Source organism: Gymnoscopelus braueri (assembly GCF_963280865.1).
Source record: "Gymnoscopelus braueri genome assembly, chromosome: 2".
Classification (NCBI taxonomy): Eukaryota; Metazoa; Chordata; class Actinopteri; order Myctophiformes; family Myctophidae; genus Gymnoscopelus; species Gymnoscopelus braueri.
The window spans coordinates 18,525,579-18,669,757 of record NC_137604.1 but is presented as its reverse complement, the minus strand read 5'-3'; the positions used below and the strand labels follow the sequence as shown (position 1 = coordinate 18,669,757).

The window sequence follows — 144,179 nt, the reverse complement described above, 5'->3', positions numbered from 1 at the left end:
GTAAGTGAGGCGAGGCAGTGGAGTTTCCAGGTCAAGTTCTCCTGACCAGCCATTAGTCAGCCAACCTGACAGCCATTACAACCACACAACACTGCCCTAATGTCCTGCTAACATCGTTGCAAAAATAAACCAACTAGGCAAGCGGTTCCCAACCTGGATCAGTGGCACTTGAAAACCTCGAAAGTGTTTTAGCGGCCCACCGGTCTGACCACTTATCACGGCAGCCAAATGGCTTTATACTTACCATAAGTTATTTAGCCTACGTATGAATGTGCTATTTTGAAAGATTTTGAAAAATTATAACTTGTATATTTTGATGCCAACACTTTTGTACTTTTACTCAAGTAATATGTTCCTATAATAATATTCCTACATTGTGGTATTGCTACTTTTACTTGAGTACTTCTTCAACCACTGTGGTACTGCACACACGCACACAGACACGCACACGCACATGCACACGTACAGAGAGGCTGGCTGTCTCCACTTTAACTCCAAATTACAGACGGTCTCACCACAATGGCCCCACCCAGTGCATTTCAGGGCAGCAGCTTGACGCACACAAACATACATAGCCTACTGTACATGCTTCCCTCCTTTGTTTGCTGGATGTAGTTTCCCATATGAAACCCATAACCTGCTTGCTCGACATTGTTCCCTCACGCCTGCTCAACCACTTAAACCCTATATAGCTACTTAGTGCACCGGAATCCCCCAGGGCTATATACTAGGCCCCCTCCTGTTTTCACTGTACAGTAGAAATCCATCTGCAAAAATAGCCGAACATTGCAACGCGATGTGAGCTTGTAGATCAGCTATTTTCGATGGATAAAAAGGCTTTTGACAGTTTGCGCCGCAGCATCCTGTCAATTATAAACAGCTGTCCTGGGACAGGTTATGCCCCATCGTATTTTAAACACGCTGTGGTTCAGCCTGTTATTAAAAAGTCAAACCTTGACCCGGCAGTCCTCAGCAATTTTAGACTGACCTCTAAATTACCCTTCCTGTCAAAGGTTCGTCAAAAGGTTGTATTTCCCCAACTACAATGCTTTCCTGATGACAACCCATCCCTAAAAGTTCTCCAGTCTGGGTTTAGAACACGTCATAGCACAGAATCCACTGTTACAATTTACAATTTAGGCATTTAGCAGACGCTCTTAATCCAGAGCGATTCACAGTAAAGGAAACACAAGGTAATACATCAAATGCATAGAAATAGTAATCTAGGATCATACCAAGAACCTATCATCAGTCTAAAGTCTCTAAACAGTATAATATGAAAAATTACAATAATTTGTACATTGAAACTTTATACACACTATAGGATACCAGGTCTACAAATGAATCTGGCATCGGTCTACATAACATGCTATCTAAATTACATTTTAGCCTTTGCATAAGCCTGCAAGTGCTACAAGTTACAAATGACATATTTTTAAAGGTAGCAAAGGCCTAAGTGGTATTTCTTTTAATGAATAAAATGTAATTTTGTCCAATCTGTATGGTAGAGTATGTATTTAGTGTCCCTGCTCTTTAATTGAGACATTTAGATCGTGTCATGTCTCACCTAGACACAGGATCTGACACGAATTTTGACGTGATGGTCAAGATTTGATTTATCCCCTGAGCAAGCAGGCCGGCTCTATTAGTTCAATGGTATAAATGTCAGCACTTGCGCAGGAAACCGAGTGGAAATCCGGGGTAGAAGAGGAAAGTTAGTGCTGCTTTAAAGCTCTATATTAAGATAGTAATCATTGCCATAGAGTGTTTGTTCAATAACAGGAGTCTCCTGTTACTGAACAAACACTCTATAGCAATGATTGCTATCAGAATATAGAGCTTGGGGGCTTACCTGGCCACCACGCGACACCGCGACAAGTGTTGGGCGGGAGGAGTGGGACGGAGGAGCTATACGTCCTCCTGGTGGGGGCTCCTCACTGGCAGGTGAGCCAGGAGTGACAACAGCAGTGACAACACACAGAAATGTGTGTGGAGAGGAATCAATTGGCATAGTGACTAAATTGGGAAGAAAAAGGGGTAAAAGGCAAAAAAAGAAAGGTGTAAAAGCAATACAGAGCTATTTAAGGAAAGAAAATCACTTACTGCACCTTCGACTCAGGAGACTGCTATTGATATGCAATTGACACAGACGACCACAATATTATTATTTCACATCTTAATATGCACTCGGGGAACATCATCAAATTGGTTCAAATATTATCCCCTGCCCTATCACCTGCAAGGTCCCCCAGGGTCAATTCTGGGTTCCATATAGTGCTCCCCTTGGGTTCCATTGTCCGAAAACACAGCATCTGTTTCCATCTTTACAGCAACGGTACCCAACTGCACTAAAACAACATAGAAAATGCATAGGTGTAACACCCAGGAATCGAATCCGGGTCTGCCGTGTGGAAAGCCAACATCTCATCCTCTAGCGAGCCTAAAGGGGAATTCCCCATTGGCCAGGGGAGATATTAGGTTTTTCAGGCAGAGGGGCTCTGAGCCACTACTGCTACACTTACTCCACTTTTGACCAGGAAACTCAATCTGGATCGTGGCACCATTTTAACGCCCGGGAATCGAACCCGGGTCTGTGTTGTTAGAGTCTGCCCTCAAGTTTGACAAGCAGATCAACTCTGTTAAAAAGGGAAGCCGTTTCCAAATTCAGGCAGTTAGCTAAAATCAAGTCCTTTCCATCTGTCCATGATCTGCATGGAGAAAGTGATTCATGCTCTGTTTTCATCCCGTCTAGACTATTGCAACTCAGTGGACTATCCCCTTCTGCAGCTTGTCCAGAATGCTGCTGTTGGACTCCTGTCCTGACTGGCCCCCGTAAGCAGGACGACATCGCCCCATGCTGGCCTCCATTCACTGGCTCCCAGACTTAGACCTGATTTTAAGTTTTATTTGTTTTTAAAGCCCTGAATGGACGAGCACCACTATATATCTCTGAGCCCCCCTACGGATCCTCTGACCAGATGCTTCTTACGGTCCCATGAGCCTGGTTTGAAGCAAAAGGGTTTTGCTTTTTCTGTTGCTGCTCAGTGCTCCACAGCTGGAATAGCCTAGCCCACACCCTGTTACTGTAAGTCTGCCTCTTCATGGTAAATACAGTGCAGTACTATGCAGCCATGTGTCTATCTTGGACCAACACACTTTCCTTTACAGTACAGTATTGTAAAACATATTCAGTCATTAATTAAAATGAAAACCACAACTGATAACCAACCCCTCACCAATTAAGAGAAGCATACACTGAGCAGGCTTGAAGCTTGCCTTTCCAAGATATCGGATTATTAATATGCAATAGGAAATTAGTGCTGATAGAATAGAAACAGAAATAGTAGAACTAGTGTTTAGTCAAACTTTATTCTACCTTTTTACCCCATTGTTACATTAATTCTCTCTCGATAACGAGGAGCACAAGCTATGAGAGATGGTCCTCGCAGTCGAGCACAGGTAGCATGTACATTATGTTAAAGGTGCTATAGACAACATTCAGCCACTCCTCATCATAACACCTCCGCTGCATAAGTTTCCTTAGTTATGTCTATAAGGCAGAACTCATGTGGTTTGCAGCATTGTAGAATAAATGTTTCAATGATTATTACTTCACAAAATGTGGGTGCAAAAGCGATACTTTTATTTCACACATTCCTAAATGCTTGGTGGGTGGTTTATTTTATTGTATTATTCCTCTACAAAAAAAATCGCATCGATATAACGTTTAACTGATGCTCTTTGCAGTGTTGACAGCGAGTGATATGTCAGCAGCAATCTTGCGCAGACAGACCTATGTCTGGCTTAAGAGACAATTATCTCTGCAGAGGTCAGCTCTTTCATAGAGATAAACAGAAGGTTTTTCTATGAGCACTTTAAGGTCAAATAAGTTAACAGTGTGCTCCAGGATCATGCACCCCTCCTGTCCCCTTTTTCCAACTTTCTTCTTCTCTTTTATTATCTACCTAGGAAGGTAACGTAAGTGTTAACAATGATACATTGATTGAGAATAGGGAGAGAGATGCTGTCAGATAGAACCTTGCTGATTCACCAGGACTGCCCGACCACAACCAGGACTCTTCAATCCTGGTAACACCTGTTTCCCATTGAAAGCAGGTGTTACCAAGGTTACTACTATTCACAACTGTGATCATATAAACTAATATAACAGGCTGATTTCATGAACGAGTCTCCTTCCGGAGGCTGTGTGTGCATGTTTCATTTATTTAAACTTCATTTAACCTAGCAGGCAGCTCAATAAAACCAGCGTTTACTTACAATGACATGCTGCGAATAAAGCATGTTGTGAATGAGAGCTTGGAATTAAGAGATTCTACTAGCGTATAAAGTAGGCTCTATTCTATCTAGTCTATAATTTATCAAAAAGACCCTTTAATTGAAAGGTCATTTCCTACTGAGGTCATTGCAGTCTCTTAGTAAGTAGTATTAACTGCAAGACTGCACAAGCAATGGATGATGATGCTCTCACCCTGTCCAAGGGCAGAGTTCCATGGCCTGTGAGAGAGCTGTCTGGCAGTGTGATGAGGTCATATCATAACTCTGATCTTTTACTTAACCACTCAAACCCCAGCATCCTTATTGTGGAGAAAGCTTTCGCGGAAAATAGCAGATCGTCAAGCTCACAACGCGTCGCAATGAGCTTGTCGATCGGCTATTCTCAGCGAAGGCTTTCCCCACAATAACAGAAAACAGAAAATACACTAGCATAGAACCCTGAGGGACTCCGGTCAACCAAATAGGGTTAAGTGGTTCGCTAAAAGTAGCAATACCACAAGAAGAAATACTGTGTTTTGCGAGGAACAGACATGTTCTCAAAATTGTACTACTTGAGCTAAAGTATAAAAGTATTGGCATCAAAATGTACTTAGAATACCAAAAGTAGAAGTGCTCATTTCTTTGAAGATATTTAAACAATTTGTGATTTTTCTTTTTCTTTAGCCGATTTACAAGCTCACAACGCATCGCATCCTGATGCGTTGTGAGCTTGTAAATCGGCTATTTTTGAATAGCTGAAGTATAGAATATGGGTTTTGTATTAATAATAAAGATCTGCAAAGTAACTAGTAACTAAAGTTTTTAAATAATTGTAGTGTAGCAAAAAGTCCAATATTTTCCTCTGAGATGTAGTGGAGTAGGAGTAAAATGAAAATACACGGAGGGGGGCCTAGTATAGACCCCTAGGGCATTGGTTCTCAAAGTGGGGTCCAGCAGGGACCCCCAGTGGTCCTTGGGGGGTTCCAGGGGATTCCCAGCAAAAGTAGTTATGATAGCATCACAATCATTTTAACCACTTTATCCATTTATTGTTGGATAAAGTGGCTGTTCGAAAATATTTGAAAACAATATAGAATCTGTTTGGAAAATCTTGAATAATTTAGATTATTTATTTTTTACATAAATCTTGAACCTGGCACAAAACATATTAATTTGGGGGTCCTTGACATGATTTTTTTTGATAACCACCACCAAGTATACAGGGTTTAAGCGGTTAAAACCCAGCATGGGTGAGTCATTGATTATTGGATCAGGGGTTATAATAAACGCCCTCTGCCTTTCCTCCAGAAAGTGTTGAAAGTATGCAGTCACAGCAGTGACCTACTAATGGACTGACTCACCCAGCCAACAGGACTTTTATAGTCTCCATATTTTCAGGGTTTAGGTGCCTGTATACTCGACTTAGTGATGATGGGAATATAATATCCTGTTTGTCTCACAACATTGTCTCTCACGTCACCTCTATTTTCTGGCAGAGAGGCCCCCTCCCTTGGCTTGCTTTAAAGAGATTAGGTTTTCTGAACTGAATGCAACCCCCTTGTACAAGCTTTATACTGCCCTGCCAAGCCAAAGTGCAGTAACTACGTTTTTGGACACACCGACTTATTTGTGTATCCCAAAGGTCAAATTAGCCTTTGTGATTTTGGGGGATAAACAATTACCTCAAGAACAGATGTACAATTAGTGTAATATCACTTATATGCCGATATCTCATTTGGCTGACCAGTTGAATCACTTTTAAACCCATTTTTCAGTGTTTTTTGTTTTCGTAGTTACTGCTCTTTAGCTTGGCAGGGCAGTATACAGTATGCTACTTCTTAGTGCCAGTTATTTATCAAAGTTATTATCTGAGAAAAACAATAAATCTATGTTTTGTTTTCCCTCCCAACATCACTGTTGTGATGAATTATGGTCTCTCTAGATTTACGAGGATGTCTGTCAGTGGCGTACTCGAAAGAGGTTGAATGAAGTATGAGACCGAAAAGTTCCCTTTAAGCCATAGTAATATGACTATGATATGTAATACCACGTCCACAATGGAGGTGTCTAAAGTGGGGGTTAAGTAAGCTGAACACAAACAATGCTATTCTCCTGAACACAACAGCTCTGAAATAACATGATAACAGAGACTTGTTTTTTGCATTGTAGCTGTAAAGTGGTGTACAGCTGTATCCACTATAAATGATAATAATAATGAATGACCATTATGCCATATTTAGCTTGATGCCATATAGTACGGTATATCAACTAACATGTAGCACAACACTGACATAATTGTGCTATAACACAATATGAATGTGAATGCATCTGTGTGTGTGTGCATAATACAATTTGCAAGTATATGTTTTTGTCTATGAGTGTGAATGAGCTGTGTGGAGAATATCGTCTCTGTCGGGTGGACACCGAGTCATATGTTACTTTTCAGGACCCAAAATTCTATCAGATCTACAAGCTCAAAATGTGCTTCGAGCTTGTTGATCTGATACTTTTGATGCTTTTGTGTGACGCTGTAGTATGATCAAGTAGGGCATTAATTTACACAAAAAAACACAAAAGGTTAGAATACGGAGATAGGTTCCTGCAACAATACGTAAAGACCTGTTGTTGTCATGAGTCAAAGCCACAACACTCATGCAATCTGGGGTCACTGCGACCGGGCAGTTCCCTGGCTGTTCCACCCCTTGTCCACTGTGTGGCTAACCTTTTTTGATTGATTGATTGAAATTTTTATTAGGCAAAAGAATGTAAAACAACACAGTTACATTTATAATGCTTTTGTCTAAAAGGTCCGGCCAAAAAAGTCCTTGCGGACTTGTTTCCGTTGGGGTCCTTGAGTTAATTTCATAGACATATATAGTAGCAACCAAACAGTTCAAAAATCAACATGAAAATACAGATAATACAGAAAAAGTACCACTATGTACAAAAAAAGCATTTAAAAATATATGTACAAAAAGAAAGGGGGGGGGAAGCATGGAAAAATAAAAAATTATATACAAAAAAAGCATGAGGAAATACAAAATATGTACAAAAAGAGGAGGGGGGGGGTCGTCTGTCTACAGGGAAACTGGTACTAGCTCCTCTTTCGGCCTCCAGAAAGATGGGTTTTTAGGGCTGTTTTGAATGAGCCCAGGGAACTGCATTTTTTGAGGGATGGGGTTAGACTATTCCATTCCTTGGTGGCTGTGCTATAGAAGGAGAATTTGCCCATGTTTGTTTTATGGGTGGGTGGTACCAGATTGTTGTTTACGCTCCCTCTAGTTTCGTGGCTGTGGGTGTCACTAACTTTTTCGAGGTATTTATACAGATATGCGGGTATAGGGGGCATATCGGGCAAATCTGCATTTACAATTTTGAAGACCAGACCCATTTTTAGTTGTTTAACCCTGTCTTCCACCCTGAGCCAGCCTAGGCTGGCAAAGTGAATGGGAGAGAGGTGGGTCATGGGCCCCAGTCCGAGAAGTAGTCGGATCAGTTTGTTTTGGGAGGTTTGAAGCTTAGTCTGCAGTGACACTGAGGTGTTGGAGTACCAAGAGGAGCTAGCATAGTCAAAAAGGGGCTGACCTGGTACTTACACTAGGCAGAAAACCACAGTGGACATTTATACATACAGTACATCATGGTGCTGTGGCCCCAAATGTTACCATTCTCCTTGTGGTTTCCCAAAGACTGAATTCTAACGTTCCAGATGCTCCGCAGAATGCCAAATAGACAGACTTACTGATTGGATGTAATTTCATGTCTTCCACTCACTGTATTGTACTGGGCTCCAACCATGTGTCAGTATGCACAATATGTAGGCTACTACACAGTCAACAGTCAGTATTCTCCTGTAATAATTCCTGTACATTTATTATGATTTAGCTATGATGAGCTAACTGATGAACTATTGTAGCTACTACAATGAACTAGCAACTCATATATATAGTTTACTCTGAGAGTGTACACATGGAACCAAAGGGTCCATTTGGTTCCATTTGTACACTCTCAGAGTTACAGACCTGTAAGGGTCCATTTGGAACCCCTTCAAGGAACCCTGAGGGTCCCTGGACCCCACTTTGAGAACAACTTACTGCACCAGGGTTCCTTTCCGATTCACTATACAATTGGTTTTCAAAGTTTGAGAAAGGGAGGGACCCGTTTTGCAAATATTCTTAACATCTCTTATGCTTCTATAGCATGAGCGATATGTCAGTGTTTTATAAACACAAGGTCCCTGATTCAAGTCACCTTTTGGATCTTTCTTCACTTTGCATCAAAATCCTATTAGAGTAAGTGATTAGTTGTCACAATAATCATCTATGTACCTATAGCATGGGAGATATGTCAGTGTTTTATAAACACAAGGTCTGGGTTGAATCCAGAATATTGAACATTTTCACATCTGAATCCTAACCAGGCTGCAGTAAGTAAGTAGTTGTCACAAACATTTTCCAAGTCTCTGTGGTGGAGATAAGGTGATGTCCTAGAAACACAAGGTCCATGTACTGGTTCAAGTCACCTTTTGGATCATCTTCACTTTGCATCTAAATTAGAGTAAGTAACTAGTTGTCACAGGAATCATCTATGTACCTATAGCATGGGAGAAAGGTCAGTGCTTTGTTAACAGAATATTAAAATCCAACAATGTTTTCCAAGTTTGTATCTGGCTCTAATCTGAAGAGCGTGCATAAGAACTGATTATGTGTGAACTACAGTGGTACAGTGGTAAGGTACATGCCTCACACACACACACACACACTATTACATTACTGCACAGTGTAAATTAGTTCAACTACAAGCTTGCAACATGTGTTGTGATTTCATAGCTCTGTAAATCCTGTGGAGGAAACCCTCAGGCAATGATGAATACCTAGGCAATACTCTTAATAAACAATGGTAAATGGCCTATAATGTGCTGTCTTGTTACATGGAGTTATGATCAGCAGTAATAATGTCTGCTACAGTGCTGCCCTCTAGTGGGATCAGGGACTGATGATGCAAATCATTGCAATGCAATTTACTTCTGAATGCACATTGCACACACACACTTACTTTCCCACACTTCCAATTTGAGACGCAAGTCGAGGTGATAAAATTTTAAAATTAATTTATTATATTTCTTTGTCATAGAAGTCATTACTTTTTGTTCATTGTTATAACATACAACCATTCATATAGAGAACAAATGAGTTTTTTTCTTATTCTTTGTGACCCCGCAGAGGAGAAAAATATCTTTTTTTTTTCAAAAGTATCTTTTTTTCTCTCTTTTTTCCCCCTGAAGGAGAACTCACTCTCTGCCCCCTCATCCTCCCCAAATTCTCTCTCTTTCTCTCCGTTTGGGATGAATGGATGCAAAGGGTGGGAAAACCTGAACACACTGGCACAATAATGAGAACACAGGCAAAGGGCTGATGAACGCTGGTTGCTGAACACCAAGCCACTGATCATTACAGTCTCTCTCTCTCTCACACACACACTCACTCAACACACACTCACGAACATCCTGTATTACAGACAGTCCCATCAAACCGTTTTGAAATAGCATCACAAAATAATAAACAGGCAAGTATCAAATAAAACCCCATGAAAACCCTCAAAAATAATGGTATAAAAAAATAAAAAATAAACTATATTACCATATACAATCATTATCAGTGCATGGGACCAAAACAACGGCAGGGCATGGGTGTGATAATACAGTATATTGCTGTACAAAATGTCACCATCTTGTGGTAAGTGTAATACCACTGCACAAAACCTTTTCTTATTGTTTTTCCTTATTCTCAGTGGGACAGTGTGTAATGGAGCTTTTCTGACAGCGTTCGTTGACAACACTCAACAGCAACTTTAAACCTGTTCAATTTCAGCGTATAGGTGGCGAACGAGACTTAAAAGCTGCAATCCGTAAGACCCGAGATTTGAACCCGGGCCTCATGCGTGGGGAGACCAAACTTCTACCGCTCTTCCAAGACGGAATCCTCCCTGCTTGGCCAGGGGGAGATATTGCACTATTGAGCTTCAGGCAGTACTATTTGTCAACCAGTAGGTGTTCCTATCCGACACCGGGGTCTACAGTTCTCAATGGAAGAGTAGAGACCACCTCCCAACCCCTGCAGATGTACTAGTTATTTTATTCAAGAACAAATTCCGGATTGCAGCTTTACGGTTTTGTGTTCGTATGACTGTGACTGCAGGTTGCCTGGGCAGAGGGAAGTATAAACTGTGTTTGTGCTTGTCTGAAATGCACACTGCAGTGTACAAAACAGTAGTCCTTTCCAATTGTTATTAAAAGGACATGAACTGCAGACTTGTTTGAGATTGGTTTGATGTTTCCACATCATCCATCTTTGGGTTAAATTTGCAATGGATTGAGGGAATGCTGCTGTACGCTCTCCCTGTCAACAGTATCTGTTAGCCCAAATTCTACTTCAGAGAATAGCCGATCTACAAGCCCACGTGTCGCATGATCGGCCTTTTTTTGGTGAGCGACACAGTCATACAACTATAGTATAATTTAAGCATTACCCAACCACCACCATAAAACCATCTGTATGTACATTTATTAGTCCGCTACACACACACATTTTAAGTGTCTCTGTTTCAGGATAATAAAGTATGTGAGCATTGGAAGGCTATATCTGGCAACCCGACAGGAGAGCATTAGATGGCAGTGGACCTGGCAACCGGCCCTGCTGGTTAATTGGCTGCAGACAGCACTCTGCCTCGAGGACATGGCACTGGGTGGCAGCTCTGTACCTAGTGCCAGTCAGCTGCCAAGGCCACTCGGTGTGCATGTAACTGTGTGTGTGTGTGGGGGGGGTATGCAACATGGTCTCTTTTGTTAGCCAGTGATTTGCCTGCTACTGTTTAAGGGCAAGATGGCCAGAGGACAAATAAATGCGTCTTCAACGAACCCGTCCCTGATATAATAGTTGAACCAGATGCCACCCCAAAAATCCCTCGCTCTGTTCCCCAACACACTTGCGCTGTGGAGAGGGGGAACAGGACGCCTCCTGGTGGTCATTATGTGATATCACAGGATAGCTTAGTGGCGAGGGTTAGGTGGTACTGTGTGTTGTCTGTCTGTCTGTCTTTAAATGGGAGTAATGTCCACACACCAGCATTGGTTAGCCATGCACTCAATCCAGTAGCAGTTGGCCAGCAGTCCATCAGGTCAGCATTACAAGAGATTTGTTTCAAAATGAGACACCCACCATCTAATAACAAAGTGACATGTTCTTACAAAATGATTGATAGGGGGAAAAAAGAAAAAAAAATACATTTCCCATTTCTTTTAGACATAATATTATGACATTGTAATCCCCCAAAAGTACGGTTAGTATTTTGGAAATCACATCTTGATTTCCTAAACAGTGGTTTAGGATAAAAACAGGTCACAGACCTCAGCATGATCAGCCGTTTTGTGTGCGTTTTTAATGCGCTTGAAGCCACAATTAGAGGGCTGTGTGTGTATGTAAAGGTTTGACAACCCTGGTCAAGCATTCTAGATTCAAACTGAGAAGCTGATAAGATTGTCAGTGACACCATGGTCCGTGTTCTGGTGAATCAGAGACATCTGGATCTCTTTGGGTTCTGGTGAGCCTGCTTTGAGAAGTAACCCCAAGAAAAGCCCAGTGACTGACACTATACCATTAGAAGCACAGGATGAAGCCAGGCGGTAGCAAATATAAACAATAAATCAAACATTTAAAAAAGAAAACTTTAACCCTGTTTAGCATAGAAGTAGCACTGTCTGGCTAGCTAACAGTTGTGTTATCAACACAAACAGACCAACAAACAAAAACAACAACGTATACGTAATGAAAACATAAAAGAAACCAAAACTAAGTCACAAAACCACATCTCTCAATATAAGGTGCAATTCAGAGTTTCACAGACAGGACAGCCATCTGCAATTCAGCATGCAACTCAAATAAAAGCTCTTTTGAAAACAGATAGTCTATTTTCCCTCTTCTTCTTTTGACATCTTTGAACATTTTGCAGAAAGGAATGAAGGATATAATAAATAGGAAAGGGAAATAAAAAAGAACATAAAAAAATAAAATAAAGGCCACACCAGCACCACTTTGGTACCAGACAGATCACGTTGAGCGAATGGCAGAGGGGAGAGGTTTCTGGTTTTCCTGGGTTCCTCCTGGTCCAGAACTCTGGCCTAAACCGGTTCAGAGTGGCTGAGTGAGGACAAAATGGGTTCTGAAACACAATGGTGAGCCTTCATGGCTATCGCATAACGGCTTGGGCACAGAACAAAGCAGCTACAGTAGTCTGACTGTTAGACTGGCAGAGGACAGAGCCACAATCAGGCCACAGTTAAAAAAAACAAAAAACAGAGGCCACACTGTGTGTCTCTGTGTGTGGTATGTGTGTGCATCAGCATTTGTATACATGCGAGTGTTTGAAAATGTGTTTGTGCGTCTGTGTGTGCATGTGTGGAAGTACGCCAAAAGTTGAGCCCATGTCAAACCCTCAAAACAAAAACAACGCCATAAAAAGCAATAAGTGGCTATTTCATATTGTTAAGGTCACTGGAAAAAGACAACTATGTCCAAAGGATTGGCAGCGTGGAATGGTTACTCCAAACAAAATGGCCACCGTCACCTCAAATCCCCCTCATGACTTTGTAGGAGGTATATTTCATTTACTGTAAGTGGTGTGGTATAGAATGCTATGCTAATAGCAGTAGGCTGAGACAGTGGCAAAGAATGTAAGATACCCCCCCCACACACACACACACACACACACACACACACACACACACACACACACACACACACACACACACACACACACACACACACACACACACACACACACACACACACACACACACACACACACACACACACACACACACACACACACACACACACACTCTCACACACACACACAGACACACAAAGTCTTAAAAAGACATTACCCATCAAGCTGCCAAGTGGATGAAGTAAAAAAAAAAAAAAGCATATGAAAAACAAAGGGCTAAAAGACAGCTACCTCCTCCCAGGATGTCTGTTGAACTTGACTAAAACAATATACAGTTAGTCATATCGACTTTAAACAATAGAAAAAGTGCAAAACAAGAAAGCAATGGCATACAACAACAGTGAAAGGCAAAGTATCTGTTTTCTTCGTGCAGTACATGATTGCAGGGACGATGTCGGTTGTTGTTTTGACCAAACAAACTCATTTAAATGTTCCCATCACACACCACCCCCTCACTCTCCGCTCCCTCAGTTTCTGGTCTTTCGCTCAAACTACACCCCCTCCTGGAGGAACTCTCTCCATCTTTCCTCCATCCTTTTGCACCCCATCTCTCTGTCTGTTTGACACACACACACAGGTCCGAGCTCTGAGGGACTGTGTGTGTCTGAGAAGTTGCTGGGGTGAGTGAGCAGTCAATTACAGTCAAGCTAGAGTTACAGGGTGAGCCGCACACACACACACACACACACACACACACACACACACACACACACACACACACACACACACACACACACACACACACACACACACACACACACACACACACACACACACACACACACACACACACACACACACACACACACACACACACACACACACACACACACAAAGAGCGTCACCTGGACTTAGATCAAATGCCATTAGAAGGGTATGTGTGTGTGTGTGTGTGTGTGAGAGAGACAGAGAGAGGAGTCCATCTGTCTTCTATGATGCTCCAGTGTGTTTCATCTCTTTGAAGTGCAGTGTCACACAGCATATGGACTGCTGGACCCCAGCTCTGTCTTTCTCCTTCTATGACCCCTTCTCTTTCCTCTCTCTTACATTCCCTCCCTCTCTCCCCATGCCAACAATCTGTCCTGGCTGAATTCCTAGTGCGTTGTTGAGTTCACACACACACACACACACACACACACACACACACACACACACACACACACACACACACACACACACACACACACACACACACAGTCACACACACACACAACTACACCATTATTACAACCAGACACATTCATCAGGCAATCATGAGATGTTTACAGAAGAGGAAGTGAAATTATAGCCCAAGCATCCCAGTGATGTTGATATGGATACAAACATGTCAGCTCCACCCACGACTGGATCGCTTTCAGAATATGTTTTCCCAGTCCTACTGGCTCTGAAACGTATCACGTTCGATACTTTGATATTGACGTCAAAGAAACCTTGTATGGTACACATCGGTATTATGTGTTAAGATACCTTTCGGGCTGAACGCAATGAAGTATCTCCGTTCTTGAATTGCTCAACATATGGTTCATATCGTTATCCGACGGAAACCTTGTATCTCCATAATTCAACATTTTAAGTTTTTTCGTAATTTAACGCCAGACTTCGTCGTACCCTAGCGTCGTGCAAATGTAGCGTACATAACCAATCTACAAGCTCACAACGCATCGTATCGTGCTTATAGATTTACCATTTTCCTTATTTTGAAAGATTTGGAAAGTGGTTAAGTCTGTAGGTTTTATAAAGATTGAATCAATGAAAGGTATTAACTAGAGCTTGTGACTAAATAATAACTACATTGGATCCATTGGCACATTGGAACCTTATTTTGACATACGAGGTTTCCACCCGACAGCAACGATGTATTTTCCCAATCCCACTGGCTCTGAAAAGTATCATGTTTCGATACTTTGATACAGATATTGTGGTCAAAGAAACATTGTATGGTACACAACCGGTGTCATGTGTTAAGATACCTTTCAGCTGAACACAATGAATGCATCTCGTATCGCCGTTCTTGAATTGCTCAACATATACTTCATATGAAACACGAGCTGTGACGCATAAAGACCATTATAGTGCAGCGATACAGCGATGCACTATAACACGACAGCCACAGGGGCTGATATGATCTTTCAGCTCGTATAGGATGCATTACTCGTGCACACGTGTGAGACGCATATACTAACACGAGACCCATTTCCTTCACGTATACAAAGGGGACAGCATCTATAGCACACACACAAAGACAGCAGCCACTTGAGGCTTGATTATACTTAGTTGCGCGGAGCCGCACACCACTAATAGCCGATGTACAAGCTCACAATGCGTCGTGCAGCAACGCGTTCCGTTCTGAGCTTGTACTGTAGATGGGCTATTTTTGTTGCCCGACACTGGCGTGCAACCAAGTATAAATCAGGCTTCATTACCACAGCCTGACAGGGTGGTAAGGAGAGAGAAGGGAAGAGAAAGAGGAAAAGAAATAGACAAAAAGGGGGGGAAAAAAGCAAGCAAGAAAGAAATTAAGCTAGAAAGAAAGGGGACCCCTGTTAAGTAACGCGCTCGTCTCCAATACGCCCGCCCCCTCGATTTCCTGCCTGCCTGCCTGCCACTAACGTTTCTTGGAAAAGATCAATCGGTGGAAGCCACACAGAGCTGGCAGGCTGCCAGAGCCGTGCAGGCATGCTGGTCCTGAAGCCAGCCGCTCTGCAATCACAAGACAGGGGGACACACTGGTGAGCCTTGAAACATACTGTACGCATGCTGAGGGTACGCATGCATGCGCACGCCCCAAGTCCTCGCACACGCCAAGTCCGCACACACACGCGCGCACACACACACTCCCTTAACCCATTGAGACCTGAGAGCTTAAGTCTCCTAAATCCCAACAGTTTTCTGAAAAACGTATCCCTAAAATTATATGTATTTGGCCGCAGACCCCCATCAAAATATTTTGTTCCAGGGACCCCCCAGAAGCAAAGATTTGAGTTAAAAATGTTCGCTTTAAAAATATATATATTCAAAGATTTGCACACATTTTCACGATTTTTCAAAAATAGCAGATCTACAAGCTCGTAGCGCGGCACTCGGTGCCGCGCTATGAGCTTGTAGATCTGCTATTTTTGAATAGCCCAAAGTGTAAAATAATGCTTTTTAGCTCAAATCTAAAAATGACACAGTTCCAGGTCTTAATGGGTTAAATGGGATGTGTCGTTTTCATCATATCCATGTGTGTAGTTTGAGACGAACTGCGGCGTATTTTGAACACGGATACATAATTTTTTTTTACGGCATGGCTCCTACAGTATGTGGTGAGCCGTTTAGAAGATGGGTCTGTGTCTGCTGTGTGTCTGTGCTCGTCTCCCAAACCGCTGGATCGATCAGCGCCAAACTTCTCGTGCAGGGCGCCAGCAGGACATATGCATGTGAATGATTTTCCACATACGTTTTATACTTTGTGAAATATTTTACTTTTTGCAACGCGTTGTGAGCTTGTTGATCTGCTGTCATCTTGACAAAACGTGAAAACATTTTCACACATTTTAACAACACACATTCTGTGTGAATATTTTCATATAGGGGTCCATGAACTGTTCCATATTTTTTGCCCATAGCTCAGTCTGTAGAGCGCTCGCCTTTTGGCCACAAGGTCATGGGTTCGATCTCGGGCACCGTCAACTCAGCACATGAGTAGCACGGCTTGGGTGCGGCAAGTCGTGCGGTAAGTACTGGGAGCTGATGGTAGGTGTTGCGCTCCACCTCAGCAATCCATCTCCCAGGGGTCTAGCGCATTGAGAAACAGCGATAGACTCCGGTGCTCTACATTCTGGAAGTAGTAGTGGGGTCTAGACCGGAGAGCCATTTATATGGAAATTTAGGAGCCTAGTTGGAATAAAGACATGATTTGTTCATCTCCCACTGAATTGATGAAATGCCCATCTAGTTATGAGGAGGGCAGGGCTCCATGCAGCAACATTAAGAAAGACTTGACTGTTACAGCTACAGCAAGAGAGTATAAAATACTTCAAAAACCTTCCCTTTGAAAGAACACATCCCAGTCAAACCCCAGTTCACACCCGTGGATGTGACTACTGAATTGTTTTCCAGCAACGATGAAAAGCGGAAATAGTCACAAGGGCTTAAGTGGTTGACCAGGAGACCAGAAAGTTAAACACTGCACTCTCTTTTCCACCATTACAATCTGGTTTATTAGCCGACTCCAGGCCTTGATGTCTATATATATTTCTATATATGTCTATATATTTTTATGAGGATGATAAGGTGCCTCCACCTTCTCACTATTCATTAATTCCTTCCCCGAAAGTGAGTTCTTTCTCGTTTACGAGTGAAAAATCGAAGCAATTCACGGCATTAGCCCATCATCTCCTCGTGTCATGAAAAAGACATCTTAAAAATACAAGTGTCACTGTGATAGCTGGAGGTTAGGTTTAGCCAGACGTCTATTTTCCATGTAGTTCTGGTTCCGTTATAGTTGGCTTCGTGTCAAACATTGCTTGTTCTCTGAGCCGTGGATCTCTGCTGCGCTTCCTGTTTATATCTCTCCTCTTAATCCAACACTCCTTTCTTCTGCTTGGCTGATAATGAAACCCCAACAGGATTCACATCTACACTGCAAAAAGTGTATTACTGAGAGTATACCAACTGAGAGTATACAAATGAATCCATTTGTACGTCAAATTAGCACTCTGGGTTTTATAGTGAACCTAGTCACGTAAATTCTGTACATGTGCTTACTTGGACCATGGCACGCCTCATGACAAAAAATCAAGTAAAAATAAACAGCTAGTTATTGGGTCATAACTTGTGTGTGTACATGGAGTGTGCGTGCTGCATTTTTGTTGATCTTCCCTTCAAACCATTAATGTATGAATGCAGACAGTTTCCATTTTCCTCCTTTCACTCAAGGATTCAAGCTGTGTGAATTCATATCTTTTAATATACAAATCGGTAATTGATTTTTTTTGCTCTCTCTCCATATTCCTTTCCCCGTCCTCCAATCACCGTTCTGTATTTCTCCTCTTATCTCCTGGCCGTGCCACTGACCTCACAATGTTAGCTTCTCAGGAATTCATCGGGAGAATCGTCGCCATGGCGATACAGTGGTAACAGACCGAGTGAGGTAACCCTGCCTTGGCTTTCATTTGCCAAGCAGACACCCTTATCTGGCATGACTCACTCTGTTTGTAACACACACACACACACACACACACACATATACATTTGTATTACTACACTTGTGAGGACCAACATGTTTGTACAGTGATTTTATAAATGCCATTTTAACCCAAAAGCCTTAGTTTAATTGCGCACCAGGTGTCACACACCCCAAATAGCTGACCCGCAAACTCTCAAACGCGTCACAGCGCGACACATTGTAGGCTTGTAGGTCAGCTATTTTGGGTGTGCGACAGCATTGCACAACCAAGTATAAATCAAGCCTAAATATATTTTTTAATAATAACCAATTTTCTTGTGAGGACCATGAAAATTATCCTCACAATAATGATTTCTCAAATTCTACCATTCTTGTGGGGACGTTTGGCTCTCGCAAGTATAGTAAGAAAACACAAACACACACACACACACACACACACACACACACACAACCAGATGTGCAGCCTCCTCGCAGCAGGCTGGGGCTGTTGGCTAACCCCCGATTACGAGCCTCTCGGTGGGGCTTATGTACACAACACCCTCACCCCTGGGAATTGGAACTGACAAGCACGAGTCCACGGATTTAATCTACCAATGGCCGTCTATGAAAAAATATATATATATCTGAGCATGTGTGAACAGTGTCACGCCCACTGGTTCTCAACCTCGGGTCCGGGGACCAGCAGGGGGACCCTTGCAGGTCTGTAACTCTGAGAGCGTGCAGATGGAACCAAATGGACCCGAAAGGGTCCATTTGGTTCCATTTGTATGCTCTCAGAGTTAAGTTAGCACTGATAATTTTACAGTGTAGATTGGGGCTCCCGAAGAAAAAAACAACCACCAAAAAAAAACTGTCGGTAAGACTGTATATTAAGGTCGGGTCTAAAATGCACTATAAGATCATTTGTAATGCATTATAATGGACTTATAATGCATTACAACACTCATTAAGAATGTTTATATGTACCTTATAACACGTTTTATGATGTATGATAAGTGCTGGTCATAATGCATTACAAGCTCAGCTCAAGTACCACGACGCTTAGTCAGTCATGAAGTGTCTTTGTTGTAAGTTGTCAAGCATAATTAGAAACATGTCCCCTCTCAGAGTAACAGACACTTAAGGGGTCCATTTGGACCCCTGCTGGGCCCCGGGCCAGACGTTGAGGAACGGTGGTTTACACCCACACTGTAGCAAGACAAAACAATGAGCTCCCAGTTGCAGTTGAACTCTCCGAGGTCTGAGGGATGTTATACAGTGTGTATAACAATGAGAACATTATGCCAAATGAAGGCTCTTCATCTGACCATTCTAGCATGGAAATCCAGACAATTATACGGCAATCAGAAGGTCCTAAGTAGTTTGTGTTGTGAATTCAACAGGCAATGTACTCTGAAATAATTGGCAAAACCGACGCTGTATCCACCAGCAAATCGACGGTGTCGGGCAGAAAACCTCTCATCTCCACATTTCAACTTTTTTAATGTTTTTCTTTAATACCCTTCTTCCTCGTACAACAGTGTTGAGCTTGTAGATCTGCTATTTTCGCTTGTCTGTCTGTCTGTAGGGCTTTACAAATGTCGAACCGATGAAAAGTATTAACACAAGCTTGTGACTAAAAAACAACTCGGTTGCAACATACAAGGTCGCCGCTCGACAAGCCGACAAAACGAAGTAAACAATCTAGCCTTTCTTAATTTGCGTTGCCTCCTGTAACGCTACTTAAGACCTTGTTAAAGCAGTCAGTTCGCTGCCTTAGCAGGGGCCGCGGTTCTCAACACCCCGGCGTACCAGCTGCTGCCACAGACCATGTTCTTTGTGCAGCCAATAAGACAGACCTGACACAGCTGTCAACAGCTTCATCAAGCCTCACCAAGCATGACTTAATAGCTGGGAAGCCATAACAAGCCGGGGTGTTTAGGACGCACCGCACACTCTTAAACACTCTGACTCAGTGACATAATTATGGGGAAAATGCACCCCAGTATCTTAAACGTTTACATTTTTCCTTTAGGTATTTTTGCTGATGCTCTCATCCACAGTGACAACCAATGAGCAAGCATTTCTGCAGTGCAGAACAGCCTCGTCTTTGAATACACGTCGGTTTACTGTAGGGATCAAACCCGTATTTAGTCAGAGAAGCGTCTCTCTGAACACCAGACAACCCCTTGCAGCGAAGATCTGAAAGCTCACCTTTGAGACACCTCAACTGAGGAACCAATTAGTGCAGTGGTGGTGATAAGACTTTATTGTTTGCATTTCTCTGTAGATTGGTTACTGTCCTCGACAGTATTTTAGCATTCGTGTTTGGATGTAAATCCATTTCCAGCTCCATCTGGCTGACTTTTCTGCCATGCATTTTCTATGATAAAGACGTGCTCCTCTTCCAAGCGCCACACATAACATTTCAGGCTCTTTGCCATCCAGCATCGTCTGGCGTAGCGCCCTGGGTATGTCGAGTAGAAAACGGCTACATTTTTGGAGAGGAGCACGGCTCATCAATGTCACTTTCCTATGCCGAGCGACACGCCCACAAGCGGCAAACATTGACCGTAGGCGTCTAACTCAGCTCATATGCAGTAGGGCTGGGCAATTAACCGAAAATATATAAAGAAAAACAATATTTACAACCAGTAACAGACTTAATCTTGCTCATGTAGGCTAATCGAAATAATAAAGAAGCAGGTTTTCTTTTCTCTTATATATCAAATTGGCGCAAAACAAATCCCAATAGATTTTTGGATTAACCATTTAACCCTGTATTATACTTCGTTGTACAATGGTGGCTTACAAAGATAGTGAGAATAGCCGATCTGCAAGCTCACAATGTGTCACATCGCAATGCATTGTGAGCTTGTAGATCTGATATTTTTTACTAAGAACTACTAATACATTTTTACTAATAAATAATCTAGGCCAAAGTTTCAAATAATATTACCCAGCCCTGATATGTAGTGCTCCGCTGCTCAAAGAACTGTGGACACGATCCCATAAACTTTAACCTGCACGGATCGGAATTTTGGTTACAATTGTAAACACTTTAACCCATTAAGACCTGGAACGTATCTGTGTCACTTTAGATCTCTTTGGCTATTGAAAAATAGCAGATATACAAGCTCATAGCGCGGCACCGAGTGCCGCGCTATGAGCTTGTAGATCTGCTATTTTTGAAAAATCTTGAAAAATAAATGTTTAGATTTTTTTTCCCAAAAAAAATTAGGATTTAGAAAACATTTTTAAGAATCGCCTCAGGTCTTAATGGGTTAAACCCTATATACTTAGTTGACCTCGGTCCCCCAGTGGTCTATACTTGCTCCCCTCCTTGTTTCCCTCTACAAGCTCACAAGGCGTTGCAACTATTTTGACTGAATGTTCACCCGCAGAATAGGGACACTAGGGTTCATGTGGTTAAATCACAGCAACTGAGGAAGTACGGGTGCAAAATTCATTTAAAGAAAGAAAAAAGAAAAGAAAAGAAAGAAAAAAGAAGACAGCCGTGTATCGTTTCAGGCATACATTGTGTGTGTTCTTTCTATTCTTTGTAATTGTGTAAATGTTAGTGAAGTGATGGTCGCCTGGCGGCCACAAGAGTGGATGGTACATTAACTCATCATGCCTAAATGTAGGGTTGATAGTGATCTGTGGGCAAATGAAAGGCATTGCCATGGTAACAACTACTGCCCTGCCCTGCAGGACAGTGCAGGAGAGAGAGAGAGAGAGAGAGAGAGAGAGAGGCAGCAAGAAAAACAGCCTTTTATTGGCAGCGATCACGATCACTCTTTTGTTGATGAAGAGGAAATTGATACAAAAATGCAGGAGGACTCAGCAGTGTGTGTGTGTGTGTGTGTGTGTGTGTGTGTGTGTGTGTGTGTGTGTGTGTGCGAGGGAAAGAGGGAGAGAGAGACTAAATGAGTGTGCAAAGGCATTAACAAGAAAGACAGAGGCAGCTACTCTGAGACAAAGAGAAAGACAGAGAAAGCAAGAAATAAACAAAGAGACTATCGAATGGAACAACGAAATCCTAGTAAAAGCCTCAGTGTTCATTTATCCATTAGTGACTCTGAGGGGGTATGAATCTAACCAAACAGACCCCTCTCTGAATTAAATGCTCTAAGCTCGGCAGTTGTTTGTTGACCTCAGTTGAACGCAGCAGCCATTCTTCCTCCCCTGATGTGACCCCGCCCACTTCCTTTGTTTTAACTCCTCCCATCCCGTCTATTTCCGGACCTTTGTTGCCAAACACTTCTCTTTTCCTTTTGCTTATGGGAGATAGAGAAATGGGGTGTGACGTGTGTGTGTGCGTGTGCGTGTGTGTGTGTGTGTGTGTGTGTGTGTGTGTGTGTGGGGGGGGGGGGGGGGTGATGAAGCAATCCTTTCCCAGTCATTTTTTCTGATAAACGATACCTTTGCTTCTCTGAAATGTTATTGACAGCATATTATTTATTCAAAGCACACACACACACACACACACACACACACACACACACACACACACACACACACACACACACAGTCAGTTTCTGCGCACTCAGCCAGTTCTGCTTCACAGACACCGTGGGAGAGCAGATGAGAGAAGCTCATTTTCATCTGTACTCCCTTTCTCCCTCTCTGGCTGTTTTTTGTCCCCGTCGGTCTCTCCTGCTCCTCTCCCCCCCAGGCTGGTCTCTCCTGCACGCTGTTTCTCTCTCCCTTTTCTCCACACCTCTTCCCTAGTGGTCTGCACTCCCTCCCTCTCCCTCATCTTTAGTCTTCCCTCTCTCTGATCTCGTCTCCACTGTGGCCCAACTGCTCACTCAATTATGTTACAAAGAGAGACCACACACACACACACACATGCACGCACACACACACACACGCACGCACACACGCACACAGAGGCACAAGGGGATGAGGGTGTATTGTTTGGGAAGTCACTGTGTGTGAAGCACTGACACATCTCTGTTTAGTCTTTTCCATTTTGGCGTCTGGTATGCGAGGGTATAAATATGATTAATACTCCACTGGGAAGCAGAGACATGTATGGCATGGAGTCTCTGTGTACAGAGTGTGTGTGTGTGTGTGTGTGTGTGTGTGTGTGTGGCTGTGATTCTAGAGGGAAGTCATTAAATGCAATAAAGTGGCTCGCTCTAGGGAGGATAATCCAATAGGTGAGTGAAATTAGAGCAGGGATGCTGGACGGTCTGCACAAAGTAAACATTGACAAAAACAGAACAAAAAAAGACAATAATTTTGCCTCCTGTGTGTTTTTCTTTTCTTCTTCTTTTTTTTCTTTCCTCCACAGGATTCACACACCCGCAAAAAATGTCCTTCGCCCACCACCGTAGCAGTCGCCTCCACCCCTCTCCCCCCCCCCCCCAACCCCCGGACAGCAGGTCTCTGGGAGGAGGAGGAGGAGGGAGGAATGGATGGGGGGTGCAATGAAAAGGGAGACAGTTTTACCCCTACCTCTGAAAAAAAAAGGTGTCACGAGGAATTAATTGACTCATTTATCCAGTGGTTAGATCCTGTTGAAATCTGTCTCCGATAATCACGGTGGATGCAATCCACAATTCCCTTTTTAAATCGAAACTTAATGATTTTTTTTCTCTTTCCAAGGGGACTTTATATTCCTGAAATGTCAGTGCTACCTGGCCTGGTGGGAGACACAAACAGTGCCCCCCCCCCCACACTCCCCTCCCCCTCAAATCAGTGCTGTGGCCTCATTGCGGCGCCACTAGCTAACAATCTGCTCGGGGAGCTCCTTACCCCTCGCTGAGTCTGGCCATGTTTATATAGGGGTTCTCTAGGAGGTAGCTGTACCTGTCATAGTGCTCCAGCATGTACCTGGGGGCGTACATGTGCTCTTTGGGGTCCGTGGGGGGGTACTCCTGGAGGGAGCCGTCGAACCAGCCCCCCGTCCGGATCAGGTCCCGGATGTAGTTGAGGTCGCGCTTGTCCTCGTAGTCGCCCCAGCGCGGGAAGTCGCCGTTCTGCGCCGACACCAGCTTGAAGTGGATGCCCTCGGGCATGAAGCACCAGGAGCAGTGCCAGCCGGCGAAGTGGAAGGGGCTCCCCACCGCCCACTGCACCAGGATGTGGCCCGTGTCGTTCTCGTACTTGCGGAAGCCCGGCATGGTGTAGTACTCGCGGCGGCGGAGGCGGATGCCGTCGTTGTCGTAGACGTCGTGGAGCATCCCCGCCGTGCAGCCCGACACCACCTCCAGAGAGCCCAGCTGCTTCCAGAAAAACCCATACAGCGACTGGAGGCGGCCGGAGAGAAGGAGAGGGACAGAAAGAGAGACAGACAGAGAGAGAGACAAAGAGAGACACGGAGAGAGGGGAATTGGAATTAATCATGATGCCGACGGGATGAAAGTCAATGCAGTTCATTTATTGCATCATTTCCCCATCTGCTGTTTTCAAGTGAAAGTTTTAATGAGTGGCATGAGAGAGAGCAGGGAATGGAATAAGTTAATACAATAAGGCACCATTCAATGAATTTACCACTTCAGTTTGAAGTGTCACCAACCCATCTGATGTTTATCACTAAAACCATTCATGCAGAATATATGACATTTGATGATATATTTATTATGTTTTACGCATACAGATGGCTGTACAAAACAAGCAGCCACACACACACACACACAACAAACCTTGCGCATATGGATGGCGAAGGGCTCCGTCCAGCCGTCAAACAGCTTGAGGAAGAGGAGGCCCTCGCGTGCGGGGATCTCGTCCGCGTCGTTAATGACGAACACGTCATCCGGCCGCATGCCCATGACCCTGGACATGCCGTTGCGCGTCAGGTAGGTGCGTAGGTAGTCGTCTGCGATCCAGCCGTCCTGACGTCCGCCCTCCGGGAAGTGGTCCAGGAACACGTACAGGATCTTGTGGCGCACGTAATCGTATGTACCGTTGATGAGCAGCTGCAGGAAACTAGGATTGTTGGGAGAAGACAGGGCAATAATTAGTTGTCATTTCAGCAGGATTTAGAATATTTTAAACACTTTAAACCTGTCATCCTATTTTGGGAATGTCATTATTGTTGAAAACGTTCAAATGTTTCCCTAACATTTCCAAATTAAAAGTATATATGGGGTTTAAGTGCTTGATAAGAAACAAACCAACAGTGACACAAGCAAGATGACGCTCAGCTGAATAATTCAGAAACCTAACATAGACCAAGTCCACCATTTATTAATATTTTTTATTACGAATATTGAACAGTATATTTCCAAAATGGATAGTAAGCAGTTTTTATACAGTAGCCTGGGGTACCAGAAGAGTATAGAGATATCGGAGAAAACAAATAATAGAGAAAGGGGGATAGATCAACCACATAATGGCTTATTTATACTTGTTTGTGTGCCACGTTGTGCACATAAAACAGCAGTTCTACTGGCGTGCAACTAAATATAAATCACCCGTTACTCTCTGTGTCGCGCACTCACCCACCCACACACACCTAGTTTACATACACACAACAATCCCATTATCAGCCATATCCCACACACACCACATCATGGTTATGACTACATGTCAATGAAGCCGTTTGCATGCATAGAAAAATACAATTCTGACTGCAACCATCTCAGTGTTCATGCAGTGTCAAACAGAGTCATTAAGTGTGTCAATCATGCCATCCAAGGGTCGTCAATCACCTCTATTGTCATAAACAACAGTCAAACTGCTCCCTAGGCATTTCATGTTTATCACCACTGTCATTGTTTTTCCAGTGATGACACTTGCAATGCCGTGGAGGTAGGATGTCAAATTAGATTTGTGAGCTGTAGACACGATAAACTCAACACTGAGCAAAAAGTTGTTAAAAAACATGATGCCCCAATTCTAATCTAAGAAAGTCAACACAACAACAGTGTCTACTCTAATCTCTTATTTTTATGTATTTAAACAGTATATCTCCAAAATATTTGCTGAGAATCTGTGATATTTAACCCATTGAGACCTGGAACGCATCTGTGTCACTTTAGATTTCTTTGGCTATTCAAAAATAGCAGATATACAAGCTCATAGCGCGGCACCGAGTGCCGCGCTATGAGCTTGTAGATCTGCTATTTTTGAAAAATCTTGAAAAAATATTTTTTTGATTTTTTTCAAAAAACTGTTAGGATTTAGATTTTTTTTAAGAATCGCCTCAGATCTTAATGGGTTAATTATACATACATACATACATACTGTACTGCACATACATTCACACCTTGCTTCAGGTGCACAGGTAAAACCTCAAGCCTGATTTATACTTTTTATAGGTTTGCGCACTGTCATGCATTGAAAACAGCCAATCTACAAGCTCACATGAGCTTTTTTCAGACTATTTTCAGTGCGTGGCAGTAAGTATAAATCACCCTTCAGTCTTATTGTTGACCACTGAGCAGTGCCACTGGAACATTGGGTGGATCGAGTGCTTTGCTAAAACAAGTCTCATATGACTCACCGTAACGGACGCCTCTCTCCGTAGGCGGTGAAGTTAGACTCACACACCAGGAAAAGGTCTACAGCTTGGGCCAGCTCGTGGAAGCGGACGTGCAGCAGATCAAACTCATGGTTGACGTTGATGGCGTTGATGACCCTCCGCGGCGCCTCCCTGGGCGTCAGCCGCTCCTTGGTGGGCAGGTTGGAGTGGTAAACCATGGTGGGCACCCCGCAGTACGGCCCGTGCCAGCCCGGTCGACACACGCACTTCACCAGTCGCTTCCCGCCTCGGGGCCTGGACTTAGCTTTGGGAGGAGCGGAGGAGGGCTCCTCGACCTCCAGTGGTTTACGTTGCCCAGGGGCCAGAGACCTGAACCCCGCTCCGGTGGCCACGGAGCCCCCGGCTTTCCCAGGGTCCTCCCTTGGGGTAGCCACCTCGGTGCCCTGCCTGAAGCAGAGGGCCCCGGCTTTGGTCCGGACAAAGTAGTGTGTTTTGTCATCGTGAAGCATGTGAGTTCGGGTGTGGAGGTCTCCCATGGATTCTAGGGGGTCTGGGTTAAGAACCTTGGGGAACAACACCTGCTGCTCTTCTCCCGCGAAGACCCTCTCAGCTGGGGGTTCGAGTCTAGCAGGCTGGGCTGGGTGGCTGGGGAGCCAGGAGTTGAATTGATCTTCACTTCTGTCCTGTAATTAGAGATGAAGAACAGCTTCCTTTTGATAAAGAAAATAAAGATGGCACAGTGTGGTGCTGTTGACCTGAAATCATTCAACCTGCCCAAACACAGCAAAGCAATGATTAACTGAATCAAACCATCGTTGCTCACGTAGCTTATGAGCAACCTCAGCTTTAGATGGGGAACTGGGGGTCCCTCAGCTAAATTATTGATAGTTAGGAACCAAATGGACCCTTACAGGTCTGTAACACTGAAAGTGTACAAATGGAACCGAATGGACCCGTACGGGTACAAAGCTACTGCACAATCCAAGTTGAGCTGGCTTCAGCTGCAAAGCTACAAAACGAGCAAGTGCGGTTTAACCGTTTACACTCACCTTCTCACTTCACAAATTATGATTGTAATTGGGGGGGAGGGGGGGGGGGGGTCTGTGTTCTTTTCATTGCCAGACTTTATATTTTACATAATTGTTTTCTCGCTCGTCGGACGTATGCTGACATCACGAGCATGTTGATTAACACAGCTACAGATATGAAGATTATTATATTATATTATTATATATTGTTATATTATATGAAGATGGGTTGAAAATGGGTGAAGTCGTCCTTTAATGCGGAACAAACTAGGGATCCTTGAAATTAAAAGGTTTGAGAATATGCGTCTGAAGCTGATTGGACCACTCAACAGCACACACTTTACAAGCCAACCAATCATCATTCACAAGCCCTGCGCTCCTGCTGCTGTGTGTGTGTGTGTGTGTGTCATAAGTCTTGATTCAGCCACCTCCTCCCCAGCTCCACCTGCTCTATACTGCCTTCCTGTGCCATTCATTGTCATATAAACGTCAATAAACTCATAATACTGTACGTGAGTTGTCCTGGCTGAACTACAGTAAATCAGAATAAAACTGCACTTCAAAATTAAGCTTCTCTTGTTGTTTTATAAAGCATAATAATAATAATAAAAATAATAATAACCGAAGCCTATATAAATACATAAATACATACATACATACATCTTTTCACATCCAGCAGAGGGTTCTGTGTCACACTTATTTTGGCAATGTCCAGTCATAGCCAATTTTTTGGGGGGAGTATATTCAATTGCTTCTCCAGACAATGGGAAAGTGATATTCAGACAGATTGTTGCTTGGCGATATGTGGTTGCTCTGATGAGACCAGAGCCCTTCCCTCCTACCAAAAAAAACAGATGCTGGCGGGCAGGGTTGCTGCCAAAAATAGCTACCCCAGGCCCAGATTCTGTGTATTAGCAAACGCCATATGGGTCATACGCAGGGTCACAGAATGGAAACCCATTATAATCTACTATACCAAGGGAGACAAAACAAAAATCGCATTGGCACCCGACCCCGTTTCACATGCTCCTCTCACCTCAGTGGGAACGTCTCCACGTCTGGGCTCTTCCGGTTTCTCCCAGGGATGCGGAGGCGCCGGCTCTTCCCTCAACCTCATCTCCAGCCCCGATCTGCCCACGATTCCTGGACCCGCTATGACCACGTTGGGCCCCAGTCCCAGGACGCCCAGGCCCCCGGCGCCCGCGGCCACGCGGGGCTTGGTGTCGGACGGCCGGAGCACCGGCGGCGGAGGGGCCTCCTCCGGGGAGGCGGGGCTTAGCGGGGTGGCCGTCCCGCCCCTTTCCCTCCAGAAGAAGCCGGTGACCATGATGAAGGACTTGATGTTGGGGTAGGGCGCGGACAGCTCACGCAGCAGTGACACATAGTGGAGGGCCTTGTAGTAGTGCAGGAAGGAGATGACGCACAGGCCCACCGTGCACAGCAAGAACACCCTGTGACGTCGCATTTTCATCCTGCAGGACAGAGAGAAGTTCATTAGCCACTTTCAAACCCGTTGTCCCTGTTGTGGGCATGTTATTATAGGCTAAATGTTTTTAAAACTGAGGTGATCGGCTACTTTAGCTATTTCTGAAATAGGCTCAAGTGGTTAGTTTTGCTTTTCATTTGAGCTGTCAACACTTTACAAAGTGTAGGAGGAACTGCCTCTATTGCATAATACTGTATATGATATATATGTATGTACGGTATATATGCATCTGAGGGACTTCACCATTACAGTAGCTGGAATCCCATTGTGATAAAACCACACAGACAACAAAAAGAGACATCAGTACTCTAAACCCTAAACACAGTGCAAGGCATTCAATCAACAGTACACACACACACACACACACACACACACACACACACTACAGTATCGGTCAACAGTAGACATACATTCAGTATGAGAGTACAGTTACAGTAAGCCCCTTTCTCACTGGACAAAAAAAACACCCAGCTTTTGTCTTTAGTGGGAAAGGTTATAACCGACATTCACTCTCTTGGGACAAATGACTGCAGTAGACATGGGTAGTCATTCAGCATAAATCTACCAGCGTATCTACCAGGAACACCCTGGTAGATACGCACATTTTCACCCCTTTTCTCTGGCACGCTGATATGAGACAGCTTCTCCTGGGGAACTAGCATTTGCCCCTAAATATAGATGTGCGTGTGTGAGCTGTAAAAAATAATTAATGAGCACAGTGTGCGAATTAAGATTGCAAGCAACCGTAATCTCATCAATTTAAAGAAAATGAGAATTCATTTGAAGTCATTTAAGCTTTTTTCTGTTATCAGAATCCTCTATTATAACTAGGCATGGAATTATATGAAAATGCCATGTCACGAAATAAAAATGATCAAACGAATGAGGTAGTCATACTTTATAGGGTTCCCCTTGCATAAGATAACAACACACTGTGAGTCTGTTCTTTAAATGAAATAAAGTCCAACTGGCATTGTGTCAGCCTGTAGTACTTTAGTTTGAACCAATAAACTTTTTATTGTTTTTTTCAATAAAAAAATAAAAATCCTGAACAACACTGAATATACTCTTCAAAAAGTACTGCTGGCCGTGTGGTAGTTTTCTGTCATCAAACAGTACTGCTGACCTGGTGGCCTACAGAGTGAGATGTGCCAAACACTTGTTTCTTTTCAAGCTACTTGTAGATTACAGTGCAAGAATGTCAGCATATTCACTTTTGCTGGCTTCAGACGTTCTCTCAGAGGTGTGACAATGTTCCCAGTGGCACTAAACACACTCTAGGAGGGAACACGTGTTCAGTACATTAGTCAGCTAAACAGCTTTTTCATGTTGCTCCAGATGACATTCATGCTCATCATGGATATTCATGATGATTATCCCGATAATGGAAATTCCCCATGATATCTTGAGTGTTTTTATCACAATAAAAGATCAAATCTTATACAGGTCTCCTCCCATCCCTAGTTATCCCCAGGACCATGCCTTTTCATGAATCACAAAACAAGTAATTTGGATTGCGTATCGCCTTTGGACAGGACATGTGCCACCCAAGAAAGAGAGAGATAGAGTGACACACAGAGAGAGAGAGAGAGAGTGACAGAGAGAGAGAGAGAGAGAGACAGAGAGAGTGAGAGTGAGAGTGATAGAGAGATTGCATGTGCTATTTGCAGGCCCTTCACAAACACACTTATTTTGTACAGTCTATGGAACAGAGAGAGAGAGAGAGAGAGAGAGAGAGTGAGAGACAGAGAGAGTGAGAGTGATAGAGAGATTGCATGTGCTATTTGCAGGCCCTTCGAAAACACACTTATTTTGTACAGTCTATGGAACACACTCATTTCTGGCAAAAGAACATCATGATTGATTAGATGACACACATCTTTTTATTTGCAATGAGTTGGGTAGGCACTCCTGTAGCTTTTATTGTGTACACATGATCATAACATATCGTCGCTGTCAAAACAACTCTCATCTCCATATTTTAACTTTCTGCGTTTTCGCAAATTATTGCCTTACTTGATCATACTACAGCGTCACACAAAAGCATCAAAAAGTAGCAGATCTGCAAGCTCTAAATGCGGCGTAAAGCAACTCGTTTTGAGCTTGCAGATCTGCTACTTTTGCCATTTTTGATTTGAATCCTGAAAAGTAACAGTTTTGGACATACGAGGTTTCCACCCGACAGAGACGCTATGATCACTTTGAAGCAGAAAGGCACAATTAATCCACTGGCAGTGGGGAAGGAGTCCATCGCCCAATTTAGCTGGTATTCCCCATGATCATTTTGGTAGGCGGTCATTCCCCCAGGAGAGTGGGAGAATGACTTACAGTACAGAAAATGGTCAAGGAAATTGAAAACGGGACTCAAGGCATATGGTATGTGCCCATAAACACTTTGGTATCGGGTCGCCCCAGAGAAACCATATTGCATAGAAAATGAACCGAGAGAGATGCAGAGGGGTTGTATTTCATCTTTCATTATTCATCCTGTATAATGTTGCATGAATGGAGTGAGTGAGTGAGTGTGTGAGAGAGAGAGAAAGAGATAGAGAGGGGGAGAGAGAAAGAGGGAGAGAGAGAAAAAGAAAGAGGGAGGGAGAGAGAGAGAGACACGGACAGACAGTGACAGAGAGAGAGAGGGTGTGTGTTTGTGTTTATTTGTGTGTGTGTGTGTGTGTGTGTGGGGGGGGGGGTAGATAAGAAGTAGGAGTGAGGAAAAAAAAATGTAATCATTCCTCATTCTGGGATTAGCATAATCTTCAATAGTACGAGATGACATTGCCCAATCACAAACCGTGCCAATATAATCCTGTTTGTCCCCAATTGTAGACTGGGATCAACTCGTTTTGTGATCAAGTCTAGTGGGAGCGAATACGGATATTATCTGTGCCCCCAAATATAATTCCCTCGGAAAACAGGGGCGTCATAGTGGTAGGGCCTACCCATAAACCGCTGAAGTCTTCTTCAAATACAGCTTGGTATACTTCCTTTGGAATGTTTTATTCTATAGTAAGTTGTAGTGACTGGCGACACTAGGCTACTCGATTCGGAATTCATGTGGAGGAACAAAAACATTGTAGCTTCTGACCAGATCACACTTAGTCAGTTCGGAATGGAAACCAGTCTTTCTGCCATGTGGAAAGCCTGGTGAGGCGAGGTTACACAGACTGTCTTAATTCAATTTCTCCTATGGCAAATAGACAGTTTTCGCCATCATATAAAAAAACTAAATGAATACATTAACTACTTAAATAAAGCCTATATACTTCATTGACCATGGTCCCCCACTCCCCCAGGTCCTTTCCCCCTCTATACCAAATCTCTTCATCAAATATTTGGCTATTTTGGCCAAATGGTCCCCTATCGTGACATGCCCAGAATAGGGACACTAGGGTTACAAACTAAAACAAACAAAAAACCTTAGAGTGAAGTGAAATATAAAAACAATGAATGGCAGATATTTGAACGCATACCCCTGGCCTTGACTTTCAGGCACTGGCTTTCTAACAAATCCCTCTCCTCCCGAGTAGGATTTCCTTTTTCGCCGGGCGCAGGCAGTGCGGTCAAGAAACAGGGACAGTCGGTGCTTACACGGCAAGTTCTATTCTTACATAATAATCCATCTTTTTTTCTTTTATTTTTTTACGCCTTACATCTTCCTCGGACCACCTTAAGGATACAATGGACGGGGAAAAAAAAGAAGCCACAGAAGAAAGGTAAAAAAAAAGAAGAAGAAAAAGGTCTGCCACTGCCAGTAATAGCACAGCAATGCATTCATTGCATGAATCTCAAGTACCTTGTTCTGCCCGGACCACAGGGACCCCCACTGCCACTGAAACTACATGAAACGATGGAAGAGAGTGTGCAGCGTGTGTGTGTGTGTGGGGGTGTGTGTGTGTGTGTGTGTGTGTGTGTGTGTGTGTGTGTGTGTGTGTGTGTGTGTGTGTGTGTGTGTGTGTGTGTGTGTGTGTGTGTGTGTGTGTGAGAGACAGGTGAGAAAGACTGGATAGCCCAAAAAAAAAAAAGAACAGAAGGAAAGAAAAGAAGGAGAGTACAGAGAACATACTGTAGGAGGATGGATAGAGAACAGAGATATTCTATTGGGGGTGAGATCACTCTGTTCACACACTCCTAATATGTGCTGCATAATGGACCGCAGCCACGGGGATAGGCTTACACCTGTGCACAGAAAAATCCTGAGTGTTCATTTAACTGTAAGAGGGTACAAATGAAACCAAATGGACCCGTTAGGGTCCATTTGGTTACATTTGTACCCTCTTATAGTTACCCAAAAAAATGGGTAAACGAACAGGGGATTTTTACTGTCTACCATCACAGTGTATGGATGACGTACAAATTGATAACTTAACACCAATGTTTCCTGTGTAGAGACTATCGAGTACATCTAAAGTTGCATTATCTAGTGTTCTTTCCCCCTAGCGTCCCGAGTTCTAATTCTGTGCCGTCAACCATGTTGTTAAAAACAAGCATGTGACTCATTTTGGACTCGAGGCGGTTCATGTACTGCATCACGAGTCACGACAAAGTTTTTAAGGGAGCCGAGAGACCGGGGACTTCATGGAGCGGGAGGGGATGGATGGTGACGGTCTTTGTAGGTCATGCCGTGGGACTGAAGCCCTCCCACGCTCGCTCTCCTCTCTCTTCCATCTCTGTCGACAACAAGGGCCGATACCACACTTGGCACGGACACGGACACAGACACAGACACAGACACAGACACAGACACAGACACAGACACACACACACACACACACACACACACACACACACACACACACACACACACACACACACACACACACACACACACACACACACACACACACACACACACACACACACACACACACGGTGAAGGAAGCGAGAGATAAAAAACTCAGGAGCCCGGAATGAGATGGGAGGACAGGAGAGGGGAGAAGAGGACAGGAGGACAGAATCGTTGTAATGAGCCCCCCCCCTATTTAATCTTCCATTCCTCTTCCTCTCTAAGGTGTGTACATTTTGGTTCACGTCCGGCGTATGTGCAAGGTTTTACAACAAATCAATGGTGTGCCAACAGCGAGACCTTGAGTTCTCTCTTTCTCTCTCACTCACACACACTCACAAACACTACAAAACTGTAGCCTGGTAGTGCCACATCTATTTCCTTGTTTATCCTATCACCCCCGTTGCCAAGGCTTACTTCAGCAAACTATTATTATCTTGCCGTTGCATGATGACATTCAAATGCTGCCCAGAGCAGGAAAGGCTGATAAAAACCTGTTGGCAAGCACATCATTATCTCCGTTTTATCTCTCTTTTTGAACATGCTTGAAATACTGTTTATCCACACAAGCTGTGGTGTGGTGCCAGATTACGCAGGTGTGTGCTGCCAGAATGAAAAGGAATCTGACCCCTCTCTCACTGTAAACAGATCATCTCTTCTGAATGCAAAATAGTGATTTAGACGTGCGGCTCATTTAACTGCATAGAGCACAGGTGTGCTGCTACCCAAAATAGACAGATGAGCTGAAAGCACATTTTCTTTCTTTTTTTTCCCCTTATTTGTTTTCTCGACCACAAATGTTATGAATGTGATTTAGACAGCGTGTTATTTAGACAGACGTTAGGTTCATTGTTTACCTGGCATCCTATAGTTTTTAATTGTACAGATTGTTATTAAGATAGCATGTTGTTTAGACAGATGCTGGGTTCTTGGTTTACCTGGTATCCTAATTTATTTGAGGCACTACGTTTCTCTCTGCACTCTATTTATGGGATTATTTACCTTGTTTATTGACTAGAGTTCTTGCTTACTCTGCTTATTCCTATCTCATGCTCATTAAGTCGCTCTGGATAAGAGTGTCTGCTAAATGCCAAAATTGCTTTTTATTTGACCTTCATTTATACGGGTGAAATGCAATCCCATTGAGACACTAGATCTCTTTTAACGGGGGAGCCCAGTTCAAATTATCTTCAACCTCAAACTGTAAATTGTAAATGTTGAGATCAAAGAGAGGGAATTGAGAAAAAGTGGAGACAAAGTCAAGAAGAAAAGAGAGACAACAACCTCATCAAACTACAGCTAACCGCACAGAACAAGAAACTAGTTTGTTGTGAGGGAGCTTGTGACCAAAAGGCACCGACAGAGAATTGTCTCTCTCTCTCTCTCACGTACACACACACACGCTCACGCATGCACGCACACGCACACGCATGCACGCACACGCACGCACGCGCGTCTTCAAAAGTGATGCTCTTGACTGCGTTTGCTCTCAGTGTCAACCTACGATGATGACCCAGACATGGCCTAGCGCCCGTCTCCATGGTGATAAAGCCATGTCTGCCAATTAAAACATGGCACCTGGTCAAGGCTGCAGTGGTGTGTACAGGAGGGGAGGGGGGGGGGGAGGAATGTCCAGACAAAAGCCCTATTTGTGTTTGTCTTAATGGGGGGCCTGTGTTTATACTAAGGGAAGGCAATAATGTTGCTTTGTTTGTGGAAGTTGTGATATCAAAAGCGGATGGGGGAGAGGGAGCGCTGCTCACCCCCTTCATCACTGTTTATGTTCAAGCGTTGCTCATAGATTACACAGCACGTCTCTGCCCCCGACTTCCTCTCTCTCTCTCTCATTTCTATCCTCTCTCTTTATATAACATCTCAACTTTTTTTCTGTTGCAAATCACTGCAAAAATCCTGAGTGTTATAATGTATGTACTTTTCAACCTGAAGTGCCTGATTAGGGCAATTGAGCATGTCATATTATAGGCGACAATTGTCAAAGATTGCACAAATAGCAGATCTACAAGCTCACAAGGCATTGCAGTGTGACACATTGCGAGCTTGTTAGCTTGGCTACTTTCGCCGCACCACACCGTCCTATGACAAAGTATGAAATAGGGCTTAAGTGGTTCAACTCGGAGCGTGAGAAAAATGGCAGATTTTCAGAGAGCGTACTGCAGCCCCCGCCCGCCTCCTGTGTTTGACTCAATCACAGTCTGTCTCCATGTCCCTCTGGGTTTGGAAAACGCTCGACCACCAGTTTACGAACACAGCCCAAACATTTGGTTTGGAGACGTGGAGGCTGATCCAGGCGATAAACAACCGCAGAGAAAATACATGACATGGCAGAGCAGAATCTCTCCCAGCTAATTGGGTTAAACTGGCCAAATGCTTGCTTTGAGAGTGTTTGTATGTATGAATCTGTATGGCCTATCTATTTGTGTCAGTGGGAATGACATGCAGTCCTGTCACTGGTTCACAACTATCTATTTCAATTTAACTGATACAAAAGGTCACGCATGTACACACACACACACACACACACACACACACACAGTTTTGCAAAGGAGGGCTGCATGGGAAATTACAATAAAGGATATTGACAGTTGATGCGGCACCGATGGGAGTAAACATGTCAGGCAAACTGGGTTACAGTCAATTATCGATCAACACAATGACAACATACTGTCCTCCCATACACACACTCACTGTGCTGAATGCATATTATGTAGCATATTATTCCATAGAAAGTGCAAGCTGCAAGTGTGCGTACGCAAACACACACACACACACACACACACACACACACAACCTCACACTCCATTAAGTTGTTGTTCATGAACCTGAAAATATTGCCCTCTCAGCTGAACTACTGCAGGTGCAGTCAGCAGTGATGAAAGATTGTATCGCGTCTTCAAAGTACTTAAACGGCTCTATACCGTTCGGAATGGGGCCAGATTTACAGTTTGTGTGTGTTCAACGCATGTACACATGCATGTGCTCGTGCGCTGTGTGTGGCACATACGGTATGAGTCTCCTATGCTCTCTGACAATGGATCCACCTCAACAAGCCATTTTGTTCCCTTTCAGCTCCGACTAATTCAGACTTTCGCAAACACCCTCTCAGTGCCATTACAACACCAACCATGTCAGACAGCCTTCTTGATTGCCACATCCAAATTACAGTGTCTTCTTTTATTGAGCCAATAGAAACTCTATTGACCTGGCGCTAACAAGGGCCCACGGGATGAAGAAAAACGCTTCCTAAGCAATACCCTGACCTGTACTCTGGATGGCAGATTTCAGGGGCCAGTTGCACCACCTCACACTAAGTTCAAACTTAGCTTAGTTATAGCTTAAATGGCTTTTAAAAAAGCTACTTTTTTAAAAGCCATTTATAAAAAAAGCTACTAAGATACTTTCCCCGCCCCGCCGGGAAAGTATCTGTCATTTTTTTGGCTATTCAAAAATAGCAGATATACAAGCTCATAGCGCGGCACCGAGTGCCACGCTATGAGCTTGTAGATCTGCTATTTTTTTTTTTTTTATGTGAAAATTGGTGCAAATCTTTAAATTACTGTGTGTGGTTGAAACACAACAACAACAACAACAAAATCACATCAAATTACAAATCCTGTGAGTGCCCCGTGCCGGTGTTATCTCTGGTTTCCCTATCCAATATCACTAACTATACACTATCCCATTCCTTTGATCTAGTTAGTAGTAAGTAATCAGATGTCCAACCATGGTGGCCATTGTTGTGCCAGCTATTGCATTGTGGTCCACATACGAGCACTGCCCCCAATGCACTGGTTCTCAATGCCCGGTCCGGGGACCACCAGGGGGTCCAAATGGATTCTTATGGGTCTGGAACAGAGAGAGTGTACAAAATGGAACCAAATGGACCCTTACGAGATACTGTGCAATGACCCAAAGGGCAGCATGGCCTTATGCACCTGGCCTCTCCTTCCTGACTGGTGGCCTTTGTTGGGGAGTGGGGGGTTTAAATCATTCTAAAATGGAGAGGGCAGCAGCCAGGCAGGCTGGGATGGGATTAGCCTCAAAATGAAAGTCCATTGTCTTAATTGATTTGGCCATCATAAAAAGACAGGGGGGGAGGGATACTCAATCATCTAAAAGGGTCAGGGGTGATCGAAGCCAGATCTGCACCGGTCGAGTCCGCACGTAGAAGCCTAGATACTTCACACACACATCGCACGCACGCGCGCACGCACACGCACACGCACACACACACACACACGTCTATGCTGACATTCAGAAATAGGATACCCTGCTGTTATCGAACCCAACAATGTGTACAGAATCAGACCAAGTCACCATTTGACACACTCAGCAATTATTATGAAATAGCAGCTCTGTTCATCTCCCTTCCACCATCTGCACTCGGCTCAAAGCATGGATGAAGTCCAGTGAATGGTTAACCGCATGAACCCTGCTGTCCCCTAGTTCACATTTGTCACTTCTTCTTTTTAGTTTTTTTCAAAAGTTGCAAAAACAGCAGATCTAAAAGTTCACAACGCGTCGCACTTTGTGAGCTTGTAGATCGGATATTTACATGATTTGTTGTATAGATAAGTATATAGGGCTTAAGTGGTTAAGAATTCAACCTTTTTCAAGCAAAAATTCAATAAGCCTGTTTTTGGGCATGATATGATTTTGATTCGATATGTTTATTTCGAATAAAGACATTTAACACCAATATAACAAAATAAATAGAAATAAACAATGCAAAAAAATGCATATTCGAAAAGGAGTGAGATTCGAGAATAAGCATGGCTTATTACTCCCACCCCTTCTCCATAAATAATACTTAACAACAAGCTTCCACGCTGGTCTATAACCATCTATAATATATACCTATCAATCTATGAGACACTAATTTCATTACAAATAGCAATGCATAAATATGTATATTATCACACACACACACACACACACACACACACACAGCAATAAGTTCCAACTTCCAAACTCACTTCATCTTGCCGTGTCTCCACTCTCCAATCCCTTCACCTGTGACCACAATCACCTCGGGCTTGCCTTGAGTGAGAAGTGTAGGATTGCTTTCTGCTTTCTTGCGGATGGCAAATAAATAAAAAGGCATGTTGATCTAATCATGATGACAGGAACTTCCCTGGTAGATTACATATAGACAGCAGGTACGGAGTAGTACGGAGTAGTGTATGTAGGTGTATGCACTGGTTTCAATACAGCACTTCCTTATACCTGTACACTCTCCTCTTCCTCCTTTGGTGACAGCATGAAACGTTCGACACACACACACACACACACACAGACACACACACACAGGCGCCGATCCTGCGAGTGCTTCCTTTCCCGAGCACCTGGGAGAAATGCCGAGCACCCACCTCATGCGTCGCATACAGTAGCTCACCCATTGAAGTTAAAGCAATCCACACACAGTGTCTACACCTATACTACTTAGCAGCAGGGCACACAATGGACCATTGATATGAATACTCTGTTGACACCCGGCAGCTTTTGTAACCTTTGGTAGGTGTGAAGAGGTGTGTGTGTGTGTGTGTGTGTGTGTGTGTGTGTGTGTGTGTGTGTGTGTGTGTGTGTGTGTGTGTGTGTGTGTGTGTGTGTGTGTGTGTATGATTGTATTGCTGTATTGTTGTATTGTGCTTTCTGCTTTGGCAATGTAAACGTATGTTTTCTCATGCCAATAAAGCCCTTTGAATTGAAATTGAATTGTATGTGCGCGCGCACATCCATGCATGTCATGGATTGCCAATCCATGATAAGATAGCAGCACCAACTCGAGGGAGTGAAGGCACAGTCAACGAGAGAGACAGAGAGAGCGAGGGAGAGAGACGTTTCCTCCACAATTTAAATAGGCAAAAAGATAAGTGTGTGTGTGTGTGTGTGCCTATGCACACACACACACACACACACACACACACACACACACACACACTTTTGGGCCTTTCTCTTTTGTCCCTCTAGTCTACACAGTAAAATGGGTCAATTTTTACATTTGTTCATTACATATTACTTGACTCTTCAGTAGCAGGACCAGAGAGACTAGTTGTTCTCTTGACAAGGGGTTCAATCGTTAATCAAACTAATGAATTTATATTTTAAAAATATATTTTACCAAAAAATTATACATTTTGGGGGGAACACTTTTTCTAGCTTTATTTTTTAAAGGAAAAAATAGCAGATCTATATAGCGGATCACGATGTGACACATTGTGAGCTATTTTTGCTGTTTTTGTGTGACACAGTTGTACGACAAAGATAAAATGGAGCTTAAAATAAGTGGTTAATCAGACTAATCAATTCAGTCCATTATAAAAAGTCAATTCGAATTTTCGAAGATATATTAAAATGAAACAAACTATCAAAAAAACATGGTTTTTGAGTCATCAAAAAAGTAATCGCTATAATAATCACTAAGAAAACAATGGACAGTTGCAGCCCTCTTCAGTAGCAGTACCAGAGAGAATACTCTGTGGCAGTGTCGGGGTGTACCGTTTCTTCTTGGCTTACAATTCACTGGTTATGAGGGTTAGATATCAAGAGATAGCCAGGGTGCTAAGTGGGCTTCAATAATGCAGGCAAGGTGAAGTCCAGGAGGGGGGAGTCAGGGTGTGTGCAGTGTGCATGCGCGTGTGCGTGTGCGTGTGCGTGTGAGTGTGAGTGTGAGTGTGAGTGTGTGTGTGTGTGTGTGTGTGTGTGTGTGCGCGCGCGTGAGAGAACACGCCTATGAGTATTATGTGTCAGACAGAAAGTTTGTGGTTGTTTTTCTGTGTGAGTGAGTGAGTGCATGCATGTGTGAGAGAGATAGAGAGAGAGACAGGGATGAAGAGAGAGAGAGAGAGAGAGATAGATAGATAAAGAGGGAGACATGGAGCATGAGACCAAGAGTGAGCAATATGTATTAGTGTGTCAAAAGGGTTTATGCGTGTGTATATTTTGGAGGAAGTTGGCAGGGATTACCGCTTTCATGTGTGTGCCACTTCTGGGGAACTCTCTGCAAGAGAAAAATATACCAATTTGAACCCCTGTGTGTGTGTGTGTGTGTGTGTGTGTGTGTGTGTGTGTGTGTGTGTGTGTGTGTGTGTGTGTGTGTGTGTGTGTGTGTGTGTGTGTGTGTGTGTGTGTGTGTGTACAACTGCATGCGTGTATGCATTGATGTGTGTGGTGGATTGAGGTGGAAAACAGGGAAAAGCCAAAGGAATGCCCTTCACTCCTCGATCTCATCTATAATTCAGCTCTGTAGCTCAGTAAGACCTGAAGCAGTCCACACTCTGGCCTCTTTCTCTCCGTCCATTATGGACAAGCTGCTGCATCCCTTGATGCTGTAACTCAGGTTGTGTAGCAGCACAGCCATTCCTAACCAGTGTTGCCAGATTTTGCGAGAGAAATCAGCAACCGGGTCTATGAAAACAAGCCCAGAAGAAGCGACTAGTCTACACGCGCACTTTAAACCTGCGTATAATATACATCTACAGGCGTACCTACAAGCTCACAACGCGCAACAACCAATATTTACAAGCGACGTTACAGAAAAACAAGCCCACAATTGTTTATAATAAGCAAACATGGCAACACTGCCATGAGATTATTGCAAGTGGGCCCCCCAAATAATTGGCAAAAACACTAAGATATTATAATTGATAATGACATCAATATAAAAAAAGACCATTAAAAAAAAAGTCACATGAATTTTTCTTTAAAACCTTAAAAAATGGGGTTTCCTTGTGATACTAATAAATACAGACTTAAAGTTATACTACAGTATGTTAGTTCCACTGATCCAAGCCGGAACACAATCAATTGATAGATTGATCATTGATCATCATGTTAAGTGGTCAGATGATGGGTGGGCCTGCAAACGGCTCAACGCTTTCAGAAATTTCAAGTGGGCTCTGATCCAGAAAAGGGCTGGGAACCCACTCTGTGTAGCAGCTGTAGACGTCAGATTCAGCCACCAAGATTTGAGTAGTGGTCTGCACTGGTCTCCAATCTCCATTAGCGGCATCTGTTATTAGTGTACCGAGTGACAGATGTGGAATATCCCATCTCCTAGGAGACCCTTAACAAGAAGCTCAACTGCCATCACGGATCATTGGGTTGTATCGTTTCCAAGTCTCAATGATTGAACTCCAAATTAAACCCGTTTCAGATCAGTGACTGTGAGAACTCGTCACTCGGCGTGGATGGAAACGACACATGTTCTCTCCCTCATACATTGCGCTTTTTGTCCCTTAATTGCCGTCCATTAGGAACTGAATGGGAAGCCACTTTGTCTTGGCTAGCGCTGGTTCGTTAGCCGTCTGTATATTGCGAATATATGGCAGATTTGCTGACTCATGGTAGCATTTGGATAACATTAGTGATCATGACGAGGTTTGACGGATCATCGTGATGGTAAACAAAAGGCATTGCTTATTACAGTTCCTTCCCCAGGTGTGTCATTATTTCCCAGACAGATTGAAACACCACATCATCTATCTCCTCCGTCTACCTCCCTCCTTCGTCGTCTCACTCAGTCCTAGCCGCCTGCTGAATTGACTGAGAATTGGTTTACTGTAAGATATACCACTTCCTGTTTTGGCCCCGAAGTGCTGAAGTTATTACTTCTGGACGTGTGTGTGTGTGTGTGTGTGTGTGTGTGTGTGTGTGTGTGTGTGTGTGTGTGTGTGTGTGTGTGTATGTTTGTTACTCTGTGAGGGTGTCCTCGAGTGTGTATATGGGTTTGAAATGTGGGAAAAGTGGGTTTTGACAGTTGTGTAGTGTCCTGTGTATATCAGCAAATCTGCCTTGAAAAAATACCTGTTTGCACACACAACAATTATGCTAAATAAGTGCGATTACCTCCAATAATTGTGACAGGCCTATTACCAAAGCCAGCCCCCACGCTCTCGTGTTCGAAGCCATTAAATCAGATCGTATTACGTTACACGACATCCGTCAGACAATGCTGCTGTCACTCAGCAAGGTCATGGCACTAATCCGCTCTGTACCCTCGATGCTCCAATCAAAATGGCTTACGCAAGGTGGGCCCTATGTCACAAAATGTCCGCCTTTACTTGGCATGGGTGACAGCTATGACGTGGGTCAGCACCAAATTACACTAGAGGGCTCGAATGTGGTTTTATAAGATTTGCCGACAGGCTCCCATGATGCATGCAGCTTCTACATGATGAGCCATTGTTCTGAAGGAAACAGGAAGATACGGGCCATTGGAAAAGGATCCGTTTTGACTCACCTAAAGCATGCTTCGTCCTACGACCATGTCACTCGCCATAAGCGTGACACATCGGCATCATCAGACGCATTGTCAAACACATTGTCGCGATTTTCACTTAAAAATATGCACTTTACTGTGCGTGACACAGTCGTAAGACAGAGTATAAATTAGGCCATTGTCTTTCAAGAATTCCGGTAAATGACGCCCGTTGTGTCCAGTATTGTTTATGTGTTAAGCTTACAGAAACCGCACCACTGGCTGCTGAGAGGAAATTACCCTGAGTCAAAAACTCACTAATGAAATTGGCAACTGTACGCACATCCATTAAATGTAGTGGGTGTTCAGTCGAGCTGTTTTGGGTGGCAAGTCAATGAGGCACACTATTGGTTTGGTGGTGTACTGTGGCAGTGCTACAGCGTTGCTGAGTCGCGCACCGAGGAACAAGAAAAGGAACGCCGGTAAGCGTTAAACCTGAACGAACGCCTGTTCAGCCTCAGCAACCGTTTTTAATTATAGGTCGATGAAATACTCAGGGGGATAGAGAGATCACACAGAGAGAAAGAGAGAGAAGAGAGAAAGAAACTGTGCAAAGTTGTTGAATGCAATGTGAATGTGTCATTAGCTAGAAGGCGTGACACTGTCAGTGTCAGTGGTGGTAGAAGTAGACCACGCAGATAATTTTACTTGAGTTAAAGTAGCAATACCACAATATAAAAATACTCTGTTCTTACAAGTTAATTTAACTTGATTTAACTTGGAAAAAGTACAAATAGTAATTAAAAAAAAATGTGTCAAACCCTTACAGAAATAGCTGATCTACAAGTTCACAACATGTTGTGAGCTTGTAGATCAGCTATTTTTGAACAGCCGTAGTAAAACATAGGGCTTAAGTGGTTAATGTATGTTTTGTAATAATAATCTAAGTAGTAACTAAAACTGTCAAATAATTGCAGTGGAGTAAAAAGCCTCTGAGAGGTAGTGGAGTATAAAGTCTAAAAATGTAATTACTCAAGTTAAGTAAAAGTATCGAAAACTTTTACTTAAGTAGTAGTTGAGAGAGGGAAAGAAAAACTGGGGAGTAGAGAGAGAGACATCAATAGAAAACATACTGAGAGGGAGGGAGGAGGCAGGCTGGATTTTATGGACTGAAGGAAAACATAAAAAGAGAGAAACACACATGGAGAGACTGACAGCTACAGCATACAGTGGGGGGAACAAAAAAAGAAAGAAAAAGAGGTGAAATAAGGACAGTGTTTTGACTTTCCCTGCCCCCCCCCCCCCCCTAACAAGCTTAGAGCAGTGGAGGAGTAATGTTAATCTTAAGGTCCGTACACGCCGGGAGCGCTTTTCGATTAATTCATATTCATTTAAATCGCTGTTTGTGTCATGATGAGTACAGAACTCTATTGCCTATAACAAGGCAATAAAGCGACGTGATTCTTTTTAAAAAACAAGGCCGTTTTTTCCATCAAGAAAAAACACATCACCAAAAAGTCAACGACAATAGTTTGATATGAAATATTCGCGTCTAATTTTCGGATCGTGCATGTGTCACGTTGTGTTAAGGAACTTTACCGTACACCACCCTCGCCCCTCAATTTTACTTCATTCATTTACAATCAATTAATCAACTGATTAATCAATCTGGTGTTTTCAAACTCCTGAAATGGACTTCTGAAAACACTGCTGGCCACCGTATTGTTTTGAAAACTGTATCACGCGACCGTTTTCTGGAAGAAAAAGAATGTCTGGATACCAGTTGGTAATAGGCTCTGTCCATGACTGTAATCCTAGCTTTCCAGGAGGTGGCATCCTGTTCATAGCTTTGTTTGATTGGCTCAGCACAGCATTAGGGTTGATCCGGAAACACAACACATTATGACATCTTCACATGTGTTTACAGTTCAAACCAGCTGCCGAGGAAATCAAATGAAGCTATGGGAATATGGGAACAGGAACAGGCAATGCCACCTTGCTGAAACCTGGGACTACAGTCATGCACAAAGTCTATTTAACTTGGATAAGGAATTATAGGTGTTGCCGACCTCGTTGTCTATGCTAGCAGCTGTTGTGCAGTTACATTCTACATTCTATAATACCACTACGGCAAACATTCACGGGAGGCAATTAAGCTATTATTAGAGCGATTTGCTCTATCAGCAACATTTCTCATGTCTAGCAGCGTTACCAGTCCCTACACAGAGCACCAGTTTGATGCTGGGAAGGACCAGTGCCCGGTGGGATATTACAGTATATCAATGAAGTTGTGGATCCAAAACTTTTGAATCGTCCAGATCAGCCCTGATCAAACTGTCTGTCAGACTGTCTGCATGTGTAAGGAGAAACTACAATCATGAGAGCCCCAGTGGATGTACTTACAAAAGCTATCATGCATGTTGTACTACCTGAATTATAAGGGAAGCCTCCAGAAAATAGCTAGTGTACCAACCGACAAGTTGTGCAAGTTAAGAATCTTGTCGTCACCTTCTATCAACGCTTGGGGGAAGGTGACTTCATACACACCTAGCTAAATCCACAGACTATTATCAACAGAATGGGTAAACAATCCTTGAGTGTAGCATTATTTGACTACAAGTGCGGTTTCAATGTTGTGTGTTTATGGATGCCAAATGTGATATGCATTTTCAGGCGTGTAGCATGGATCAGAGATTATTTCTGAAACGTTAACGGTTCATCTTATAAAATAGAAAGAGGAAATCTATTCTAAAGTACAAGTTGCAAAGTTTGTCTGGACAAATATGTGCAAAGGGATGGAGAGGGAGGGAGGGAGTGAGTCAGAGAGAGGGAGAGAGAGAGAGAGAGAGAGGGAGGGGGAGAGACGGAGAGGGAGAGCCTATTTCAGCAACGCAATAACCTGGCCAATGCTGGGTATAGGGACCTGAACTTGACCTGAACTTGCACAGCTAACAACACATCTAGGGCTTCAACTAGCGATTATTTTCGCGTTGTGAGCTTGTAGATGGGCTATTCTAACCCTTTTGGATTTGCGTTTTGAAATCTTTCACCTATAATGGCATGCCAAAAATAGGGATTGATTATGAATAGATTTGATTCAACTATCAATATTTTTTTTATAATCAATGAAATGGATTAGTTTGATTTAACAGTTGCACCCCTAAACGCATCACATTCTCCATCTGTCTCTCCATATATCATATGTCTCGAGGATGATTTACATACAGCGCAATGAATCCGGCAACGCTGGGCAAGCTGACATTAGCTTGTATTGTATAGAAATGTTCCTTGTACAATACTGTGCTGCTGACAGGAAACCCCAGGCAGTGGAACACATTTCCATAAAGACAGATGACTATTTAACTTTATTTGGATGCCGTCCACATTGCAAGGCCTTGTCCATAATGCAACGTTTGGCTTTGTTCGCGGCAGCACCGATGTCAGTTGCTCTACGTGCTAAATTGCTGTGCTCAAGGCTCGTGACATGCGTAGCAACGTTAATTTGTATGAATACGAGTGCTACAGATAACCTTGGATAACCACAGAGCACAGAACACTCCAAAAGCAAACTTTTACAAAGATATGCCGGTCCCTAGCTCACCTGAAAAGGCACGCCTCTGGGTTGACACAGCTGTCAGGTGTGGTGCATGACTTTTTGTGTGCATGTGCGTTTGTCTATGACTATAACTCAGTTTTAACCCATTAAGACCTGGAACTGTGTCATTTTTTTATTTGCAGCTAAAAAGCATTATTTTACACTTTGGGCTATTGAAAAATAGCAGATATACAAGCTCATAGCGCGGCACCGAGTGCCGCGCTACGAGCTTGTAGATCTGCTATTTTTGAAAAATCGTGAAAATGTGTGCAAATCTTTGAATATATATTGTTTTAAAGCGAACATTTTTTACTAAAATCTTTGCTTCTGGGGGGTCCCTGGAACAACATATTTTGATGGGGGTATTTTGATGGGGGCCAAATACATATAATTTTGGGGGTCCTGGACATGAAAAAGATTAAGCCCCACTGATATAAAAACATACGTTTTTCAGAAAACAGTTGAGATTTAGGAGACATGTAGAATCGGCTTCAGGTCTCAATGGGTTAATGCAGCGTTATTGACATCCAAAGGCCTACATAGAGCTTCTGTCTCTTCTAGCTTGTGAGTGATGTGGTCCATTACAGTTGGAGCTGCATGGCCCAGATTCCAACACATGCTTCACGCAGTAAAATCCCCAGTGTCGATTTTTTTTTTATCCATTTGTTAACTCTTGAGAATGTACAAATGTGACCCGAATGGACCTCGTGAGGGTCCATTTGGTTACATTTAAATGAACACAGAGGGTTTTTGACTGGGTTGGAACAGCCTACTGTAGCTCAGGGCATGTTGAGTCATACAGTAAGAGCATAGCAGTCCTTACATGACCCCCAAATAGCATGCTAAAACCTGCCTGGCGGCTGGCGCACAGTCTGTCACACACACACTCTCTCTCGCGCGCACACACTCACACATATTTGTATTACTATACTTGTGAGGACATCAATATTTTATCAGTGATTTTAAGAATGCCATTTAAAAAAAGCTGAAAATAGCCCATCTACAAGCTTGTAGCTATTTTTGGTGAACAACTCTGGTGCAAAACTAATATAAAACAGGCATAATGCCGACCCCAAATCCTAAACCTAATCTCTGAATAATGTCTAATCCTCCTAACCCCAACTCTTTGCTTTCCATATGCAAGTCTAACCATAAAACAACCATTTCTCCTGTGAGGACCAGGAAAAATGGTCCTCACAGTGTCTATTTCTCAAATCTACCTAGTACCTACTATACTTGTGGGGACGTTCTACTATACTTGTGGAGACGTTTGACCCTTACAAGTACACAGAAGGTACAGAAGGTTACTCACACGGGCACACAAAACATGCACAAATCCTGTGTTTCCTTCGCAAAAAAAAACACAAATTCACTGTCTGAGGGCAAGTTTTCAAACAGGCACGGCATATTGCACAACAGTTGTTACCAAGTTCAAGAGCAAGAATGGTGTGAGAATGGCTTTGGCAGATGTCTGTGCTCTGTTGTCCAGACTTGTAGCAGGTCTGCTGCCAACTGCAATTGCCAGGCTTGACTTTGCTCTCTACAGCTCACTTATCTGTCTCTGTTACTGATATCCACAAGGAAATGTGGCGCACACTGGGAATTCAGGGGTAGTCGACTGTGACACACACACACACACACACACAGTGGGTGAGTGATAGAAACAGCATGTGTGTGTGTGTGTGTGTGTGTGTGTGTGTGTGTGTGTGTGTGTGTGTGTGTGTGTGTGTGTGTGTGTGTGTGTGTGTGTGTGTGTGTGTGTGTGTGTGTGTGTGTGTGTGTGTGTGTACGCACGCACGCATGAGTGTGTACATTGTGTGTGTCGGTCTATTTACAGCTGTGTTTGTGTTTATGTCTATTTATATCTGTGTGTGTGACGGGTGTGTTTAAAAGCCCACTGTATGCTCAAGAGAGTGCATTTGTATGTGTGAGGGAGAGTGTGATTTAATACACCAAGACACCTTCAACAGACTCAGCATTCAGATGCTTATTTAAATGACAGTCAATAGTAAACTCCACATACTGTAGGCCTAGCCACACATCAACATGCCATCGCAGCTACATCATCACCAGACTGAGCCGGTTTGGTTCAATCAAATTCAACCTTAGAGTGTGTACTAGGGGTGCAAAAGTTAATCTAACTAATCAATTTAATCGCTTATTAAAAAAATATTAATCCCTACTTTGGGCATGTCAGGCGAAAATCTTCTAACATTTTCAAACATATAAATATATACAATTTTTTATAGTGAAAGCAGATCTAAAGTACAAGCTCACTTGTGAGCTCAGCCCTAGTCTGTGTGTCGAAGTGTCCTTGAGCAAGACCCCTAACTGCTTCCTGTGTGCCATAATAATGGCATCCAATGCTCTTAAAACCGATACTGAATGCAGAGTTCGAATTTCAGGTAATGTATGCACAAATGTACTCGACAAATACCCCCCAACAACGGCATTACATCTTTTAGAACTTATTAGGTTGTTTTGTTTACACTGTTCCAGCTCAGTGGAAAAGAATAATGAACGCATCCACCACGCTTGCTCATTTGAACTATTTGCATTAAAATCCGTATTGTTCGTCTTGTTCTGTGGTTTTATGTAAAGCACTTAGTAAATCTGTACTCTTCAGCATTCAGGAACTATTGAGCAGAGAAAGTAGTTTCACATAATCGGGCAGTATTCATAGCGATAATGGCTTACGTCAGGGAAAGTGTGGCTGCCACTTCCTATTCAGAGATACCGCATACAGGAAATGCAATTAATTTAGGCTCCTGAGCGTAATTATGCTTTACATTGGAAGGAGTCAGCCCAGGACAACTGTACTGGTTGATGTATTTACACAGTTACTACTGAGGTTAATTAGAGTTACGTTCTCTTCAGTATTCCTATTACACAGGCTGTAATCAGCAGCAACTATCTCAATCATAAAGGTGAACAACCCAAAAGCATCTAGCATGTCAACAAATATGTATTGCACAAAAAAAGTATATAGGACTGAAGTGGTTAACCCATTGAGACTGGGAACGCGTCTGGTGATTTTTAGATTTGAGCTAAAAAGCATTATTTTACACTTTGGCTATTCAAAAATAGCAGATATACAAGCTCATAGCGCGGCACCGAGTGCCGCGCTATGAGCTTGTAGATCTGCTATTTTTGAGAAATTAGGAAAATGTGTGCAAATCTTTGAATATATATTCTTTTAAAAGGAAACATTTTTAACTCAAATCTTTGCTTCAGGGGGTCCCTGGAACAACATATTTTCAGATGGGGGGTCCGCGGCCAAATACATAATCATTTTGGGGGTCCTTGACATGAAAACGTTTGAGCACCACTGATATAGCAACATACGTTTTGTTCAGAAAACTGTTTTTAGACTGGATTTAGAAGACAATTTGTAGAATCGGAACCTCAGGCCTTAATGGGTTAAGCGGGTGAGGCCCAAATGGACTTGCTGTGCCAACTAAAAAGGTCACGAATGCAGAGGAGGGAAACAGAATGTCACAAAGAAAAGAGTAGGAGCTAAAATGAAAGAAGAAGAAAAATGTCAGATGAGGGCGCCGATAGCCTAGTGGTTAAGGTGCATACCACACTCTAATGCCCGAACAGTCAGTGTGTCGAGGGTTCGATTCCCGAGCCCGGCGGCCTTTGCTGCGTGTCACTCCCTGCGTCTCTCTCTCTCTCTCTCTCTCCGTTTCCTGTCACTCTTCCACTGTACTATCCAGTAAATGGCAGAGAAGACCCCCAAAATATATTTTAATCCATAAAGACCGGGATCGTATCGGTGTCATTTTAAGATTTCTTTGGCTATTCAAAAATAGCAGATATAAAACCTCATAGCGCGGCACTGAGTGCCACGCTATGAGGGGAAATCGTGAAAAATTTGTGCAAATCTTTTTAAGCGAACATTTTTAACTAACGATCTGTCATTCCGGGGGTCCCTGGAACAACACATTTTGAGAAGTACATATCATTTTGGGTGGTCCTTGACATGGAAAAGTTGGATCGCCACTGATATAGCAACATTAAGTTAGGATTCAGAAAAAAATATTTGGGGGCCCACTTGCAGTATCCTGACGGCCCACCAGTGGGCCGGGGCCCACAGGTTGCGTATCGCCGAAGCTAGTTTGTCCAATCCCTGAGAGAGCTTGGTAAATAACCCTAGGCTGTTTGTGTTGCAGGCTTTCCTGCTATAGCGCTCATGCTAATGTTCACACACACACCCACCCATGCATGCACCCTCCCCCCCCCCCCCACCCCCCAACACACACAGATTAATATCTGTGTCACCCTTTCCACATAATGCTTATTCACTCCCTATCCCAGCCCCCAAATTGTTCTCCTTTTTTTCCCTCTGTGCTCCACATTGCTTTACAGAACAGAAAATAAGAATCTTCCACACATGTGCCTCTAATAGTCAGAGTTATTTGAGTCATCACAAACAGAAAGTTTGCTGACAATTCTAAAGCTTCTGGAACACTGCTGCGGCCTTACATTATACTCAGCACAGCACTGAGATATTCGCTGTAATGCAGAAGATTTGCACAGAGCTTCCAGGATGTTTTTTTTTTTGCAGCCCATTATCAACACAGCCCATTATTCTCGCTTATAAAAATGACAAATATACGAAGGTCCGTCCCCGCCGGAGGCTACATTATGCAGCAAATTCATGATGGTTGGAAGACCATAAATAGGTTGCCACAATAAGCTCAGGTAAGAGCTTTGTCACACAGTTTGGGGTTTTAGGAGAGTTACGTACAAGCACCGTTTACATTTAGTCACTGTGGGACTCTCTAAACAGAGCACATATACAAATCAGTAAGCAAACACGGGCTATTGCCATTTATCATGGATGTTTCTTTGACGGTTATGAACTGCCTGCAGTAGGCAGATGAGATCTGTACAGATGTCGTGAGTAGGTGGTTTGTATAAAGAACCCAACTAAGAGAATGGGCATGTGATTGTGAAGTTGAAATAATGTGAAGACAGATGTCTGTCATAAATGCGGACACATTACAGGACTTAGGAAGGTGTGGTTCTGAAATGCAAATAGTAATGCAATAGTAGTACTGTATCTATGCGGACACATTACAGGACGTAGGAAGGTGTGGTTCTGGAATGCATTTAGCAATAGTAGTACTGCAATAGTAGTACTGTAGCAATATTAAACGGTCCACTTCTCATTTGCACTTGACGTTTGATAGGCAGAGAGCTTTTTTTCCCCAATCACCTGACATATTGCTTTCGCCATTCTGTGGCAGTTTTTGTTCATGAGATGAGTTGAGAGAAATGACTGCAAAGCAGAAGGCCCACAACACTCCAGATTAAATAAAACTCTAGAGGTGCACGGCTCAATAATGTCATGAAAGTGAGGAAATAGCCAGCACGCAATGAATGTCCTTCTCGTTCTCACATGGTTCTATTTACTGTACCTCTCACGGACATAAACGACGGACACGTTTCAACCAAACAGATCTTCCTCAGTGTAGATCTGTTTGGTTGAAACGCGTTCATAAGATGAGGACATGCTCACCGCTACCTCCACCCTGGCCTGCTTCAAGTCAGTTCCTGCAGCTCCCGTAGATGATCACGCACGGATCTGACTGCTGCCTCAGCAGAAAACCATTCACATCTCCTCCAACATGCAGAATCCGCCATTTAAATAGCATCATCTAAAAATGTTTTGTGCCAGGGACCCCCAGAAGAGAAGAACAATTCTAAATGATTCTACATTTTTCAAAGACTTTCAAGATTTTTCAAACACTTTTCAAAAACGTTCAAAAGTAGCAGATGTACAAGCTCGCAGTGTGGCACAAAGTGATGCGCTGTGAGCTTGTAGATCTGCTACACTAAACACTAAAATCTAAAATAACATGATGACGCTTTCCCGGTTTAAATGGGTTAAGTAGATACTAACAATAATGGTCATACAGCAAATACGATTTTAGATATACTTATATACAATTCAGGCATAGTTCTTGAGGTAGAGTAATGACAAGTGTCCCCTGTCCCCCTGTTGAAGAACGTATTTATGTCTATAGGCTGACCTTATAGTCCACCATGATGTATGCAACGCAGCTGCAGAGCAGTTAATCAAATTAATAATGGGTGTAGATTTAGGTGTGCCAATGTGCAATCAATAATGTTGAGTAAGTATTGCCTATGCTTTCATACTGGCACACTCATGATCCGGGGACACCTAAATCTATCAAACCCACTTTTTTATTTTATTAGCTGCAGCTGCACACCCTAAATGCACTTACCAAGTACAAAGACCATGCGCTATAGATTTAACCACCAGAACGCTAATGTCACTATTCTGGGAATATCATAATAGCCGAAAATGGACATTGTGATGTGTTGTGAGTTTAATAACTTTCCATAACTTTTAAGTATACCCATAACTTTCAAAGTTGTGTGAATAGTATTAATGCTGCAATAAATAACTCCAGTGCTACAGTTTCTCCACAATCAACCAAATGCAAAAGAGGAAGAGGCAAACCCAAGGTCGCTTACACAGGAGACTGGCAGGCATAATTACCAAACTCTTGTCTAGTCATGTTTGGTAAACAGACCAGCAAAGGGTGAAATCAAGCAATCCAAGACAAGTTTTACAATTTCAACTTCAGCTCAGAAGCTTACCCCACCCCACTCCTGGGGGCATCACATCCATGAAGTCTTGTGATTCTGTTCATAATGGCTTCACTGATAGGTCTTAATAACAATGTTGACATGACTTCGCAGAAAATAAAAAGAACACAGCTCACTACCATTATGTGACAGTTTGCCAGTGTTCACTGCATTATGAGGCTATATAGGATGATATTTTGCTTACATCTAGGCTGATGCCAATTAACAATCCTTCAAAACCGTATCTACAGAATATAGTGGTATTCTTTTTATTTCTTATTTGAAGTAGATGCAGTGAACAGAGAGACGGGAAAGGCAGGAGAGGGGTTATGATATGCAGCAAAGCCCCTCGTGTATCATTCAAACCGGGGTCAGCTGGGAGGACCATTATAGCCTTATTTATGGTATATGCTATGCTCTTACTCAGTGAACCACCAGGGTGCCCCTACGTGGTATTATTCTGGATGGAATGAGGATATACAACAAGTGTATGCTGGACTCGATGGGGCCTGTACTATAAAACTTGATTTGGGGGTTAGTGAGGTCACTTGGTGCCGCACTATGAGCTTGTATATCTGCTATTTTTGAATAAAATGACACAGATGCTTTACCGGCCTTAATGGATTAAGGGTTACGATGACTGTGATTTCTTACACCTGTTGCTATTTTTATATGCTGGGTATGTGATGTGACAAAGAAGTTGATTCTGATTCTGACGGTCATTCATCTCATTCTTACTGGGGTACGTCTCTCCACACAGTAAGTATAAGTAGCCATGGGAAGCAACAGTTCCCGAGCCATGAGGCCCATATGGCAGGAGCCCATCTCTTTTTGTATCATGAGGCGTTTTGATGTGCAAGTACACCCCCCCCAGCCATGATGCATCAGTACATCGTCTGGACACTCCAACCACAAGGCCACTGAGCAGGTTGCCACTGTGCACACCTAACCTGCTCCGGAGCACGTTATGTTCGAGACGAGAGATCGACGTGCATAAAAGCTCGGCCTACTGACCAATCAGTTCTCTTGAATTCCAGAGGAGCTCAGTGTGTGGATTGCTGCAAAACCCTTCAGCTTTCTCTGACATTTGTGTATCTCTGCTGTCCGGCAGGAACCAGCTAACTCCAAAACTCAATTTTTCAGGAAATGACAAAAACAAAACAGAAATGGAGTTAGGGGGTTTTGTTCATTATTGATAAGAACAGCTGAATGGACCTCCAAGCTCACAATGAGGTTGGAGGTCAACAGGGGGTGGAGTAGAGTTCTCAACGGGCCTGAAAATTAAGACTCTGCCCTAACTGGGCCCGACTGGGCCGGCCCGAGGCTCGGCCCGAACCCGACTATTACCATCATGTTAGGCCCGAAAGCCCGAAAAAAACAGAGGGGAAAAAAATCATGTTTTTTTTTTTATGTGTATTTCTCTATTATGAAGATGGCGCTGACGGCGCTGACTGACGTTAACTTACACTGTGCTGATTTAAATGAAGTTAAATGGGACTGCTCATGCTCATGGGACCAGTGCTGGCTCTGAGGAATCTGGTGCCCTAGGCAGGATTTTACCCTATTATTTAATAATAAATAAGGCTATTTCACAAACACAAATAACTAGGACATCGTGTAAATTACAAACGCCAAATTACAATCTACAATTTTGCCATTTAGCAGACGTGATTTACAGTAAGCAAGATAAACTCGAGGTAATACATCAAATGCATAGTGTAGTCTGTAGTGCCTCAGCAGATAAACCAATAACCGATCATCAGTCTAAACATTATAGTAATATCAAAAAATTAAAAAAAATATGAATGAATTCGTGTTGGGCGTTATCTGAGTAGAGAGAGAGAGAGAGAGAGAGAGACAAATACAGAGACAGAGAGAGAGAGACAGAGAGAGAGAGAAATGTAACTTACATGCTGTGCTGCCATTCACGTGGCTGTTGCATGTGCATTGTGCACGCATATTCGTGTCATGTTATACTTTTTGCTGTACCGTGAAACTAATAAACCGGTTTCTGCACATATCTAGGGAAGAATGTAGCACTCCTTAATTTCTTTGGAATGCATCCTTCTAACAATACAGGTTGAGTTATTTGCATATTGAAACGGATTTGAAATGTCAAACATATCAAATAACTAGGACACTGTGTAAATTACAAAAGCCAAATTACAATTTTGGCATTTAGCGAAGTGATTTACAGTAAGCAAGATAAACTCGAGGTAATACATCAAATGCATAGTGTAGTGCCTCAGTAATCTAGGATCATAGATAAACCAATGAAATAACCTATCATCAGTCTAAACATTATAATAATATCAAAAAATAAATAAATTATGTGCATTGAAACTATACACACACTCAGGATGCCAGTCAGGTCAACAATGAACTGACATCTGTCTAAATAAAATGCTATCTAATTTACATTTTAACGTTTGCATAAGACTGCATGATCGTCAAGGCTAGAACATTTAAAACAAAACGATTATATATTAATGAATTTGTATTGGGCGTTATCTGAGTAGATAGAAAGGTGTTTTATTATCTCCTCTGAAAGTCTTATCAAAGAAATGTAACTTAACGTTGTTGCCATTCACATGGCACGTGGCCGTTGCATGTGCATGTTTGCGTCATGTTCTACTTTGCTTTACCATGAAACTAATAAACCGGCTTCTGCACATACCTATCGATGAATGCAGCACTTAAATTATCTGGAATGCATCCTTCTAACAATACAGGTCGAGTTAAAACGTCGGGTCGGGTCGGGTTCGGGTAGAATTTGAGAACTCTAGGGTGGAGCCTGGAGTCAGCAAAACCAGCTAACTCCACCCCCCTTTGATGGAGTTTGCTGGTTTAGGAGAAAGTTCAGGATCCAATGGAGTTAGCTGGTTTTGTCAGAAGCGCTTTTTAAAACTTTTCATTGGTTCAATATTTTTTTTAGTAAGGAGTTATGGAGTTAGCTGGTTCCTGCCGGACAGCAACGATACATATACACTGTATGAGGATGTAGAGATTCTCATCAGAGGAAGTGTGACGGTTTCTGAGCCAAGCAATATCAAAGCCATGTCATTGTGCTTTTGTATACCCTTTCATCCTACAAAAAGACACTGATTGAAGTGCTACACAGTTGTACTTCTTGTACATAAATGATATGGGGGGGAAACCTAACGGCTGCTCTTTCTGTGGGTGGGTGTGTGTGTGTGTGTGTGTGTGTGTGTGTGTGTGTGTGTGTGTGTGTGTGTGTGTGTGTGTGTGTGTGTGTGTGTGTGTGTGTGTGAGAGAGCTACGGAGGGAGGGAGGGAGAGACACTTCATTGCTCATTACATGTCCAACACTTCATCGTTCTAATTAAGTTTTAATAATGACATTCAATTTTGTATAAGGCAACCTTTTTACGACCGTACGCAGTATGCTGCCCTGAACGAACCAGAGTTCTGCAACCTACATTATCATATGAATACATGTAAGCAACGCATTCATTTCATGGAATACACAAATGTAATTATAGTCAGCTCCCACGGGCTCTCAGCTCATCCTCTATTGCAACACCACAAATCTGTCCTGTTTTGTCTTGACGGAGATATACTGTACGTAGGTGTAGGTAGGACTTTAAAATGGAGATGAGCTCGCTTTAGCAGGAATTTTGTTCACTTGCATTAAACAAACTGCCTCGCTGAAAATGCTGAGTGCTAGACAGTATATGGAGTTTCTATCAACTGTCTCTACTTGCATGTTGCTAGTATGCTACCGTTTATTATGCCAGTGGGCTTCTGTGTTGAATGGGCTGTGAAAATGAATCTCCCTCTAGGAGAAAGTCTAATCTAAGCGTAATGACGGGGCAGTGATATGAGAATTCTGAGGAAGAGCCTGTATCGCTTGAAACGTGCGTTAAACAAAATCCTTTAAAATGGAGCAATTTGGTGTGCAGATCTTTCTGCTTTAAGTTACAAGGTTTCTTTTGTTGTTGATTCAGCACCTATTTAATTGGACACTGGGAATTCTATTGTTTCTGATTCACAGTGATATTATAAGCCTTACACTTGAAACGTATGCATTCACACAGTCGGCAAGTTTTTTAATTGCCAGCAGTCCTTCCTGCGTTTGGCAGCTGCAACTGTGTTGCTTTTAGCCTCTATAATGTGTGTAAATTATTCATAATTGTTGAATATGATGCATTGCTTTTCATTCGCAAAGTATATGCTGCTCTGCTTTCAGTGAGTTTGCCCATGTTTGTGATTGGTCATATTCTGCAAACACCTCCCACTTTATGTGAACCGCATAGCTCGAAAATCCTGGGCTGACTCAAGAACTTGATAACCGCTGTTGTGTGTGACCGCTTAGTGTGACAGTGATTGTCAGGGTTACTGAAGCCAGACACTGAAAAGATATCCTGGGTGTGTAGAGCTTGCTAGTGCAGTACCGAGGTCTTTGTTCTCCAAGGATGCTGGTGAGTCCACCGCTACAGGCCATTATAATAATATACTGTAGTTAATATTAGTCCAAAGGTAGAACAAGACCTGCACACTGAGTCTTTCTCCCATGCAAGCTATCTGATGAGAATCTACTGGTTTGACACAGCTGGCCTTGTGTGGTCATTGAGAGGGAAAAAGAAAAAGACACTTTCTGTTGAGTAATACTGATATATTGAATACAGCATGAATGTAAGGCTTCATCAACACAGATGAAGGCTTATGGCACAAAACTAGTCCATTTGCTTGCAGCATTAAATATTTCAAGATTATGGTGTGGCATGGTAGGTAAAGTAATACTGATACCCATCACCAGAGACTGGGGTTCGATATACTCAGCACTTTCCCTGTACTAGCAACTGCTACTGCCTGTTCAACAGGGAGTTGGAGCTAGGAGAAATAGCACGTATCTCTGGCTGCACACATTACGCGGGGCTCTACTGAAACTCCTCACAAGCCGGTAAGTTGGTAACTCCATGTGTATTGCCGGTGGCAGGTGGTTGTGTCCACACTCCCCTGGCCAATACTAAGGGCTAGCAACAACAGAGGCCACGTAGTGCATTGTTTAACCACATGACCTCTAGGCGTCCCTACTATGGGAAGGGGAACATTGGACGAAAACGGCAGTTCTACAAGCTGACAACGCGTGGCAATGTGACGCATTGTGAGCTTGTAGATCGGCTACTTTCGACGAAGAGATATGGTGTAGAGGAGGAAAAAAGGAGTGGTCCAAGAATAGAGCCCTGGGGGACCCCGGTCAAATAAGTACAGGGTGAGTGGTTAAAGGGAATCGGCAGAACAACTAAATTGGGGAGAAAAATGTAATAAATGAAGGTTGTACAGGTTGTATTCCCCTTCAACTAGACAATTTATAGTCCCTCACAGGCATATTGGCTTACTTGGACTCAGAGTTGAGCAGATTTTCTTTCTTACAAGTTGTGTAATTCTCACTTGTATTCCCTATCTTAAACTGACAGCTGGGGCCCACAACTTATGCGCTTATGCATTGACTTAATTTGCTGATCCTCGGAATGCTTATTTTTTTGTTATGGCTAGAGTCCCAAACACAACAGGGATCCTATTTTATGCTGTTCAAAGCCTTTTATGTTTGCAAGAGAGCAAATATTGATGGCCTGGCCTCAACAAGACATAGCACATTAAAGAATCATCGGTGTGACTGTGAACTCTAATGTTATTCTTCCACCAGTTCTGGTCCAAGAACACCGTCTTTACAGATGAAGACGAGAAGGTCTTAGAAGAAAAACTAAACAAAACAACTTGAGAAGCTCAAATTCTTCACAAAGCACAAATAAACATGGGACCGCAGCGTTGGTTTTGTGGTGTCCAAGCAAGCAGGAATCCATTTTTGCCTACCATCCTGCACCCCAAGCAAACTAGTACCACAAGAATACAGATTGTGAGACCTGCATGGGAAGAGTTTAGTTGGCAGGTAGGAAAAACTAAAGCAGACATAGAGAAAAGGGGAAAGACTAATTCCCAGAAAAAATAAAAAAATTCTCCCCGGGACCCAAACTACTGAAAATAGCCGATCTACAAGCTCACAACACGTCGCAATGTGTTGTGAGTTTGTAGATCTGCTATTTTCACTACTTCTTAAAAGTATTTTTTCACCTTCTAAATCATGGGTCTTTTTATGGAATTGTTTTGAATTCTTTTATTTTTTTAATCTTTAGAAATCATAATAATTCATAACAAAATGTAGAGAAAAAATTAAATGGGGTATTTACTCGCGACCCATAAAAATGGGTCCCGCGACCCACATATGGGTCCCGACCAACTGTTTGGGAAACACTGAACTACAGTAATAAAAAGGAGCACATCTGCTGCGGTTCATCAGGAGGAGCTGGCTATCTTTGGAGGCGAACGGCAGAGGAGGACAGATTGAGAGAGACGTCTGGCTAATGGCAGCTCGTTAAACCTGGGAAGACAACTTGTTAATGATGCATGCTGGCCTAGTGCTCTGTACTGAATAGTGGTGATTGCACTGTATACAGCTGTCACACATGCATAAAAACACACTCAAATACAGGCACACACACACACACACACACACACACACACACACACACACACACACACACACACACACACACACACACACACACAATATATATACACTGTATACTGTAAACACAGTCACAAACCAAATTTAAACATCTCCATTCTTACTGTTCATTCCATGCATTAGAGTATAAATGTCAGTACAGCAGACTCACTCGTACCTTGCCAGTCTGAAAACGCACCTCTTCCACCTCCACATCACTCTAGCACTCCTCATTTCCTTGTATCACTTCTTGTTGCCCATTTTCGATAGCTAGCACAGCTGCAACTTTTTCAATTACTCGAAATAATAGATTCTAGAAAGTTTTTTTTTTTATATTATTGTTTTTATCTACAGTATCAACTAATGGATCACTACTACTACGTGTTCACACATGCTATGTTGTTACTGTAGACAAAGACATACAGTACAGACTGATTGTCCACACATGCCAAGTATGTAAATCACGCCTAGCATCCGTCTGAACAATATGCTAGGCTTGATGTACCGGTTATCCTAGTAGCACGTCATTCATTTCTGATCTCTCTGCTTACCACTTATTTATCCTGTGGTTCGATGACTAGGGTTCAAGCCATTTACCCTGATCTCACACTTTGTAGTTGCTATGGATAACAGCTGAATGCTTAAATTGTAAATTGCAAGTGCGTGCGTGCGTGCACACACACACACACACACACACACACACACAAATAATGCATAACCTTACACCACAGTGGAGTCTAATTGAGTTCTTGGCAATTCAGCAGCATCTGCCCACTCCTCCTCATCTTGACTCTCCAGCACTCAATCAGTCAGACACACACACACACACACACACACACACACACACACACACACACACACACACACACACACACACACACACAAGTAATGTTAAGCCTTCGAGTCCATGATAGCAGGGCTTAGAATTGTCCCAACCAATGGCGGCTGCTGCTGCGCGTGCGTGCGCGTGTGTGTGTGCTGTGAACTGTTTCGCATGCGGTTATGAACCGCTATCACTTTCACTTAGGCTACATTCAGGTCAATTTCAATGTTTTAGAGGAACTGAACAGCTATAATGTCCTCTAAGGGAAACTCTAAAAGGGTCCATATGCGAACCTGGCCTCCTCCCCTTGCTCTAACCATGGTTCCTTTCCCACCAGCTCCCATCATCCAGCCACATGTATGCATGATACATACATGCATACACTACAGCCCGCCCAGTGAATTTTGCTCGCTGCTGTAAAGCTGCAGTAGAGCTGCTATAAAGCATCGGCTCATCCTTTTGAAATTCTTCTATAAAGAACCTTGAGCTACATCCTATATAAAGGTGATATACACATAGATAACGTAATTATTAGATGCCCAGTACGTTATTCATACCGTTTAATTGAAGTGATTCTGATTCAAACCTTATTGGCTGCCAACCTCGTAAACCATGTTGCTCCGTAAGATTGAAAATACATTGCAGTACGACTTATGGCGTAACTTACGGCCCCTTTACATAGCTAGGACACACACACACACACACACACACACACACACACACACACACACACACACACACACACACACACACACACACACACACACACACACACACACACACACACACACACACACACACACACACACACACACACACACACACACACACACACACACACACACTCTTCATTGCCACCAGTTAGTCCTCCTACACCTCTAGAATACATTGGAAAAGCATGTTACAGCCTTTCCATGCTGTACTTTTGTCTACTCATTCAAGCATTTTAAAGCATTTTTAAGTACTTGTACAAAAGATGTAACAATAAAACTCTGTGTGTGTGTGTGTTGTTGTGTTTTTCAATGGCAGACTGCTGACTTAGTCCCATGATGTGTAGGTCCATAAAGAGGTCTGCAGTCGAGTACAACTTTAAGACGTGAAGAGGAGGCCACACCTCCACAAAGCACCATCGTCTCTGTCGGGTGGATTCAAAAATAACCAAAGTAGCAGATCAAGTATAGGGCATTAATTTACGAAAAAACACAAAAAAAGTTAGAATATGGAGATAATAGGTTTCTGCCCGACAGCAACGATATTAGCAAACAACAGCACCATGAGCAACTGGGCCTGTTTTCAAAGCCACTATCTGTTGCAGTGCTGACAACGATGGAACAGACGTGACAATAAGAAATGTGGTGCAATTTCAACATGAAAGAGGTAGGGAAGTTTTGCGCCGTAAACTCAAGGCTTACGATCTAAAGAGCCACAGTTTTCATATTACAGTGTGCAAGCCTTTGTGTTGTTTATGTGCAGTTTCAACAGAAACCCAGATGGATGGTAAAATGTATGCGTTTCTACACAAACAGCCTCTCTTTCTGTGAGAAAATGACACATTACATAAATAATGTAGGGAAGCCAACAGTGGGGATTATTCATCCAACTAAGGCCTTTTCAATGGGTCTTTGAAAACAAATTATGGTGAAGTATGCACCCCTACACAAGTACACACAGGCATACAGTATACAACACATGCACAGGCCCACTCACAAAATATTGGCTACCATTTAACCAAGCCTTGTTTTACTGGGTAAATTGTATTAAATTCACCAAGAAAACAATTGTGAAGAACCTTGGAAAGTCAAATTAACTTCTCTATCCAAGATAGCTTTGGCATGCCGAGCGTTAAACGTTTCAAATTCCATGTGAGAGAGAGAGAGAGCATACATTTCATATTCACAGAGCTACAAACAGCTGTGACTAAAAGCTTTGACCAAAATGTCACATTTACACATCCAGGGTCACTTGTTGTCCTGTCTACATATGGAAACGCATTCATCTACAAACGCTCACAATACATTAACAGTTAAATCCACACAGCAGCCCAGAAAGCAATACGGTGACGCTGACGCAGTGCGAGAGAGAGAGAGAAAATACTTTGCACACCCACTCGCTGCAAATGTTAAGATGCTAGATTGGCACTAATGGCTGGAGACCCGCTGAGAAGGCAGTACGCCATGCTCCTGGAGCGACTCTGAGGCAGGGATGAGAGGAGGCGACAGAAATAGACATACTGTGGACAGCAAACGTGAGAGGAATTGATAAAATATGGGTTTGAAACTGGGCTCTCGATGGTTGTAGAAAAAACAGTTGGCCCAAGGTTAACCGCATTCAACCTGGCGCGCATATATTTGGGCATGTCATAGACAAAATCTGTCACAAATTGTCAAAAGAGTTAAAAAAAAATAGCAATCTAATTTACAAGCCCACAACCTGTCGCATTATCGTCAATGGGTACAGCCACACATGTCCGTAAAGCGTCCGTCAAGTTGCCGTACGGACGCCGGAAGTCCCATCCACTCCCATGTTAAGTTTAAAACCGGAAGTACCGTTCCGGGTTTTTTTTTAACATGGGAGTGGATGGGACTTCCGGCATCCGTACGGCAACTGACGGACGCTTTACGGACATGTGTGGCTGTACCCAATGAGGGATATTCACCTGTTTCCTAGGCTTTCCACTTCCTGTGTGTTTTCCACTTCCTGTCGATTTGATCCAATGAAATCCAATGAAACTGGTCAGATGACTAATGATATCCAATGAAATCCGACAGGAAGTGGAAAACACACAGCCTAGGAAACAGGTGAATAGGGCCAGACATTCTTGATATATTGACAAGATAGAAATGATACACATTTCCGATCTCCTAAGTGTGTCAGATCTTGTCTGATCAGTGGTAGATCTCGAGTGAGAGCGTTGCTGACACAGACAGGTCTCGAACAAAGATCATTTCCTCCTGATTGGTCCGTCTGAAAAATACCATTTTAGTGTCAAAATGTTCTAACATATGTGGCTTGTGAAGAATGGACGGATCCAATATTTACTTGATCAGTGACTATGGGGCAAAGGAATTGGACGTTATCTGTGCTCATGGTCACTTCTCTATTGAAATTAAGAGACTACTGGTCTCCAAAACCCACGTGACCACAGGTACAGCAAATCAATCGAAGTTGGGGAGTTGGGGAAACCAAGGTTTCTCCTATCGTCTTGGATAGAGCTGAAGTGGTTAATAAATGGGCTTGGGACTGAGGCAGCCAGGTCACCAGTTCAAATCCTAGACCAGCCAAGGAAAGTGGATGAGTAATACTCTCTCCCCTTCCTCAACAATCACTGTCGAGGTGCCCTTGAACAAGGCACTTAAATCATCAATGCTGTAGTGCAGGGGTCTTTAACTTTGTGTGATATTAGGATTATTTTTTTTTCATTAACCACTCGAACTCTAGCATCTCTATTTCTGAGGAGAACTTGAGCCAAAAACGCCTGCGAGAGCTTGTAGATAGGCTATTTTTGGCAAAGAGGTATAGGTGTAGGTAGCAGACCAAGTAAACTGAAACAATTTTTTACAATATAGAGGGGGTCCCTGCTTCAACTCTCTCTCAGCTAGGGGGTCCTTGGCCTGAAAAACATTGAAGACCCCTGCTGCAGTGCTAGTTAGTGGCCAACAGTAGAAGAGTGTGACAGAACTGGGTAGTCCGTCCCCAGGTGTCAATGTACTCATGAGGAGAAGTGCATTGCTGAAAGAATTTATGCATGTATGCATACCGTATAAATATATACAGTACATACAGCAAACTTGCTGAATAAATACATTCAGCCTGTGTGTGTACAGTATGTGTGTGTTTGTGAGAAAATAAAACAGACATGGTGTTATGGCAGAGCAGGAAGCTGGAACCCTCAAGCTCTGACTTGAGTGAAACGTGTGTATTACACTGACTCAAATTGACAGTCTGACTGCATACTGTGTGTGGGATGTTTGTGTTCGTCATCTTGCGCAAAAGAATGCGAGCATGCCCTGTGTACACAATATCTATTTATGTGATGTTCTAGCGGCTGGTGGCCTTTGGAAACCAGATATATAAACAGCTTATGGACCTTGCATGCCGTATATTCCTCGATTTAAAATGAGATAGATTACATTTATTTGTGGTGTTTATGCATGTAGGCTATAATAGCCCAGAAGGGGATGCTGTATGCTTCTGTGTGTGAATGAAAGAGAAAGAGTGAATGTGTAATGTAAGGGAAAGGGAGTATTTTCTGGTCCTTTGGGAGGAGGGAAATTGCTTTTACAGCTTCACACAACTGATGGCTGCTCAGATGGCTTTGATAAGCACATAGGGGAGGGAGTCGTTAGCCAATGTACAAAGTAATATATTACGTTAATTTAACTCTGAGAGGGTGTATACATGTAAGCAAATGGATTCATAAGGGTCCATTTGGTTACATAGAGTTCCAAATGGCTACTTCTGTGTATCAGTGTCGTCCCTACAATAGCAGAACTCTTAATAAAGCCTTCACACCACAATAGCTATGTTCCACTGACAGTGTGACAGCTATTGAGCTATGTGAGACTATTTGGCCTGACCATGCCCTTGACTGCAACGTAATGTTTCCAAGACATCAACACAGTCCTAACCATCCGATCAACCAGGTTTAAACAAGCCCAAACAGGGTCAGTTACATGTTGGATGAACAATTTAGTAGGTAATAATCACAGCTACTACAGGAATAACTGTTACTGTATGGATGTGTACTGAATGATATCAATAGTAGGAGAAAAGATCAGTAGATGGTTGTAAATGTGTTTAGATAAAAGCAGAAGGTATGTGCAACGTAGAAGTTGTTATGACGGTTGTAAGACATGGTATAGCTTCTACATCCTGTTAGCAACCGTCACCATAATGAGTAATATTGTTACTCCGGTGCAATCAAAACATAGACAAAACATTATTCTGCTGAGTCTTCCTTAATCAATGAGGCATGATGACATATTGGATGTTTTACCGTATAACATTTAGCACAACGGAATGTTATGAATGTGATATAGTGTCTTCCTAATGTGTTCAGTCATAACTTAAGCAGGTGACTTTAATTGCACGAACCAAATCCAATACAGAGAGTACCAATGTGCTGATGAACAGAATGTGAGACAACTTGCACATTGTGCTATTGTGGATCAACTCATTTTTGGAGACCTTTTTTGGAACCTTGCTGTGTGTGACTTATTAAGAAACAAGACTCCTGTTGACTCAACAGTACCTCACATTGTGTGTGTGTGTGTGTGTGTGTGTGTGTGTGTGTGTGTGTGTGTGTGTGTGTGTGTGTGTGTGTGTGTGTGCGTGTGCGTGTGTGTGTGTGAGAGTGTTGTGGGGTCAAGTATAAGTCTGTGTGCACAGAGAATTGTGACTGTGTGTGTGTGTGTTCATGCATGTCTGTGTCCATGCTGGCTCGCCTATCTGTCTCCATGACACAGAGAGAACAATGGAATCCATTCAACTCTACATCTACCTCATGTGTCTACAAGAGTGCTGTATCAAAAACGCTTGTTGTTGTTGTTGTGTGTCAGAAACACACCCAAAGCTAATGCACACCCAAGGCCATGCACATCAACACTGATGCAATTCTTTACAGTGTCATTATGTTGATGTGATGCCATGGTAAGTCAATAACACTTGCGTAAACAACCGCCAACCCGAGAATGATGACAACCATATATCTCCATGATTATAATGGTATATCAATGTGCCACCGTTATGAAAGTCACATAACATGCACAAATGGCAAGTGGGCCACAACAATCATCCACTCTATAGATATAAATTAGATAATGGATATGATCATCTATAATACCCTTACATATATTACTCATATAATATATTACACATACTTATGCATCACGATAACGTAATAGAATGAAAGCATTAGTGGTCATATACATCTGGCACTGGGACAAAATTTGAAGCACAAATTATTTTCTTATGAGCATTACTTTCCATGTACTGTATGTGTCCATTTAAATGTACAAGGAATTATGATTTTCATAAAAGCCTCTACTTTTTAACTAGTGCAGCACTATACGCCTAAACACCTCAAATTAATCATTGTGATATGATTATGAAACATGCAATTAGAATTTGTCTTCACACAAAAAGAATTTAGGCTACAATTAATATTTAATTACACCTTTATTGAAGCCATGGATGCATACTTGCACCAGTTGTAGGCTTTCGAGATAATGAGCTTTAACACTAGTGGAAAAACAGGGAGAAATTGGTCTATTTTCCCCGCAGCAAGAGGTTAAAATTTAGATTTTATCTTATTACATGATTTGTAGCTTCAATTTTCTCCTCGGCAGCTAACCTAAGCCTTACTTTAAAATGATACTCTCAGCCACTAAGAATTGAGCAATACTAAGAATAGTTTTGTGTGCAAATTGTAGCAGGAATACATTTGACCTTTTGTCTTAGGTTGTCTTTGTGTGTTTAAATTATTGCAATTAGTTGATAAAACATTTTCAAATAAATTGATAAACTGTATACTGCTTTCCTAGTGCACACAGCAGACTGGAGTAGATTCTGAAATCCCCATGTACTGAATCAGAATAACTCCTCAATTTTGAACAAGGAATCATTTTCAATCATATCGTAACCCCAATAATGAAAATCGAATCCAATTGTGAGATACTGAAAGATTCAGACCCCTAATGACATGTGGTGGTCAATTGACCACCATATGGTCAATTAAAATGCATATTGTGTCCCCATTCATGACAAAGATGGCATGACAAAGATGTTACTGTTTGTCCATAACAAGACAAGAGTAATGATCATTGTAAAAGTGAACGATTGGCCAAGGCTCCCAAAAATTGGACACGTCCAGAGATGCAAATTTGGGGTTCTTCATTTGACCCAAAACTCCACCAACAGTTCTGTGCAGCAAAGGCCTCACATAACAAAAATCTAAATGCGACTTTACAAAATATGGAAAATGAACATACAGCAAACTGAACTAAAGAAACCAACCTAGGAACTTGAGAAACTTAAACAGGCCACACCCTTAAACAAGGGCCCTGGCAGCTCTGCCTAGGTGCTTACAGCTTGTTGCTCCAAGTCTAACTGAACTCCCCATTACCTGTAGCATGCCTGCATTTTAACCAGGTGAGATAAACCAAGCACCATTTTAAAGTAATTTGTATCCATTATCTCAAACAAGGCAAACCAAGGCCCATGAGTTAATCTACAATTACATAAATGCTTCTTAAACATTATTGTCAATGAATACACTTCAATAAATATTTCAGGAACCAAACACAGTGTTATGTTATTTAGCAAAATGCTAAATAACATTAACAAACACCCCTCCTCCTCTACAGTACTTGGCACCCTCCAATCTACAGAGGAGTGCCTGCATTGCAGAGGAGAAACAAGGGAAGTGCTCACACCCATGATTACCACCACCACCACAATGAACTACCCCAGATTCAATAAACAGAAACTTCAAACATTAAAATGCATTGGGAAATACGATGTTAAGAACACTGTCCATGAACCAACACTTCCACAGTCATTTACAAAATTAGTCAAATGGAAGCCGCTGTGTAGTTAGGTATGTACATTGTCCTCAATCAGTGTTTGTGTATAGGGCACGGGCTGCCCCGTGACAATCATAATCTGAATATATGGCCTACGGTACATTCTTTCTGTGGCCCAATACTGCAGAATGATGAAAAGGTATGGAATTGGACAGGCGCTAAAAATGAACCCAATTGACTGTATTTATGGGTGGGAAGCCAGGCAGGGAGGGTGTTCTCTGTCACTGCACCTGTTCAGTAGAAGAATAGTGTGTTCCGTACATAATGTGTTACATTCTCCTGGTGAAAAGAAGCAGCTGGTGACTTCATGTGTATCAGAGGACAGGTTATTGATTACACCAAGGGTTCGCAAACTTTTCAGGCCGTGACCCCCCAAAATAATCATATTTGAACAGGGGAACCCCCACCCTGACAAGCACTTGGAATTGTAGGAGTTGAGGCATTACATTTAGTTTGACTCGGTTCCACAGATAAATATTGTGAAAATAGCCAAACTACAAGCTCACAACGCCACGCCTCGCCTAGCTTGTAGTTTGGCTATTTACAGAAAAGGTAATATTTGACAATTTGGCCAATGTTTGACCATTTTTATAGTATAGTTTGTTGGTTACTTTTGACGTAGAAATGGTCTTATTACTAGTTGTTTTTTTTAATTTTAGAGGTATTAAAAAGGTCCTTAAATTGTCATTTTAGAAATGTGCAAATACCCAGTATACACTTACTGTATGTTGGTTTGTTTACTATTGTTCATTGAGTGTGAAAATAATGTTGCATGCAAATCATCTGGGAATCCCCCCCAATCATTTGGGGACCCCCCTGGGGGTCCCGACCCCCAGTTTGGGAACCATTGGTCACTTCACCAGTGGTTCTCAAACTTTTTAATTTTAAGGACCCCCTATAACTCTCAGAGTGTACATGAGAGTGTCCATTTGTACACTCCCGGAGTTACAGACCTGTAAGCCAGGAACCCAAGAAGGAACACTTTGAGAGCCACTGGTGACAGTGACAGGAACAACAAGTGAAAGGGAAAACTGGGAATTGGCCTATAAAGGGAAGAATGGAAAAGAAAACACAATCCTCACCTGAGGACATGACTGACGTCAACCTGTACATTATTAGCCTGTTTGATACACTGTGTTCTGTAATAGCGTCACTAATAGCCGGTGTCAAAACAGGACGAGTTTCATGTTCTGAGGTCTTTTCAATCCTGTTGAATAAACAGTGCCGGGGCTTTGTGTGTGACCCCAATATTCATCACTGGCTAACAGTCAAAACACATCTGATCTCTTGTCTGACCTTTTCTCACAGCCCAGTCCCAATGGCAGCGTGTGATTTCACAGCTCCAGCCCAGCGACACCTACACAGGTTTCCATTGTGCTCCAGGAAATAGACCAAGAAACCTATTAAAGAGCGGCTGCTAATGGGGGCAGTGTCTGGTTGCACAACCTTTCCAGAACAATGAGATGGCAGTGGTGTGTAAATTCAGAAACTGACACCCTTTGTGTGTCACCCATTGGCTGGAAGACAAATAAGACAGCTTAGCATCCTCCATTAAGCATAACGGATAAAGGTCCAGTGTATCGCAGTGCGTGGAGCACAACACTAAAGCTTAATTTATACCTCATCGTCGATAATTGGAAATGACCAACGTCGTGATGCAGAAATCCTACTTCTCCCAGACATTCCGGGAGTCTCTCTGAATATGGGTTCAACTCACAGACACTAAAATGCCCCGCAGATTGCACAGAGGTGAAACACTTGCTTTGTTTATCTGAATTAACAGACATAATTCATCCTTGCTGATGAAGCACTACTTCCTCACATCAAGCTTGTGAGAGAAAAAGGTGCTTGGCTGTGAAGTCAGGAAACAGGAAAATGGATAAGAGCCTAGGTGTTATTTATGTTCCTTTTATATTCCTTTCCCAAAGCCAATTTCATACAATAACCAAATTATTATGGATTACACTATGGATTACACTGTGTCAAAACCATTAACCATATAGTGTCCCTATTCTGGGCATGTCATAATAGGCAAACATTCCGTTGAAATAGGCGATCATCAACGTGTTGCGATGCGACGTGTAGTGAGCTTGTCGATCTGCCATTTTCAACGAAGAAATTCGATCCAGAGGGATAAAAGGAGGGGATCACGCATAAAGCCCTGGGGGACCCCGGTCAACGAAGCATACAGGGTTTAAGCCGGGGTTAACAGATACACTATACAGTAGGGTGTTTGTTCAAAGGTAAGCTAGACTTCACCTGTGTATCCTGTTCAACAGTGTTAATGTGATACTTAATAAATAATGGATTCTATCAGAACGATCTAATGTCAGCGACAGGGGACGGATGCTCCCTGAAATCACATTCTCCAGTGTGGGATGTCTGGAAATGCGTCACATAAATCTCAGATTCTTCAGCAAGCCAGGGCTGTAACTATCGATTACTTTCTTAGAGAATATATAACATAATAATAAACTTAGAGGATCAATGGAACTAAGGGCTACTACACACTGCAAGATATTTGGTCCGATTATGCTGTCGGCGCTTGCCGACAAAACCCCCGATCTGACGCAAGATCGGGCTTTGCTCGCCGAGGTTTTGCTCACTGTGCGTGTGAAAGGCACTGCGAGACGAACCGGCCACGATAATAGCGCTCGGCGATGCCTTCCCGAGCGTTTGTAGATATCTAGCAGGTTTGATATTTGGCTTTGTCGCCAACTAGAAATCATACAGTATGAATGGGGTTGTGATCACTACCCGAGGAGATCCGTGCTACAGCCAATGAGAGCACATTACAGCCACCGTGGCTAGGGGAGGGTCGCTGGACCTGACCGCCGCTCCTGCCGCAACATAAAATGTCTTGCCATTTAGGCCCGCATAGTACTGCAATATTACCGTCCAGTCCTATATAAGCCTGCAATATCTCCATTGAGATCTAAAAAACATTACAAAACAGAATGAGAGAGCGTGTGGGTGGGGGGGGGGGGGGTTATTTGAGAGGAATTGAAATAGAGGAGAAATAGTTTGTATTGCAACGAGCTGCTGCGCACATGGAACGAGAGAACGAGAGAGAGAGAGACTCTGCTCGCTGTACCCACCCAGTAGGGGAAATGATGTTCTCCTCTGATTGATTGTAGACATAATATTCATATCTTGCTAAGTAAAGCACAGTGCGAGATTTAGCAGGGCCTTTTCCCACCCGCAAGATTTGCGTTGGGACCTTCGGGTACCGCGGGATCCCGCTGCCGTTGCCGGGCTCTACTCTCGTCCTGTGAAATATCTTGCAGTGTGTGATCCCTTGTCGGCGATCAATCGTAGTGTGAAAACCACAATGATATTATGACGATTTATGACTCCCCGACGACTTTAAAAGTCGTACAGTGTATAGCTGCCTTAACGTAGTGTACTTTCTTAATTGTCGGTATCACAATGAAAACTATTTCCCACTTTTTTTTTTATTAATGTTATATTATAGGATATGATAGGGCTTTCTCTGTTGCTGCCCCCTCCCTTCTGGAATGCACTTCCCAACCATACTAAAGACACCCCCTCCCTCCCTTCCTTCAAACCGCACTCAAAACCCACCTCTTCAAAATAGCTTTTCCCAGCTGAGGTCGAGTTAAGATGTCTCTCAACCCACGCTCAACCTTTCATCGATTTTAGTCTAGCACTTATCCTTTTAACGTTTTAGTTTTTTCTAAACAAAGTTGGTTCCGTCCTTTTCTTGTCGGTAAAGCAACTTTTGGTACTTAAAACTGTAGTGATAATATAAATCTGATTAATACCAATTATTATCATTATTAGTGTTTTGCCAATTATTTGGAGGCCACTTGCAATATCCTCACGGCCCACCAGTGGGCCCCAGCCCACAGGCTGGGAACCGGTGGTTTAGATGATGTGCTTGTGTCGCCATGACCGCTGCTTTATTGATATGTTTGTGTTGCCATGAGAGCCGTTTTATTGGGACACTGAAGGCTCAAGGATAGAGCTGCAAATGTTGAAGTAATCTGCCCTTTTAGAACATTCACGCTTTCTTGTGTGAACTTATTTATATTCCACCCTGCTTCTTCTTTATTTGTCATGACTCATAAAAGTAAAGTATAAATTAAAGTGTAGAAAGTGGAAAGGGTTAAGTCGGTCTGTGATAAATATGTAACCAATGGAACGTATTCAAAATAGCTTGTGAATAAAATATTCACTGGAAATCAAGGTTCTTTTATTCATTTCCAGAAAAGTAATGGTTTTGGACATACACCCGACAGCGACAATATATTCTCCATGTTATTTAATAAGCTTCAGAACATGGCGTGTGATACTTGTGTCAACTTGTTCTCTGTGAGCTCGCTGCTTGTAAATCAACTATAGGATCAGTCGCCACTCTTTAGTGGAGGAAAAGCTCTTAGGGCCACAGCAGAGGATTACTTAATTCAAAACAGTCATGCTATATCAAGATACTTTACAATGATTTTCACTCCAAGTGATTATTGTAAGCTGTAAGCCGGTCTCTGGCTTGTGCTTCCGTCTGTAAAGGGGGCACGCCGGCACGGTGTTAGTGGAAAGCTTCAAACGGGACAAACAATGCAATCAAGAGGGAGGAACGCACTGTAAGGCAACAGAAGCACACACACACACACATTCAGTAAGAGCAGAAAACAGCCTTTAGCTACAAACAACGTGACCAGTCCGCAAGAACTACCCAAGAGCCACAATCTGCCCTTCTTCCAGCTTTTGGGCCTCCAAGGGCTCTGTGCATGCTGTGCATGTGTGTGTGTGTGTGTGTGTGTGTGTGTGTGTGTGTGTGTGTGTGTGTGTGTGTGTGTGTGTGTGTGTGTGTGTGTGTGTGTGTGTGTGTGTGTGTGTGTGTGTGTGTGTGTGTGTGTGTGTGTGTGTGTGTGTGTGTGTTTAACAGGCACGAGGCCACTTCCCTAGATGAGATTCGCTGCTGCAGGATAATCCTGATGAAAATGTCTTTGCTCTTCCCCTTGCACTCATTCTCCATCCCTCCCTCCATCCCTCCCTCCATCCCTCCCTTCCATCCATCCATCCACCCGTCCATAGCTATAGACTCCACTACAGACAGAGACAGGCAGTTAGCAGAAGAAGAAGCAACAGCAGTCGACTCCATCTCCATCTTCCTCCTGCCATTCATTTCCTCACCTCTATCTGCCTCCATTTATCCCTCACTCACAGGAACAGCTTCTCAACAGCAAGAAGACAGAATGTGTGTGTGTGCGTGTGTGTGTGTGTGTGTGTGATGACGTGACGACACACCATCTCGTACTTCGTCATAAGGTGGTGTCACCCGTCGGACGGAACAGATTTTCACTGATCAGTTCTTAACCCATTAAGACCTTAGGCGATTCTTTAAAAAAATCTAAATCCTAACAGTTTTTTGAAAAGATTTTTTTCACGATTTTTCAAAAATAGCAGATCTACAAGCTCGTAGCGCGGCACTCGGTGCCGCGCTACGAGCTTGTAGATCTGCTATTTTTGAATAGCCAAAGACATCTAAAGTGACACAGATGCGTTCCAGGTATCAAACTGTAAAGTATAAACTAGCCATGAGCCAGGCATTGTCACAAGCGGAACTGCAGTGAATCACTGAGCTGCTTGCTTTCATCATGAATCCACCCCCGTTCCTCCTCATTTTTGCACCATATCTTGCCCTCTGTCCTTGCTCTCACACATGCTCTCTCCTTCACAATCCCTCTCTGTCTCCTAAAAGAGATAAGAATGTGTGCGCATGGCGTTACAGAAATGTACAGCATTTTTTATTAACAACTTAGGCCCTCAGCATCTTATATCCAGAGTGACTAGTTACAAAGTGCAAGATCAGAGTAAATGTCAGGAACCTGTCAACAAACATCGTAAAGAGTCACGCAAATGACACTACAAAGAAAAACAATGAAGTGTTACATAGAAAAAGAACGTTGTGAATGATGCGGCACGTTGAGCTTGTAGATTGTAGCTCGGCTATTTATTAATGTATAATTATTTTTATACTCCACCATTGCACAACAAAGTATAATACAAGGTTAAGTGGGTAGATCAGACTAATCTATTCAAATAATTTTGTGTAATGGTCTTTTTATAAAACAATAATAATAATAAAACAGCTTCTTGATTTTTTGATTAACCTACATGAGCGAGATCAAGTTGGTTATTGGTTCCGATATTTTTGGTTAATTGCCCAGCCCTAACTGCATAGTATCAACTGGTAGAATCCATCAAAAAAACAAGCTGTGATACAAGGACAAAAAACTAAAGCTTCTCTCCTTCCACATTCCTTTCCATCACAGTATGCGGATGCTGTGTTCTTCTAGACATGCTGTGTTTTTTAAGTCTTCCTCCGTGTGACAGACGGCCCACGAGAATAATGCTGAAGAGTAGACTTGGAGGACCAAGGGCATAGCACGGGTGATCGCTCAAAACTGATTGTTCAGTATCATTTTTGAGATATGCTTTTCTAAAGTAACCAGACATCTTTATAAAGTAACAACTCAAGTGTGTCGGGTATGAGTTCTGATAGCGTGAAGGCTGTCCATGGAAAAAGAATCATTCACACGCACGCTGCAGGCACGCACGCACACACGCATACACACACGCACAGCATCTCCGGCAATGTCATAAGGATCTTCTCTCACTCTCACTTCATCCCATTTATCAGGCTGTAAACCCGCTCACACTAAATGCTGAACAAGGTGGTCCTGTATCATGTTTGCCAGCATGCACAAAACAGCTATAAAGGTAATAGGGGAGAAAGGAATATGAGTGCATACAGGGTCTGTATGATGCAGGCAGTCATAAAACCGAGCAACAAAAGTCACTGCGGATTCTCAACACCCCCTCTTCTCTGGATACGAACCCCTGCCACCAGGAAGGAGAGGCTGTTTGCCAAGGTGCAAATCAAACCGCTTGAAGCTATCGTTTGTTCCAGCCTCCATCACGCTGCTGAGCTCTGATGCTAAATCTCTTAGCGCGATAAAGCAGTAAATACACGAGCACTTTAGCACTTAGCACTTCCATTCTTACGGTTTGTTTTTTAACCACTTGAGACCTATATCAGCGAGTCCCAATCTATGGGTCCCCAAATAATTGGCAAAACACGTTCACTTTCTTTGAAACCTTGACAAATGTGTGATTGTGATACCGATAAATAGGAACTTTAAGTATACTATGTTATTTCCATACTTCCATTGATCCAAGCTGGAATACAATCGATTAATTTATCATTCAAATAAAAATGAAAATGCATGTGGCCCAGGGTGGGCCGTGAACGCCTTCATGATTTTAACACATTGGGTGCCAGAGGTTTATTAAAATATTATACGTTGAGTGCCTGCATTTCTTCCATCCACTTGCGTTATACGTTTCGTGCTGTAGAAGCCCCGACGCGGAAGTGCATGTAAACAAAGCGTGCGTGCGAGACGGCGGAGGGTCCCGACTAACGCCTGGAACAATAATATTTCCAACGCGATCCTCCATTGCAGCGTGATCGCCGATCGAAAACGGCTCGTTTCCACCACGTTAAAAAGAAATGGAGATATTAAGCTTTTAGTCAAGGAGATAACATTGAAAACGCCGACCGGAAGGATTTTTGACATGGAGCCACATCCAGCCTCTTCTTCTCAGAAACTCCTTGGGTGATGTCAAAGTTTCGTTTTAGCGCCCCACGTGGCCCACTCGTATAAAAATAGAATTGGGTCAAAAACGGTCCGGACCGTTTTCGGCACTTCTCGTTTGGATCCTCAAAAACGGTCCGGACCGTTTTTGGCATTCAATGTGTTAAAGTGGGTCCTGATCCAGAAAAGGTTGTGAACCTTTATACATCGTTGTACGACGAATAGAGAAAGTAGACGATCTACAAGCTCGCATGCGTAAAATAGCTCACGAAAAGCCTAAAATAGGGACGTGGTTGAGCCGATCTGTTGTCAATGCAGAGTGTTGTTTTGAGAGTTTATTTTTTTTATGTGAAGCAACTGTTTAGCGTTGTGTCAAAAGCTTCTTATGTTTGTGATGTTTTATGATGTGAAGTAATGGACTGTAGCAACTGTGCCCAAGACAAATTCTCCCTTGGGGACAACAAAGTTTACCCTCTCTTTCTCTCTCTCTCTTTCTCTCACAAAATGTATTGAAACACAAAGCGTGTGCGTTCATCATGTCACATAAAGCGACCGTCACAGAGAAGAACACAAAATGGATTTCACAACTTTCTCACACTCGTCCTGTGGGGTCAAATGTAACCCATCTACTACTCGAAGGCCCAGTAAAAACAAACAGTACAAATGATTAACCCATTAAGACCTGGAACTGTGTCATTTTTAGATTTGAGCTAAAAAGCATTATTTTACACTTTGGGCTATTCAAAAATAGCAGATATACAAGCTCATAGCGCGGCACCGAGTGCCGCGCTACGAGCTTGTAGATCTGCTATTTTTGAAAAATGTTGAAAATGTGTGCAAATCTTTGAATATATATATATTTTCAAAGCGAACATTTTTAACTCAAATCTTTGCTTTTTGGGGTCCCTGGAACTAAATATTTTGATGGGGGTCCGCGGCCAAATACATATAATTTTGGGGGTCCTTGACATGAAAAAGATTGAGCACCACTGATATAGAAACATACGTTTTTCAGAATACTGTTGAGATTTAGGAGACATGTAGAATCGGCTTCAGGTCTTAATGGGTTAAGGCCATAATAATAATAATATGACTCAAGTCTGCCTTACATTACCGTCTCCATCCCCTCATCCAGCTGCACTGTGTGGTGGTGGTACGCCCCGCCCCGGCACTGTAGCATACATAAACACACATGCTGGGTCGAGCACGGGTCAGGGCCATTTTCTATTCCCTGCTGGAGGGGTTCCCGACAGGGGGGCACAGCGGGACATGGCTGTAAGGTGACAGTGAGGTGACAGAGGGGGGGGGAGGGAAAAAAATGAAAGCGGATGAAAGAAAAGAGAGCGAGAGTGCGTTCCTCAACGACAGGCAGCTTCTATTTTGGCCTGGTAGTAAACTCTGCTTGGCCTTGTGACAGGAACCTTTACACAGTAGCTACAGAGAGAGAGAGAGAGAGAGGAGTGATGACAGGGGGGGGGGGGGGGGGGGGTAAGGGAATGGAACAACTGCGTTATTTAGAAAAGGGGGGAGCACGCCGAACGGCTGTGAAAGGCAGAGCGCGGGGGAGGGAAGAAGTGTGTGTATGTTTTTCTACACTTGACAAACTGCGCAAACCCCCCCCCCCCCCCGACCCCACCGCCCTCCCCATCTCTATGATATTTACAATGTAAATTATTCATATATCAGATATAAAAGATACAAAACTGCAACTGTAGCTCCGATGTAAACTTTACTTCACGTGAACAAGGCAGGTGTGTCAACATGTAATGCTGGGTTCACACGGGCAGATACAAAGATGCAGTCTAACCATTCATTTTCAATGGAAGCCAGCGCCGTGAAGATACAAAGCAACATCCCACGTTTGTAGCTGCTACAAAAGATACAAAACTACGACTGTAGCTCCGATGACGCAGCGCTTGATGACGTCAACGACCCGTGTTGAGCAGCACAGATGCAAAGCGACAGATATGCTGTGTATCTTTGTATCTTTGTATCTGTGAACGCAGCATTAGGCCTTGAGCCTGACTGGCTTCAAGCAGGCGCACATCACTTCCACCCTGCAGCCAATGGGAGGACAGCGAGCAAAAAAAGTCCTGGGGACTTGTTTCCATTGTGGTCCTATGCATTCAATTCATCAACATAGCATAAAAAAATAACAACAATATATGTCATCAACAAATACAAAACAGTATTTGAACAAAGGATTGCTCGATCACATTAAAATAAACATGCTCTGAGAACGCATGTGGCCCACCCACATGCCGTGTTCAGGGGTCAGATGGATGGGCCGCCAACACTTTTAAGTGGGCCCTGGTCCAGAAAAGGTTGGGAGCCACTGGTGTAGACAATGAAAAGTGAAAACGACTAGGGTTTGCCAGTGCGAAAAGCATACATGCACAAGAACCAAGAGGCGAGGGTAGAGCAGTGAGGAGAAGGTGCCAAGTATTTGACAAAAGATATTTCTTGACATTCCACTCACTGACAAACAGCAGCAGTCTATTAAGCTCCATTCTACCCCTCTCTCTGTATACAGCAGAGCCAGACATACCATGACAACACTAGAAATACATACTTTATCCTCCTCACAACGGTTGTCCTCTCAAGACCCTGCCTGACTGACACCCTGACCGTGTGTGCATGCATGTCTGTGTATGTTATCCGAGTGACTAATGAGGGGTATTGTTGACAATGGTCCGTCATCAGAGTAAAGCCAAATGTATCCTGTGTTGAACGACGGTGACAGTCCATACATGTTTTCCGCCTGATGAGTTAAAAATCAGTCAAGCAACACCGCTGTAGGTAGGAGAGCTTTTTTTTTACCTTCCCGATACAGTTTAGGACTGGCCCCAGTTTAGGACTGGGCCCAAAGTTCCGAATGTTAATTCATTATATTGACATTCAGAAGTCAATTAAAAGGTTTCGATTTTTGCTTAATTATTTATTTTCTGCCTCGCGACTCACAGAGGCCTGTTGAAAGAGGATACAGAAACTGCCTGTGTGCACCAATGTGTGTTGTGCAGATGACCGGATACAGTAGGCAGGCTCTAGACCAGATCGGAGCGCAGAGCAGTAAATAGAATAGCACAACGTCACCCAAACAACACACCTATCCTTTCACTGCTCATGGATGAGGGCTCACATTATGCTTCTCTGGGGTTCACCGTTCACCATTATCCAACTCCTTTAACCACAGAGGGGTTTCCTGAGCACAAGACCCTTGTATGCCTCACTCCTTTATAGTGCTGCGAAAAAGGTTCTTTGCTAGCGTACCCTAAACACCAACCACATAATCATGATGACTATATGTGAGCTTCCAGTCAAAGTAGAACAGGAGAAACACTGCTTTTCTTGTGCCATGCATGCTGGAGGGGAGTATTTTTAGCTCTGCTGCCGGTCGGGCAATAGGTGAATGGCGGTGGAACTTTGAACAATCTCGGGCTTCCCATCTAATGAGGACTCTGAACAACCAGTGGAGGAAACACACACACACACACACACACACACACACTCACACACACTGAGTGAGTTCAGATCTCGCCCCCACCTCAACCCTTCCTTTCTGCACCCCCTCTCCCCTCCCTCCCCTGCTTTCTCTTCAGGCAGAGGATCTGTAACGTGCGTGGGCAGAGGGGTGAATGTTACGCTGATGGGAGCGAGAGAGAGAGAGAGAGAAGGGGAGGAACAGCAAGATAAACAGAGAATGAGGATTTCATTTTTGAGAAAGTGCAGTGTCTCTATGTGTGCCTTGCTCTCTCCCACACTAGGAGCAGTGTGTGTGTGTGTGTGTGTGTGTGTGTGTGTGTGTGTGTGTTCGCACATGAATATGTGCACACTCCTGGCAGATGCCAGAGCAGAGGTGGAACACAGCTTTATTCCCAGCAGCAGCAGCAGGCTGTTAGGCCTAATCTCACCTGTAGGGGGAGCGGTAAGGACTATTAGGCTCCTGGACTCTGTCTTAACAAATTAAGCACCATATACCTCCTTGTACAATGAATAGCAAAAATAGCAGCTTGTAGAGCTGATATTTCTGTTTTTAAAAACGCCAGGTTGGAAGTGGTTACATGACAAATAGGATAGGATATGGAAAATGGCAGTCGTTAGGGAAGAAAATTATGGAGAATCAGAACAACACCGAAACATTAGGGGGGAAAGGGATTAATTCAGAAACTGTGATCAAAATGCTTATCTTTAACAAATAAATAACAGCATTTGTTCCAAATCTGTATCTGTCCCATATCTACAGTTCCACTCCACTCCATTATCAACTGTAATTGGTTGGTGAGTATTGGGAATTTGGGGCTTCTGAAAATTATTCTGGCACAGTACTCAGTGTAGTCTGTCCACTTGCACTGAAATAATGCTGTATGCTGCTAACACCGTCGAGATGGTGGAATTGAGACTGGCCTTGGGCCAAATAATGTCTTCATGATGGAATTCCATTATCCTTTCAGTTTTATATCGGGACTAGATAACACTTATAGGTCCATGGAAGCCGATTTATAAATGTGATGGCTTGGGAAGTAAAGCAATTATTACCTGTATATTTGTGGAAATGTTTGTGGTTTTTTTAGTATCTATAATATCTCAGCATCTGTTCATGCAGTTAGAAGATTACATCTATATACATGTGGGCACAAGACACGTACACACACACACACACACACACACACACACACACACACACACACACACGCACACAGACGCACACAAACACAGGCATGTTGCATGTGATCGATCGATAGATATCAGGTAAATCCAAGAGACCACACAAATCTCAAAACCCTCACGTCACTGTGACTCATTATTTCCTAAATCACTTTGTTCCGGACTCTGAGGCCGGGACATATTGACCACTCCCATGTCCCCAACAGATTGACTGACTGCCCTACGGACAACAGGACCTCACATAAAGAAGTGACACGCGGCTCACAAAATTTCAAAGCCATCTAATGAATTGTGTCCTTTTTTTTCACATGACCGGTGAGCAGTATCCCGCCCTAGTGAAAGGTTCGGCTGCCTGAGGTGAAGTAGGTCATCTTTCACCAGGAGATTGTGCAAAAACAGGACGCTGACATGGGACAGGAAGAGAGACAGAGCACTCTGTCCCGCTTTCACCTCTGGCAATACTAACGAGTAGCCTCACTGTGCCAGAAAAGCCATTTGTGTCTGTCTTGCAATTTGAGTCGCAGGCACTGAAAAGAGCAAGCGACCGGTAAAATGTGTGTGAGAGAGAGAGAGAGAGATGCAGCAAGAAAGAACTAGAGAATGACCAAGGGTGCGGTGCTCAGTAACAAAACAATAAAATATACGATGAAGCCTAATTTATTCTCCGTCGTACAACGGACTATAAATACAGCTTAGATAGTGTGAAGGAAAGAGATGAGAAGCATGAGAGGGGAGAGCAAGAGAATGGATTGTAATTTGTGTGTGAGATGAGCAAGAGAGATCATATGAATGTACTACAGTACAAATCTAATCTGGCAAAAGTACTGGGCTTCAGCTGCAGGGCTCAGGTGGGTCTCTGGAGCACACGCACACAGACACACGCACGCACAAAAAGGAATGACTGGATAACACTCTCCATTCTCCTCCTTGTTGCTCCCAAAGCCTACTCATTCTTTCTATTTCCCTCTGGGTCTCTCCCATCCACCCATCCTTGCAGCAAAGACAGTACTTTACTTTCACATTCAAATGCATGGCCATTGCACACAATGCACAGTACAAGCACCCTTTACAAACGCCTCTTCAGCGTCTTGCCCTTTTGCGCTTCTTATATGTGTCACATCCTGCCTTGGTGGTTTCAGCTGCGAACGGCCTTCTACCATGCCGTTGAAGGCACAAGGGGGCGGGGCTGGCGGGCTAAGTTAGTGCAGTGAGTGGCAGTTGGGGCAAACGCAGTCCCCACAACATCATTTACGATTCTGTGCCTATCCGTACATAACTCGGACGGCGCTTAGTCGACTAGCAGACCATCGGCCGGTCGTCGCGGGCACTCGCGCCTGGAGGCGCTTGGGCGCGACTCCTCGGCCTCAAGGTCTGCTGAGTCGGCGCGCCTCCGTCATGGTCCAAAACTATACTTTATCGGGGAAAAAAATAGTCTGCGGTTGTTTGAAAAAGTATTGTCCCAAGCGGGAGTCGAACCCAGACTCCCAGAGATAGTAGATCGGTAGTCCAATGATTAGCGAGGTGCGCCACTGAGGCCAGTATTCAAATTAGGTATTCGGGTTGTATTAGAATGTGACGTCCTAACTCTTCTATTGTAGAGGAAAGAAGTCCTCGGCCGCATGCCCGCCCAATAGGGGAAGCCTCGGCGAGGCTTTTGTGCCTTCAACGGCATGGTAGAAGGCTGTTCGCGTTTCAGCTGTGGTCTAACAGCACCTGCAGAAAGCCCCCAAAAAGGTCCAACCTGACCACACACACATTTGGGGTTCCCCTGTCTCTCTTCCTACCGCACCCCCGCCCCCCCTTACGGAGCATCATTGCTGCCTGAAGGCACAAGGATCCTGTAATGAACTCCTCAGTGTTAATTTAACTCTGAGCCGTAAGGGTCCATTTGGTTACCTTGTTTGTACACGCTCGAGTTACAAATAGATGAATTAACATGAAGGATTTTACTGTTTACCATTCCCACCAGTGTGACAGAACAATCAGAATGTTCTGGAGTCAGAGGCGACCAATCAACATTATTATCACTCCCTTGAGAACAGACTAATTCCCCTTACCAATAATTACCCCTGACATGCATCTTACCAGAAGCTACTAAACATTATTTATTTCCCAACCAAGGTTGGCTCTTAACCACCAATCTGATATTAGCATCCTTAACCATATGGGGCCCCAATCAATACTTGACCCCTGATCAGCGGCTAGGGACCGAGCGTAACCCCCCGAGGGAAAACGCAAATAAGATCCAGTGAGCTCAGCTGAGCTGCGGTGCAAACTCTAGGTTTTTGGCAATAGCTTTTGAATAGAGATGAGATGAAAATGGGCTTTGTCAGGGACAGGCCCACCCATCCACTGCATACAGAATGGGAATGATTCAGTCTGTAGGAGTCTGTCTGTAGGTGAGTTGACATGTAACTGGGCTTTCCCCGGGGCTGATATATGTGCCACTGAAAAAACACAAAGGAACCCAGGGCCGTCAACTCACATTTGTCTGGGAGGAGATGACATGTAAAAATAATGAGGGTTTGGCGGCTGAATAAATCATTCAAATAAGCTTATAAACAGGGGAGAAATCCAGAGCTTATATACATGTATATGTGCAGCCTATTAGTTGATTACTGGTTTGGATTTTGACAAGGTAAAGCAGAAGAAAAGTGATTGAATAATGTGGAGCTTGGTGGTCCCATGTAATATCCCAGGACTGTTGCATGGTATTGGCTGTAAACTAAACAGTAACATGATGTGTTAATTTATTTTGGTTACCTTTGTACACTCAGAGTTAAGTATTTCACCAGCATATAATATGCCCCAGAGGGACTTGACAAATCTACTGGAACTGGCAGACCAGCTGTAAATTGGCTAATCTGGCATACCACTTTACAGGCATACAAAAGGGATCATTTTAGACTTGACAAGCCAAGAGTAGATGTGCAGATTAGAACAGAATAGAGGCCATGGGGATAGCATTACACACTGGGCTCTAAATCACAGTAGTGTGTGGACCCCAGCTGCATCTGAACAATAAGCCCTGATAGTTATTAGGCTTGGATTTATGGCCAAAGACCACACATCATTTCACCACACGTTGGTGACACCAGTATAATAAACAACTTAAATATGCGAACTATAGGCCACCACTATAGGCCACATAGACTATTTGAAAATAGCAGATCTACAAGCTCACAGAGCCACACGTTGTGAGCTTGTAGATCAGCTATTTTCAACCAAAAATCTATTTTTTTTAAAGTGAAACATTTTGAATATATATATTTTTAAACATTTTAACACTAATCTGGTACAACTTAATAAGCGAACCGCATCTCCCTCTCTCTCTCACACACACACACACACACACACACACACACACACACACACATGCTACTACCAGCTCTACATTGCAGTCATACATACAAGTGCAATGGCAGAGGTCCGCACGGCACAAGCCCCTCTCGTTTACCACACATCTAAAAACACACAACACAAGCCATCATCTCTCACCCATCGCCTGTGTTGGGCGTCCTTTAGAGGTTCATGTTGGATCAGAGCCGTTGTGATGGTCGTGTGTTGCTTGAGAGCAGATGATCGCTATGATGATGCCATTCCGAGTGAGTCCTCCTATCCTGGCGATGCTCAAGTCTCGGTGCGTTGACGTTTGATAATAATAACCGGGCCGGGGTCAGTCATCCCACCGCAGCACCACACTGCGATCCGTGCGGCAGTATGTATCTCCCCGGGTTATTCCGCCAGATGAGCCGATTATGTGTGTTGTTTTGCAGACACTCGGTTCCGTTGAAAACGGATACAGATCTACGGTCTAATAGGTCCACAGTGGGTCTCTCTAGTCGTAGCAGCAGCAGCAGCGCGTTCAGGTTCAAATAGCCTCGGTCTTGTTTATTCTAACGAGCACAGGATTGATTCTTGGACCGAGAGAGAGGAGGAAAACAAACGATGTGCTTGCCGGACCGGTGCGCCGAGCCGTCATCCTCGGTTTAGATCGGATCCATCGCGCCGGGTTGAAGATGTGATCACAATAATGTGATGAGAGACGGTGAAACGGAGGGGAAAGCGTTGCTGTCGTTCCCTTTACACCGATTTTGACGTTTTTATGAGCCGCTGTCGCCACCCCCCTCCTGTGTGATGCGGCTGCCTCTATCCTCCAACAGCCTTTCTGCAAACCGATGTGACGACTTTCCGCTCATATCAAAATAAGACCCCCCTCCACTCTCTCTCTCTCTCTCTCTCTCTCTCCCCTCACTTATTTTCAGTCTAGTGGGGCAACAGAAGGAGAAGGGGGTAGTAGAGAGAGAGAGAGAGGAGGGACCGCAGGAGATTACAGCTCCTCCCCGTTATACTGCTTATCAGTGGGGCGCGCCAGCAGCGAGGGGGGGCGTCCATGGGGGGCACCCACTGACTGACTGACTGACTGGAGAAATGGAGGCGAAATTGCAGAGAGATAGAAAAAGAGAAATGGGCAGTGGTGGAAAAAGTACTCAAATTCTTTACTTAAGTAAAAGTACCAATACTGCAAAATAAAAATACTCTGTTACAAGTAAAAGTCCAGAATTAAAAATAAAAGTACAAAAGTATTGGCATCAAAATGTACTCAAAGTACCAAAAGTAAAAGTACTAAATATTTGAAAATAGCAGATCTACAAGCTCACAACGCGTCGCGATGCGACGCGTTGTGAGCTTGTAGATCGGCTATTTTCAAATAGCCTATGTATAAAATAGGGTTAAAGTGATTAAGGTATGTTTCATTATATCATAATTTATATCTCAAAAGTAACTAGTAACTAAAGTTTACAAGTAAATGTAGTGGAGTAAAAGTACAATATTTGCCTCTGAAATGTAGTGGAGTAGAAGTGAAAGTATTGGAAATTGGAAATACTCAAGTAAAGTACAAATACCTCAAAATTGTACTTAAGTACAGTACTTAAGTAAATGTACTTAGTTACTTTCCACCACTGGAAATGGGTTTCTTGGAGAGAAACTAAAGTACTAGCAGCAACTGCAAGATCGTGTAGTGTAAAGTGTAGCATAATGCGCTGTTGTGTACAATAACCTCAGTTTTTTTTCCTTTCAGTTTCAGTTTCATTCTCTCTCCAGATCACATTAATGTGAAGTTTAGAATTCGATTCACAAGCGATAATAAGTTTCAAAGGACCACAGTCCAATTCCAGGTAGCCTATCACGCGACACGTGATGTGTCAGACTGGCATTTATCCTGGCACCTCATTAAACGAGCAGTCAGCCAATGATGAGCACAGAATCAGGTGTGTGTGCAGCCTGTCTTTAACAGTAACCAGAGAGGCATCACTGGTGGCAGCATGAGAGCAGACAGTAAAGCATCTATAGGCCTTACTGTATATGTGCCTGGATAAAACCACTTCAGCGACTATCTATCTGGGCTCATATTGTTCCATAAGGAAGAAAACAGAGGACAGCAGTGAGGTCATGTTGTCATATGAGATGTCACAGTATACATCTTTTATGTTTGGGCCAGTAAAGCAGTGGTTCTCAATCTCAAACGTTTTTGTAAGGACCCCCAAATCAATATATTTGACCATGGACCCCCCCACCTAGCCTGGTAAACCCCCCTCCCTCCGGAAATCTCATTTGCATTTGATTTCAGGAAGGAGGTCTGGGATAGCTCAGGGAGTAAAGCTGTGTGTCGCAAGCTTCTTCCATTTGACAGAGTCAGGTTACCCCCCACCCCCCATCTGAAAATATTTTGTGCCAGGGACCAACATTACAAGATTTGTAATAAAATGTTTAAAACTATAGGCACTATATCTCCCCATACCCCAGCATATACATAAGATTTTGTTGGAGACCCCTGGAACCCCTTCCTCAAGGACCCCTGGGGGTCCCCGTACCCCACTTTGAGAACCACTGAATTGGCCTGCATGGGGTTGCAGGTCAAACCACCTCATGAGAAAACCTTTACCCCTAGTCCCCAGTCTGTCTAGGTGGTCAGAACACTGGATGTGCCATACTATGTAGCTGCTAGAGATGCAGTGATTTGCTCAAGGACACTGCTCTATCAGTCTCTTCTCTTGGCAGTGATTTGAACCTGAGACCCCCTGCTTGGGTGGGTACTAGTAGCTTGACTAGTTACTGGTCAAACTCTCCAACCACCAACAGACCTGCTTGTGGCCCAAAGACACTTGCATCATTTATACTTCATCATACAGCCGTGTGCGGTACGGTGAAATATTTAATATTAGGCTACAGAGACTGTGCCTAAAATAGACGGTGCATTCCCAGGCAGCAGGATGGATGATGGAAAGAACCGCAAACCAAGCTCCCTACTGCCCTCCGGTGGCTGCTCGGAAAGGTGAAGAGTATCTGGACGGTAAAGGGGCTGATGATGCACGATGCTGAACAGTGGTGGCTGCTGGCAAATATTTCAGTGGGGGATTTTGCGACTGTATATTTTATATATACATAGATATAGATAATCAGCTAGTTAACTTGACATATTCATATTGCATTTTCTAATATAGGCTAATTTACCTACGTGCAAACTACAAATACAGTATGTTTAGTCTGTGAATGGATACAATTGGTATCCCAACCTGAAAATGTAGCTATTTTCTGTTTAAGAGAGCTTAAACATCACCCAATAGCACAGACTGCTGCTAAATGGTTCTTTTCCACACCTTGAAGTTGAACCAAATACTAGTAGAGAAATAAATAACGATGGTGATTGATTATCTAATCATTAGATAGATATGCAAACAAACACATACTTTTCCCACATTGGATGTGTATACTTCACTAGTAGAGTATGGCGTCAACAGTAACAGGCAAATATTTGATTTAAGCAGATATCCAGTCATGATAGTTTCCTGTCGATGTGTGACTGTGAAATAAAAGAGCAAATAAAATAATTCAGATTCTGCTGACAGCTTCTATGGTACGATGAACTGCCTAATACAACCAACAAGAGCTTGAAATTAAATTATTATAATTTCTTCAGTAAAGTACACCGTTAAATCGATTTGGTCTCATCGCGTCTCAATTTCCCCCATGGAAATTTGATGAGCGAGGCAAGAGAAAAGCATTTTTCCACAGCAATTCCTTATGCCTGGGTTGTTTCTGTCAGGGCCCTACCCCCCACCCCCTTCACTTAATTCATCCCATTAGACCACGAACCACAACAACACAAGACACACTACACCGTACGTTATAGAATAGTTTACTTCAGCAAGGCACTATATCTCCCAGCATACATAAGATTTAAAAAAAAAAACATACATAATACATGATAAAACATACAGAATAGATACATGCTGTATTTTCCATGACAGTGGAGAAATAACAAACTTCCATTTGTGTCTTTTCATTGTACCAGAGAGAGAGAGAGAAAAGGGAAGTACTGTAGCATGGTTTAACTGCAAGTCACTCATTGCCCTTAGCATTCCTGACTCCATCTATCAGTTCTCTATGGGGACAAATAAGGGTTATTGGATGGAATCTCCTCTTCAGGAAAAGAGACCAACCTGGTACAAGTAGGTAGGGGGAAATACTTATCCCTCTAAATGAGCAATGTACTGCATGTATGTATAACTATGCCCCATACTGAATACAACTCCCTGTAATATTATGGCTATGGACTGGTCTCTTCAAGCCAAGTTCATGAGGTACATGCAGTTATTCACCAGGAATGTCAATTTTCAGGCATTTTCTGCCCCTTTCAGAAGGATATCCATTACTTTGGACACAAAACCCTCATTATTTTCTAACGGGAGATCGCTGTTAATTTATCCACTTGTAACTCTGAGACTGTACAAATGGAACCCAGGTCAATTTGGTTACATTTGTACAGTCTCAGAGTTATCCATCCTTACATTCACAAAGCCTCTGTGTGTGTCTGTCTGTCTGTATGACAGGTCTAGCCGATTGACCTTAACCCATTAAGACCTGACGCGATTCTTAAAAATATTTTCGAAATCCTAACAGTTTTTTCAAGATTTTTCAAAAATAGCAGCTATGAGCTTTTATGTCTGCTATTTTGGAATAGCCAAAGAAATCTAAAGTGACACAGATGCGTTCCAGGTCTTAATGGGTTAAACTTGGTATGTGTGTCGCAGCTGACACGAGGGTGGGCAGGGCAATGTGGTCGGACCAACCGAAAAACCCCATTTGCATCAACACAATCTGAGCAGTTTCTGACGACATCAGAGATCCCCTTATCTTCATATTTAGTCATTATGTTAAGTGGGGACTTTACTGGGTGCTCTGACAACAAGTACCACAAGTACAACGGGTTTGCATTAACAGGTGGGGCATGCATTTCGAACTTGCACCGTTCCAGACTTTCATCGTTTCCGAGCAGGCCGGTGCCCGTTTATAACGGTGATTGAGGGTATCGCATGTGGTACACAGGAAAAATGAGCACTCGTGACAACGGGGTACAACGGGTATTGCATAACCGGGTGGGGCATGTATTCCCAACTTGCATTGTTCCAGATTTACATAGTTTCCGATTTGCATGGTCCTCGATAGTCTAGTATTAATTAACACTGGAGATTGTTTACTATGAACAGTGTTTCTTGATGGCCTCCTGAATGGGCTTAGACTGGTATGACGTTAACAGGCATAATAAACTGCCCACAAAAAGTTTGGAAACTTTACTGGTCGATTATTTCTCCCCTTCAATAATACCAATTGGTATGGTATTTTATGTAATTTTTATCGTTGATTAGTCACCTTTACAATGAGGTATAAACTCGTAAGGATCGTGAAATCGCGGAATGAGCAACACAACCAAACTTGTGGGTAGCGCCTCCAAAAAAATTGCAAAAATCCCCCAATATTCTTCTGTTGGTAATCACACTTGTTTTGAGCGACCTGCCAGCACACACCTGCTGAGAGGTGTGTGTGCCATGGGTCTTGCAACTTTGTTGAGTTTGTGTGTGCTCCAAGCAGCAACACTGCCCCCATGGAAAGATGGCACGTTTGTCCCCACAGGATAAGGCAATAGGGCAAGTGAAGCTGGTGTTCCGTTACGCAGATTATGCATTATTTGGTGTCAGCCCTGGTACCATTTGCTGGCAGGTGTGTGCCAGTCACAGGTGACCATGGGTCCTGCAACTTTGACATCTGTCTTTGGTACCGTTGTGCAAATCTTGCCTGTAAATCTCTGGAAGAAAACCTATGGTTCCTCAGTGAAGCAAGGTTGAGGAACCGGTCTTCTTGGGCTGTCGTCTTCCTTTGACTTCACCAGTCTCACAGAACTTGGTCCTAAGTTTGGAAATGGTACCAGGGCTGAAACCAAATAATGCTGCCACTCTGCGTAACGGACACCAACTTCCACTTGCCCTATTGCAATGTTTGGACGACAAACGTGGCATATTTCCATAGGGGCAGTGTTGCTGCTTGGAGATGCACAAACAAAGTTGCAGGACCCATGCTCAGGTGCCAGTCACACACCTGTGACTGGCACCTGAGTGACTGGCAGGTCACTCAAAACAAGAGCAATTATCCACAGAAGCATATTGGGGATTTTGGCACTTTTATTGGAGGCGCTACCCACATGTTTAGCTGTGTTGCTCATTCCACGATTGCACAATCCTTACAAGCTGTGACTCGTTGTAAAGGTAACTAATCAACGATACAAATTATATCAAATACATTACCAATTGGTATTATTATAGAGAAATAATCAACCGAAGTTAAGTTTCCGAACATTTTGTGCGCAGTTTATATTGATTTGTTATTTGACTGCCCTCATTTTATTTATTTATTTATTTTATCTGTCCAGTCCCGACACACAGACAAAATGACAGTTCACCCTTGCATATCAAATAATAGGGGGTGAATTTAGGCCAGCAGTCACAAAGATGCCATTTCTGTACATTTATTGTGCTTGGCCATTAACGTCAGCAGCTGTGAGAGCACAGCGAGGGCAAAAACATCAAGGAGTGATGGTTCCGTTTGAATGACTGATGCTGCCATTACCTCGTTCAGTCACTCTACCTGTAATCCATTCTGGTCCTAGCCCTCTCCAGCCACCCATCATTCTGAAACTTAAACATATAATGGCCATTTGCCCTTTTCCAGTTGGGTGGGTTATGAATGGAGTTTGCTGCCCACGGAAGTCTCGTCCAATGCTCGTTATCCATCCGCGCAACAGAGCCAGGACGTAGTTTAGGCCTCTGTCCTGGCCTGTCCTGTGCTTCGCATGTTGAAGATCTCTAAGATGATCAGGGTCCAGGTTCATAGCAATCGCATTACATGATAGATGGGGCGGCTGAGTGGGGTAGAGAGGGCTGTGGGAATCCGAAGGTAGCCGGTTCGCCCCCCCCCCCCCGGCCCACCCAGTATACGTGTCGAGGTGTCCCTGAGTGAGACACTTAACCTCTAACAGTTCCCCCTGTGCGCTCATCAAAGCCACAATTTCCCCTCCCCCCGGGCGACCAAAAAATACTACCTTTCCCTTTCCCCGTTCCCTGGTTAACCCATTAAGCCCTGGAACGCATCTGTGTCACTTTATAGTTATTTGGCTATTCAAAAATAGCAGATATACAAGCTCATAGCGCGGCACCGAGTGCCGCGCTACGAGCTTGTAGATCTGCTATTTTTGAAAAATATTGAAAAAATCAAAATTTAGATTTTTTTCCAAAAACTGTTTTTTAAGAATCGCCTCAGGTCGGAGCAGCATCCATCAGTCACTCCTCCTCGTAACCCAAAGCACGTCTCAAGCCTTTGCCACGCTCCATCTGACAACACCCCCCCATCCCATACCCCCACCCAGTCATCACTGGGGCCCCAGGCCCCCCAGGGTGCTCTGGCCGTCGGTGTGGTCCGTGCCCCACAGCCTGTAGAACTGGCTGAAGTCCACGTAGGGCGGCACCCGCCCCGTCTCGTCCGGCTGAGCCGCCTGGCTGCCCCGCTGCCGGAACAGGCTGCCGTCCCCCGAGCTGGAGCTGGAGCTCTGTGTCTGGGTGTTGGTGGACTGGAGGGTGGCCGTAGGGCTCTGGCTGCTGAGGAGAAAGGCGGAGGAGACGGGAGAAGGGGTAGGGAGGGGGCGATGGAGGAGGAGGAGGAGGAGCAGAGAGGGACGAGAGCGGGGAGGAGGGGGTACGCCGGGGGAGCGAGGGTCGGAGGAGGTTCGAGGTCAAGGTCGGGGGAGGAGAAACACATGAGGGAGGTGGAGAGAGGGAGGAGCGAGGGTGGTCGAGGCGTGGTGGAGAGAGAGCAGAGGGAGGTGGATGAGGGGAGAGGGGGGAGCAGGAGGGGAGAGGGGGACAATTCAATTATGGGCTGCAGGACGTCGACGGGGGGAGAGAGGCGGGCCGAGGCGTGGAGCGAGCTGAGGTAGCGGTAAGAGGAGAGGAACGGGAGAGGGAAGGGAGGCGCGCAGCGGGACGCCATGTGGACAAACATGGCAGGTCCCAAACGAGAGACAGGGATGAATGCAGAGAGCAGACGTGCAAAGGAATTCATGAATACGTCACATTCACACGGCGGCCATTTTGCTCTTACTTCATCCTCGAAGGGGTGGAGTATGAAGTAGGGCTGGGCAATATATGGATATTATATCAATATTGTGATAGGAGACATAATGATATAATGTCTGGGATTTTGAAAATCATAATAGTTCTGTCTTTTCCTGATGATTAAACATTTTATTGTATAAATATTTTGTGAAACCACCAATAATCATCCCAACTACATCATCACAATATCGATGCAGAGGTATTTCATCAAAAATAATGATATTTGATTTTGTCGCTTAGCCCTTAGAGCAAAATGGCCGTCTTGTGAATATGACAAATCTATTGAAGAAACAACAATATAAGCAAGCATTTCATGTTGAGACGGAGCATAATAATAATGTATTTTAGAAGAGAGAAAAAAGGCAAAATAACTAAACTCTTGGAGATAGGAAGCACGCGCATGCAGCATCAAAACCAAACATTGATTCAGGACAAACATTGGTGGACACCAGATGGTTGGCTTGAGTTAAATGTTCAAGCTGCACAGGACTCTTGGTTCTGTGGGCGGCGGCAACAATGATCCATCACTGAACGGACATAAATTTGACAGAGTATTGCTGTCCCTCTCAGTCTGTTCATGCGTAGCCTATTCAGAACACAGCAACTCTGAAACATATCCAATTCCAAAAGGTTCAGCCTCTCTGAACTTTTGTTCAGACATAAATCTGGCGGAGACGGGCGCATCTTTAGCCCTTTTACAACAACAGATCAATGTGGCCGTAACCTTAAACGTTGTACAAAAAGCTTATGAAAGGCATGCACATCCAAATGATTTCTTCTGCCCAGACAGGTGCTGGGCAGAAGAACATGTTAAAATGGGAAAATAAGAGTCTGCAAACTAGATCATGCTCCCAGAGTTAATTTATTATATTACCAAAAGGGTGACATTTCAAGGATCTAGCTCTTCCTCAGTGGAACATTCCAACGTTACAGTATATACATAGAAAGACACTCCAACCATGCTGATAATTCTCACGAAATATGGAATTAGTACTGGACACTGATAATCACATGCAGTACTTGAGAGCATAATTTACATACAGTGCATGTTGGTAACCACTGTCTAAGAGTGTCTTTATGTCTAATAATACTGACCATAAAGCCAAATAGCCATTATTACAGCAAATTATGCCCTTGAGGGCATAACTGCTATAAAATATTTATGTCCTCATACTATTAGTATATATGGTTGCTACAATATATCCTTGAATAGCTGCCTCTACTATAGTTATAATCTCAATGAAAGCTAACTCTGCAGCTCTGACCGAGCAGAGCAAACAGCAAAGAACATTAAATTAGTCAACCTTTTCTGGATCAGGGCCCATTTCAAAATCTCAGAAGTGTTCGTGGCCCACCCATCTGACTGACCCAGATGACCCGTTAGTGTTTTGCCAGTTATGTGGGAGAAACCACACGCAATATACTCATAGGTTGGTAACGGCTGGCAGAGAACCCCATGGAAACGAGGGGAAAAGAGGACTGAATGGATCAAAGCTTACCCGGGTGTGGGGGTTCCTTCCTCCAGGGTGGAGGCGGTGTTGGTTCCGTTGGTGAGGGTCCCCTGTCCGGGCATGACCAGAGAGAGGGTGACGCTGGTCTTACTGGTGCTCTGGCTGTTGGAGTAGGGAACTGACACCGGGTAGATGCGACCACCTGTGCGACACACACAGCAGTGTTTCTCAAAACCTTCTCATTTCAAGATAGGGGGGGGGCGAAACCCCCTTTTGAGAATTTGTATTCATCTCTGGGACCCCGATCAACACTGTAAAATGCTCAGTGTTAGTTTAACTTGTTATATTGCTAACTTGTGGTAGCAATATTTATAGACTGTCAAATGTGTGTGTTATTGTGTATTTGTCTGCCTCCCGTTCAATCTCAGTGAATGCTAGTCAGCCACTTTCAATGTGCTAATTCTAACTCGACTACAGCTGTCCATCTTAACAGGTGACATCCCCCACAGACTGCTGCTACTCCTAGCCTCTGTCAGCATAATCTGTCTATAGTACACAATGCCATCTATGGAAGACTTCTGTAACTATTTGTGTCCTTTATCTTTAGCTTAAGAGATCCTTGTAAGACCATTTAGAATAGCATCTCTGGTAGAGTGGACGCTATAAGAACGGGCTGAGATTGGTGCTCGAGAGGCTTGTGCCCCCGAAGGGCTGCTGGAACAGGCCAGGAGGTCCGGTTCCTTATGATCTGCAATGCTGTTGCTCTGCTGAATCTTCCTAATAAATGGTCAACGTTTCACCCGGACTGGATATTCATATTTTCCATTATAGTGTACAAATGGAACCAAATGGACCCAGTAAGGGTTCCATTGACTAAAAGCAAAGTCGTCGACCTGGTATGTCCAAAACCATTACTTTTCAGGAAATGGGGGAAAAAAAAGAACCAGTGTTTTAATGGGTCCAATGTAGTTATTAGTTAGACATTAGTATTACTTAGTCACAAGCTCATTAATTATTTTCATTGCTTAAATATTTATAAAACCCACAGATGGACGTTCAAAAACAGCACGCTTAACACGAGCTTGTAGGCTACCTTTGGTACTTGTCCATGACACTCTCTCACTAAGTAGGGTTTTAACCCATTAAGACTGTGTCACTGTAGATTTCTTTGGCTATTCAAAAATAGCAGATATACAAGCTCATAGCGCGGCACCGAGTGCCGCGCTATGAGCTTGTAGATCTGCTATTTTTGAAAAATCTTGAAAAAAAGTTTTTGATATTTTTTTCCAAAAAGTTAGGATTTAGAAAACATTTTTAAGAATCGCCTCAGGTCTTAACACATTAACCGCCAAGAACGTAGTCCTACGGTCCGTTAAATCCAACTGTTAAGCGCCGAGACCGTAGCCCTACGGGCTGCGGTCTTTTCGCGCATGCGCGGTCCGGGTGCACTTTCGGAATTTTTTTGATCCACTTCCGTTTCCGGTTTGATGACCGGAAATAGAATTATTTGGGATCCGGTTTTGACGATCACGCCCGCTCCCATTCTACAGACGAAACTGAAACTCAATTCTCTTCCTGTAGTTTTTTCTCCTCGCATTTCACTGTTTAACGTAATCCGCTCTAACTCAAACATGGATGCCCCGTTTGACACGCGATCTTCACTGGGAGATACAGGGAGATCTCGCGGATGTAAACAGACCGTGTAGAGCTCAATCTTAAGGATTTTAACAAGATCTATGGCGACATGAAAAAAACAACAAAAACACCTTGGCACTGGTGAGTACATTATGAGATTAACCTCTGGCGGTCGATGTGTTAATGGGTTAATTTACGAAATAACATTCAAAAGTTGAAACACGGAGATACAAGGTTTCAGCCTGACGGCAACAAAATGTGCAAGGCGATTTGGACAGAGTTACTATACTGGATGATTCCAAAGCCGGTCAGTAATCTGCCAAACGGTACCCCTGTGTCCTACCCTGTGTGGGTGTGAGCGCGCCGTCGGCCAGCGTGTAGTTGAGCGTGCGGATGAGCAGGGTCAGGTCCTCGTGGCGGGAGCAGTAGGGCGCCCTCTGGCGGCCGGCCGAGTACACGTCGTGGTGCAGCCGCTTGACGCGCTCCACCACAGACTGGGCCACGGCCTCCAGGCTGCTCTGCTGGGCCAGCTCCGCTGCCACCATGGCTACTAGCTCCTATGACAGGACAGGGGGGACAGAGGGACAGGAGTCATCACTTCCAATTGCACTTGTTTAACACATTGAGTGCCAGGTTTTTTTTTAAACAGGGTACTCACAGTGCCTGGATTTTTAACAATTTTTGAACCTTTTTCAAGTAGTCACAAAATATTTTCCAGTGATCACCGTCCTCACGGTGATCCCCTCATTACACACACATGGGTCTCGTACAATCGGGGGGAAAAAATTTAAAACATTAGGTAATCCGTTCCATAGTTGCAGCCAGTTGAAAATAGTCGAAAATAGTCAAAAATACATAATTTAAAAAAAATGTACACAGGAGCCGAGATACAGGCTTTTGAAGTCATAAGTTAACCAGGAAGTGGATTGGAGTCTAAATCTTCGAAAAATGATATCTCCTGGTGCTGTGAAGGAGAAAAAAAAAAAGAAAAATGATTTTTTTTTAATATTTTTTCTCAAAAACGGTCCGGACCGTTTTTGGCACTCCTCGTTTGGATTATGAAAAACGGTCCGGACCGTTTTTGGCACTCAATGTGTTCATCTGTATCCTGACTGAGTTCTCTACCCTGATTGTATGAAATTGGTATCCCAACCTGAAAATGTATTCTCTGATTAATAAAGAAATGGAGAGACATGGAGACTCCTGTTACTGAACAAACACTGTATAGCAAAGAGTACTATCAGAATATAGAGCTACGTAACACTTATTTTAACTAAAGAAACTCACGTACCTGTAACCCTACCTTTAACACATTGACTGCCAGAATTATTTCAGATTTTTAGCTGTAGCCTGCCAGAGATTTGTCATTGAAAAAAAAAGTACTCAGGAGCCGAGATACAGAATTTTTAAGTTTTAAGTTAACAAGGAAGTGGATAGGAGTCTAAATCTTCGAACAATCATATATCTCCTTGGTCTTTGGGTCAAATTTAAAAAATAGAACGCAGATCTGCGTCTTTGGCAGCCAATGTGTTAATAATACTTTCAAAATGTTTTCAAAAATAGTGGGAATAGCCAATGTACAAGCTCACAACGTGTCACTACGCAACAAGTTGTGAGATTGTAAATCTTCTATTTTCACTATTTTTTCAAATGTTGGGATTGGATGGATTTACACAGTTGAATGGCAACGATTCTGACGATTATGCAAAAAAAATTTGCTATTATCTCAAACAATTGTGATCGGGCGATTATGTAATAATAATAGTGACAGGCCTACACATAGGACCAGAGGAGAGGACAGTCGAAGGTCCGGGTTGCCAAAGTTACTGCAAGCCAAGCTTTACCTGATTGGCTCCTTCTGGGCCGTGGGCGGATTCCAGGGCGGTGATGAGTCCTTCTGACATAAGCAACAGGAAGCCCGTCACGCCTTCCAATGACTGGCCTACGTGGATCTCTGGCTCTGCGATGATTGGTTTACCTTTGGCCGTGCTGATGCCACGTGGATGATGGACAGTGTACCATGGGAGGATAGGAGGATGACCAAGTATGAGCCAGGTCGGAAATGAGACAGAAAGATTGGGAGGGGGGGGGGGGGGGAGATAAGACAGATAGAGATATAAATAGGAGATCAATTCCAAGGTGATTTCATTGTCATACAGCTAGGTCAGTGGGAGTCAAGAGGAAATATGTGGTCTAGCACAAGAAACAGCGACCATTGTGGATTTAGAATCTTCAAGGACTTTATCCATTATTTGCCTTAAAGGAGTAGTTCACCCAAACAATGAATTATTTTCCATCAATTACACACCCCATGAAGCCTTGAATTCGTGGAGATGTTTTTGTTTTTGTCGCATTCCTAAGCCAATAATTTGATGACCGGGTCATCAGTCAGTACGAGACTCAGTAGGAGACTCTTTGAGTCCGCCGGTCATCAAATTATTGGCTTAGGAATGCGACAAAAACATCTCCATGAATTCAAGGCTTCATGGGGTGTGTAACTGATGGAAAATAAGTAATTGTTGGGGTGAACTACTCCTTTAAGTCTTAACCAAAATGAATGATAATTGATATTTCAAATGTTTAGCCCAGTGACTACATGCCATGTATACTTTACATTACTGAAAGTTTTTCCTAATATACACATCCCTAATATTGTAACTCAAACTTCCAGGTGATAAGCCCACATTAAAATAATCGACTTCTACAGCTAATATTCATGTCACCATGATTAGGTCATGGATATGCGAATTTTATTAAAATAAAGGCCACGTAAAGTTCACTGTGTTGGATTTGATCTATCTCAAGCAATTCTAAAGTCTTTGCAAATGGATTTGCATACCATACTGCAATGAATGGAAATTAGTGGTTTCTTGGAAGGTCGAGACAATGGAACATTTCTCAGCAGTAATATCAAGTCTACAGTATCTATGACTTCTAGACGGTGAGCTAAACATGCAAAAATGCATGGCCCATTTAGTACACATTCAGTGAAAGGAATATTGTTCTTGATTCATGGACCAAATATGACCTAAAACACTAGAGTACATTTTAGACAGGGCATAAGTGGTCAAAATAAGTTACGGAAATTCAGCTTTAATTTGGTTAACGACGGCATAGCGTAGATAAGCTGATAGGTCTGAAAACGGGCTAGTCAGTGTTTTCATTTTCATGCTCTGAGAAAAGCACACTTGCGTTTCCCACCAAATGCAGACTTTCTCGCATGTTAATGAACCCTGCCGGAGACCTTTCTGAACGTTGCCGTCGTAAAATGTACACTCGTCCAGACATTTCCCAATATCCATGTCTTTTTGTTCTCCCTCCAAAAGTGACTTTTTGCCAGTCGCATTCCTCCCTGCTGCCTGTTTGTAACTTAATAAACCCCAATTCCTAATTTTCCAAAAGTGGAGCGAGAGCTCCATGAACTGCTTGACTCAATAACTCCTAACATTTCCCACGCATCCCCACCTTGTCTCTGCTGTTTTGCCTGACGCGGTCTGCCTGCCTATAAAGACATTTTTTTCTGTGTGCTGCATGCCTCTCTTAATAGCTTTATTTGAGCATTATCTTGCCAATAGGAAATGGTATAATGCGTTCCTCCTCCAACAAGCATTTCACCTGGGCATACAAGGACATCTGTATTAGTGTGTTCCATGTTGTTAGATGCTTGTGTTAAGTAAGGACTCGTGGGAGAGTTGTTTTGAAAGAATTATGTTCCGGGCTCTTTTTCAAAAGCATGTAGACACTAACAAAGAACTTGACCACTTAAAACCTATATACTTAGTCCCCCAGAGCTCTATGAGATATGCTCCTTTTCCCCCCACTACACTAAATGTCTTCACTGAAAATAGCCGCTCTACAAGCTTGTAGAACAAAACATGTTGTTACATTCTGATGATCATTCTTGCACTAAAATAACAGCGAGAGCAGCTGTTCATGGTTTAACATCTCAGGCTGATTAAGGAACACTGAAGGATTGTCGTTGTTCATGTGTGGACGTAAAATAAGAAGTTAAAACCAACACCACATAATGGAGAGTTGAATGAAATTAAACGTCAGTATAGCACATTCACCATGATGTAGTTGTTGGGTAAAGCCTTAACTAGCTTAATTACTATATCAATAAAAGACATATACTAGTATCAATTAAACATATCTTTCAAAAGACATATTTTAAGCTGAAAAAGTTTCAACAAGCTGTACTATTTATATAACCAATGGTTTGGTCAATCTAAACAAATGATGCTGGTCTCCACTTCCAAATGAAAAGAATGAAAATGTCGTTTGGTCACATTTACAACACCTCAACTTAACCCATTAAAACCGGGAAAGCATCAGTCTCATTTTCGATTTTAACGTTGGATATTAAAAAATAGCAGATCTACAAGCTCAAAGCGCATCACTTAGTGCCGCGCTGCGAGCTTGCACATCAGCTATTTTTTACATTTTTGAAAAATCTCGCAAGTATGAGAACTACTGATTTAGAAGGCATTTGTAGAATTGGAATCATGTAGAATCATGGGATAAAGAGACAAGAGAGAAGATGAGCGACAGAGAGGGAGTGTGACAAAGAGAGGACATGATTAGACCTATAAAAAGTGATCGGTATAAAAGAAGTGATACAGGCTAAGGAGACAGAGAGAGAGAGAGAAATACAAGATAAGTGCCTACAACCCAAACATGACAAACCTTTATTTCATCTGACGGATCGAAAACCATCTCACCGCCTTTTTTTCAACTTCCAATTTCCTGTGCTTTGCTTTCAAGGCGCTGAGGGGGAAATTCTATTAAGTGCATTTTATTGAGGATCACGATGGTTCAAGATTTGGGCCTCATGTGCTTGTCTCGGGCTATACACAGGAACAGGAAATGAGACTGGAGGGGGTGTGGCCGGATAATAGAATTTCATGGGACTCAGCAACGGTAATAGAGGAGCTGGACCCCACTCAAAAAACACAGAGCGCTATAATACGGACAGGCCAGAAGAGAGAGAGAGAGTGTTCCACTTTGTAGGCATTAACACAGACAAACAAGGTACACACTGTGTGTGTGTGTGTGTGTGTGTGTGTGTGTGTGTGTGTGTGTGTGTGTGTGTGTGTGAGTGAGAGAATGCTGCAGGCGAATGTGAGCGAGAGAGCATGTGCGTCTGCCATGGCCAGACTAATATCACTGCGTAGACATTAGTCTGGAATCTGTGTGGAACCTGGATTTCCAAGGGGCGGATTAAAAACAAATGCCTCTGGTGATAAAACCGCCTTATATTTGCATACTGGGCCCCGATTGGTGCCCCACAATTTTTTTTTTTTTTTTGCACAGGCAGATTCGTCTGGTTCTGGGCTAGGTCTGCCAATTCTGTCCTCTCCTCTCACCTGAGCAGGTCGATGTCCGTGTAGTTGAACTTGACCCTGTAGTCTCCGATCCTCCTGGTGCTGCTCTGACCAGCTATCTGAGCTGCCTGCCGCACGCGAGCCACATCCACACCTGGACAGAGGGGCAGCAACGCAAAAGGTACAAGGTTAGAAAGGAGAGGAGTGGAACTGATACTTCAGAGCAGTACAGTAGTTCTCACAACGTTTTCATGTCAAGAACCCCTAAATTTTTATGTATTTGGCCGTGGACCCGTCCCATCTTAAAATATTTCATGCCAGGGACCCCCATACAAGATTTGTGTTGTTAAAATGTTATACATATAATATATATATAAATATATATTTCTTTTTTAATTTAAAGCCTATTTTTCAGCAATTTCAAATCCGGCATCTTTCAACATCCTATGGACTCGGAAATTAATTCTATTGTTTGGGACCAGAGCGGGGGTGGGGAATTAATGCTGGTTGTGTAGCTTGTCAATCAAATCATCACAAGGTAGCCACGCCCCTCCTACAGCACACCCTACTTTATCATACATTTTTAAACAAATGGGAGCATAATTTACCAAAATCATGGTGATTGAAAGAAGACTTTAAACTAGCGACTGGAAGCATATAGTATTTATGACAATGTTTATTAAGGTAATAAAATCAAGTGCAAAGTTCGGCAAAATCCCATCCGCTTAATGGAGCCTATTTGCTTCTGACACCAGTAGGGGTGAAACAGCGGGACTACAGGCCATTCATATGAAATGTCACTTCCTATATAGCCTCCATTTACAACTCGGAAGCTAGCCCCTTGGTTAGAGTGCTAAACCGGATTCTGATGGTATATTCAAAAACTTTGCTGGAGACCCCCTGGAACCCTCTCAACGACCCCCTGGAGGTCCCCAGACCCTACTTTGAGAACCACTGCCTCAAAGGACAGCCGAGAGAGGGAGTAAGAGAGTAATCCAGATAGATGGCTGTGATTTTTCTCAACAGATTTCCCATGCTTAATTTCTGTGTCTCGTGTGTGTGGGAAACAGCGGATCTACAAGCTCACAACGCGTGGCACCCGCGGCATGTTGTGAGGAGACGCGCAGGGGGTGGAATGGGAGGGGTAGGAGCGGTGTCACATGGGCCATGTGACACCGCTCCTACCCCTCCCAGTGGTGGAAAGTAACTAAGTACATTTACTTAAGTATTGTACTTAAGTAAAAAAAAAATCGGTATTTGTACTTTACTTGAGTATTTCCAATTTACAATACTTTTACTTCTACTCCACTACATCTCAGAGGCAAATATTGTACTTTTACTACACTAAAGTTATTTGAAAACTTTAATTACTTTTCAGATATAAATTATGATATTATGAAACATACATTAACCACTTCAGCCCTGTTTTATACATAGGCTATTTGAAAATAGCAGATCTACAAGCTCACAACGCGTCGCATCGCAACGCGTTGTGAGCTTGTAGATCTGCTATTTTCAAACATTTTTGTACTTTTACTTTTGGTACTTTAAGTACATTTTGATGCCAATACTTTTGTACTTTTACTCAAGTAAATTTAGAATTCCGGACTTTTACTTGTAACAGAGTATTTTTATATTGCAATATTGGTACTTTTACTTAAGTAAATAATTTGAGTACTTTTTCCACCACTGCACATGGCCTTGATGAAAAAACAAATACAGAGGAGAGGACAGGAGGAAAGCGTGACGTCCCGACGTAAGGCGATGAGAGATGAGGAGGATGGGACGTGGAGAGAAACATAGGGAGCGAGGGGAGAGAACAGGTTCGAGGAGACAGAGGAGAGGACATACTTCACCCAGAGACATGGGAAGAGAGAGAAGAGAGGTATAATATAATGCCTACCGTAATTTATGTTCCGTCGTACCACAGCATCGCAGACCGAAAACAGCAGCTCCATAAGCTCACAACGTGGCAACATCCGCGGGGCGTTGTGAGCTTATAGATCGGCTATGTTTGGTCAACGACGCCGCCATATGACGAAGTATAAATCAGGCTCAAGACTTGGAGGAGAAAGGTCACCTTCAGTCTGCCGAACTCCGGGGTTGTCTCACTGTTACATCTTAAATCATTCCAAGAACGGCCTCACCTACAGAAACCATTGTCTGACTTCAAATTCACATTAACCACGTTATGCCCCATTTAAACAAAATGTCACACGGTGACACGCTGGTAGGTAATATAGATCTGATATTTTCAAAAACATTTTCTAAATTATTTTAAAATGTTCACTTACGAGAGGCCAAAAATAGGGATGCCAGGCTTAAAGCGGTTAATGATCATGTGATGTAAGAATAGATTCCCCTGTCATGTTTATTATCTGTGTTGTTCTGCTGCTAATCGATCCGCAGATCACGTAATGATGACTTGACTGTTTCCGACTCTAAACACTACCGCCACTAGAGGGGCAGACGGGCGGTCTGTCTGCTTTATCTCACTGCTAGCCTTGTCTGAGAACGCCATCTCAATGCCTGCCAGCCCGGCCAGTCTGAACACTTGTGTCTCTGTGTGCCCGTCTGCTGTCTTGTCTTCTAGTCTGGACTGAATCGCTTTTTGTCAGAGGGTTCTTTGAAGGTCTGTCCGTCTCACCCAGGGCAGCCAGTCTCTGCAGCTCGTCCTCGTTGTCGGTGGAGTGGGGCCGACCGATCTGGAGCACCTGGTTCTGCCCGTCGGTGCTCGACTTGCACAGCAGAGCCCTGTTGGTGCCTGGTACCATACATGCACACACAGACACACACACACACACATACAAAATCTGATGAATGAAGACGTAGTACAAATTCTACATCATAGATGTAGAATCACACATGGAGTTGTAAATGTAGCTGTACATTTTACATTCTGCTCAACTATGTTGCGTTTCTTCTGTCTGTTTAGTTTTTTTTATTGTTTTTATTGATGTTTCACATCACAAGCCGTTGTGAGCTTGTAATTAGGTGTTTTAGGCTATTTCTGAAAGTATAAAATAGGGCTTACAGTAAGTGAACCAAACACAGCAGCCAGTCAGCCAGCGGTGCTGAGAGCGGCCATCAGCAAATAGTTATTCTGCTCAACTGTGCAGCTGTGAATCTTTGTGCACGAGAAGGCAGCCACCAACCCTGGGTCTGGCATTAGGCCTTGCCGCTGTGTTTACATTTAAATTAATAGAAGCGGCAGCCGCAGTGGCTGCGTCACTTTACCCTGAGTCACCTACATTGGGCGCCCAAGGAGCACAGCCCGACCTACGCCAGATGGTTGAGTCCGACCTACGCCAGATGGTTGAGTCCGATGCCGATCCGGATTTTGGAGAGTTGTTGACTGCCTATTACCAATGGTTTTTTTTAAAGTGATATTTTGTCAAAAAGAGCAACATTTTCTAAAACATTTGAAAAACTTGGATTTGATTAAAGTTTCTATTTGAGAACATTAAATGCATATATGCAAATATATAAAATTAAACAAAGAACTTTTTATATAACCACTTAAGACCTATTCAACTTTTTGGGCGGTGAAACCGCCCCTATAAGTGAGATTTGGAAAAATGTACAAATATCTTGGGCAGTGAAACCGGCCCTAAAAGTGAGGTTTGGAAATTTGTACAATTATCCTGCGCTGTGATTGGCCAATCACAATCTATTCAGGACTGTGATTGGCCAGTGTCACATGACACATGTGCATAGCCCTATATAAGCAACCATAACTTTACAAAAACCATAAATTGGTTTTTGTAAAGTTATGGTTTCGTCCATCATAAAGAGTGTTTCAATAAATGTATTTATCTTTTGTACATGATTGGTTGACTCCATTCAGTATTGTGATTAGCTAGCAAGACACCGCCCACTTCACACAGGGTGTGATTTTTTTTTAATGTTTTGAGAAACACTCTCCTATATGTGCATCAATTTTCATAAATAAGAACACCAGGTTCAAAGAGGTAAAAGAAAATCAGGACACATCAGCTGCATAATTGCCAATACTGGTGTCAAAAAAGTCAAATAATGCCTGATATATCGTCCAGAGCCATGTATCGTTCCGTCTCTGAAGGAGTGGTTTAGCATCTTGCTCAAGGACATGTGACTATGTGCTGAAAGAAACAAATTAACCGCTGTCGGGTTCACACCTGTGACCTCTCCCATTACAGGATGGACTCTGTAACCACGAGGACACTGTGTGGCGTCCAACGTCACTTTTTAATGGCAAATGAACATGCATGCAGCACAACCCCTCCGAGCCTGTTAGAAGTTCACATACCCTTGACTGGCCACCCCCTCAACATATCGAATTATGGGTCAAGCGACCTTAACTGTCAAATATATTTCACATCAAGCCACAGCTGGAAGTGCTTTACTCAGACCCCCCCCCCCCCCCCGCATGCTGAAACCTCCCTGGGATTCATATATTGTCAGGTCTGACCCCAACGCGCGCGCACACACACACTCACACACACACACACACACACACACAGCGGGTAGGCGGAGCTAATGTCCCCCTCTCTCCTATTCTACTAATTAATGATCCCCATTTTCTGCTCCCTGCCTGTCCTTGAGGAGACAAAGAGGTGGAGGGGGAAAAAAAACGGGGGAGGGGTCCAAGTTATTTCCTTTAATTAGCCTCAAACTCAGAGACAAAGGCAGCGACAGCTTTACCCTTGAAAACATTACATTTGAGACGTGAAGCCGAGGCAAAGCTTCGGTTCCTCAGTTCTTTGTCGAGCATGCCAAGCCAGCCACGGTGCTGTTTTGCGCTTTGCAACGGGTCGCATGCAGCCGCAGTGGTCAGGGCAATATAGATGAAATCAAGCTGGCGTTTTTTTTTTTTTGCAGGGGAGACTGTACGAGGAGCTGTGGTAATTGTCCCCGACGAGAAACGCTGCAGAGAAATGGGCCTGGTTTTCATCGAACTGCAAGGAACTCCCCCGGGGTTGGGGTGGATTCTGTGTGTGTGTGTGGCTGTGAGTGTTTCAATCTATCCTTCTCATTGTCTGCCCTTCAATCCAATTCTTTGGACTTAAAAGACCCAAAATGATTTGGGGTGTGTGTGGTATGTGACACGTTATGGAACTATGTTTTTTCTGTCCCTTGGTAGACGTGTCGGGACGGGACAGGGTTATGGCTCAACACACACACACACACACACACACAGACACACACACCACACCAGTGGTGTAAAGTAACTAAGTACATTTACTCAAGTATTGTACTTAAGTAAAATCTGAAGGTACTTTTACTTTACTGGAGTATTTCCAATTGTCTTTACTTTTACTTCTACTCCACTACATCTCAGAGGCAAATACTGTACTTTTACTCCACTACAATTATTTGAAAACTTTAGTTACTAATTACTTTGCAGATATAAATGATTACATTATAAAACATACATTAACCACTTTAGCCCTATTTTATAAGTAGGCTATTTGAAAATAGCCAATCTACAAGCTTGTGAGCTTGTAGATCTGCTATTTTCAAACATTTTAGTACTTTTACTTTTGATATGTTAAGTACATTTTGATACCAATACTTTTGTACTTTTACTCAAGTGAATTTTGAATTCCGGACTTTTACTTGTAACAGAGTACTTCTACATTGCAGTATTGAAACTTTTACTTGAGTAAAATGTTTGAGTACTTTTTCCACCACTGCACCACACACACACACACACACACACACACACACACACAGAGCTGTCAGGCTACTGCCCCACAGCTGCCGTGTGAGGGAGCCCTTCAGAGGCTGAAATAACAGTGGGTGTCATTCTGGACAGATGTTTTGGATAAAAAGAGCCAATTTCATTCCCCAATCTGTCTGAAGGCTGACAGACTGGCTATATCAGCAAAGGGGAAAATGCTCTCTGGTCGCTCCAAGTCGGTTGAGCCAGAACCCACTGCTTGGGTTTAGAACGTAACGTTAGAGCACTATGTTACGTGCCGGCGGTAAGGTGTGCGACCGACATGTGTGTCACATCATGGAGCAAGTGGTTCTCAAACGTTTTAACCCATTGAGGCCTGAGGTTCCGATTCTGCAAAATGTCCTTCTAAATCCAAAAGGTTCTCTGAAAAACGTATGTTTCTATATCAGTGGTTTTCAAACTTTTTCATGTCAAGGAAGGACCCCAAAAATGATATGAATTTGGCCGCAGACCTCCATCTCAAAATATTTTGTTCCAGGGACCCCCCAGAAGCAAAGATTTGAGTTAATGTTTGCTTTAAAAGAAGACATATATTCAAAGATTTGCACACATTTTCGCGATTTTTCAAAAATAGCAGATCTACAAGCTCGTAGCGCGGCACTCGGTGCCGCGCTATGAGCTTGTAGATCTGCTATTTTTGAATAGCCAAAGTGTCAAATAATGCTTTTTTTAGCTCAAATGAAAAAGTGACACAGATGCGTTCCAGGTCTTAACGGGTTAAGTTTCAAGGACCCCCGATAACTCTGAGTGTACAAATGGAAACTAATGGAGCTGTAACATTTGGCTCCATATCAGAGTTACAGACATGTTAAGGGTCCTATTGGAACCTCCTCAAGGAACCCCGAGAAGCAATGTCACAGAGAAGACTTCAGAAGACATGTATTTGTCACATATGTATGTATGTTTACTTTTGGTTCCTTATAAATGTCGCCAAACCAGGAGCTTAAGCTTATTCCACTGTTGCATTTATATAAAAAAAAAAAAAAAAAAAACAGTTCTAGGCTGGCATCAGCCACCATGTACGAAGAGCTCCCATGCTCCCATTGGCTGACACTGACCTACCGCAATCGACCTTTCAATAGCTGGGTTTCAGAATTATCTTACATAGCTGCCAAAAATAGGCAGAGTAGAAATGTTCTATTATTAGAGATAATGGAACAGTCTGGAGTGCGAATCAAATAAGAATGGGAGTGATCATATCATAAATAGGCTTTCTGAGCGTAAACATGTGTAGCTCTATCAGCTTGTGTATGCGTCTTTCTTCATACAAAGACCTGATTTGTGTTTGTGAGTATAATATCTCAGTTTGTGTGCTCGTGTATTTGAAAGAGTACATCTGTATAGAAATGGACACAAGACATATACAAGTAAGACGTGCGAACGCGGGAAGCGAACGCAGCCCTATTTTTTTTTTTTTAATTGTTATGTTGTGTATTTACGGACTTGTAATCCGTGTTATTTCACCGTGATGGGGAGAGCGTAGAGAGAAAGTGACGTGACTGCCTCCGAGACTGTATATGTGTGGTGTGTGTGTGGGTGTGCCTCTGTCTTCATCCGTACCCACGTTGGCAACGTAGAGCTTGTGGTTGAGGATGAGCGCCACCACGGCCGTAGCTCCTCCCGACACCTCCTGCTCCAGGTCCTTCAGACGCTCCTGCACCTTCTGACTCTGCGGGGGCAGCTGGTGGAACGGCACGTTCTGCAGCCAGGAGGACAGGCAAGAGGCGGAAGGACAACAGGATGAACAAAAAAAGTAAAGGAAGGGGGGAGAGGGGGAAGGAGATTCAGCAGGAGATAGAGGAGAGGAGAGGAGGGGAAAAGGAAGAGAGGTGAAGGCAAGAAGTGAAAGAGAGACCGGCAGAGATGAGTACAACAGGGGGCGCGAATAAGAAAGAAAAGGGGACAGAGAAGAATAGAAAAAAAAAATACGAGTTAAGTAGAGTACGTTTAGTAAACGTAAAAGAGAGAGAAAGGAAAAAGAAAGTTGGGGCAAAGAGGACGGAACGTGCAGAAATTAAGTACAGGAAGAACAGTGTGTTTCTGTGTTCTTGTACTGCTATCTTTTCGAGAACCAAATGTCTTCACGTGAGGATACAAAGATGAAAGATGTGGAAAATGACAGGAATATATTTTTCTGGTCCTCACTTTTCAAGAGACTGTTTTAGGGTTACAACGTGGGTTGAGGGACAAACTTAGAGTTAGGGTAAAGATTGTGGTTAGGCATGTAGTGGTGATGGTTACGGTTAGAACTTAGGCAACGGAAATCAGTCAAAAGACCTCACAAGTATAGCAGATAGATTAGAATATGTGTGTGTGTGTGTGCGTGTGCGTGTGCGTGTGCGTGTGCGTGTGTGTGTGCACGTGACAAAGGGAGGGAATGAGTGAGAGAGAAAAAGTGTGTGGAAAAAGGCAGGGATAGAAAAGGCGATGAAGAGGAAAGAGATGGATGCCGTCCAGGCGAGAGAGAGAGAGAGACGGGGAACAGAGCAGACAGAAGAGATTCCAAACAAGAGGGGAGAATGTGGCCGCTGGCTTATCTAATGAAACAACTGATGAGACCCAATTAGCACGTAATGAAATCCCATGTCCAACGGCTGGGCATTAGTTTGCACCACAATCGAAATGAACCGAGACGGTTCCCATTTATCAGGTCAATGTGCAAATATGCTTCGTCTACTAGAGCCCGACCGATATGTGGGTCTGGCCGGTATATCAGCCATTTTTTGTTTGTTGACAGCAGGCAGCCATTGTGTTCCGATTTTTAACCACGTTCAACCTGGGGTCCCTCTTTCGGGCATGTCATGGGCAAACCTTTTCAATACATTTAACACATTGAATGCCAAAAACGGTCCGGACCGTTTTTGACCCAATTCTATTTTTATACGAGTGGCCCACGTGGGGCGCTAAAACGAAACTTTGACATCACCCAAGGAGTTTCTGAGAAGAAGAGGCTGGATGAGGCTCCATGTCAAAAATCCTTCCGGTCGGCGTTTTCAATGTTATCTCCTTGACTAAAAGCTTAATATCTCCATTTCTTTTTAATGTGGTGGAAACGAGCCGTTTCCGATCGGCGATCACGCTGCAATGGAGGATCGCGTTGGAAATATTATTGTTCCAGGCGTTAGTCGGGACCCTCCGCCGTCTCGCACGCACGCTTTGTTTACATGCACTTCCGCGTCGGGGCTTCTGCAGCACGAAACGTATAACGCAAGTGGATGGAAGAAATGCAGGCACTCAACGTATAATATTTTAATAAACCTCTGGCACCCAATGTGTTAAAAAATAGAAAATTACTCATTTATTTCCCTATAAGTTTTCAAATAGAAACTTTAATGAACATTGATTTTAAGATTTTACACTTTATTAAAGAATATCGGTCAAAACATCTGTAATCTGTGGCCTAGGGCTCTCCAAAATCAAAATCGAAGACCCACAAACTCTGGCATCAGTCAGGCTCTAGCTTTGTCTGCATGTGCGTGCGTGTGTGTGTGTCTGTCTGTGTTCACCTCATTGTGTGGCAGGACGTAGTTGGACAGCAGGTCTGCTTTCTCAGCCAGAGCGTCGTCTATTGTCTCAAAGTAGCTCTTCTCCACCACGTCAAAGGCCTGCAAAAATGGAACGATTGCAACAGATATGCGTACGTCTCAAAATCCTGGCCACAAATCTCAGTGAAAATGACTAATTCTAATTTGTACACAACCTTAAACGAACGGAGAATTATCAAAGAGTACCATTTGGGGACAAGTCAGATGTGTATAAGAAAGATGTCATACAAATCTTTTCAGTGCTATGTCACGCCAGTGTCATGATTATGATTCTAAACAAGTTACCAAGATTTTTGTACAATATATTGCAACCCTGACTGTTTGTGGGTAGTAAATAAGAGTTCATATTCCACAGTATCATACAGGTAAACAATATAAAAAAGCATAAAAGTAACATAATTCAAATTCTTTGCACACACACACACACACTCCTACCTGTGTAAGAATCCGGCGGACATCGTTGTCTGTGTGACTGGAGTTGAGTTGCCCCAGTAGGAGTTCAGCCGTCAGACACTGAGAAACAAAATTGGCCACTCTGCTGCCATCGTAACCATTGAAGACCCCATACAGGAAGCACCCGTCCTCGCCTCTGATTGGTGGAGAGGACACAAAATACTAACAACTCAGCAGTACTGGAAATTCGGCTTTACCTCAGTATTGAGCAAGTTACTCAGGAAGAGTAATACGTTTCTAGTTACTTATACTTCCTTAAAAAGTTATAATGTATATAATATATGACTTGGTATGAAGCTAGTATTGTTGTATTACATAGTAATGTATGTTACTGTATGTAATGTTGTATTACATATTATATGACTTAAGAAAACATTCTGCATATTCCATATATTGGAACAAGAATTATCCTTACAGAAGTCAAAAATCAACCAAACAGCAGAACTAACTTTGTTTGTGTGAAATTATCATCATTTAAGCAACATCTCAAAAGATGGGTGCTGGAAAATGAAACCTGTGGCCATTCTTAAATTGTTTTGCACATACTATAGTCTCAATTATTTTTTACTATTTTATTCATTTATTTTTATTTAAATGCTACTGTATTTTTTGTCCGTCTTAAAATAGACGCCGAGTTTGAGCATTACTATGCATTTGAATTGTATCTTTTGCGGTATTATGTTTTATTGTTGTTGTATGTTACATTTAAATGGATCCTTAACTGTACTGTATCTATTGTCATTGTATGCCATGTTCATTAATATATACTGTCCCTATCAAATAAACAAATAAAATAAAGTACATCAGACAGCTATAACTCATCCTCAACTCAAATTGTGAGTTTTTCTGTATCATAACATATTAGCACTGTAACCTGGTACATTCCGTAGGTGTTGGTACAGGCTGAAGTATCTCACCTAACAAATCTGAAGTGGCCATCTTCATTGGGATGGCTCTGGGTGCCTTTTCCATCTGAACCGTACACACAGTTGGGTGCTGTGCCAACTCCACACATTTGACACAGTGGGAGGTCATCTGTCCAGCTCTGATGCTGCAACCACAACACAAACAAGGCTTGTTTCTCTTGCAAGACATTATAATTCAATATGATGACGTTGTCATTATAATGAAGTGTGATTGTCAGTTGATTGGTTGACTGAATACTTTATTAACACGTTGACAACAGTACGACAGCACAGTACGTCAATAGTGCCATTATGACACTGTGTTGACATTGACAATCACACTTGACTTCACATGTGCAAATTAGGATTTGGTCTGTTTAAACCCAGGGAGTACACAATTTAGATGTGTAACATAACAAGTTGCCAATCACAGATAAATATTAAGTAAATGAAATTATATTAGAAATATTACTTTCTAAAACAACTGACAACTATTATGTGGCAATGGCAACATGACGAAAAAATATGTTGTAGTTTTTCTTTACATTTCCAGCTAATGTGAAGCAATAATTCATAATTGTTCTTTGATGTAATGGAGAAACTGCACTCAAAACTTAGTTGCTATTTAATGTTGATGTGCCCCGACAATGTAGTCGCAAGCAACTCTAAGATTCTTTTACCAACCCTAGACAGCCCATACATCCAAACAGAAAAGTCCTATCTGATTGTATTTAAACAACGTTAAACTCACCAACATTGCAGCTGTACGGAAAGCTGGAATTATCCTCTTTCTATGTGCAGTTTTTTTTTTGTTTCATAAAGATTCACCATAGAAATGTTATGAGCTACTGTCTGTCAATAAATTCTGTGCCGGTGGTACTTTTTTATATTCTATTTTTTTAAGTGTTCAAGTTTGGAAGTGCTCGTTGGAGATCACTCCATGGTCCTACGTACAAGCTGTTTCGAAATTGCACATACAATGAAGGAGGCAGCAGGACGTTGCATTATTGAAAACAACCACTTCCAGGCTCTGACACATAGAAAAATAATCACCTGCGTGGAATGTATTGACAGAAAGTAGCTCATAACATGTCTACGGTGGATTTTTATGAAACAAAAACTTCACACATAGAAAAAAGGATAATTCAAGCTTTCCGTACAGCTGCAATGTTGGTGACTTTACCGTTGTTTAGTACAATCAGATAGGACTTTTCTGTTTGGAATGTATGGGCTGTCAAGGGTTGTTTTTGCAACTCTAGATTATTCCAGATGTTAAAAAATAGAATCTAAGAGTTGCTTGCCGGCTAGAAGTGATGTAGCTTTGCTTTTGTCAGGCTACCACAAGCTACATGGTGAAAGACAGCTACATCATTCTGAAAGTACTGAAACAACAGGGAACTGTAGATAAGCCAGTGGCTCAGGCACTTATAGCTAAACTAAACACACTACTGATGAAGGTTTTTACTTTAGTCATTGATCAAAGTAGCATCCTGTTAGACACTCTTACATTCTCCATTGACTGCATCAATCTAATCGTTCTAAAAGCCCATAGTAGTGTTTTAGATAATTAATCATTTAATACCTTTTATAAATTGGGTTTAGCCAGTTACCATAGATTTGTTAACAAAATCATACCATAACAAAGTTCACCAGATTAGTTCCTGGTTTGATAGCCAGCTAATATGTCACTGTCTAACAAATAAAAATCATGTAAATTCCCTGTTAGGTTGCACATAGTGTTGATCTTGTTTATAGTTATATTTACATTGAAACAGTGTTAAGAAGAGAGATGATCACTGACACTTTTAGAAAGTGACAGCTGATTAAACTAAACCACGTTAGCATTAGCTCAGGTAGCATCATCGTAGGCTACAGAACAAACCAGGACAACAGCCGTACCACGGTGTCGCTCGTGTACTAAACGGGTCAACATAGGTACTGAAGACATTCACACCCTCTATAATAAAATATAATAATGCGGTGAAGGGAAATTAATGAGTGGTTCGTGTTTATCTTACGCTCTGCATTAGGCTCCTTCGCTGGGCAGCCATCTTGGATGCAGTGTTGCCAGGTTATGCGAGAGAAACAAGCAACTAGGTCTATATGAAAACAAGCCCAACATAAGCTAGCGCCTTCGCCCTTTAAACATAAACATAATACGTTTTGAAGAAAATTTGAAAAAAAATTGGAATATTTTTAAAACATTTTAACAACACAAATCTTGTATGGAGGTCGCTGGCATAAAAGATTTTCAAATGGGGGTCCGCAGGCAAATACATATTAATCTGGTGGTCCTTGACTTAAAAATGTTTGAGAACCACTGGTTTAAACAACATTCAGTAAACAATGCCAAATGAGCAACAACACTTTAGAAACAAGCCTAAAAAACGCAACCCGCAACTACCAATATTTACAAGCAACTTTACAGAAAAACAAGCCCAAAGTCGCTTTTAATAAGCAGACATGGCAACGCTTTTTGACAGAGCACTACTGACGTTTCAAGGGGGTCAACTGTGCTCAGTGTTTGTGCACAATCACATTCTGTTATCATGTCATGTTTTAACTATTGGTTGTAGGCTTGTAGATCTGCTATTTTTGGCAAAGAAGGGAAAGGGAGCATTACAAAGGAGCATTACCGTTACTTAAAGGGGGTTTAAGACTTAAACCGATATAGCCGTTACTTAAACTTTAAGTAACGGCTATATCAAAACTGCACACACAAAACTGAAAACCTCACACACAAAATGCTAAACCCTACACTCCCTTCGCAAGATGACTCTTTGCCATCAAATCTCTTAACCGTTCACAAAATGGAACTTGTGTTTTCATTTGGTACACACAGACATATTTTCAAATGACACACACTTATATTTTCATTCTAGTACACACAACTAAGCATGTGCTGCACACTACCAAGCATTTACAGCACACTACAGGGCAACATTGAAAACACAATCATAGAAATGGAACACACCATATGAATGACAATGCTGGAGAATGAGCCATTTCTCCTTTTGTAAAATGACTCAGTGTAGGCCTACCTTTTTCATAGTCAAACATAAAAAAAACACAAATATGCATCCCAAAAAGTTTTACAGTATTTCTCTACATGATTTAGGCATCAAGCCTCCGGTTCATGTCTGGCCAGAGGGCCTCATTCACATCACAGGCAATGTTCTCCCTGTCCAAGCAGCGTGGGAAGAAACGCCTTGAGTGGCGCATGAAGCCCTGACAGGCCTCAACAATGACGTTGCCACAAGCCTCCTCCATGGCCTGGAGCAGTGGGACCCGGCTCTGTGGGTTCCGTTCATGTACCTTCCACCTCCAAGCTGAAAAGAACTCCTCAATGGGATTCAGGAAAGGAGAATAAGGTGGAAGGTACAGAACGGAAAAATGTGGGTGGTCCTGGAACCACTCACGCACCTGAGCAACCCGGTAGAAACTCATTGTCCCAGATGAAAATTGCTCACCACACCTGAATGTTTAGAGATTTTAATATTTGTGTGTTGTAGGTTGATACTTTGAGATTTTACGTGAGAAGTGTGTGCAACGACTGAACATTGTAAGTAGTGTTTGGACAACAAGGTGTGTTGTAGATTGATGCTTTGAGATTTTACGCGAGAAGTGTGTGAACATTACGTAGTGTTTGGACAACAAGTTGATAATGTAATTGACATAAGAGTGTAAAGAAGGAAAGTCAGAGTCTAATGCAGATAAGGGAGTGTGAATTAGTGCCAAATTGGGTCGAGCGATTAGTACATGAAGTGAAGGGTGTGCAAATTGCGCTTTTTGTGTGTTAACAATTGTGAAAAACTGTAATAAAAAAAACTAAAAGACAAATGAGTTATTGTGAATTATTTAAAGCACAGCTCGTGCACATGGTACATTTTTATATCAAAGTCTGAATTAGAACCACAATGGGTCTGATTTCAGGGTGTGGGCTAGCCTTGAATCATAGTCTTTTATGGAGTTTGACGTATGCCAATGTAAGACTCTATCAAATAAATATATGATAGTCTTTGATCTAAGGCTAGGTGTGGGCTATCTTTTCACTTCATCATTGTCTCCTTTTATTTCCCCTGGAGAGATTTTATAAAGAATAAAAACACAACACCATGTGTTATTAGGGAGATCAGAGATCTCATCATTTTATTGGTTATCATGACAGAGAAACCAACACTGCTCAGTTGACTTTACAACTTCGCCATGTTTCAGGGATTATTTATCATGGTGTCGTCGATCCATTGTCTGTAAAAGCAGACATTCATGAATTGAGCATTTATGGTGCATACAAAATCACCAGATGCAGAAACAACACCATAAATCCGGTTGTCAAACACCACTCCTCCACCTGAGTCACCCTGAGAGAGAGAGAGAGAGAGAGAGAGAGAGAGAGAGAGAGAGAGAGAGAGAGAGAGACTTCATCTTCTGAGAAACACCATATCAGTCAGATCTACTTTTATTTATATAAGTTAACAGTAATTACAAAACAAAAATATTCTTTCAAATTGTTCTCTATTTTCTGCAGTAATCTCACACCTGTGTATAGGTATTAAAATATGAACAAAACAAACAAATACTGTATGTAAAGTGTTAAAAATGATGGTGAAGTTAGAATTAGTGAATGCTGAGATCAAATATAATTCAGATGAATTATGAATTTCAGATGAACAGTGAAATGCTCCTTAGACAGTTTCTGCAGATGCTGTGGTTGTGGAGGGGGTGTACACATAAAGTTTGTTTCATAAAGTTTAGAAATTACATTTATTATATTGCGTATGTCAGTTATTGGCCAATGGCAATATGGGAGATCATTCGGTAAAATAAACAGGGCTGAATTGAGCTCAATCTGTTTTGAGAGATTAGTTATTGGCCAACACAAATATGATTGTAGAAGTTGTATTAACATGTATGTATACTCACTTGGCATACATCAACATCAGCACGTTGGGCACAGAACAGGTTGCGGTTCCATGTGTTGGCAAGAACAGTATTAATTTTCCCACAGTCGACAACATCCATGTCTGCACATTGCAGTGTAGCTGACGCTGGTTCACCCGCTGTTGAGAATCACAATCAGTTCATTGATAGATGACAACTAATGCAAAATGTCAACAATGACATGTTCAACTGACTATCAAAATCATCACTCATGTTGTAAATCTTCAACTATGAAACCTAAACCATGAAATGAGGTGACATACAGTACACTGCCGCCCGTTATTTTCCCTTTTCCTTTTTTTCCCCTCCTCTGTAAATATAGCTATTAGTAATTGTTCAATGTAGCCTATTAATGTGTTAATATGTTATGCTCTGTTGATGAATTGATACATAGGACCACAATGGAAACAATTAAGTCCCCAGGACTTTTTGTGTGTTATCCTTATAGCTCAAGTGTTTGACTGTACTTCCGTGCTGTTTATATCTCTGTCTAATTAAGTATTCAATCAATCAAAACGTTTTTTGTAACTTAAAAAAAAAAGATTCTCAACAAAAAGTACGCATTTGCAACTTCAAAACAATCGAAAGGTTATTGTGAACTCACTGTCCAGGTCTCCAGGTTGGAAATGAGCTGGACCGTAGCCTGCTACTTGAACTACAGTGCCAGGTTGTAGTGCAGGGTTTCCATTAGGACAGTGTGGGGGAAGAGCTATCGTCTGAAGCCTGTTAATCGGACGGATTTTCAGTAGCATGATGTCATGATCCCTCACATTGTCATTATAGATGTGATGTGATATGACGTCTACTTTCTTTCCCTTCTTACCAAGGTGCAACAAGGTCAAGAACTTTTGCCACTTAGTTGGGTGTGGATGCGGCTTTACTTTTGCACGATGCCTCCTGCCAAAATAGAAACATAAAGATTGTCATTGTTTATAATGTGTGTGTGTGTGTGTGTGTGTGTGTGTGTGTGTGTGTGTGTGTGTGTGCGTGTGCGTGCGTGCGTGCGTGCGTGCGTGCGTGCGTGTGTGCGTGTGTGTGAGAGCAAAGGCCTGAAGATGGCAACTAATTTCAGGACTGTTGGCATGCAAGCCATTCCCTTCTTTTTACTCCCAAATTAATCCCAGAGGTATTGTCTCTGATAAACCCTGCTCTGAGATTGATAGACATCAATCATCCAATCCACCAAACAACACCAAACAAGAGTCTATAGCAATAGCACAATCAAGAAAGTGCAGCCTCACAGCATGGTGGCCAATGGACAGGTGGAGCCATGCATCTACACCGCTATTACTTTCAATGGTGTGATACCAGAAAGATGTTCTCTTTCTGGTATAAGATGTTTGGGGCAGAGAAGATTTGACAATATTTTCATGGGTGCAAACCACATAGTCAGCTGTGCTGTACAGATGGGGCATCATTTAAAATGTAAATAAACAGACTTTCCAACAGTATGAAAGCTACTGCAAGAAGCACTTACAACAGAGAAATAATCTGCCAAATGCAAAAATTTTATTTGTTTAGTTTTTATGTTAATAATTAATAGTATTAATGAGATGTGTAAAGATTGATCAATTTGATTTAGATTTATTATTCTATTGTATAATATTCAGGAGAGAATCCTCAGCACATCAATAATAAAGCAGTACAGATAAATGTTGCACCGCCAATGTCATGGGATTAGTGTCTAAAAGACACACAGTCAAATATAGCAGTTTTACAATTATGTTTTCGTGATTAATATAGAGCAGCTAAATATTAAAGTAAACACAGTGTTCCTCTCACCATGCAGGGCCATCCTCCCAACAATGAGCTGCAGTTAGAATCCATCGATCACTGATCAGAGAGCCTCCACAAAGGGTTTCATATACACCATCAGTTCCTTGCAGTTTGACATGGTACTGCCGATCAGCTGGACCACAGAGTTGATTGCCTCCTCCGCTGATCCTCTTTTCTACACTGCCTGCTGTGACACCTGAATGACAAAGACCTCCATCAATTGATTTGCTCATATTGACAAAGGAAACAATTTAATGTCCGTGAGAGCAGAAATACTACAGGTGATGTGGACAGCTGAGGTGACCAAAATATTTTAATGCCATAATTATTATTTTTTTATGATGATTACTGTTAAATAATTGCTTAGCAGCTTAAAGTACATTACAACAATGCAAGGAGAAAGAGAGAGAGGGAGATATGAAACAATTAAATCGTTAATAGCAATTATTTGAGCAACAATTAATCATCAAGTAAAGTGTCATAATCGTGCAGCCCTACTCACCAGCCCACAACAGCAGAAGGAACATGAGTGGAGTCATGTTTGTCACTGATCTTCCAGTGACTGTCCTCCAGGTGGGACAGTGGAGTCTTTTTAAATGTAGTCACACTGTCTTATTGGCCTTTCAACCACCAATCACCATGTCCAACTTTATCACCCACTATTCCATTGGCTGATGTGACCTCTGCAGGTACAGTAGGTGCAGTGACTTTGGCCATTTTCCATCCACACCTCGTGACCCAAGATGACGTTGGTTCGAATCCAGCACAAAACAACAATGGTTTTGATAATGTGGAATGAGTTAAATGGTGGATTTGTGGATAGGACTCTATATGCACAAACTTGTTATAATATATCAACAAAGCACATCGCATTATGTTTGTGTGACATGCATGATGCAAGGTTTTGAAAGTGAAACCGGCCAAAGTCACTGGCCACCTACTGTATGCAAACTACTGAATGTTTTTCCTCATATTCTGGGGTCAAACATTGGTGAAAACTAGCACATCTACAATCTCACAACACATCTCAACATGAATATACTGTATCTGGTGTAGAGGGAAAACATTAGGGGGCCTAGTATAGACCTCTGGGGGACTCCAGTCAACGAAGTATATGCGTAGGGTTTAAGTCGTTAATGGTTCAGTCAGTTTGTTTTGCAGCTGTTGTATTAAATGTCCTATGACATGGCCCGAAAATATCATATTCGATACTATACATCACATGGTAATTCGTTATGAGAAACACAATTTTTCAAGCTTTTCTATGTGATCAATTATAGTAAAAAAAAGTGTGAGACATTTAATTTAGTTACTGTCAAAAACATTATAACCACTTAAACTATACATATTTAGATGTACCTGAAATAGATGTACAAGCTCAGATGTACAAGCTCACATAGCAAGACAGCTTGTAGATTTGCTTTATTTTCTGAGTGCTATGAGGATGACTGTTACTCGCACAATGTTTGCCAGAGACATGCCCAGAGTAGGGATGTTAGGGCTGTGGTCAGATTTTGGGAAGGATAGTGTAGTTGGTCTTTAAAAGGAATGAAACATTTACGAACACACACACACACACAGACACACACACACACACACACACGCACACACGCACGCACGCACGCACGCACGCACGCACGCACACATGCACGCACACGCACACACACACACACACACACACACACACACACACACACACACACACACACACACACACACACACACACACAGGATAGGGAGGTCTTAGGCCTACACAGTTAAAATATACTTCAGTTGTATCAGATGTCATTTCATCAGGCAGTGTGTTCAGAGAATAGGACCATAGTGACTAAATGAACCTTCAACATGTTTACATTTGATTACAGTTAGATCACTGTCTGATGATCTGAGAGCTCTGATTGGTTCACAGGCAGTGAGCATAAAACAAACGTGTTTTTATTAACATGAGGTGTTTTCCATATCAGCCATGAGAAATATGTGACATCTACTCAAAGTAAAACCCATTATTAAATATATTTTCACATCTTGATGATGAGTGGAATATCTTTGGAAGATGCACTCTGATTTTTGACTGAAAGTCAAACTTTAACCACATGAACCCTTGTGCCTGTATTTTGCTGGCAAATATTTGGCAAAAATAGCCAATCTACAAGCGCAAGCTCAAACCCCTTGTGAGGTTGTAGATCAGCTGCCTTAGAGACTTGTTGTAGAGTATTACAGTATTTAAGAGGTTAAAGTACAACATTAAACACTCAGTTTTCTGTCATCCAAGAAATCATTATAGAGTATATACCGACATGCTTAAAACGATAGAATATAAAAAAAGGCAAATTGATATTTTTCATTTCATTTCATTTAAATGACTGGAATAGTACAATCATGTCTTTGCTGGTCTTCCCCAAAGGTTACATTGAAATATTATAACTTATATGCAGAATGATGCAGTAAAATAGAATATTATATTCAATCTCTCAAAATAATTGTTCTAATATCGTTCCTTGTTATTCTGTTTAACGCTGTATTATTTCGCTTATAATTTCACACTATAATAAGCTGCATTTAGTGACCTTGAGTGCTACATAAATTGTATGTATCATTATTGTTATTATTTTGGCGTGAAAGGTGCTATAGTGAGGATGACTGTAATACTTTTTTTTATCATATTGTAAGGATGCTCTTCATTTTATTCAATGAAAGTATGAACAATTACATCCAGACATGTCAGGACAGAGTTCCTTTGTGTTTTGTTTCATGAGCATGAAGCTGATACTCTACCAGTCAATTATCATATTTGATAAAAAATCTTTTCAAAGAAGTTCATTCACTCAGGACAGCTAGAAGCCTCAATTCAAATGTCTTATTTAACAATTGATGTTATCTATGCTCGCTTTGCTTAAATGTCCTTCCAGTCAGCTAACTTTATTCAAATATCATAATAAAGCACTGATCGTGTAGGAGTTTGCAGGTGGCTCTGTGAAAAAGACTGTTATGTTAACGTGTATGTGTATGATATGAATGTAAATGATAGGAGAGGAATAGAGAGAGAGAAGGAGAGGAGAGATTGTGGAGGAGAGCAGAGTGAAAGCCAAGAATTTCAATGCCCAACTGAACTTGATATACAGTATGATATCCATGATGATGATGTTTCTTTGCACCACGAACAAGCAGTTTAAGACAGTAATTGATTTTAAATAAGACCAATATATCAAATAATTCACATGAATTGCGAGTGTTTGTACTGTGGGATTAAACTGGAGAACCTGCAGCAAAACTACTCTAGGTAAACATTGATTGATTGATTGAATATTTTATTAGACAGAAATGTAAAAAACACGAAAATAGCACGAATACAGTCAAACACTTTGTCTAAAAGGATAACACCAAAAAAGTCCTTGCGGTCTTGTTTCCACTGGGTTCCCGGGTATTCAATTCATCAACATATAGGTAATCTCTCAAGAACAGATTCTGCTCTGCGTTGATACTACAAACAGCAGAGGGCGCTGTTTTTCATTCTCACTTGGCACTGGGTTCCCAGATTGACATATAGGTAACATGAAGCTAACCTGCATACTTCACACAGAAAGGTGAATGCCTGGCTTGATATACTTCATCGTGTGACACTGGTGTGTAACTAAGTATAGATCAAGCCTGGCAGTGCATCACCATGCTACATTTATAGGCCAAAAGCAAATCTCTACTCGTGCCCTAATAATTCCTACCCTGTCTAGGGATCAAGCCATATTAATATGATAATGTTCTGTCTGCATCTTTGTCTCTCACACAACCAAACCAATCAGGCCGTACTGTAATAACTGTAGAAGTGATTCAGCACAAATAAGGATAGATTATGTTAGTTGTGTGGGGCTCTAAGGATGTCAGTTAGCTGGTTTGTCTGACACCTTGTTCCTAAACATAATCTCTGAAACTGCTGGCTGGATTGTCATGGGATTTACAGTGCACATTTATTCCTGCTCCCATCCAGTTACACACGACGATATCTCAAAATCTAACAGACATGTGTGTTATAAAACAACAAGTGCATTTGTACTCACCAGAGGAGGACCTCTAAATGTGACGTATGCTCCCCTCTAGTGCTACCCTCTGGGCAAAATATAAACTTTGCGTGATCGCGCACACACACATGCACACGCACGCACACGCACACGCACGCACGCACGCACACACGCAAGCACGTGTGTGTGTGTGTGTGTGTGTGTGTGTGTGTGTGTGTGTGTGTGTGTGTGTGTGTGTGTGTGTGTGTGTGTGTGTGTGTGTGTGTGTGTGTGTGTGTGTGTGACTGTGTGTGTGTGTGTGTGTGTGTGTGTGTGTGTGTGTGTGTGTGTGTGTGTGTGTGTGTGTGTGTGTGTGTGTGTGTGTGTGTGTGCGTACATCCTGCGACACATTGCAGATGGTTGGTACACAGCCATTCTCTAGTCCACCAGCTGTCACAAAGTGTTCATATTTAATAGAAAGAATGCTATACACTCTAGCTCTGATGCAAAGTTTATTTAAATAAAACTTGCTCAGTAGCCTCATTCATTAACCGGTTTGAAAAACGTAATTTGTGGAGAGCTAAAATGCCATCCATTGCACTTAAGAACTCACACACAAACGGATCCACCTTGCATCTGCTCCACTCAGTTTTTCCAGCTGTGTGCTATAATTACTACTTTTTCTGGGGACCCCCCGAAGGACCCAGGGGGGGATGTTATAAAGTACAGTCATGCTTAAAACAATAGAATATTTTAAGAAGCATCGATATGATATTTGTATTATTAAATTACTGGAATAGTACAATTATGTCTTTGCTGGTCTTCCCCAAAGGTTACATTTAAACATTACAACGTCTGCATTATGATGCAGTTATATCAAGTATTTTATTCAATCTCTCTCCACATTATTTTTCCTATTAATTTTGTTCCTTGTTATTCTGTTTAACACTGTATTATTTCTAGCTTATAATTTACTTGTGAAACACTATCAGCTGCATTTAGGTGTGAAAGGTGCTATAGTGAGGATGACTGTAATAATCATTTCTTATTTATCATATTGTAAGGAAGCTCTTCATTTTTATTTGATGAAAGTATGAACAATTACATCCAGACATGTCAGGACAGAGTTCCTTTGCGTTTTGTTTCATGAGCATGAAGCTGATACTCTACCAGTCAACTATCATAAATGATAATACTTCATTTCAAAGAAGTTCATTCACTCAGGACAGCTAGAAGCCTCAATTCAAATGTCTTATTTAACAATTGATGTTATCTATGCTCGCTTTGCTTAAATGTCCTGCCAGTCAGCTAACTTTATTCAAATATCATAATAAAGCATTGATCATGCATGTCTTGTGTTAGCAGGTAGCTCTAGATAAGAGTGTCATGTTAATGTGAACAAAATGAATGTAAATGATAGGAGAAGAAGAGAAAGGTCAACTGAATTTCTTTTGTGGGATATAATAATAACCTTATTTATTCAGCATAATAAAAACTTTATTTATATAGCACCGTTCAAAAACAATTTACAAAGTGCTTTACAATAACAACAGTTCATAATTTAAGAAAAAGCTGTGCAATAGAGGTGAGTTTTTAGAAGAGATTTGAAGGAAGACCAGTGGTGTAAAGTAACTAAGTACATTTACTCAAGTACTGTACTTAAGTCCAATTTTGAGGTACTTTTAGTTTACTGGAGTATATCCAATTGTCTATACTTCTACGTCACTTCTACTCCACTACATCTCAGAGGCAAATATTGTACTTTTACTACACTACAATTATTTGAAAACTTTAGTTACTAGTTACTTTGCAGATATACATTATTATATTATAAAACATACATTAACCACTTCAGCCCTATTTTAATCCTAGGCTATTTGAAAATAGCAGATCTACAAGCTCACAACACGTCGCATCGCGACACGTTATGAGCTTGTAGATCTGCTATTTTCAAACATTTTAGTACTTTTACTTTTGGTACTTTAGGTACATTTTGATACCAATACTTTTGTACTTTTACTCAAGTAAATTTTGAATTCCAGACTTTTACTTGTAACAGAGTACTTCTATAGTGCAGTATCGATACTTTTACTTAAGTAAAACATTTGAGTACTTTTTCCACAACCGAGGAGGACACTGAGTTTGCCTGCCTGAGGTCCCCAGGCAGTGAGTTCCACAGCCGAGGGGCCCGAACGGCAAAAGCCCAGTTTCCCTTTGTGACAAGGCGAGACTTTGGTACCGTCAATATATGGCCCTGCTGGATGATCTCAGGCAGCAGATCTTATAAGGATCGAGTTAAGGATCGCAGATATACGCAGGAGCCTGACCATTTAGGGCTTTAAAAACAAGCCGTAAAGTCTTAAAATCAATTCTAAAACTCACAGGTAACCAGTGAAGGGCCGCAAGGACTGTGTGTAATGTGCTCACTTGTCTTTGTGTGGGTCAGGAGCCTGGCAGCTGCGTTTTGCATCAGTTGTTGCAGTCTTTGCATATTTCGCTGACTGATCCCTGAATAAAGTGCATTGCAATAGTCAAGTCTGGAGGAGATAAAAGCGTGGATGACCTTTTCTAGGTCTGCCGCTGTAAGGAAAGGGTCTGACCTTTGCTTGGTGTCTCAGCTGGACAAAGCAGGACTGAACTGCTTTGGTCACCTGGGTGTCAAAAGTCAGCTCTTGGTCAAGCCTGTCACCCAGGTTACGGGCCTTCTTTTTAACATTTTTTAAGAGGGCACCAAGACTTGAAGTGAGATTGTAAACTATTTGTGTGTCGGGGCAGGAGGGGGTGAATATAATGACTTCAGATTTTGATTCATTTTAATTGCAGGAAGTTTTTAGACATCCATTGTTTGTGTCTTAAAACATCAAGCGTAAAGCTCCCCAGAGCAGTGTCTCTCAAACGTTTTCACTTCAATGACACCACAACTCTGTACGTGTTAAAATGGAACCAAATGGACTTCATTGATTGGTTGATTGTACTTGATGTACTTTATTTAGTAAGACATGAGACATGAGAACAACAGCACATGGAAGTACAAATTCACAATACAGTTCTACTAAACTTGTACTGTCTGTAAGGGTCCATTTGGTTCCATTTCTTACATTCTCATTTACAGATCTGTAAGGGTCCAGTTGGAACCCCCTCACGAAACCCTGAGGGTCCCTGGACCCCACTTTGAGAACCACTGTCCAGAGGATGATCTCTAGTAACCTCACGTCTAGTGCCCCCATGTTGGAAAAATAGATTTCCACACACACGCACACACACACACACACGCACGCACACACACACACACACACACACACACACACACACACACACACACACACACACACACACACACACACACACACACACACACACACACACACACACACACACACACAAACAGGACCCAGGATTGAGTGTTGCTCTGTGCATTGGACCTGGAAAAATCATTACTAACCCGTATTGATAATATTCAGCTCAAATGTTCAATTATATAAAGATAAATCATGCTTTAAAATGATACACTATAGTTAAGCCATGTCTTTTTGTTTAAATAAGTCAGGCTGTATGTACTTCCATAAAAAGCCACTTGGAGGAGCCCTAGGTCATTATTGTGATGCTGGTGGAATATCAAGATCAAGGCTGTGTGTGTGTGTGTGTGTGTGTGTGTGTGTGTGTGTGTGTGTGTGTGTGTGTGTGTGTGTGTGTGTGTGTGTGTGTGTGTGTGTGTGTGTGTGTGTGTGTGTGTGTGTGTGTGTGCGCGTGCGTTCCAATATCATCTAGTATATTTCTTCAAGCTACCACGCTGACTGGCACAATTAATTACAAGTTTTGGAGGGGGGGGGGGTTAATTTAGGAATAGTAATATTTTTCTAATTGGCTTTCTCTTCTTTTACTACAGTCATGCCATTAGTATTGATTCATAGCTGCCACAGAAAAACTATTTTAACACAGCTGCCACAGAAAAACTATTTTAACACACCTGCCACAGAAAAACTATTTTACACAATGCTTCGACATCTCCGAATTAGAATCATAATAATCATGTCCCAGGCTTTAAAATAAGACAATGACTGTATGCATTTCAAAACAGAAGAGACAAAAAGCTTTTTTTCAAGATCAAAAAGGGCCAGACATGTTTTATACATAGCATGCAATTTAGCAAAAATGTTTTGTTTCACTTTATTAGACTGAGATTTCAGTCAAGCAAGTCTAACAATTGGAGCCAGCATACAATTCAGGTGGAATTTCTGTGGGGTTCTGGTTGTTCTAATGATGATAGGCATTTATAAATGTTTTATTAATAGGGCAAATGTTATATTGACTTGTAGGATCTCTTTCAGTAGACCACTTTTTTTTAAACAAGAAAATAATTTGAACCTTTGGCATTTTCCAAAGCAAGAATACCCAACTGTTCAGAGAATGTCGACAAAAAAAGAAGTGACGTCTCGGGGGTACCGAGACTAGGGAGGGGGGGGGGGGTGCAATCAACCGAGTGCAATCAATCTGACTGGTTTCCCAATCGTACTGTGACATACATATGTATATATATATATATATATTACATTACATTACATTACAGTCATTTAGCAGACACTTTTATCCAAAGCGACTTACAATAAGTGTATTCAACATAGGTAGGGAACGAAAACTACTAATCACCAGAAGTCTTTAGTGCATTTTCTGCAAAAACAAGCAACCAAGAGTATACCTAGCGCTAAGGTAAAAGTGCAATATATCAGCTACCTATTTCCTTAAACAGATGAGACAAAATAGCTAAATCAAATGAGCATGAGCTAAAACAAATAAGTGTATCGACTAAACAAGATCCAATAAACAATCCAATAATCCAATAAACAATACAGCAATAGAAAACAAGCGTTCGTACAACTAGTTAACAACAAGTAGGTCAGGCAGAGAGGAAGGGTAGTGTTTCCTGAAGAGGTGAGTTTTCAGCCTGCGGCGAAATATGGGCAGTGACTCTGCTGTCCTAACATCAGTGGGAAGTTCATTCCACCACTGTGGGGCCAGAACAGAAAAGAGTCGTGACCGTGTGGATCGGCCAGAAGGACCCTTGAGTGACGAGGCAATCAGTCGCCCCGAGGTGGCAGACCGAAGTGGTCGGGCAGGGGTGTAGGCATCGACCATAGCCCGGAGGTAGGAAGGAGCTGTTCCTTTCACTGCCCTATAGGCTAGCACCAGGGTTTTGAACTGGATGCGAGCCGCTACGGGGAGCCAGTGTAGAGAGCGGAGAAGGATGGTTGTGTGGGAGAACTTGGGGCGGTTGAACACCAGGCGAGCCGCAGCTTTCTGAACAAGCTCCAGAGGTTTGATGGCAGATGCCGGAGCACCAGCAAGGAGGGAGTTGCAGTAGTCCAGGCGGGAGATGACGAGAGCCTGGATGAGCACCTGGGCTGCCTTCTCCGTGAGGAAGGGGCGAATCCTCCTGATGTTGTAGAGCAGGAATCTGCAGGACCTCGTCACTGATGCGATGTTTGCCGAGAACATCAGTTGATCGTCCAGGGTCACACCCAGATTCTTCGCAGTCCGAGTTGAGGTCACCACAGCATTATCAATGGTGATGGCCATGTCTCGGTGCGGACAGCCCTTCCCCGGGAGGAACATCAGCTCGGTCTTGTCTATATACTGTCTTGCCCTAAGAGGACTGACCGTGGGTAGCTACTGGGACGTAAGTCGGGGCTTGATCAACCCCGGCTGGGTCACCTGGGCGAGGGTGTATGTTGCGAGACCCGAAACACCCGATGACCCCAGGCTACAACACTGATCATACGTCCCAGGTGCATCCAGGTGATGTTTTTTATTTACATACAAATCACTTAACCACTTAAGCTTTGCTTTATACTTAGTTTATATTTCATTTTATACGGTGTCGTACAAAAATAGTTAAAATAGATCTGCTATTTTCCACACAACTAAGTATACGTAGCTCAGGCTTAAGCCAAACATCCCATGATTGTTAGCTGGTTAACTAGCTGCTCCATGCCAAGACAGACAGGTCTGTATTCGTCACTCTGACATTCTGCTGATGACGGCCAATACTCTATCCATGTCTTCCCACCTAGCACATACTGATACCTAAGGACACAAGAAGAACAACATCACCAGCTATAATGCTGTGAAAAGGCATTCACCTACATGATCAAATCAGAAGTCACATTTCTGGGGCGCCCGCTAGACTAGCCTATAGCGGTCCAAGTTGGAGCACCGCTGATATAGCAACATACTGTTAGGATTTAGAAAACATTTTTAGATTTTTGGCCACGTACCCCCATCTCAAAATGTTTTGTTCCAGGGACCTCCAGAAGCAAAGATTTGAGTTACAAAAGTTTGCTTTAAAAATATATATATATTCAAGGATTTGCACAAATTCCCAAGATTTCTCAAAAATAGCAGATCTACAAGCTCATTGCGCGGCACTCTGTGCCGTGCTATGAGCTTGTATATCTGCTATTTTTTAATGGCCAGAGAAATCTCAAAATGACACAGATGCGTTCCCGTATTGAATGGGTTAACAGCAAGCTCACCCTTGATTGTCATCATTCCCGTGCACATCTTGTTCCAAACCCATGATGAGGTACGTCTTATCTTTCTGCAGTGCCAAAGACTCCCTGCAATGGGGAGGACTTACGAATACGCGCAGCTGCCGCATCGCACCCACATCTGTTCCTAAAACACGAAGAGAAATGGCAGGCATACATTATTTGTCCGGTACGAGAAATGAAAACACTTGATTAAAATGTGATGGAAATGGTTTTTATGAGAGAAAAGAAGGATTTGGTCAATTCAGTCGATCTACAGTACCTTCCTTAAGTGTGTCCTCTATGCGCATGTGGTAAATGTCCACAGATAAATCATCTTCTGTAGCACTTTCCACTCTCACTTTGTACACTATAAGACAGACAGTTTGCACTGTTTAATCCTCTCTCTCTCTCTCTCTCTCTCTCTCTCTCTCTCTCTCTCTCTCTCTCTCTCTCTCTCTCTCTCTCTCTCGCACGCTCGCTTGTGCGTGCGCACACACACGCACAGGCACAGGCACACGCACAGGCACACGCACAGGCACACGCACATACGCGCACACACACACACACACACACACACACACACACACACACACACACACACACACACACACACACACACACACACACACACACACACACACACACACACACACACACACACACACACACACACACAGGTTACTAATACAGGCACACTTACCATAATCTACTTTATTGTTCGTTTCTGTATCACAGGCCATAGTAGCACGTTCGTCATTGGTAATTGTGTCCTTCTTCTGCATACTGCAGCTCACTGGAAACACACAGTTTGCATTAAAGAATAAAGGCAGAACAGCAGGCACCAGAGACATACTGTACATAGACACCACACTGGCCACTGGATCATAGGTCAACGTCAATGCCATATTGGCAGGAGCAACTTGCCATAACTCCACTGCAATAAAAAAAAAAACGTTACTGTCCGGCAGAAACCAGCTAACTCAATTTTTTCCCCCATATATCAGTGCTATAAAGACCCTTTACGTCTGTGTGTTGATTAAAAAAAATATTTAACCAATGAAAAGTATTAAAAAGTGCTTCTGACAAAACTCCATTAGATCCTCAAACTTTCTGCTAAACCAGCTAAGTCCACCAAAGGGGGGTGGAGTTAGCTGGTTTTGCTGACTCCAGGCTCCACCCCCTTTTGACCTCCAACCGCATTGAGAGCTTGGAGGTCCATTTAGCTGTTCTTATCAATGATGAACAAAACCTCCTAACTCCACTTTTTGTTTAGTTTTTGTCATTTCCTGAAAAATGAACATTTTGGAGTTAGCTGGTTGCTGCCGGACAGCAGAGATATAGTCCATGAGCCAGAGCCCCAAAATTGAGCAATGATTACCGAAAGAGGGGGCAAAACCATACCTATATTAAATTGTTCATAGGGTCAATATAAGTAAATAAATATATGATCACCTTTCCACAGGAGTAGCTTTTTCATAGTTATCACACATTTTGTTATTTTCCCCATACGTACATGACAGGTGAAAAAAAAATCACAAAATGTAAAAAAATATATCATAATGAAACTTCCCCAGTTGATTACTTACATGAAGACAATGATTTATGGTATTACAAGTTTTCTGAAATTGTATATTTAAATATGCAAATTAGGCATTATATAGGAAAACATACCCTAATTTGCATATTTAAATATATATATTTTTATATATATTTTTCCCACTCTTTCTGTAATGAAATCTTGTCTGGCTCATGGACTAATACCTGAGTTGTACAGTATAGCCTATAAGTACCTAAGACTAATTTTTTTTTCTGTTTTATAACCATTACTGTAATGATAAGATATTTTGGTATGAAAGACCTTTTTTTATTTATTTAACCATTCATACTCTACATGTTCTGACATTTTTAACAAACTAAACCGCTTGAAAATCAGTCGAGAATTCAGCGAGTTATGATGATTTTAATAGTGGCGAGACCTCCTGCTTCAATAGTCATACAGTACATGCATTAGGAGGCACGGCTTACGCCTGCATATGCGTTGTTTTAAATGTAGGGGGGGAGTTGGTTTGCATGCATAACAGTATTTTCAGACTAAACTAGATTACATTAGGCTATGTGCACTTCTCACCATGGACAAAATAGAAAACATATAAACAGCTAAATTCACTCAAATGAAAGTAACAACAAAAGCAATAGCCTATCGTTTCGCCCATGTAGTGGTCGCAAGCAGCTCTGCCAGACCAAGAAAGTTACCATTATTATTATCAATTCTTTCATTTTAATGCAATATGACAGACTATGACAAAAACATCACCCAGTGTTTGTTTTTGTTTATTTTCTTCCTGCTGATGTAACCTATATTCTAGATGTCTAGGACCATGTGAGTAATCCTGGCATGCATGGGAGATACAAGGATTCTGAGGGTGAGTTGGGCTTAAGCGGTTAAGACTGGATATACATTTACGTGTATGACAGTCTCGTCTCATATTCCCCATGTCAATGTAGTCTCCTCTCCTCTCACTGATACTCAAACAGTCATTTGTTTTCTTACCATCAGCACATGTACATGCATCCTTTTGACAGAGCTGTAGCAGCCGTGCTTGTGTCTTCTTTGGATGGTAGAATCTTATACATGGTTTCTCTACAAGGAGACAGAGAGAGAGAGAGAGAGAGAGAGAGAGAGAGAGAGAGAGAGAGAGAGAGAGAGAGATATCAATTTGTGCCAATTTGATCCAGGTGTTCAGCATCTGAAAATGAATGTATATGAATGTATAAATAAGTTAACTTAGTATATGATAATGAATAAAAAACTCAGGGATGGTAAAGAATAGTTATAGTTATTTATTTAACATAGAAAACTGCTCAAAATGTCCCTTAAACGCCATTAAAACGTGGAATGTTGTTCCACCTGAGATTAGTCAATATTGTATGTAAATGGTGCATTTAAAATACTTTGTTCCAGGGACCCCCAGAAGCAGAGATTTGAGTTAAAAAAAAAAGTCAAAAACATGTATTCAAAGATTTGCACAAATGTTCAAAAATAGCAGATCTACAAGCTCATAGCGCGGCACTCGGTGCCGCGCTATGAGCTTGTAGATCTGCTATTTTTGAATAGCCAAAGTATAAGATAATGGTTATACTGTAGCTCAAATCTAAAATGACACAGATGCGTTCCCGGATTGATTGTGTTAAGTTGGCATGTTCTGTCGGTGTCTTTTTTGGGACTTACGGTTATAGTACTCATGAACCGACACAGCTGCAGGTTGCATGACGCCCACTTTCATGACCTGGTTGATTCTAAAAGCGATCTCCTCTGGGCGTACATGTGACACCTGGATAAAGAGAAACAAAAGGTGACAGACACACAGATAAACAGACACAGACAGAGAGAGAGGGAAACAGTCTCTCCTCTGTATGTGTGTGGGTGTGCGTGTGCGTGCGTGCGCGCGCACGCGTGCGTGTGTGTGTGTGTGTGTGCGTGTCTTAGGTTGTGAGACCCAGAGAGAAAGCTTACCTTATCCAGGTGGATGATGATGGAACCTATTCCAGACACAACACTGTTGTCGACCCCTCTGGACAGCTATGTGCGCGAGTGCACACACGCACACGCACACAGAAAGACAGACAGACAGTTCCTCTTAAAGAAGGTGTGTAAAACATGCAAAGCACTAAACTTCATAAAAAAATATATTTGAAAGTCTGAAAGACTAGCCGTCTATAAGAGATAAAATGTCTTGTTCACACTGCCAGTAGGCCACAGAAGTACCTCCGCTGTTTATTTATCATTTTTTTTTAAATGAAAGTAAAATATATTTTACTGAAATTTATAATGGAAGTCTAGGGGCTCTGATCGAGCAGAAACATTGCCCAAATTTGGAGTCATAGATATGTCACACATGATGTCATAGGTGACTGAGGTCACAGGCTGGCCACATGAAGTCTGAGTTCTTAGACCTAGTTGGAGTGCATTTTTCTAGTTCCTACATGTTTGGAACACAGCAATACTCCAACACCTGACCAGAAATGATGAAGTAGATACCAACAGAGAATGTATTGCAACAAAATAAACATATACGCTAAATAAGCAGTAATATGGATCTTTTCATTTTGATGAGTAGTAATTAAAATCGATTTAGCTACTTTCAAAATCAAAAATCAAATCAAATAGTACTTTATTGTCAGTTCACACTGAAATTCGTTTACGACACAGCAGCCATGTATGCAACACAAATACAAATACAAGTTACAGTGGAATGTCACAGGTACAAGTACACAGTTACAGCAAAACAAGGCACGCTGCGTCGCAGTGCAGCCGTTACAGCGCACCGACTGTCTTTTACTGCCAAAGTGGAAAATATTTTGGAATAATGCTATCGTTTTATTTTAGCGTACCTTTATTGAAAATGACTTTTTGATATGGAATGTTGTTTATGCTGCAATTTTCCATCAAGCATTAACCCTGTGGTCCTGCCATTCATTCGTTCATGCACCATCATCACCTATGGTTGTCTATATAGGAGGTGGAAGAATGGGCTTTCTAAATAGTTAAATGATTCTCCCTGAACTAACCTGGCAAGCTAACAGTCTCACTGAACTTCCTCCAAGCATTTCCAATGTATGTCCCTTTTAATGTATTTTAATTTGGACTTTGAAAGAAAGACAAACAACAAAACAAGCATTAAACTGGTTAGATTTGATGTGGACCGGCTGAACCGGTATACGTCATTATGAGTTGAGTCGGCAATAAAAGAAAAAAAAAGCCTACAACAACAGTTGTTTATCGAAGGCATTAAACATTGTATTGCACTAGTAATGAGCAATATGACAATGTGACTAACATTATTGTGTTTGTTTATAAACTGAGCCATGGAAATCAATATCACGTAGCGCTGCACTGTTCGGCCAACACCTACACTCCCTGGACTTGACGCTAGTATGTCGCAGGGACTTACAACCATTGATGCCGAGTGCCAAGCAGGGTGGTATTGGGTACGATTCTTTATAGTTTTGGAGTATTAGGCCTACTCAACCGGAGATTGAACTCTGACCTCCCAAAATCTCAGGGCGGACACTCTAACCCCAAGGCCACTGAGCTGGCATTAATCAATTTGGACATTTTGATGAATCGGCAAATTCAAGGTTAGTTGACTTTCTGTTCGAAACCCGGGGGAAGAATGATGACAAAATTCTCTGAGCGGCGAGTCCACTCATACTTTGGTGTAGGCTCTTACCGTGTCCAGATCTCTGCTGTCTGCAACAAAACCAATTGGTAAGCCAATATCTAAAATTGACATAGTCGCATCTTGATGCTTGTCCTTATACCTGTGTGGGGATAATGGTGAAAGGAACAGGTTAAAGAACAATGGTTGAAGGGCTGATAAAAAGGGACAACGTTCCCTCAGTTAAATGTCAACTTTTCAAAGTTTACCTTTTGAACACCAACCGATATGAAGAGCGTGCGTGCGTGCGTGCGTGCGTGCGTGCGTGCGTGCGTGCGTGCGTGCGTGCGTGCGTGCGTGCGTGTTGGGGAAGCTGAGTGCCTGATGTTCTATAATGCTAGTCACAGCCCTTGTGTGAATTGTGCAATGGTAATGTACATAACAACACCACATAACACCAAATATACTCCAGGAATTATTTCTAAAAAAAAAAAAAATACACTTTTGTTTGCATTGCTGTGCGGCAGGGCATGTACTGTAGGTGTGGGGGTTGCAGGAGTATCCTTTATGGCCCTGGGTTCACATCTGCAGAACTCTCTTCATTATAGGTGTTATTTATATTGATACATATCTTGAAATGAAAAATCTAATCAATATTGGCTAATTCATTATTTCAAGCCCTGGAGAGGCATAAAGGAAATATTGTGTGTCTGGTTATAGAATATCAAGTCAGAAATGCCTTTTACTTACATGACCTCAATTCTCAGCATGTATACATCATCACCATTAGCTTTCTCTGGTGGACAGAAACATGTGTTTAAACAAACAGGGCATCGGTTAGAAAAGATAAACATTAGACAGATGAACAGATGCAACAAAACACTCATATGGAAAAAAAGACACATAACAGACAAACTCATGAGACAGACAGACAGACAGACAGACAGACAGACAGACAGACAGACAGACAGACAGACAGACAGACAGACAGACAGACAGACAGACAGACAGACAGACAGACAGACAGACAGACAGACAGCACCCAATTCACCTGAGGTGAGGTTCACTGAGAGGTCAAACTTCTCACAGTCCTTAACCTGTGGTCGAGCATAATAGAGTGACACCACCTGTCAACAGATAGAGTGAATTTAAAAATTGGGCACACGCACACGCACACACACACACACACACACACACACACACACACACACACACACACACAGTGTACGGAACGAATACATAGTTCTGTAAACACAGTAGCCATAGTATGAATACCACCAAGATCTGGACACATTTTGGGGAGGCCCACATGGTCTGTTTCTTGTCTAATCCTGGATAACTGACACAAATATATATTGTATATAATAAAAAAATGCAACCTGTTCTGTCCTAGGACTCTGAGCTTGTGAATTCTGTGAAGAAAAAGCCAGAGAGGCCAGGCTCAGCCACAGTAGGGTCCCCCGCATCCTGTCACCTGATTCTGTGACCTGCTGTCAATGACTTCTCTAGGACTCTGTACCTTCTTTTTATCCTCCTCCTATTCCTGGCACTGTCAATGGTCGTTGCCACACCCCCAGAACAGTGTCCCGTCTCTCCAGTACCCCCCACCCCCACCCCGGGTTGGGTTCAAAGTTAAAACATTTCTGTAGAGCTACTGGCACCTAGACAATTCTTACTGGCCTGCTGTAACAAAAATAAAGACACATGAATCAAACCAAACAGTACCAAAACATTAATTACAAATATGATTTATTGATGGTCTACCTTAATATGCAACCAAGACCTATTAGTCTGATCTTTTTATTCCTGTGTGGGAGTCCTTCTCTGCTCTTATGTGACTTTTTGCCTTGACTGACGCACCAGTGAGAAAGGGACAGTTTAGGATTTGCAGCAGAGCAACTTGTGCTAACCACATGAAACAATTTACACCAATTTCCAATTTCTAAAGGCTTCACCTGAATCCATTACACAGAAATGGTGCTGTTGATAGCAGGAGTGAATGATAACGTTAAAGAGACTACAGAGTACCACCAACACAATGTATTAAAGCACAGATCAATTCCAGTTCAATTGAATGTCACGTGCTGTAGCTGTTATTTGGACTGGGACAAAACATTGTTTGCATAGCAAATCCTGAATGTAGGCCACATCAGCAGATCAAACAGTGCAGTCAGTAAACATACCCTTTAATCTAGCAAAAGATTTTGTTTTGTAATTTCAAAGGTTTTTCCTCGGCCTCTAGGGAGTGTGCGTGCAAAGTTTCACGCAGATCGGTGCAGATAGGTAAAAACACGAATCGGCCTGTTATAGCGCCACCATGAGGCTGATTTGAAAATGTTCAAGTGGCATTTCTTCCTCGGCTTAGTGGGAATGTGCGTGCAAAATTCCACGGAAATGCATGCTGCATTCATGATCTGAAGCATTTTGTTCAAAATAAACCAATTCTGCAAACTTTGGAAGCCAATCTTAGCAAATCAGGATGGAATATGGAAAATCGGATAGATCCATGTTGATCACATGACTATAGCGATACTACGTGATGTTTGGACAAAATCTGTACGAGAAATATCAAAAAAATGTTTTGCAAAAACACACAGGGTGCAAAACATAGCCTGAGCAATTTGGTGCCCTATAGGCAGAATTTTACCTGAAGATGAGAAGTAGTAGTAGAGAAACAGTTCACTCAATGACCAGGGGTCACGAAAGCGGAATTAAATTATCCTGGTTTGAAAGGCAAATCCAGGTTTGACAAGCCTGCGCTGTTCAGCCTGGTTTATTCAGTTCAACGAACGCCAAGCCGGGCTGAAAAGGAGCGACTTTGTCGAGCCAGGAACGTTAAACCAGGCTGAATGTGAGTTCACGTATTCCTATAAAAGACCATGAAAGTCGATAGCAGAATCCTTGAACTAGACCAATCATGGAGCCCAAAACCAGAGCGGCGTTCTTCTCTGGCTGAACAGCAGCACTGCAGCAGCTCATGGAATCATACAAGGAAGTAAAATGTATAATAAGCAAGAAAGGAAACACGGCCGCAATAAATATAGATCCAGAGAGAAAGCGTGGCAAAGTATTGCCGACAAACAGGGCCGCATTAACCGTGGAACTTAGTGGAACTTGTGTTCCACGGCCCGCAGCCTGCAGGGCCCTGTGAGAATGATAGACAGTTTAGACACTGTAGTTATAGCAGAAACAGACTGTTGGAAAGGCTGTGCTGTGCCCTGTGTCTGTGCAGTGTGACTGTCAGCGCCGCTCGTGCTGGCGGTGGCACATGCACCGAACGCACGTGCGGTGCGCGTTCATTCGCTGGGCGCGCGAACGCACTCGATATTGTCCGATTAATGTTGAGGGGGGGCCTTTGATTTTGTGTTGTTCCACGGCCCTGAGGGGTCTTAATGCGGCCCTGCCGACAAATGAAAAGCACAAGTTGTCCAAAAATATGCAATGAATTAAAGGTCCATAAATATATAATTCAGTTAGGCTTAAACATGAGGAGTTTAAGTGAATGTTGGAATTATAATTATAAACACTTGAATAATAATTTCTAATTTCTAAAATCAAAGATACAAGTGAAAAGCTTACCTTTTGGCGGCCGGGGGTCCCCGGTCCATGGGGGTCAACGGGGGTCCAGGGGTACACGGGGGGCCGGGGGTCAACGGGGGTCTGGGAGTACCCGGCCCCCCGTGTACTCCCGGACCCCCCGTGTACTCCCGGACCCCCGTTGACCCCCAACAGAGGTCTGGGGTACACGGGGGTCCGGGGGTCCACGGGGGTCCGGGGATCCACGGGGGTCCGGGGGTCCACGGGGCGGGGGTCCACGGGGGTCCGGGGGTCCACGGGTGTCCGGAAATCCATGGGGGGCCGGGGGTCCACGGGGGTCAACGGGGGTACACGGGGGTCCCCGGCCTCCATAAGACAAAAAAAATCGGGCTTGTAGATCTTCGATTTTCGCATAAGAATTGAATAAGTGTGGAAAAACTCATTGGTTTACGATTGGAGTCATTGGACTAACAGCTATTTCACAAAACCTGAAGAACAAGGCACTGGATTAATAAAGTTTAGCTGTTAGCCTGGTCCGGACCAGGCTAACTTTACAGCTAAATTGCCATGGTAATTAAGGCAGGATTGCTTAAATTTTCTTTCGTGAAACCGGATCATGGATAAACATATCCAGGTTTACTGGCTAAGTTAATCTGCCGAGCTAACTCAGCTTTCGTGAAACCGATTCATGGCTGATCCTGGGTAATTTAAGCCAGGATAGCCGATTAAACCCGGTTTATCCCTAATCCAGGTTTCGTGAAACGGGCGTGACCTAAGATGACACATCAATGTTGTTGACAGCAGTTACTGGAACTTCCACAGAAAACGGAACTCGAATCTCAGTGGAAGTGTGGCCTGGTTGAGTCACATTATTAGGAAATGTGCCCATATAATAGCATGTGTCTGCTCACTCATCAGTTATCATGAGTTTAATATAGAAGGCTGGATGAAGTAAGAGAAATTCTCATTGATTGATTGAATATTTTATTAGGCAAAAAAATTTAAAACAACACAGTTACATTTAAAATACTTTGTCTAACAGGTCCGTTCATAAAAGTCCTTGCGGACTTGTTTCCAATGAGGGCCTTGGTATTTAATTCATAGGCATATATAGTGGCACCACAGTTCAAATATCATTACAAAATAAACAGCAAAAAAAAAAAAACTATGTACAACAAAAAAAAAAAAAAGAGGGGGGGGAAAAAAAAATGTACAAGAACAGGGGGGGGTGTCTGCTGTCTAACGGGAAAATGGTACTACCTCCTCCTTTGGCCTCCTGAAAGATGATTTTTTAAGGCTCTTTTAAATGAGCCCAGCTAACTGCATTTTTTGAGGGATGGAGTTAGACTATTCCAATCCTGGGTGGCAGTGCTGTAGAAGGAGAATTTGCCCATGTTTGTTTTATGGGTGGGTGGTACCAAATTGTTGTTAACGCTCCCTCTGGTATTGTGACTGTGGGTGTCGCTAACCTTTTGGAGGTATTTACTCAGATATGCGGGAATAGGGGGCATATCGGGCAAATTTGCATTTACAATTTTGAAGGCCAGTCCCATTTTTAGTTGTTTAACCCTGTCTTCCACCCTGAGCCAGCCTAGGCTGGCAAAATGGGTGGGAGAAAGGTGGGTCATGGGTCCCAATCCGAGGAGTAGCCGAATCAGTTTGTTTTGGGAGGTTTGAAGCGTAGTCTTCAGTGACACTGAGGTGTTGGAGTACCAGGAGGTGCAAGCATAGTCAAAAAGTGGTTGAATCAGGGCCCCAGAGAGGGTCCTGAGGGCCTGAGGGTTGACAAAAGAGGAAATTCTGCCCATAAATTTGGTTCTCTGGTTTACTCTTTTGACAACCTTTGTAGCCATGCTTTCACCTGTCAGGTATTTGTCAAGAACACAACCCAAATAGGTAATCTCTTCTTTGCTAGAGATAATTGTGTCATCGACTTTGACCTTGAAATCATTTACATCCATCTGTCTGAGGGAATGTTTGGTCCCAAAGAGAATGGATTCAGTTTTCCCAAGGTGTAGTGACAGTTTGTTATCGGTAAGCCAAGTACGGATTTTTGAGAGTTCGGAGCTGAGCGCCTGCTCAACTTGCAACTTGTCCTCTCCCGAGATCAGGAGTGCCGAGTCATCAGCGAACAGGAACAATTTGCACTCAAATAAACACTCAAACCCTCAAAAACGCTCTGCTCACTAGCATTATATTTCAGTTAAATAATTAAGGGCTTGATTAAATGTCGTGCAATGAATTATATCAAGCCCCTTATTTAAGAACAAAGTCTATAGACAATTGGTTGAGAAACAGTGTTCTAAAGGGTTATGATTATTTTAGTTCTTATAACTCTAATCATACAGAGTTAGTTATAAGCTGATCATAATATATTATAGACCTGGGATGCATAGTGTTAATGTTACCAAAAACACAAATCTTAGCCCATATCCCTTCCCAACACAACAGTGGTCCCCAGGTTGAGTCTTAAAGGGTAAGACCACTTTGGTAGAGGTTTGGGTTGTGTTACCTTGCCATGATGTAACCCCAAAGGTGGGCAAGAAATCAAAAATAATTGCTCCATTGATTAGAAATTGATAATTAAAAAAATGCTCCTCATTGACTTACATTGTACGGTAAAACAGCTCTCAAAGTCACTCTTTTAGCACATAAATGAACCCAAACATAGCTGATTCAGGCAATATAGAGCATCACCAAACCCAGTACTGTTTTTTCTTTTAATAAAAATGTCAACTTCCTGTTGATTTTACTATTTGAAGATCTGGATCCGGATCCGCGGATCCAGTCCAGGTTTTCTACTTATTAAAATTGGTAAAATCAACAGGAAGTTGACATTTTTATTTAAAAAAAAACAGTACTCCTGAATCTCTGAAGCCTCTCCTGGACAGGGGTCTCAGACGTAAAAACAGATGATGATGATGTGTTCTATAAAAAAGTACACACATATTTATTTTTCAATTCTTAATAAAAAATAAAAATAAATCTAGGCTTGGTGGGTGACACAGACACAGACATGGAGCGAGATTGTTCATTTACATACACACATCATGTACACAGAAGGTAGAAAACATTAGATAGGAGTTAAAATAGGAATATTTAGGAGTGGATGTTGTTAATAGCCAGAGAGAAGGTGAGTTTGTTGTAAGGACTTAAAAATCTCGATGGATTTAGCAGATCTGATGTGGGCCACCACAAAAGCGCGGTCAGCTTAGTCTTCCTCGGGACCAGTGTGAACCCCAGTGCCTCAAAAGAGAATTATTTTCTCATGAGGAAATAACAGGAGTCACACATGAGTGACAAAGCTGCACTCAGATCACATTAATTATATTCCAGTTCTTTTTTTTTTTTTTTACTCAATTTTTATTGGAACAAAGGATTTTCAAAAGACAGATACACATACAAGAATACAAGACAGAACATAAAAGGGGGGGGGGGGGGGACAGAAATAACAAAACAGGACAGTACAAAAAAGAAAAAACAAGAGCGAAAAACAAAAATAAAATAGGTGGAATTCTACAATTGTTAGTTATTTTTCTATTCCATATTGGTTATACATTGTCCATGGGCTGAAAGAGAGATGTCCACTTTTCCCAGTATTTGTGTGATTTGTCCTCTTGTAGTCTGAGTATGAAAGTCAGTTTTTCCATGGTGTATATTTCCCTTATTATGTCCATCCAATTGTCTTTGGTTGGGGGATCCTGTTGATACCAGCGACGCGTGATCGCTTTCTTGCTTGCTGCTAGAAAGATTTTGATGAAATATTTGTCATGTGTCAAGAAATCTTCAGGAATATTTCCCAACAACAACAAAGTACATGTCTGAGGTATCTCAAAACCAAGAACAGCCTCTATGGTGGCGTGGATATCTCGCCAATATTTTTGCATTTTGGGACACTTCCAGAATATGTGAGCGTGGCCCGCTTCCATGTGGCCACACTGTCTCCAGCATGGTTGATCTGTTTTCAGTTGTTTTGATTTAATTTTAGGTACTATAAAAAAGCTGGTTAGATTTTTCCAGCAGAACTCCCTCCACATTCTTGAGTTAGTGGTCGTATATTGTGTTTTACACATATTTTCCCATTCATCTGTAGTAATATTGATCTCCAACTCTTTTTCCCATATAGTTTTAATATACTCTGTGGAGTTAGTTCTGGCTGATATCAGGCCCTTATATAATTTTGACACCGTTCTTTTGGACTCTTTTTTATAGGCCTGGGTAAATACCTGAATAAGATCCCCATTTGAGGCCCCAAAAATCTTGTCTGGTTAGATCGTATGTGTTTTTCATTTTTTGAAAACTCATGAGCTCTTTGCCTTCCATGATAGTACACATAGAGGTGAAACCATCTCGAGCCCACCGCCTGAAATCGTATAGTCCAGGTTTAAAATCTGGGTCGAAAGCGGGCCATCTCAACACTCTGATTGTCCTCTCCATTCTATTCTGTTTAACAATTTTGAACCATATCTTTAAAGTGAATACTGTGAATGGGTCCACAGTGGTGGAATGAACTTCCCACTGATGTTAGGACAGCAGAGTCACTGCCCATATTTCGCCGCAGGCTGAAAACTCACCTCTTCAGGAAACACTACCCTTCCTCTCTGCCTGACCTACTTGTTGTTAACTAGTTGTACGAACGCTTGTTTTCTATTGTTGTATTGTTTATTGGATCTTGTTTAGTCGATACACTTATTTGTTTTAGCTCATGCTCATTTGATTTAGCTATTTTGTCTCATCTGTTTAAGGAAATAGGTAGCTGATATATTGCACTTTACCTTAGCGCTAGGTATACTCTTGGTTGCTTGTTTTTGCAGAAAATGCACTAAAGACTTCTGGTGATTAGTAGTTTTCGTTCCCTACCTATGTTGAATACACTTATTGTAAGTCGCTTTGGATAAAAGCATCTGCTAAATGACTGTAATGTAATGGGTCTAAAATGGCATGGTAGGATTCAGCCTGTTTTTTACTTCCAATTAATGTCTGAATAGGGATGTCAATTGATTTAGTTTCCAAATCTTTCCATTTTGACTCAAAATCTTTATCACACCAACATATTAAAGGTCTTATTTGTGCCGCATAATAGTACTCCCTCAGATTTGGCAGGGACATGCCCCCCCTTTCTTTAGGGAGTTGTAATGTTTGGTATCTGATTCTTGGCTTTTTTCCATTCCAAATAAATCTAGATACCATTTTATCCCATTCATTAAACTGTTTGACAGGTACCTCCACCGGTAGAGATTGGAAAAGATACAATATTCTAGGAACAACATTCATTTTGACTGATTCTATTCTAGAACTTAAGACCAAGGGTGACAGAGACCATCTTTCTATATCTTTTTTAATTTGGGTGATTATGGGTTGATAGTTTGCTTCATATAATTTGGACAGGTCTTTAGTCAAACACACTCCCAAATATTTAATTGATTTTGAATTCCAGTTGCAAGGAAAACACTCCTTTGTTTCTTTTGAAGGCATGTAGTTATAGGAGAGTAACTGCGTTTTTTCCACATTGAGTTTGTAGCCTGAAAACCAACCATACATTTCTAAAGAGCTCATTAATTTGGGGAGGCATATGTCAGTATTTTTGGGCGGTGTAGCCGCCCCTATAAGTGGGGTTGGGACACCTCATTAGCTGTATTGTGATTGGCTCATTAGTACACCCCTAGCTGTACTGTGATTGGCTGACTCTATTCAGCACTGTGATTGGTTAGCGAGACACATGATGACATTAATAACCTATAAATAGGATTATGCACTTTTTTTTTTAAGTGAGCTTCCATCACTGTGATGACCACTGTGATGACCACACCGCCCACTTCACACTGGGTGTGATTTTTTATATATATTAATAAATCATCCGCGTATAAGGCTACCTTATGCTCCGAGTCCTTTATAGTTATTCCCTGTATTTGCGGGTCTTCTCTAATTGCCTGAGCCAAAGGCTCTATGAAATATATTCCAGTTCTTACTGTACTTTGGTGGTAAAGACGATTAGGACATGGAGCTAACTTTAAACTGCGGCCATCTGTCCTATAAAATAAATAAATAATAATAAATGCATAGAGTAACTGTCATGAAGGGCGTTTTGATTACCGTGATTACACATATTTTTTCATCAGATTATAAGTAACATCTGGTGATTACCTTACATGCTCATTCTGCATACAGGCATACAGGTGACATAGAAAATAGAACATTATCTCTGTTCAGTGTATGTTTGTGCAGAGACCTGCAGACATTAGCGCCAATCCTGTGGGTGCCGGGGAGAAAGCCGAGCACCCACAGGAAATGTGTCGGTCGGATGACGATTGTGTGATGCTTTGTAACGTGCACAGGATGCATGATGTACCCGCTCTGATACCGTGTGTTATTGTGAACAGATTCAGTCATTCAAACTCTCTCCCTGTAATCTGCAAAGTCCTTATACCAGTTATGGTTTCATCATCAGCCAGTAATCAAATTGTATGCCTTGAAATGTAGTAAAAAAAGAAGGTCCTTTTGCACACCTACTGGGACAGGTGCGTAGGAGCAGGCAGCCAGTGCATGAGACAGAAAAGAATGATGATCATGCACACTGTCTTCACTTACAGCAAAAAAGTATTTTATTACGAGTACAATGTTTCCAATTGACATTCATCAGGTATTTCTGATTAAGGGGTTAAAACTAGGTTGATGTGTGTGTGACTTGTTGTTGAGTACCCTACCCACCCAACATAAATCAGCATCCATGCCTGCAGAGATGGTGGTTGCAGAGAGGCAGGTGTTGTTTGCAAGGGATGTGGTTCTTTGTTTCTCATGAGAGCAGAGGATGTTTCATACTTACCCACATGCACGAGAGCAGAGGATGTTTCATATCTACCCACACGCACAACCGTTAACTTCACCTTGTCAAAACAAAATGGCACCGACATGCACAGCGGTGAACTTCACCCTGTCAAAACAAGATGGCAGACAGACAAGTCGACTTGCTTGGTCTCCACACAAACAACCTTTCATTTCCTATACTGACACATCAGGTCACAATTCATGTCAGATCCTGTGTCTTGGTGAGACATGACCTTTGACACAATCTAAATGGCTCAATAGAAGAGCAGGGAGACAAA

At 42.5% G+C, this 144,179-nt stretch overlaps 3 protein-coding genes across 6 annotated transcripts; all 3 read right to left on the bottom strand.

Annotated features, from left to right (window-relative positions):
• Positions 1-23,612: 23,612 nt before the first annotated feature.
• On the bottom strand, positions 23,613-84,754 carry mgat3b (beta-1,4-mannosyl-glycoprotein 4-beta-N-acetylglucosaminyltransferase b; the record flags this gene model as incomplete). Of its 2 annotated transcripts, XM_080454568.1 has the most annotated exons (5): positions 23,613-24,468; positions 24,865-25,147; positions 26,667-27,328; positions 28,710-29,145; positions 84,101-84,754. In XM_080454568.1, 4 exons carry the CDS (start codon positions 29,142-29,144, stop codon positions 23,971-23,973), a joined length of 1,878 nt encoding a protein of 625 aa, XP_080310694.1. In that variant the 3' UTR covers positions 23,613-23,970. The 2 variants fall into 2 exon arrangements, with proteins under 2 accessions (XP_080310694.1, XP_080310693.1); XM_080454567.1 differs by lacking the exon at positions 84,101-84,754 and having other exon boundaries at positions 28,710-29,168.
• Positions 84,755-87,787: 3,033 nt separating this feature from the next.
• On the bottom strand, positions 87,788-113,201 carry tab1 (TGF-beta activated kinase 1/MAP3K7 binding protein 1). 2 transcript variants are annotated; one of them, XM_080450928.1, is made up of 11 exons: positions 113,163-113,201; positions 111,157-111,290; positions 110,222-110,375; positions 109,748-109,846; positions 107,802-107,940; positions 103,167-103,283; positions 100,562-100,673; positions 97,040-97,184; positions 95,539-95,752; positions 93,609-93,762; positions 87,788-91,593 (listed from the first exon to the last, which is right to left on the bottom strand). In XM_080450928.1, the coding sequence occupies exons 1-11, from the start codon at positions 113,193-113,195 to the stop codon at positions 91,368-91,370; spliced, it is 1,527 nt and encodes a 508-aa protein (XP_080307054.1). In that variant the 5' UTR covers positions 113,196-113,201; the 3' UTR covers positions 87,788-91,367. The 2 variants fall into 2 exon arrangements, with proteins under 2 accessions (XP_080307054.1, XP_080307055.1); XM_080450929.1 differs by having other exon boundaries at positions 87,788-91,590.
• Positions 113,202-127,776: 14,575 nt separating this feature from the next.
• LOC308079004 (complement C3-like) lies at positions 127,777-136,300 on the bottom strand. 2 transcript variants are annotated; one of them, XM_080420343.1, is made up of 11 exons: positions 136,187-136,300; positions 134,591-134,666; positions 134,290-134,335; positions 133,612-133,702; positions 131,895-131,960; positions 131,610-131,712; positions 130,932-131,021; positions 129,081-129,173; positions 128,661-128,747; positions 128,384-128,525; positions 127,777-127,934 (listed from the first exon to the last, which is right to left on the bottom strand). In XM_080420343.1, the coding sequence occupies exons 3-11, from the start codon at positions 134,307-134,309 to the stop codon at positions 127,793-127,795; spliced, it is 834 nt and encodes a 277-aa protein (XP_080276469.1). In that variant the 5' UTR covers positions 134,310-134,335; positions 134,591-134,666; positions 136,187-136,300; the 3' UTR covers positions 127,777-127,792. The 2 variants fall into 2 exon arrangements, with proteins under 2 accessions (XP_080276469.1, XP_080276468.1); XM_080420342.1 differs by lacking the exon at positions 136,187-136,300 and adding an exon at positions 134,919-135,015.
• Between the last annotated feature and the right edge of the window lie 7,879 nt (positions 136,301-144,179).

Coding starts and splice junctions, on each gene's coding strand:
- tab1 (XM_080450928.1), bottom strand. CDS start 113,195: ATGGCTGCCCAGCGAAGGAGCCTAATGCAGAGC. Junction 95,753..97,039: donor GCCCAGAAGGAGCCAATCAG/GTAAAGCTTGGC, acceptor GTCCTGTCATAG/GAGCTAGTAGCCATGGTGGC. Junction 91,594..93,608: donor GAAGGAACCCCCACACCCGG/GTAAGCTTTGAT, acceptor CTTTCTCCTCAG/CAGCCAGAGCCCTACGGCCA.
- LOC308079004 (XM_080420342.1), bottom strand. CDS start 135,005: ATGCGGGGGACCCTACTGTGGCTGAGCCTGGCCTCTCTGGCTTTTTCT. Junction 134,336..134,590: donor CTCAGTGAACCTCACCTCAG/GTGAATTGGGTG, acceptor TCTGTCCACCAG/AGAAAGCTAATGGTGATGAT. Junction 133,703..134,289: donor ATGCTGAGAATTGAGGTCAT/GTAAGTAAAAGG, acceptor ATCCCCACACAG/GTATAAGGACAAGCATCAAG.